Source organism: Symsagittifera roscoffensis, chromosome 7, assembly GCF_963678635.1.
Source record: "Symsagittifera roscoffensis chromosome 7, txSymRosc1.1, whole genome shotgun sequence".
Classification (NCBI taxonomy): domain Eukaryota; kingdom Metazoa; phylum Xenacoelomorpha; order Acoela; family Convolutidae; genus Symsagittifera; species Symsagittifera roscoffensis.
The window spans coordinates 33478572-33622750 of record NC_087068.1 but is presented as its reverse complement, the minus strand read 5'-3'; the positions used below and the strand labels follow the sequence as shown (position 1 = coordinate 33622750).

General features: G+C 35.7%; 1 protein-coding gene across 2 annotated transcripts; it reads right to left on the bottom strand.

Moving 5' to 3' along the window:
- Window positions 1-52684: 52684 nt before the first annotated feature.
- LOC134852169 (NEDD8-activating enzyme E1 catalytic subunit-like) lies at window positions 52685-137381 on the bottom strand. Of its 2 annotated transcripts, none has more exons than XM_063868480.1 (4): window positions 137073-137381; window positions 93286-93582; window positions 78610-78862; window positions 52685-53299 (listed from the first exon to the last, which is right to left on the bottom strand). In XM_063868480.1, exons 1-4 carry the CDS (start codon window positions 137347-137349, stop codon window positions 52804-52806), a joined length of 1323 nt encoding a protein of 440 aa, XP_063724550.1. In that variant the 5' UTR covers window positions 137350-137381; the 3' UTR covers window positions 52685-52803. The 2 variants fall into 2 exon arrangements, with proteins under 2 accessions (XP_063724550.1, XP_063724551.1); XM_063868481.1 differs by lacking the exon at window positions 52685-53299 and adding an exon at window positions 76948-78387.
- Window positions 137382-144179: the final 6798 nt, after the last annotated feature.

Below are 144179 nucleotides of genomic sequence, written 5' to 3'. Positions count from 1 at the left end.
TGAACGTAGCCAAAAAGAGATCCATCTTTTATTTTTGCTAGAAGGGAGTCTGTAGAAAGAGGTCTTTTATAGGGAAAGCGGGTTCTGACTTGGTTTTTGATCTTGTCATCGGTTTTGAAACTTTCCCACCAGTCACGCTCCCACATTTCTTCCACTTTGTATCCTTTCTCTTTAATGTATTCTCGTCGCATATCATCCATCTCTCTCTTCTATTTTTCTCGCTCAATATCCTGTTCTGTTCAGGAGGGACGAGCTTCTTGACAGGAACAGAAGTGGTAGTAGCATCCCATTGCTTCAAACACTGTCTTACAGTGATCACAATAACCGTCCACATTAAAACAGTCGACTTTTTGATGTTTTCCAGATGGAAAAAAACTCTCAATTTTACATTGTGATCTTGATTCTTGATAAAATCTCTCATGTCTCTTGCACCCTTTTTTGTTTAACAAAAAATTTCACAATAACTGGTTTTTTAAATTATGGTGGGGAAGACTTGAGACATGCCACAGTGTGCGTTTCAGGCCCTGAAACGCACGTTTATGCACTTCTTACGTGTTCTCCACATACTTTGATAGGAAACCAATTTATAAACTTATAGGTTTTTCTGTCGAATTATGGTGCAGGAAGACCTGAGACCTGCGAAAACGTAAATTTTAGGCCCTGAAACGCACGTAAATCCACGCCTTAGGTGTTAATTACTAGACTTTCATAGAACACCAATTTATAAACTTATTGGTTTTTCTATCAAATTATGGTGCAATAAGACATGAGACCTGCAATTTTACATTGTGGTCTTGATTCTTGATAAAATCTCTCATGTCTCTTGCACCCTTTTTTGTTTAACAAAAAATTTCACACTAACTGGTTTTTTAAATTATGGTAGGGAAGACTTGAGACATGCCAGAGTGTGCGTTTCAGGCCCTGAAACGCACGTTTATGCCTTTCTTACGTGTTCTCCACATACTTTGATAGGAAACTAATTTATAAACTTATTGGCTTTTCTATCAAATTATGGTGCAGTAAGACCTGAGACCTGCAAAAACGTGCATTTTAGGGCCTGAAACGCACGTTTATGCAAGTCTCAGGTTTTCCCAACCATCTTATTTTAAAAATGATTTAGTTGAAATTTATTTTCTTATCAAAGTATGGCGAGAAAAACTGAGCATGCATAAAAATGCGTTTCAGGTCTGAAAAGGACATTTATGCATGTCTCGTGTCTTACTGCACCCTTTTTTGTTTAACAAAAAACTTCAAACTAACTGGTTCTTTTAAATTATGGTGGGACTTAAACGCACGCTAGGCATGTCTCAGGTCTTTTCCACCATAATTTATGGTGCAATAAGACCTGAGACCTGCAAAAACGTGCATTTCAGGGCCTGAAACGCACGTTATTGCGTGTCTTAGATCTTCCCCAACCATATTTTTTTTAAAGTTAATTAGTTGAAAAGTGGTTTCTTATCAAAGTATGGCGAGAAAAACTGAGCATGCATAAACTTGCCTTTAAGGTTTGAAAAATGATATTCATGCATGTCTCATGTCTTACTGCACCCTTTTTTGCTTAACAAAAAATTTCACACTAACTGGTTTTTTAAATTATGGTGGAGAAGACTTGAGACATGCCAGAGTGTGCGTTTCAGGCCTTGAAACGCACGTTTATGCACTTCTTACGTGTTCTCCACATACTTTGATAGGAAACCAATTGATAAACTTATAGGTTTTTCTGTCGAATTATGGTGCAGGAAGACCTGAGACCTGCGAAAACGTGAATTTTAGGCCCTGAAACGCACGTAAATACACGTCTTAGGTGCTAATTACTAGACTTTCATAGAACACCAATTTATAAACTTATTGGTTTTTCTATCAAACTATGGTGCAATAAGACATGAGACCTGCGAAAACTTGAATTTAAAGCCCTGAAACGCAAGTAAAACTACGTCTTAGGTGTTAATTACTAAACTTTCATAGAACACCAATTTGAAAACTTATTGGTTTTTCAATCAAATTATGGTGCAATAAGACATGAGACCTGCAAAAACGTGCATTTCAGGGCCCGAAACGCACGTTTATGCGTGTCCTAGATCTTCCCCAACCATATTTTTTTTTAAAATGAATGAGTTGAAAATTGGTTTCTTATCAAAGTATGGCGAGAAAAACTGAGCATGATTAAACTTGCGTTTAAGTTCTGAAAAGTAATATTTATGCATGTCTCATGTCTCTTGCACCTTTTTTTGTTTAACAAAAAATTTCACACTAACTGTTTTTTAAATTATGGTGGGGAAGACTTGAGACATGCCAGAGTGTGCGTTTCAGGCCCTGAAACGCACGTTTATGCCTTTCTTACGTGTTCTCCACATACTTTGATAGGAAACCAATTTATAAACTTATAGGTTTTTCTGTCGAATTATGGTGCAGGAAGACCTGAGACCTGCGAAAACGTGAATTTTAGGCCCTGAAACGCACGTAAATACACGTCTTAGGTGCTAATTACTAGACTTTCATAGAACACCAATTTATAAACTTATTGGTTTTTCTATCAAACTATGGTGCAATAAGACATGAGACCTGCAAAAACGTGCATTTCAGGGCCTGAAACGCACGTTTATGCGTGTCTTAGATCTTCCCCAACCATATTTTCTTTTAAAATGAATGAGTTGAAAATTATTTTCTTATCAAAGTATGGCGAGAAAAACTGAACTTGCATAAAAATGCGTTTCAGGTCTGAAAAGGACATTTATGCATGTCTCATGTCTTACTGCACCCTTTTTTGTTTAACAAAAAATTTCACACTAACTGTTTTTTTAAATTATGGTGGGGAAGACTTGAGACATGCCAGAGTGTGCGTTTCAGGCCCTGAAACGCACGTTTATGCCTTTCTTACGTGTTCTCCACATACTTTGATAGGAAACCAATTTATAAACTTATTGGTTTGTCTATCAAATTATGGTGCAGTAAGACCTGAGACCTGCAAAAACGTGCATTGTAGGACCTGAGACGCACGTTTATGCAAGTCTCAGGTTTTCCCAACCATCTTATTTTGAAAATTAATTAGTTGAAAATTATTTTCTTATCAAAGTATGGCGAGAAAAACTGAACTTGCATAAAAATGCGTTTCAGGTCTGAAAAGGACATTTATGCATGTCTCATGTCTTACTGCACCCTTTTTTGTTTAACAAAACACTTCAAACTAACTGGTTTTTTTAAATTATGTTGGGACTTAAACGCACGCTAAGTATGTCTCAAGTCTTTTCCACCATATTTTGATTAAAACACCAATTAGTTTGAAATTTTTTAAAATTAAATTTTGGTGAAGAGTAGTAGATGTTGGAGTGAAGTGGGGGGGGGGGGGGGGGGGTTGCATGGCGGACTCCATGTATTAAGATACGTTATAGATTTCCGGTCCGCCATGCTATGTATCATATCAAGATTGGGTATAGAGTCTACAATGTATTAAGATAGGAAATACCGATGGTAAGGTTTTATGGTTTGTGTGATGGTAAGATAATAGTAAAAAAAACGAAAATTTTTTGGTTTTTGTGCGAAAATGTCTATTTTTTTCGCAAAAATCTCGGCGCGCGTTACCTAATTGGGAACAATTAATTGTTAATTACGTGTAGATTGTAGAATTAAGATTTTGTATTTAGTTTTTTTGGTGGATGGTAAGTCAATGGTAAGAGTTTTTGTGCAAAAACTTGAAATTTTCATCAAAAAAAATTAAAAATTTTTCGAAAAAATTCAAAACAAGGTAAGATTTTGTTTAATTTGATCTAATAAAAGTTTATTAGATACTTTTACTTTCTACTATTCTGAACCTACAGAGACATCGAAAAAAATCGATAAAAAAATTAAATTACAAAAAAGTATATAAATCACTGCATTGTATAACAAGTTTACCGCAAAATTTTACATTTTAACATCATAAAACCAATATAATACGACATCATGAATAAATTTACTAGACCAGATCAGTGGTTTTGTATGAATTCCATCAACTTGTACCTGTCTTTTTGGATAAAAAAAGCTTAGTCCTTTCTTTGTTTGTTCATATGTTGCCACCATATGATTTATAGTTCTGAATCCTCTAATTGTAGATGTTAAATTGATTGCTTCATCGAGCACTCTCCTGTACTTTGACATACGTCTCCAGAATCTTCGAGAACTCGCTTGTTTAATCCTTTACTGCTAAATTTGAACTTATCTGACTTGTTGTCCTAGCAGCAATATGTCTTGCTACACAAACATAGCATTTCTGTACATCTAAATTCTTCTTTAAAAAGTCCCGGTTCCCATTTATCATACTTTTTATGCGTACTACAACACGTTCGAGGGAAGAAGTTAGATTTTGCATCCGCCTTGAAAGAGTCTCTAGAGTCATTTTCCCTCAGTTTTTCCCAAGCAGCTCTCTTATCTGGTTTGATACAGTCGTATAATTTTAATTCGGCAAGTGCCAAGTGAAGTGAGTCTGTGTCCATCTCCAACTCTTCAATTTTACTCTAACCACAGAACTTGTCAAAGAAGTTATAGTAGATTTTCAAAATTCTCAGTTATGTATACTGAAGTATGAAAAATCCAACGATGATGGGTTCTCTATGTTCAATGGTTGATTTCAACAACTCCACCTCATACAAGTCTTTTTCAACTGTATTCAATTTTTTGAACAATGGTTCAATGATTGCCTTGTGAGTTTTTTCATTGTTCAGATACTTTGTGATTGTATGTCTCGATCTATCCATGATCTGATATCCATACGAAGAATTACCCAAAAGGTTTTTTGTTTCTGCTACAACTCCTGACAAAGGGTTTTCATATCCTTCTCTTCTAGCATCAACCACTGACTGAACGAAATTATTTAAGCATTTCCGAGGAGAATATTGAACAAATTGGTAAATTTTGGTGCACTGCAATCCAAGTTCCATATAAAAGTTGAAGAGAGGAGTTATAACTGTTCCATTTTCCAGCGTGAAACTAGATATCAGCATTCTCTGAGGATGCTTTAACATTTCGTTCTCGATCGCATAGTTTTTCATGTAATCTCCAATATCATCTCTTCCAACCTCAAAATTTTTGATCTGGGACAACTAAGTCGCACTGAACGTAGCCAAAAAGAGATCCATCTTTTTTTTTTGCTAGAAGGGAGCCTGTAGAAAGAGGTCTTTTATAGGGAAAGCGGGTTCTGACGTGATTTTTGATCTTGTCATCGGTTTTGAAACTTTTCCACCAGTCACACTCCCACATTTCTTCCACTTTGTATCCTTTCTCTTTAATGTATTCTCGTCGCATATCATCCATCTCTCTCTCTTCTTTTTTTCTCGCTCAATATCCTGTTATGTTAAGGAGGGACGAGCTTCTTGACAGGAACAGAAGTGGTAGTAGCATCCCATTGCTTCAAACACTGTCTTACAGTGATCACAATAACCATCCACATTAAAACAGTCGACTTTTTTATGTTTTCGATATGAAAAAAAACTCTCAATTTGACATTGTGGTCTTGATTCTTGATAAAAAGACATGACCATATTCTCAAAGTTGCGAGTTCGATTATGTCTAGCTTTGAATTTCTGCATTTCAGTGTCAAACTCCCATCTCGTGTACAGTCCTGTTGGCATATCTTGACACATTGAGAAAGGGTAAAGCTGGCTTGCATCAATTCCAACGATTGATTTACAAACATTTGATGAATTTCTGATGTATGTTTCATCAACTACAGCTTTTCGAGTGAAAACAATGGAAGGTCCTCCAGTCATGTCCTCTCTAATTTTTTCACACAAGTCTTTATCACTTTCGCAAAATGGATAAAACTTGTAATTTGTAGATTTGTGTAGACAAATGTTTGCTAGATTTGGAAGTGTGCAACCAAGTTTTAACATATCTATCCCCTTGTTATGATAAAACTGAATCATTTTTTGCATTGCCTCCAGGGTTGGAACTACATCTTTGTTGTTGTACCACTTCAAAAAGTCTTTGAACACTGTCATTCCATTTTTCTTCCAAGTATCTTGTAAGTAATTGTAATTATCCAAGCCAGATGGAGAAACAGTCTTGATTTGAAGCTTTTTCAGTGCCTGTTATTCGTCAAACCCGCTTTTTCTAAGCTTCTCATAATCAAGGAAGTCTTTGTCTAGAGGATTGTTGTTTCTAAGTTTACTGAAAAAGGCTTCATACGTTGGCAATTCAGGTAAGTCAAGTTTGTCTGGGTTATCAAACCACCCATAGGGAAAAAATCCTTTCGTTTTGCTAGCTTTACAGGCTTTGAGAAAGGAGTCCAGAGTAGTTGACCCTCCCAAAAACTTCATTATGTCGAGAAATTGTACATCTCCAAATTTGAAAGATATCAAGTCATTTGCTTTTTTGATGACGGATGTTTCTTGTTCTTTATCGCGAATCAAATAGGGAATTAGGCAGGACTTGATCAAATTTAAATCATATCTACCGCTGTTAAATCCAAAAACAGGTAAAGTATTTACATATCTCTCCAGATGTTGTTTCAAATCTATGAGTTGATTTTTCTGAATTCGCAAGAATTGTATTGACATATCTGCTTCTTCCGAATCTTCAATGCATTCGTCCTCGAACTCGAATTTGTTACTTGAATAATTTTTACCACGTTCATTTAGCTGATCAAAGATCTTTTTCATTCTTTCATTGACAGCTACTTCAATTTCTTGAAATTTTGTTCTCATCTCCAGCCTACTTTTCTCAGCCAACAGCTCGAGTTTGCTTACAAAATCAATAATCAAGTTGTGTGGATCCTTGTTGTACAAAAATATGGGTTCATCAATCAGATTTGATGATATAGAGACTGAAATGGGGACATGTTTTCCAATCCAGGTAGTTATTTGCGTTTCTTTTAGTTCCTCTGTCGGAACACAAATCGAATCAAAATCGAAAGTAGCTAGATTATTGAAAAGCTTGTTGTCTTCAGAAACTGGAAGACTGAATCGTTCTAGCTTTTCAAACAAGGTTTCGCGAAGCTCATAGACTTTCTTTGGGTAAATATGTTTCACTCGGTCCTTGCATCTCAGAAGATGTTTGTTAAAATTGTCGGATTTATTAAAAAAAGTGTCATAACTAGAACACCGGAAACACTTGAAGAAAGAATCAATATCATTTGTATGAATGATATGATTGTTAAATCTCAGTAATTTGACTGTTTTGTCAAATCTTCCAATACTTTGTCGAGCTAGTTCTCCTACATATTTTCCTTCTTGGATATCGAAATTGTATATAAAAATGTTTCTTTGCAAAATTTCCTCGACAGCAGGTAAGTCCTCTACAGAAACTCCGTGAAAACTTTTAGGATCATAACCAGATTTTGATATAAAATCTGTAAAGTATCTAGAAGTTTGAGAGTCGAGATTATTATGTCCGTTCATGTACACAGCCAATGCGCGGAAAAGACACAAATGATTTGTTAGATAGAAGACAATTCACTTTCGTATGTCGTAATAAAGGTTCGGGTAAGACAGAGTCCGGACATCCCATGGGGATGTTTTTCAGCAAAGCAGCAAAAAACTTAACGTTAGTAATCAACTTGAATCGCCACTTTGTGTTCTGGCGTTCTTGGGTACATTGCTCCACAATATCAAATTTTTCTACTTTTCCTTGGATTGTTATCAAATCCGCTTTCGTACAAAGTAAGTGGGATTTTTCAAACAGAGTATTGTTTTCATGGGCGTAGAAATATCGATATTCACCAGTCTCAAGGTTTCGAAGTACAAAACCCAGAGCAATGTTGATTTTAGCTGCAGAATCAAGCTTATTGAAGACTTCCTCTAGTTTCTCGTTGATTATTTTAGTATCTAATTTGGACATTTGAAAGTTAAATACCTTATGTCTCCCATTTTCCATCTCCGTATCCACCAAAAAATGTTGACAAGCACTAAGTTCCTCCTTCAGCTTTTCACCATCTTCCCCTTCTTCCTCCAGAATCTTATTCAAGTCCGCTACAGTATCACTGTGTTTCCGTTGTTTTGCTCCCTGTTCTTGTCTCCGATGTTGTTGGAGAGAGTAGTAACTTGGGAACTCTTGTTCACAAGAAGGACAAACTGCCGACTGCTTTGAACTTGGTTGAGCATGCTTCTTCGCAACATAATAACCCATCTCCTCTTTGCTCTTTGTATAAAAATGACAGTTTGGACACTTATGTTCCTTTTGTTTTTCACATCTTTTTCGATGTCTCGCTGCATCAGCTCTCCTGTATTCCTGTGTACAGTCCTCATACTTCATTTTCTCTTTTTGGTTAAGGCAGGCTTTATCTAAAAATAATTGGGAAGTTAGAAATTTTCCAAAATTAAAAACTTAAAGTAACAATTGAATGAAAATACTTACTTTTTTCTTTTCGTGAAGTAACGAAATGTAAAATTTGAAGTAAAATTTAATTGACTGTTTCTGATTGGCAAACAAATGAATGATTTAACCCAATAAAATAAGTGTATTTATACTATCAATGACGCCTACGCAATTATCTTTTCATGGTAATGACGTCATTCTTTGAATAGAAGTGACGTCACCGCCTACGCAATGTTCCTTTTGTGATAATGACATCATTCTATCCCATTCTAACCAATCAGAACTAAGCAGTTTCTAGACATAACTTTGGATCCAAAATCGCCATTCTAACCAATCAGAACTAAGCTGTTTCTAGACATAACTGTGGATCCAAAATATTCATTTTTGAAGAATGTCAATTAAAAAGCCTTTGAACTTCCTCGAATTACTCTACAAGAAAAAAGAAAAAACTCCGTGTGATTTTCTTATTGATGAAATAGATGTAGATTCTTACTTTTTTCACAATTTTTTGGACGTTCGTGTTGTCCAAAATAGAGTTCTTCGACTAAGTAAAGGTCTCTTTAGGGAAACTTACTCAATCAAAGAATTTTTTTTTGATCCACATATTGCGTATCAAAGTGATTAACTTACTGCTGAGTTACACCTGACTAGAAAAGAAATTTTATTTATTTTAGAAAACTTGAAATTAATAAAAAAGTCGTACGATAATATTTCAAAGACTCTTTTTATTCCCTACCCAACTCCCAAATTTGTCAAAACTCACCAGCAAAGTTCTTTATTCCTCCATTTTTTTAAAAGATTTTTAAAGTTCAAAATCTTGCATGATCAGGTTTGGTATCAGATTTCCAGAGATTTGCTTTGAAAAATTCGTCAACTTTGAGTTATCATCTCAAATCTACATCAAAATCAAAGAACTTGAATATCTGCTGAAAAATCAGCAATTTCTTATCGATTATATACAAAAATTCAGTTAACTTGATGAGAAGACTTGCAGAGATGCTACTTTTATTAATTTTTTTTTCTTTTGTTACTTATATCGGCAATATTTCTTATTTTTACAGCAAACAACTTTTAGTCATTTATTTTTGCGATTGCTTTTGTGTATATTTTTACTTATTTGGAAGACTTAAGTCCTTAAAAAGTTTCTCTGATTGGAAACGACAATTTGAACAAAAATGAACATTTTTGTGATTGGAAACCACAAGGTGTAAAATGGAGCTTTGTTTCCAATTGGACACGAGTTTTCTTTAAGAACTCCATAAAAGGAAACTAAAATCTGATTGGACACGACTACAATCCAAATAAGGAAAATCCATTCTGATTGGTTAAACCCACACATTCCAGTTGAATTTACTTCTCTCTCTTAACTGAAAATGATTTTATTTTCAAATTAACTACCGTCAACAACCACCTCTCTCAGCTCTAAATGCAATAATTTCAACTTAACCACCGTCAACTTTCTCTCTCTCAACTGTAAATCTTGTTTTTCCTCATTAACTCAACTTATTGCTCAAAATGATCTTCTCAGTACAAAACAACAACCTTATGTTCTCGGTGGAATTTTCGGCTGATTTAGTACAAATCCAAGAGCGAGAAACAGTTTGTGGAGTTTTTCTGGCACGAAAGGACATCCCAATCCAAGTCTGGCATATGGTGCAGGTCATGCGCAGGGATTTCAACGAACATCATTGAACGCAAGTACCCCCTACAGAGAATCAACTTGGAGAAATGAAAATGATGGAGGAAGGGGCCGAGCATGTGTGTGGAAATGAACTACCCCAAAATTCCTGACTCTAGATATGTGGCTCAACCATTCGACGATTTCCTCTCTCCTTGGGAAGAGGGATCTGTGGACAACCCAATTACCATCGAAGAGGATGAGGGGTTCTCTGAGCCAAGAACTCCAGTCCGCGAACCACCAGTGATGGAGGCAAGACCAGCTTTGCGCTCCATTGAGAACTTGCAAAGTTTTGAGAACTCAGCTGCTCGACAGCTCTTTGATTTGTAAATAAATTGGTTACTGTCTTGTGCTTTGTAATTTAATTCCTTTGCACCTACTAAATTTATTTTCAAGAGATAGGGACAAAGAGATCATAGAAAAGTTTATTAAGAAATTTCAATGGTGAAAATTTGTTTAAAATTAAACTAATTATGCATCTAGTAAATAATTTTATAGATTTTTGTCAAATCTTCCAATACTTCGTCGAGCTAGTTCTCCTACAAATTTTCCTTCTTGGATATCGAAATCGTATATAAAAATGTTTCTTTGCACAATTTCCTCGACAGCAGGTAAGTCCTCTACAGAAACTCCACGAAAACTTTTAGGATCATAACCAGATTTTGATATAAAATCTGTAAAGTATCTAGAAGTTTGAGAGTCGACATTATTATGTCCGTTCATGTACATGGCCAATGCGCGGAAAAGACACAAATGATTTGTTAGATAGAAGACAATTCACTTGCGTGTTGGAACCTGATCTAAACTACATTTTATGATTGGATAATTTAGATATTTTACCAATGTAAAGTATTTAGTATTAACCAATCATGATCCATCTAACTAACAACCCACTTATTTGTAAGTGCTGAAGTTACTTGTAATTTCAGCACCAGAGAGATTTGAATTTAACTTAGAAATTAGTTGGACTCTCCCGAGCACTTCAGCAGCCGCAATAAACCAGTATACCCTAGATCTATTGAGCCTAGCAGAGACTAGTTAAACAACCTGAGACTAGATAGTATAAGAGTAAGATTAGGATCGGTATTAGACTAAGAAGTTGCACGAATCTATCCGGCCGAAAATAAGATAGCGTGACGAGCAGACGGTGTACCCTATCCGAAATTACTCTATGAGTTAACCACATCGGTTCTAACTCATCTGGTGCGACCATAAGTCTCGAACAAGACCTTAATAGCTTAGAATTAACCAAAATAGATTAGAAATTAGACAAAAACATTTACAAAATGTTATACGACAATAATTTAATCGAAATGTCTCTACGACTCAATAGATCAGAGCCAATATTCCGAACCATAACAGAACTACCCGGAATTGGAAGAAGACCTCGAACCAGAGACGACATACGACAAAGTAGAAACTTGCCATATAGCTATATGATAGTTCGGCAAAAGCCAGAACAAACTTTTATATTTAGAATACTACTAGCAATGAATTTAGATTTTCATTTACAAACATAAAACCTTGAAGTTAAACTTCAAAATCATTACAGGCGCTAAACAAAATTATTAATATACAATAACGATTGATAAAAAGATCTCAGATCGTTTTCCTAAATTCTGCAGTAATATACAAAACATGTTTGAAAAATATTTATTGAAAAATAAAAATAAAAATTAGTAGCATGACAATAAATGGTTAGTAATTATAAATCATCCTGTTGTTCCAGCTTCATCATCTAAAACATAACAGCAATCATAAACCCACTAATATCATCAAAACACTAAATCTTTCCTTTACACACATTAAAAATTTTATTAAAACTTAAATTCACTTAATTTTAAAACCAGATCATCAAGGCTTATCCTTGGATCTTAAATCATTTTCTACTTAATTAAATTTCAAATTTGATCATCAAGGCTTATCCTTGGATCACACAGAACAACTTTGTTCTCCCCCACCCACTTAATTAGTGTCTAACGACCTCAAACGTCGATTCACTACCCAACCCTTTCTAAAGACCTAAGACTAATAGAAATTTTTAAACAAAACTAATCATTCAAATTAGGATAAACAGTGAAGAACTTCGGTTATTCATCCTTCACTTGACCCCCCCTCTTAACAGACCCAGGATAAATCTTAGACTTAGTAAGTTTAAAATAGTACCTAACGAACTACTCGCGTTCTAATTATACCTGAACCTTGTGGATCGATTTACTATTCTCCAACCCTTGAACACAATCACTACCCCTAAGTAAGATTAAGTAAGTTAACACCTTAACTTATACTAGCCACGAGAAAGTAAAAAATCATTCTTCGGAATCGATATACTTTTCTCTCCAACCCTGAACAAATAGACCCAGGTTAAGCTAACCAAAAAATCGTAAGAACTAACAGTTTAAGAAAATAGAAACCATTTAACAACCTTTTGCATCCGTCATCCTAAACCTTATGTCATTTAAAAACCTAGGAAATAAACAAACAATCGTTTTACACAATTGTGAAATAGATAACAAAAAATACGACCTTGTAATCACACCTCATACACAAACAGTTGGATACATTCGAACAAAACGACAAACACTAAAAAGAAAAATCATAACGAAACAAAGACAAATAACACGAAAAAGATTTTCAAAAAATCGAAACGCATTTTCAGAATCAGAAACCAACAGTTTAGACGAACTTTACAAACTAAAAGAATCAATAGATAAAAATTGCCCACTTCACGATCAATTATATTTCTCTGACTCAGAAACAACTTCAAATTCATCAAAAAGAGGAAAAAGAAGAATAAAAAAGCAGTATAAACACAAACCAGTACATTTATACAATTGGAATCAACCAATTAGACACATTGATAATTACATATTAACAGTCATCGAACGAAAAAATGAGCTCAACGCACACCCCAGGTGAAGAAAGTCCAGATGATGATGAAATCTTTCCTTTTATAGTAGATGCAACCACTGATAGAGGACAGCATATATTTTGCAAAAATTTACTATTAAATTTATTTGAACCCGGAATCAGTCCATGTAAAACAGAGTTCCCAGATGTAAAAATCAAAAGACAAATCATAGACCACTACTTAAAAGATATATGCAACATAACACAACAGTATGGAATCTACTCCATAGAATTCACCTCACCAAACCATAATAATAGAAAATATATAATTCAAACAGACGATCTTGATTTAGAATTTTCAAAAGTTTTTTCAGAATATATAAAAAGCATCCAATATCATAACTCACAAAGAGCAAACTCCATATTCACCAATGAAGTTTTCGCAATAATATATAGTTATATTTCGATATTAGAAAACGAAATCCCAATAACAAATGTCTCACCGACAGAAACATCTAAACATTTGAAAGTACGACATGAAATCACACTACTCTCTAGTTATTTAAACATCATTAAAGAAAATTTCACGAAAGACGACGTTTCACAACATACAAAACACGATCTACAAAAAATTTTGGCATGGTTCATAATAGATTATTTCACACACAATATTGATTTAATTGCACAAGCAAGAAAAAATTTTAGACCCCAAAACTCGAACGATGATACCGCTATCACAGAACAATCAGATTATGTTTGGGACCCCGAATGGTCTCATCCCGCATTTATAAGCTTCCCACAATCAATCTCAAGTCAAGCAATAAGTACGATATCTTACATAAGAGATTATGTAAAAGTAATACCATTAACCATTGATGCAACACCATTAAACTATAATACATTTTTGCCCGATACACAAAATAATAGTTTAAACTCTACAGTCATACACAATGAAAACCTCAATGGAACTAGGAATCTTACTCAACAAGATATCCAGACACCATCACACTTCATAAATGAAGAAATTGTACACACAACAACTACACAACAAAGTATTTCACCAATACGCCCAAATTTAACAACACCAAGAAATACAAATCCTTCACAAACACAGGTAACCTTACAATCAACCGTTAAACCTTCGGTTGCCCCTAAATATTCACATATGGATTACCAAACATACAGACCTATGACAATACCATCAAAAACACGCAAAACATTCACTAGAAACAACTTTACAGACCATAATTATAATTATACACATCCATCAAAAACATATAATCAACCACAAAGAAATTTTAACCAATATACAAGATCTCGAAATTGGGAAAACCCAATGACCCAACCTAATTCAATAAATTTCCAAACAAATCCTCCACAGGATCACAGTGAAAATTACCCATTTTTTCAACAAAATAAAAATAAAAAACAGACATCTTATCAAATGGATTATTTATCCTCAGATGATGATTTCTTACAACCAGATATATTTGCACAAAATACTCAAGAATATCGTAGACAAGGAATACAGAGAACACGTACAAATCATAGAAATTTTTCTCCACAACCAATAGATGCACAACATCAACAACCAATTCAACAACAAAATCTAATTAATACACAATCTTTTCAACCAATTCAACAACAAAATCCAATGACTGCACACTCGTATCAACCATCACAAATGCAAAATGAAATACCACTCCCATATTATCTCCAACAACATGAAATAACAAGAAACCAACTTTCAAATTTTTCTAAAATGCCAAATGCAGCAGAATCATTACAAATGACAATGAATCCATACCTTATGGGTGGATCATCAATAACATCAAACAAACCTTTAATGGTTTTCACAGGAACAGACCCTGAATACTCTGTAGAAGATTATTTAAATGCAGTAACAGCAAACCTGATTTTAAATATTGGACCTGAACCAATTAATACGCCACTACATCAAAATTGGATACATCGACGCACAGCGTTAATACAAACAACCTTAGATGGCGCAGCCCAAAAATGGTTTTCAGTACTACCTCTAGAAATAAAATCAAACTGGAAAAGGTTTACACAAGAATTTTCAAAAATGTTTGACTCCGAAAGAAACAAACAACAACAAAGAGTTTTATGTAATGAAATTCGCAGATTACCAAACGAAACCATCAAGCAAATAGCAGTACGAATCGAAACACTAGTTCGAAAAGCATATTCATTAAACACACATGACTATAAAAACACAAAGATGACAGAAATCTTAATGATGACCTTAACACCACAATTAAGGAAAATAGCAATAAAAAAGAGAGCATCCCATCCTTCTTCAATTCGAGAACCCGATTTAGATTTTCGAAAACTAGTAGACAAATTAGAACAAGCAGAAATCACGATGAAACTAGAAGAAACGGAAAATCTGAAATTACAATACGTTAACAGAATTGAAACGACTCCCACTAATATTAATAATATACAGGAATCAGAAACAGACCTCGTTGAAAAAATCACTGAAATACTCAATATTTACGAAAAGAACCCAAACTTCAAAGGCAAACCATCTTTCAAAAAATGGTGTAATTATTGCCGACGATACGGACATAGTATTTCCGAATGTAGACAAAAACAGCAAGACAATCAAAATAAACCTCAAAAATATAAAGAACCAAATAAATCATTCTATCAATACATGAAAAAAGATCAAAATCTACCGAACAAAACAGTCTACAGCAACAACAGTTCAGGAAAACCACTCCCGAACAATACAAATTATACAAGAAATCAATCACCATATAACTCAAGTTATAGAGGAAGATCACCAGAACGAAGAAACACGTATAATTCATCACAAAATCATTACAATAGACCAAATAGTCGAAATAACTACTCCAGATCAAATTCAAATACACAACGATTTGTTTCTAGATCTAATTCCCAATCAAGAAATAACTACTATCCAAACAACCAATCACGAAATTCATCATACAATAGGAATAGAAACTACTCCTATAATCGAAATAGAAGTTATTCAAACAACCGAAACCAGAATTACCCGAACAATCGATCAAGGAATAATTCATATAATAGATCGAACCATAACAGACCAAATAATAATTACCAAAACAGATCGCGAAATAATTCACAAAATCGACACTCAAGTTATAATAATCGTTATAGAAATTATTCCCAATCACCACACCGGAATAATAATAACTATAATAATTCTAATAATCGCCACAGAAGTAGTACACCTAAACATCAAAGACAAATCAATCAAGTACAGTCTAATCCAGAAACAACATCAGACCCTCCAGGTATTGATGACACAGTAACTGATACGTTACAACTCAATCAAATAAACTGTACATCATCAGATTCAGAAAGTGATACAGAAAACACTCTTTCTATCAATATGATAAAAGTCGAAAATGACTATGAATCTGTCATATATGAAGAACCTTTTTCATCACACATATATGAAAATCAATCAGAATTTCTTCAAAATTATTACACTACACCCATAAATTCCACACCAACGACGCAAGAAACAAATGAGATTAACACTACAAATCAAACCAATAAAAATACCAAAACAAAATGCTTGAATACAAACCACATTTATCAAAATATACAAAAAGAACAACCCAAAGAAAAAATTTGGACAATACCATTTCTCTTAGAAAGCCCAAGAAATAAAGAATTTCAACCACCAGACCTTGAAATAGATTTTTTAATTGATTCAGGAGCAGAATCAAACATAATAAACATCCCCACATGGAATGAAATAAAAACTTTACACCCAAAGCTAACACCTCTTGAAACCTCCAGTAAGTTAGCAACAGCACAAGGATCAACATTGATAAACTACGGAAAAATCCAATTATTTCTCCTCCCCACCAGAACAATGGAACAAAGCAAAATTTTAAATAAGCCATTTAAACAAATATTCCATATCACTGATATTAAATATAATATCATTGGAATACCATTTATTTCGAAATATATACCAACAATTAACATACTAAATAGTAAAATATTAATCAAAGATAAATATACAAAAACAAAAGAAACATCCCTAACATTTTTTCAAAGATTAAATAAACAACCACCATTCTTTTCAAAATTCTACCCGATATTTAACCAACAAAGAAAACACTTGAAACCACTATCAGGAAATATCTATAATTTTTCCATCAAACAAGTTCACCAATATGATAAAGAACAAAACAAACAAAGATTTTATATGTCAGAATTTGAATTCAAACCTATTCACAAATTTTTCAAAATCACAATCTCATCCATAAAATATTTGAAAAATTCGAATTCAGATATCATTTCCTTACATGTCTATAACAACACACCTTACCAAGTAACATTACCTTTAGGACTTTTAGGATATTGTGAAACCAACGCTACAATATCACCAATACACGAAAAAGCCTATCGCGTAAATAATATACTCCAATTATTAGATATTTGTCAATCTACAATTCTTAATGAAGAATTATCTATAAATAATATAATAAGTAACGAAAACAGAAATACGGATTATTTCACAAAAACTCCATATTTCAAACCTAAATTCAACATAAGTAACTACACAGAGGACCAACAGAAATTTTTAACAATGTTTAATTTCCAACATTCACAAATAACACAAGACGAATTCGAAAAGTTAGCCAAACAGCTAATTGAATATTCATCAGTCTATGCAACATCAAAATTCGATGTTGGAAAAATCAGTTCATCACTACATCTCCCGTTAAAACCAGACGCAGTTTTCAAAAAACAGAGAGCAAGTAAAGTACCAATTCACTTACATGATAAAGTAAACAGATTACTCGATATTTTAGAACAATACAACATTATATCACCAGTTAATAAAGAAGAACAACCAAAAGGAAACACATTTATCAACCCCGTTATCATTCTAGCTAAAGGAGAATCATTAAAAATCGTTCTCGATGCTAGATACCTCAATTCACTTATAGATGAATCAAAATGTAATTGGCCCATTGAACCAATACAAGTTATTTTAACAAAAATAAACGGCAAATACTTTACAACCGCCGATATGAATAGTGCATACAATCAAATGCCACTAGATGAACAATCACGACGTTTAACACAATTTGTTATCGGAAACCAACAATATGAATTCAACCGCTTATTCTATGGAATATCCATAGGACCAGCAGCATTTTCAGCTTTTATGAGCAAAATTTTTAGACCACTAATACTCAAGAAAAACGCAATCACTTATTTAGACGATGTTTTTATGCAATCACAAACAAAAGACGAAATGTTCAATGTTTTAGAAAAATATCACCAAATACTTCAGAACGAAAATCTGAAGGCCGCCCCCGATAAATCACACTTCTTTTTGACAAGAGTTAAATTCTTAGGACATAATATAGAAAGAAAAACAATCACTCCATTGAAATCACGCATTGACGCTATTCAAAAACTTCAACCACCAACAAATAAAAAGAAAATCCAAGAATTTCTTGGAATGTTAAACTTTTTAAGTAAATATGTTTATAAAATGCAATTATATCTACGACCATTTTATAACATCCTTAGACAACAAAATAATTTTGAATGGAACACAGAACATCAAACACGATTTGAAGAAATAAAGAAACTTTTAACTGAACAAATTTCAAACACAATTCCAGATTCAAATCAACCATTTTATGCAATGTGCGATGCTTCGAACTTTGGCATCGGTGCAGCACTATTACAATCACATAATGGTACAAATAAAATGAACCTCATATCAGCAAATTCTCGATTATTCACTCAAGCAGAGCTACGACTCTCAACTCTAATGAGAGAATGTACAGCCATAATATATACACTGACAGAATATGAATTTCTGATACTTGGATCAAAACATCCCACAGTTTTATTCACAGACCATAAACCAATCATCTTTCTTTTTACACAAAAATCTAACCCAAACCACCGAGTTTACAGATTTCAACTAATTCTAATGAAATTTCCAAACTTACATATAGTTTGGACTGCAGGAAAAAATCTTGCATTACCAGACACCTTAAGTCGAAATACACCACCTGAATTACTTACACGAAAAACAACAGTTGAAATACCCAAAAACATAAAATTCTACCTTGCAGAAAACGAAACATCACCCCGATTGGAATGCAAATATGCAGTAAAAACTGATATTGAACAATCACAAATAAATAATTTACAACATTTCCCACTTTATTTAGATTGTCAAAATAATCATTATGAAGTTGATTTACTTGGAACATCAACTTTCAAACCAATCCCATATTCTCAATGGATAAAAAATAACACCCAACAAAAAAGAACAAAACAACACCCGCCTAAAAAAGACCATTTTCCACTAATTGAAAAAGAAGATTTAACTGATAAAATAAATTTATTAGGACCACAAACAAATGATTCAAAGTACACAATAAATCAAGTTTTTGACCTTCACGACCCACTTGATACAATACCCTTATCTAAGTTCGAAATTGAAAACATTTTTCTCCCCCCAACAGAAACAATTACAATTTCAACACTGAAACAATATCAAAATCTTGACCCGATAATTAGACAACTAAAATCATGGCACAAATATAAAACTAAACCTGTCAAGGCAGATTCAACCATTCTAGGAAACAAAACACTCCTCCGATACTTTCGCAAATTTAACAACACAACAATTAACGAAAATACAGACCTTTTAGAGTATAACCTAAATGAATCTACAGTTCCCTGTCTCCCTTTAAGTATGATTCTTATAGCTTTTAATATTTCACATACACAAAATATTAAAGGACACTCTGGATCAGAAAAAACATATTCAAATTTTATACAAAATTTTTACTTCCCAAATGCACCAATTTGGATAAAAGTACTATGCAATGACTGTATAGTATGTCAACTAAATAAACCTTACCCAAATCAAAAACAAATAGCACAAAAACAAGATTTTAAAGGACAAAGCTTGTACTTTAATCATCGTATCTCATTTGATACCAAAGGACCAATTTCACCCTCATCCGAAGGAAACTCCTACATTATGGTAATTGTTGACGCATTTACACATTATGTAGCACTTAACCCAGTACCACATTGTAACGCTTATTACGCTTACACAACACTCTATGAACACTGGATAGCAAAATTCGGACTACCAGAAATTTTAGTTACAGACAACGGTACAGAATTCATAAATAATGAAATAATCACACTATGTCATTTATATAACATTAAACACAAACCACGTACATCTCATGCACCTTGGACAAACGGCTTAGTCGAAGGTATGAACCGTTCATTACAAGAATATCTTAGATGTATCATCAACGGCAATGATACAAAATATAACGAATGGTCAGCAGATGTAAAATTATTTCCCTTAGCATATAATTCACAAATTACGACAACTTTAGGAATGTCACCATACGAAATGGTTTTTAACCAAAAGCCACGCAAACCAATAATGTTTACAGCAAATTCTCATAAAAACGCACAAGGTTATTGTCAACCAAATAAAGACTCAAATTGTTATAACCTACCTTTACATACACACGATGAAGATCATTTTCATCACCCACAAATTCTTAAACTAGCCTCCGGTACACACACCGAATGGATTTTAAACAGAGATAAAAAACACAATGAAATTTATCAAAAAATAACAAAAAAGTTATTACAAAGACAAAACATTAATGAACAAATCAATTCACGTTTTACACCAGCCTCCGATTTAAAAATTGGAACATTTGTTTTAATACCTAATTTTAATACTCAAAAAGGAATTTCTAAAAAATTACAACCACTTCGAAAAGGACCATACCAAATAATTGCAAAACCCACTGATGTCACATATAAAATTACCGACTCAAACAAAAAAGAAATCGTTCAACATCGAAACAACCTATTACCTTATTACCCAAAAGAATACGCACTCCGCGAATTAACTCAATTATATTCTTTCACAGGATTAAAAATCATTCAGAATGAACCACATCTGAAAAACACAGAACAAAATGATAACCCCACCGAAAATCAAAACACAAAAACCGCCACCAAAAACAATACACAAAACCATAAAGAATCCCCAAAAAAAATAGAAAAATGATCGAACAAATAATACCCCAAGAACAAATTGACAAATCAGAAAATAGAAAAACAACAAGACTCCGAAATCAACCACGTAAAAACTATAAAATATTCATCCCCCAATCTAAAATTTTAAAGAAAGTGGAATTTCAAAAGTAATTTTAACATTATACTTCACTATCTTGAAACCTTTGAAACATTTTTCATTTACATTTTTCAAAATAACATGCTGACAAGTACGCAATAATTCTAGTTCAAAATAGACCAATAGAATTCATCCAATCCGTCACTTTCTCTAACTCAAACTAAGACCAATTAGACGAATCATGTAGAACTCCAGGCACATCTATAACTATAACTTTACGACCTCCAGGTCAAAAATAAGCAAACCACTCCAACTTGACAACTAAAATAAATATCACCATAATACCGTACCCCTCCCTTATCTAATAACCCAAAGATCAACAATATTTCCCCAACTCAGACCACGAATACCCCCAAAACAAATTTGTTAACTTAGCCTAAAGTAACAAAACGAACATTTTAATTAGCCTAAAGTATAAAAATCTCACCATACCCCGGATCATTTGACAAGCAAAAATAAAGAAAAAGACGACCTCCCAGTCACCATGAAAATTGCCCCCAACAAATTTTTACAAAACTCAACCCACTTGTCAAAAAACTAATAAATAATCCGACCACACTTGAAAATCGCCTCAAACAGCAAAAAATATTCGACCAAGAGATCATTTCTTAAATGCTCTTCTCTCAATCAGTTACTCAAATACTCATAAATCTTAAACATTTTTTTACAATATTTGAAACCTTTATAATATTTCTTTTTGATATACTTGAATCTTTTCTAATAATCCTAATCATTTTTTGTAACATTTTTTTAATTTTCTATACTCTACTCGAACTATTCCTCCAACTTTCCAAAACCCTTGATTATATCCACAGGTACGATTTATACAACTTGTCTAAATGATACGAACAATTTTCAGTAGAACTGATATTTTTTTATTGTTTGTAATTTTCATAACATTTTTATCATCCCTCATTTTGACAATATGCAAATGTATAAAGAAAGCAATCCTCACATTTGCCCTAGCAACAATACTTCTAATTCTTTTTTTTGGAAGAATATTATAATAAACACAAAAATTCCCACTAAAGTAACAATTCAAAAATCCATCAAAAATTGCTACCCAACAGTCACAGAATCAGTCTTCACCGACATCATCCCAAGATAACCCAACACCACCTTCAACTACTCAAAATCTTCAAACATCTACACGAATTTCTTTTCAAGACAATCCATACACTTTTGAAGAACGACATACTCGTTTATCAGAACCACTAGAACCAGTTCAACGACAAGCACCTTTAAGCGAACCAACATATAACCTATACCCAACACTACCACAAGAACTAAGTAGATTAAGAAATCCTAGTCAAAACCAAAATACAGTCGAAATAAATAGACAAATTATACATCCTCGACGAAACAGAAATTCTCAAACTCCCCGAGTTCATTTTGATATACCTCAATCCCCATCACAAACCACTCCAGAAAACCCCATTGGTATATTACCAGAAACCCCTACGCTTCTTTCACAACGTAGCACCTCAAGCCTACCATCAGATTACTTAGGTTCAACACCAACATCTGAACAAATACGTGAAAATCCCTTTAATCCCCCAAACCAAGCATCACGACTACCATATTGGACAACACATTCATTTACACAAGGTGAATTAAATTTAGTCAATGACCCAATAGATATTTCTACGGATACAACAACATCCTCATCACTACCAGAAACATTATCACTACCATCAACACCATCAATAAGCCAGATTTCACCACCACCTTTTAACTTAAATTTCCCAAATAATCTCGACGCCAGATATCGAGAACAATCATCAATAAATATTCCTTTAAGATTAGATTGGAATACATTTACAGCACCTCCACCATTATTTGGACAACATCAAGAAAGTAACCGCCTTCATAACTGGGCACTTAATAGATTACAATATCGCCAAGATATTCACAACGATATCCGTGATCACAATATTCAAATACTCCAGAAAAAAAACAGTTTACAATTAAAGTTTGAAATCACAGTTAAATTAAATAATATTACCCAACATCCCTACCCATTAAATCCACCTAACATAACAGCTCAATCACTACCACCACCGTTTATAACTACTGAAGTAATATACAAATACGACAGATATACCAAAAACACAATTGGCTACATTACATTTTATAATCCATACTCAGGATTATCATACACATGTATATTCTAAAATTATTAATTTTTCTCCAACTCCTTTTTGTAGTAATCTCAAACCAAAACATAAACCCTTCTCCTCGTACAGGACCACAAGATTTATTAGTAACACATTACGATTGTGAAGAAAATGAACAAAAAACACTACATAAATATGCAATAAATCAAGTATCACAATGTGAAACAGAACCACAAGCTATAGAAACCACAGATGTAATAGCAACACTCTATTCAAAAGCCCGAGCAACAACAGTTACAGGTTATAAATTCACAGCAACATTTTCCGAAAAGAAAGTACATTGTTCACAAGTCTCGAACGGAAACAAAAACCGACTTGACCATGAATCATTCTATCAGAGTAATATAGAACGTCTTTTACATCTCAATCCCGACGATTGTAAAAATGAATTACTTAGACTAAACATCACACAAAATAAAAACTCCCAAAGAAAGTTAGTTAACTTTCAAGTTTTTTCAGACTCTGTACATCAATCACAACTTGAAAGACACCAAGGACATATAAAACTAGACGAAAAATACCCGTATAACGGCGCACACGGACGATTAACCTATGACCTACACGATAAACATTGGATACCACACATTGGTATAAATGACCCATCAAACTGCAAAGCAGACACAAAAAATAAAGGATACCAAGAAATAATGTTTTTCGATTGGAAAATACAACTCGAAAAAATACAACTAACACGAGATTTATCAGACAATACAATGATCTATCAAGGAATCCGATTACCTTGTAAAAATGATCAAGGTTATTGCGACCCTACAACGAGAACACAAGCAACAATTGTTTGGTTCCCCGAAGATACATGTACAACATTTCAAGTAGCAAAAATACACGCTCGTATGATAAAATTTCACGAAAAATATTTTATACAATCAATTCCATATGAACAAGTCCATCCATCACGAAAACTAAGTTCTGATTTTAGAAACATAGACAATATAGAAAATAAATTGACACGTTTTCAAATATATCAAGAAACAGAACTTGCATGTAAATACAGGAATCCACTTCACAGAACACAATACTCTGAAATATTAGTTGAATACGAAAAAGGATTCGACATGACCACTGGAAAAGTAAAAATCGACCCATATGCCACAGGTCATCCTCTAAACGAAGGAACATCCTATATACCAGTTAATTTTGAAAAAAGCAACGGACAACCTGGTGGACATCTAAAACCCCATGACACCAGAAGCACACGCTTACAAGAATTATCACTAATGAATACTACATATTTCGGTAATATCCACTATGATATTCATTTAGATATGAAACTAGATTATACAATTAGCCAAATTTTTCAAGAAATGTCACTCTCCGAATTAGAAACACTACACCAACTATGCGAATTAGAACGAACACAAATATTACAATCACTTGCACTAGCAGTATTAAAAATACCCTATGCAGGATACTTATTATCTGGAAATAGATCAAATTTTTTAGACTATGAAGGAAACATCTTATGGTTTTATACTTGTACAAAAAAAGTATCACCACTATACGTTTTTGAAGATAAACGATGTTATAAAAGAATCCCTATCTTTTATAAAAATAAAGTACATTTCGTGGATACACTTTCACGAAGAACCTATTTCTGGGATACCGCAGTCCCATGTGGATCAGAAAACAGCCACAATGTAGTACAACTAAACCCTGATGAAAATAAATATTATCTTCTCACTCCATACCCCACATTAATGCAATCACTCAAAAAATTTTCACCAGAAAGCATTCGCGCTATTGCTCGAAACCCAAATATAGACTTACAATCAATAGGAATCTATTCCAAATCAGATATTCAACATCACATTAGAATACAACAATTCCAAGAATTATTAACACAAATGGACACTATACAAAGACAATCAATAGACCAAAATTTACGCAAACTTGCAGAAACCGCAGGATTTGCCGATATCTACACGCAAGACTATAGCGGATATTTTAAAGACATTAAAGATTATATATATCTAAACGGTGAAAAATACCGTCCCCAAGATATATCACCAATTAACATTTTTAGCTTTGTTACACTCAAAAATGAGATCCTCGATTTTCTAGGATGGCCCTACTACATCTTAGAAAAATTGACTATTTTATACGCAATGTTTAACTTTATTGGATTTCTTTTCTCACTTTTAAAAGGAATCTATAACACATGTGCTATACACACACAAGTAAACAGACAAGCAAGCGTAGCACGCATACTCTTTGCAGGATTTTTTGGAATCTTTTCTACATCTATAAACAAAATTCTTTTAGACGCACAAATAAAAGAATATAACACAAAAATAACAACACGACAAAATACATACGATGAAGAACATAACAATGTAGACATAACGCCAACGGCACCACAATTACCACCCCTACCAAATAATCATCCACTATCCCTAGTCCCACGAAATTTTCGAAATTTAGCCATCACACATAATCCAAATTTTCGACTTACCACATCACAAAGTCCCATTCAACATATAATGACACACCAGTCACAAGATGATAATACTTATGAACAAATTATTGAACAACCCCATACCACCGCTTTTCAGTCTCAAAATAATCATTTTTTTAGCCCACGATGAGCCGCCAACTTGGATCACTACACCGATCACATTCCCACCCAACCAATCTTACCTCTCCAATCCCAATAATACCACTTTTTGCTTTTCCGCCACCCGATTTTCCATCTAGTAATGTAACATCAGGCATGAATTCCGACACTAATTCACACATCTCAGTTTTATATTCCATCTCACAACTAAATAACCCGAATATTGAAACCCCCGATGAATTTGCCGACTCAGAACCATCCCCATCCAATAATTTTCATAACTCTTCTAATTTTTCTCAACCCCCTTTTCAACCCATATTATCCAATAACCCTGACCAAATCACCCCCACACCCTCTTATGCTTCCCAAGTTACCCCAACCTACTCCTCATACCATTCTGACCAATCATCTCATTCTCCAGACACCCCCCGAATCTCCCCAGAGCTAGAAAATTTTATTACCCTTCAACAACAACCCTACCACCTTAATACCCCAACCATAAACCAAATATCCTCCACTATAAATTCATCCAACCCCCCTACCCCTACACCCTCTTCAAATTATACAGATTCATTAGCACCATCATCCACATCAACTGAATCTTCACTCAACACTAATAGAGCTTACCGCACTTTTAAAAGAAAGTTCCCCAACCATCCTTTCCCAGCAAAACCAGGAACAGCCCGTGAATACATCAACCACCCCAAGCATACTAACACAAAAGAATTTTTAGCCATCACCTTACCCTCATTCCCACAATACACCTTAAACACCCCACACGACACTAACGAAACACGCAACTTTGTAGATGAATACGTTTTAATGCCCACTCTCTCTTGGACCTCATATTATCAGTTTACTAACCCTCTTTGCTTACCTTTATCTAACACTCACATCGATATAGAGCGAAATACGGACATGCTATATCGACTCACTACACCACTAACCGCTAGACAATTTACTTACGTTGGATATAAAAAATCACTAAAAACACACACTGCACCTAGAGCTAACGAATATACACTCGAATACTATGATCACAACATCATCAGAGCTAACCAAGATCAATTCTTAGACGACGATCGCTTCGCTAATCCACAAATTACCGAGAAATTTTTCATCAAGACACCATATATATTTACACTAAACATCTTCGACCGAAAGTTTGATCACATTATTTCAGAAGCACTAACAGACACACAAGCATACGAAAGTTTTAAAGAACGCTTCCAAATATTTTCACTAACCTTTCATTTCCTTGCACCACACGAAAGAGATTTACACTGCTCACACGATATTATGTTGCGCACTAAACAAACCCACACATATAGTTATTATCGCTTCATCCAAAATCACTTTGACCTACACACACCCTCTAGACAACCACACCATCGCTTTCAATTCATTAATTCCAAATACACTTCACCATTTTTCCTAAATTTCACATATTCTATTAAAGACACTAACCTTCATGGTATTCTTCGTAATTATGACCCCATAACCCAAATGTACATCTTCTGTCCCATCACCAAGACCTTCAACGCCGAAGAATCCCGACCCTTCCTTATCCCGCACGAGTTTGTACAACCTATAGAAATCCCAATTTTAGAATTCATCCACAACACTAAATTCAATCACAAATTATATAATCTAATCCAAAACACACCTTATGAGTTTGCAGTTGGCACTGAAGAACTAACCACTATAAAGGCACTTCAATTGCTTTGGCCACTGCTTCAGACTAAAAATATCATCCGCATCTTAGCTAAACTACTAACAACTTCCGATCTCATCCACGACATCTTCCCCCACGGTTTTTTCCCCGACGACTAACAGGTAAGTATGAATTAAATGAATATTACTAACTAATTAAATTATTAAAAACTCACCATTCTTTATCCATGTTTTCTTTAGATTTTTAGCCTTCATCCGACAATCACCTACAAAAACCACAAAAGACAAATAAAAATCGCAAATTTCATCAAACAGATTTCAAAAATTCTATTAATCTCTTACACTTATAAATTTATAAATTTAATACCAATGCAGTAAATTCATTTCTAAAAATTTTCCCCACAAGCAGTAAATCTAATTATGATGAAAATTTGTAACTTAAAATTCCCCCATAACTAGCAGTAAATTTCCAAATTCTATGCAGTAAATTAATAAAATGCAAATGCAGTACTAACCTTTTGATATTCTCATTTATTCGCACAGAAATTCTATCCACACTCGCACAGCTCGCCCACGAAGAATTGTTTAAAATAATGAATTTCAGTTTCAAGTTTTCACACTCAACAACTCTAACATATAATAACATGTTTCAAACTTTCCTTTAACCCGGTTGGAAAGGAATCATATACTAAACAAAACTAACCAACGCAGCTTACTAAATACCACAAATCATAGAATAACAGCATGACTAAGAAAAGGAAACCAACGGTACCCAAACCGGATTAACCCAGTTTAAAACTGGATAATTTATTCTTTTGAAGACTATTATAAAGTCTAAGAAAGAAATAATAAAACACAAAAAAGTCGAAAGACAAACCCATACCACAAACAATTTGATTTTTGGAAAAAGGACATAACCAACAAGACATAAGAAAAACCACAACAAACCCAACATAAAACGTTGTCACATAACAGGACCCCTCACAAAAACCGCATGAAATCATACTCCTGGCCTAACCCACCAGGAAGGACGTCCTGAGCATGCTCTATAGCCGGCCTAACCCACCGTGCTACATCCACGCTTTGTGACCACACCTCTATTTTTAATAAGAGCTACTCAAGTGTGAGTAACTCTTCAAAATAACCGAACTAAAACAAAAAGCTTTTGTGAAAACAACTAACTAAAATCATAATTAAAAAATATTAAACTAATAAATGTTTTATAAAATGTAAATTACATTATGCAATACATAGATCAGAATACAACACCAAGGACGAACATCTAAAGACAAAACGACCCCACTACGCTCGAGAGAGAATGACCAACCACAATCGATATGCCACTCACAATCACAACTCAAAGGATTTAGAGTACGACTTGACTTCGCAGAAAAGGACTTCATTGAACTAGACCAATGACCACCTCGATGTTCAAGTATACGTACAGATCCGAGTAACCAGGCATCCCCTCCACGCACAATCTCCACGCCATTCCCAAACTAGATCAGACACAAAAGAAGTTCTCCACGCAGAACAAAAACCTGACATAGCAAACCATTCTGAAATCAGATTTGAGTTTGTTGCAAAGACTTAGTCGTTGTCACTAGAAGACACAACGTCTTATGTCTCTAACTCCAGCTTCCTGGAACTCCTTTAACAAAAAGGAAACAGAAGAAATATGATGTTCGCCAAACACCAACGTCCACCATCCATCCTTCGAATTGCAGAAGAACTATTCTAAAAAACTCTGTAAAACCCGGATGGGTGGAACCTGATCTAAACTACATTTTATGATTGGATAATTTAGATATTTTACCAATGTAAAGTATTTAGTATTAACCAATCATGATCCATCTAACTAACAACCCACTTATTTGTAAGTGCTGAAGTTACTTGTAATTTCAGCACCAGAGAGATTTGAATTTAACTTAGAAATTAGTTGGACTCTCCCGAGCACTTCAGCAGCCGCAATAAACCAGTATACCCTAGATCTATTGAGCCTAGCAGAGACTAGTTAAACAACCTGAGACTAGATAGTATAAGAGTAAGATTAGGATCGGTATTAGACTAAGAAGTTGCACGAATCTATCCGGCCGAAAATAAGATAGCGTGACGAGCAGACGGTGTACCCTATCCGAAATTACTCTATGAGTTAACCACATCGGTTCTAACTCAGTGTGTCGTAATAAATTTCGGGTAAAACAGAGTCCGGACATCCCATGGGGATGTTTTTCAGCAAAGCAGCAAAAAACTTAACGTTAGTAATCAACTTGAATCGCCACTTTGTGTTCTGGCGTTCTTGGGTACATTGCTCCACAATATCAAATTTTTCTACTTTTCCTTGGATTGTTATCAAATCCGCTTTCGTACAAAGTAAGTGGGATTTTTCAAACAGAGTATTGTTTTCATGGGCGTAGAAATATCGATATTCACCAGTCTCAAGGTTTCGAAGTACAAAACCCAGAGCAATGTTGATTTTAGCTGCAGAATCAAGCTTATTGAAGACTTCCTCTAGTTTCTCGTTGATTATTTTAGTATCTAATTTGGACATTTGAAAGTTAAATACCTTATGTCTCCCATTTTCCAGCTCCGTATCCACCAAAAAATGTTGACAAGCACTAAGTTCCTCCTTCAGCTTTTCACCATCTTCCCCTTCTTCCTCCAGAATCTTATTCAAGTCCGCTACAGTATCACTGTGTTTCCGTTGTTTTGCTCCCTGTTCTTGTCTCCGATGTTGTTGGAGAGAGTAGTAACTTGGGAACTCCTGTTCACAAGAAGGACAAACTGTCGACTGCTTTGAACTTGGTTGAGCATGCTTCTTCGCAACATGATAACCCATCTCCTCTTTGCTCTTTGTATAAAAATGACAGTTTGGACACTTATTTTCCTTTTGTTTTTCACATCTTTTTCGATGTCTCGCTGCATCAGCTCTCCTGTATTCCTGTGTACAGTCCTCACACTTCATTTTCTCTTTTTGGTTAAGGGCAGGCTTTATCTAAAAATAATTGGGAAGTTAGAAATGTTCCAAAATTAAAAACTTAAAGTAACAATTGAATGAAAATACTTACTTTTTTCTTTTCGTGAAGTAACGAAAAGTAAAATTTGAAGTAAAATTTAATTGACTGTTTCTGATTGGCAAACAAATGAATGATTTAACCCAATAAAATAAGTGTATTTATACCATCAATGACGCCTACGCAATTATCTTTTTATGGCAATGACGTCATTCTTTGAATAGAAGTGACGTCACCGCCTACGCAATGTTCCTTTTGTGATAATGACGTCATTCTATCCCAATCTAACCAATCAGAACTAAGCAGTTTCTAGACATAACTTTGGATCCAAAATCGCCATTCTAACCAATCAGAACTAAGCAGTTTCTAGACATAACTTTGGATCCAAAATATTCATTTTTGAAGAATGTCAATTAAAAAGCCTTTGAACTTCCTCGAATTACTCTACAAGAAAAAAGAAAAAACTCCGTGTGATTTCTTATTGATGAAATAGATGTAGATTCTTACTTTTTTCACAATTTTTTGGACGTTCGTGTTGTCCAAATAGAGTTCTTCGACTAAGTAAAGGTCTCTTTAGGGAAACTTACTCAATCAAAGAATTTTTTTTTGATCCACATATTGCGTATCAAAGTGATTAACTTACTGCTGAGTTACACCTGACTAGAAAAGAAATTTTATTTATTTTAGAAAACTTTAAATTAATAAAAAAGTCGTACGATAATATTTCAAAGACTCTTTTTATTCCCTACCCAACTCCCAAATTTGTCAAAACGCCCCAGCAAAGTTCTTTATTCCTGCATTTTTTTAAAAGATTTTTAAAGTTCAAAATCTTGCATGATCAGGTTTGGTATCAGATTTCCAGAGATTTGCTTTGAAAAATTCGTCAACTTTGAGTTATCATCTCAAATCTACATCAAAATCAAAGAACTTGAATATCTGCTGAAAAATCAGCAATTTCTCATCGATTATATACAAAAAATTCAGTTAACTTGATGAGAAGACTTGCAGAGATGCTACTTTTATTATTTTTTTTCTTTTGTTACTTATATCGGCAATATTTCTTATTTTTACAGCAAACAACTTTTAGTCATTTATTTTTGCGATTGCTTTTGTGTATATTTTTACTTATTTGGAAGACTTAAGTCCTTAAAAGGTTTCTCTGATTGGAAACGACAACTTGAACAAAAATGAACATTTTTGTGATTGGAAACCACAATGTGTAAAATGGAGCTTTGTTTCCAATTGGACACGAGTTTTCTTTAAGAACTCCATAAAAGGAAACTAAAATCTGATTGGACACGACTACAATCCAAATAAGGAAAATCCATTCTGATTGGTTAAACCCACACATTCCAGTTGAACTTACTTCTCTCTCTTAACTGAAAATCATTTTATTTTCAAATTAACTACCGTCAACAACCACCTCTCTCAGCTCTAAATGCAATAATTTCAACTTAACCACCGTCAACTTTCTCTCTCTCAACTGTAAATCTTGTTTTTCCTCATTAACTCGACTTATTGCTCAAAATGATCTTCTCAGTACAAAACAACAACCTTATGTTCTCGGTGGAATTTTCGGCTGATTTAGTACAAATCCAAGTGCGAGAAACAGTTTGTGGAGTTTTTCTGGCACCAATGGACATCCCAATCCAAGTCTGGCATATGGTGCCGGTCATGCGCAGGGATTTCAACGAACATCATTGAACGCAAGTACCCCCTACAGAGAATCAACTTGGAGAAATGAAAATGATGGAGGAAGTGGCCGAGCATGTGTGTGGAAATGAACTACCCCAAAATTCCTGACTCTAGATATGTGGCTCAACCATTCGACGATTTCCTCTTTCCTTGGGAAGAGGGATCTATGGACAACCCAATTACCATCGAAGAGGATGAGGGGTTCTCTGAGCCAAGAACTCCAGTCCGCGAACCACCAGTGATGGAGGCAAGACCAGCTTTGCGCTCCATTGAGAACTTGCAAAGTTTTGAGAACTCAGCTGCTCGACAGCTCTTTGATTTGTAAATAAATTGGTTACTGTCTTGTGCTTTGCAATTTAATTCCTTTGCACCTACTAAATTTATTTTCAAGAGATAGGGACAAAGAGATCATAGAAAAGTTTATTAAGAAATTTCAATGGTGAAAATTTGTTTAAAATTAAACTAATTATGCATCTAGTAAATAATTTTATAGATTTTTGTTAGAAAGATGACAAAAAATTTAAATCATTTTTTGCAAGCATGTTAAAAAATTTACATTAATTTTTGCACCATGCAAAAATTTTCATAATTTTTTTGCACACTCGTTAAAAAAATTAAAGAAAATCTCGCAAATTAGGAAAACTTTCATTAAGTATTTTCGCATTTTAAAGAAAATTGAAAGAGGATTTTCTTGCACTGTTAATAATTAAAGAAAACGAAAATCTTTGCTTTAATTTTGCTCATAAAAAAATATTCTTTTTGCATGTATTTTGATCAAAAAGATAGGAAAAAAAATGTATTAAGATAGGGAATAGCACTCAAAGTCAGCAATTATGAAAAAGGTTAACCATTAATTTAACAGTAAAAGTTTAATTAAATTTTTGCAAACGTGTTGAAAAAATCAAACCAAAATTTGCATCTTGCGAAAAAACTCTGAGTTAATTTTTGCACACGTGTTGAAAATTACATATTTATTCGTTGAAAAAGTTTTTGATACTAAATAAAAACAATTTTGACAAGATTTTCATAAGCAAATATTCAATTATTAATAGAAAAATTGATACGCTCACTATTTACGGTACCATAACCATCAATGAAACAATCAACAATTTTCAACAAGTCAGTCTCATACTTTGAGTTTTGAACTTTTCGAATCCTTTCCAAAAAAGCTGATCCAAGAGTCTGAGTGGACGCAAGCTTCTGATAAGAAATGAAAAAAATGTAGAGATGCTACATTTATTAATTTTCCTTCTTTTGTTACTTATATTGGCAATATTTCCTATTTTTACAGCAAACAACTTTTGATCTTTTATTTTTGCGATTGCTTTTGTGTATATTTCTACTTATTTGGAAGATTTAAGTCCTTAAAAGGTAAACTTTTGTCTGATTGGATACGACAACTTGAACAAAAATAAACATTTCTGAGATTGCAAACGACAATACCCAAAATGGAGCTTTGTTTCCGATTGGACCCAAGTTTTCTATAAGAAATCCAAAAAAGGAAACTGAAATGTGATTGGACACAGCTACAATCCAAATAAGGAAAATCCATTCTGATTGGTTAAACCCACACATTCCAGTTGAACTTACTTCTCTCTCTTAACTGAAAATCATTTCATTTTCAAATTAACTACCGTCAACAACCACCTCTCTCAGCTCTAAATGCAATAATTTTATCTTAACCACCGTCAACTTTCTCTCTCTCAACTGTAAATCTTGTTTTTCCTCATTAACTCAACTTATTGCTCAAAATGATCTTCTCAGCACAAAACAACAACCTTATGTTCTCGGTGGAATTTTCGGCTGATTTAGTACAAATCCAAGTGCGAGAAACAGTTTGTGGAGTTTTTCTGGCACCAATGGACATCCCAATCCAAGTCTGGCATATGGTGCAGGTCATGCGCAGGGATTTCAACGAACATCATTGAACGCAAGTACCCCCTACAGAGAATCAACTTGGAGAAATGAAAATGATGGAGGAAGTGGCCGAGCATGTGTGTGGAAATGAACTACCCCAAAATTCCTGACTCTAGATATGTTGCTCAACCATTCGACGATTTCCTCTTTCCTTGGGAAGAGGGATCTGTGGACAACCCAATTACCATCGAAGAGGATGAGGGGTTCTCTGAGCCAAGAACTCCAGTCCGCGAACCACCAGTGATGGAGGCAAGACCAGCTTTGCGCTCCATTGAGAACTTGCAAAGTTTTGAGAACTCAGCTGCTCGACAGCTCTTTGATTTGTAAATAAATTGGTTACTGTCTTGTGCTTTGCAATTTAATTCCTTTGCACCTACTAAATTTATTTTCAAGAGATAGGGACAAAGAGATCATAGAAAAGTTTATTAAGAAATTTCAATGGTGAAAATTTGTTTAAAATTAAACTAATTATGCATCTAGTAAATAATTTTATAGATTTTTGTTAGAAAGATGACAAAAAATTTAAATCATTTTTTGCAAGCATGTTAAAAAATTTACATTAATTTTTGCACCATGCAAAAATTTTCATAATTTTTTTGCACACTCGTTAAAAAAATTAAAGAAAATCTCGCAAATTAGGAAAACTTTCATTAAGTATTTTCGCATTTTAAAGAAAATTGAAAGAGGATTTTCTTGCACTGTTAATAATTAAAGAAAATGAAAATCTTTGCTTTAATTTTGCTCATAAAAAAATATTCTTTTTGCATGTATTTTGATCAAAAAGATAGGAAAAAAAATGTATTAAGATAGGGAATAGCACTCAAAGTCAGCAATTATGAAAAAGGTTAACCATTAATTTAACAGTAAAAAAGTTTAATTAAATTTTTGCAAACGTGTTGAAAAAATCAAACCAAAATTTGCATCTTGCGAAAAAACTCTGAGTTAATTTTTGCACACGTGTTGAAAATTACATATTTATTCGTTGAAAAAGTTTTTGATACTAAATAAAAACAATTTTGACAAGATTTTCATAAGCAAATATTCAATTATTAATAGAAAAATTGATACGCTCACTATTTACGGTACCATAACCATCAATGAAACAATCAACAATTTTCAACAAGTCAGTCTCATACTTTGAGTTTTGAACTTTTCGAATCCTTTCCAAAAAAGCTGATCCAAGAGTCTGAGTGGACGCAAGCTTCTGATAAGAAATGAAAAAAATGTAGAGATGCTACATTTATTAATTTTCCTTCTTTTGTTACTTATATTGGCAATATTTCCTATTTTTACAGCAAACAACTTTTGATCTTTTATTTTTGCGATTGCTTTTGTGTATATTTCTACTTATTTGGAAGATTTAAGTCCTTAAAAGGTAAACTTTTGTCTGATTGGATACGACAACTTGAACAAAAAGAAACATTTCTGAGATTGCAAACGACAATACCCAAAATGGAGCTTTGTTTCCGATTGGACCCAAGTTTTCTATAAGAAATCCAAAAAAGGAAACTGAAATGTGATTGGACACAGCTACAATCCAAATAAGGAAAATCCATTCTGATTGGTTAAACCCACACATTCCAGTTGAACTTACTTCTCTCTCTTAACTGAAAATCATTTCATTTTCAAATTAACTACCGTCAACAACCACCTCTCTCAGCTCTAAATGCAATAATTTCATCTTAACCACCGTCAACTTTCTCTCTCTCAACTGTAAATCTTGTTTTTCCTCATTAACTCAACTTATTGCTCAAAATGATCTTCTCAGTACAAAACAACAACCTTATGTTCTCGGTGGAATTTTCGGCTGATTTAGTACAAATCCAAGTGCGAGAAACAGTTTGTGGAGTTTTTCTGGCACCAATGGACATCCCAATCCAAGTCTGGCATATGGTGCAGGTCATGCGCAGGGATTTCAACGAACATCATTGAACGCAAGTACCCCCTACAGAGAATCAACTTGGAGAAATGAAAATGATGGAGGAAGTGGCCGAGCATCTGTGTGGAAATGAACTACCCCAAAATTCCTGACTCTAGATATGTGGCTCAACCATTCGACGATTTCCTCTTTCCTTGGGAAGAGGGATCTGTGGACAACCCAATTACCATCGAAGAGGATGAGGGGTTCTCTGAGCCAAGAACTCCAGTCCGCGAACCACCAGTGATGGAGACAAGACCAGCTTTGCGCTCCATTGAGAACTTGCAAAGTTTTGAGAACTCAGCTGCTCGACAGCTCTTTGATTTGTAAATAAATTGGTTACTGTCTTGTGCTTTGCAATTTAATTCCTTTGCACCTACTAAATTTATTTTCACGAGATAGGGACAAAGAGATCATAGAAAAGTTTATTAAGAAATTTCAATGGTGAAAATTTGTTTAAAATTAACCTAATTATGTATCTAGTAAATAATTTTATAGATTTTTGTTAGAAAGATGACAAAAAATTTAAATCATTTTTTGCAAGCATGTTAAAAAATTTACATTAATTTTTGCACCATGCAAAAATTTTCATAATTTTTTTGCACACTCGTTAAAAAAATTAAAGAAAATCTCGCAAATTAGGAAAACTTTCATTAAGTATTTTCGCATTTTAAAGAAAATTGAAAGAGGATTTTCTTGCACTGTTAATAATTAAAGAAAATGAAAATCTTTGCTTTAATTTTGCTCATAAAAAAATATTCTTTTTGCATGTATTTTGATCAAAAAGATAGGAAAAAAAATGTATTAAGATAGGGAATAGCACTCAAAGTCAGCAATTATGAAAAAGGTTAACCATTAATTTAACAGTAAAAAAGTTTAATTAAATTTTTGCAAACGTGTTGAAAAAATCAAACCAAAATTTGCATCTTGCAAAAAAACTCTGAGTTAATTTTTGCACACGTGTTGAAAATTACATATTTATTCGTTGAAAAAGTTTTTGATACTAAATAAAAACAATTTTGACAAGATTTTCATAAGCAAATATTCAATTATTAATAGAAAAATTGATACGCTCACTATTTACGGTACCATAACCATCAATGAAACAATCAACAATTTTCAACAAGTCAGTCTCATACTTTGAGTTTTGAACTTTTCGAATCCTTTCCAAAAAAGCTGATCCAAGAGTCTGAGTGGACGCAAGCTTCTGATAAGAAATGAAAAAAATGTAGAGATGCTACATTTATTAATTTTCCTTCTTTTGTTACTTATATTGGCAATATTTCCTATTTTTACAGCAAACAACTTTTGATCTTTTATTTTTGCGATTGCTTTTGTGTATATTTCTACTTATTTGGAAGATTTAAGTCCTTAAAAGGTAAACTTTTGTCTGATTGGATACGACAACTTGAACAAAAATAAACATTTCTGAGATTGCAAACGACAATACCCAAAATGGAGCTTTGTTTCCGATTGGACCCAAGTTTTCTATAAGAAATCCAAAAAAGGAAACTGAAATGTGATTGGACACAGCTACAATCCAAATAAGGAAAATCCATTCTGATTGGTTAAACCCACACATTCCAGTTGAACTTACTTCTCTCTCTTAACTGAAAATCATTTCATTTTCAAATTAACTACCGTCAACAACCACCTCTCTCAGCTCTAAATGCAATAATTTCATCTTAACCACCGTCAACTTTCTCTCTCTCAACTGTAAATCTTGTTTTTCCTCATTAACTCAACTTATTGCTCAAAATGATCTTCTCAGTACAAAACAACAACCTTATGTTCTCGGTGGAATTTTCGGCTGATTTAGTACAAATCCAAGTGCGAGAAACAGTTTGTGGAGTTTTTCTGGCACCAATGGACATCCCAATCCAAGTCTGGCATATGGTGCAGGTCATGCGCAGGGATTTCAACGAACATCATTGAACGCAAGTACCCCCTACAGAGAATCAACTTGGAGAAATGAAAATGATGGAGGAAGTGGCCGAGCATGTGTGTGGAAATGAACTACCCCAAAATTCCTGAATCTAGATATGTGGCTCAACCATTCGACGATTTCCTCTTTCCTTGGGAAGAGGGATCTGTGGACAACCCAATTACCATCGAAGAGGATGAGGGGTTCTCTGAGCCAAGAACTCCAGTCCGCGAACCACCAACGATGGAGGCAAGACCAGCTTTGCGCTCCATTGAGAACTTGCAAAGTTTTGAGAACTCAGCTGCTCGACAGCTCTTTGATTTGTAAATAAATTGGTTACTGTCTTGTGCTTTGCAATTTAATTCCTTTGCACCTACTAAATTTATTTTCAAGAGATAGGGACAAAGAGATCATAGAAAAGTTTATTAAGAAATTTCAATGGTGAAAATTTGTTTAAAATTAAACTAATTATGCATCTAGTAAATAATTTTATAGATTTTTGTTAGAAAGATGACAAAAAATTTAAATCATTTTTTGCAAGCATGTTAAAAAATTTACATTAATTTTTGCACCATGCAAAAATTTTCATAATTTTTTTGCACACTCGTTAAAAAAATTAAAGAAAATCTCGCAAATTAGGAAAACTTTCATTAAGTATTTTCGCATTTTAAAGAAAATTGAAAGAGGATTTTCTTGCACTGTTAATAATTAAAGAAAATGAAAATCTTTGTTTTAATTTTGCTCATAAAAAATATTCTTTTTGCATGTATTTTGATCAAAAAGATAGGAAAAAAAATGTATTAAGATAGGGAATAGCACTCAAAGTCAGCAATTATGAAAAAGGTTAACCATTAATTTAACAGTAAAAAAGTTTAATTAAATTTTTGCAAACGTGTTGAAAAAATCAAACCAAAATTTGCATCTTGCGAAAAAACTCTGAGTTAATTTTTGCACACGTGTTGAAAATTACATATTTATTCGTTGAAAAAGTTTTTGATACTAAATAAAAACAATTTTGACAAGATTTTCATAAGCAAATATTCAATTATTAATAGAAAAATTGATACGCTCACTATTTACGGTACCATAACCATCAATGAAACAATCAACAATTTTCAACAAGTCAGTCTCATACTTTGAGTTTTGAACTTTTCGAATCCTTTCCAAAAAAGCTGATCCAAGAGTCTGAGTGGACGCAAGCTTCTGATAAGAAATGAAAAAAATGTAGAGATGCTACATTTATTAATTTTCCTTCTTTTGTTACTTATATTGGCAATATTTCCTATTTTTACAGCAAACAACTTTTGATCTTTTATTTTTGCGATTGCTTTTGTGTATATTTCTACTTATTTGGAAGATTTAAGTCCTTAAAAGGTAAACTTTTGTCTGATTGGATACGACAACTTGAACAAAAATAAACATTTCTGAGATTGCAAACGACAATACCCAAAATGGAGCTTTGTTTCCGATTGGACCCAAGTTTTCTATAAGAAATCCAAAAAAGGAAACTGAAATGTGATTGGACACAGCTACAATCCAAATAAGGAAAATCCATTCTGATTGGTTAAACCCACACATTCCAGTTGAACTTACTTCTCTCTCTTAACTGAAAATCATTTCATTTTCAAATTAACTACCGTCAACAACCACCTCTCTCAGCTCTAAATGCAATAATTTCATCTTAACCACCGTCAACTTTCTCTCTCTCAACTGTAAATCTTGTTTTTCCTCATTAACTCAACTTATTGCTCAAAATGATCTTCTCAGTACAAAACAACAACCTTATGTTCTCGGTGGAATTTTCGGCTGATTTAGTACAAATCCAAGTGCGAGAAACAGTTTGTGGAGTTTTTCTGGCACCAATGGACATCCCAATCCAAGTCTGGCATATGGTGCAGGTCATGCGCAGGGATTTCAACGAACATCATTGAACGCAAGTACCCCCTACAGAGAATCAACTTGGAGAAATGAAAATGATGGAGGAAGTGGCCGAGCATGTGTGTGGAAATGAACTACCCCAAAATTCCTGACTCTAGATATGTGGCTCAACCATTCGACGATTTCCTCTCTCCTTGGGAAGAGGGATCTGTGGACAACCCAATTACCATCGAAGAGGATGAGGGGTTCTCTGAGCCAAGAACTCCAGTCCGCGAACCACCAGTGATGGAGGCAAGACCAGCTTTGCGCTCCATTGAGAACTTGCAAAGTTTTGAGAACTCAGCTGCTCGACAGCTCTTTGATTTGTAAATAAATTGGTTACTGTCTTGTGCTTTGTAATTTAATTCCTTTGCACCTACTAAATTTATTTTCAAGAGATAGGGACAAAGAGATCATAGAAAAGTTTATTAGGAAATTTCAATGGTGAAAATTTGTTTAAAATTAAACTAATTATGCATCTAGTAAATAATTTTATAGATTTTTGTTAGAAAGATGACAGAAAAATTAAATCAATTTTTGCAAGCATGTTAAAAACTTTACATTAATTTTTGCACCATGCAAAAATTTTCATAATTTTTTTGCACACTCGTTAAAAAAATTAAAGAAAATCTCGCAAATTAGGAAAAATTTCAATAAGTATTTTCGCATTTTAAAGAGAATTGAAAGAGGATTTTCTTGCACTGTTAATAATTAAAGAAAATGAAAATCTTTGTTTTAATTTTGCTCATAAAAAATATTCTTTTTGCATGTATTTTGATCAAAAAGATAGGAAAAAAATGTATTAAGATAGGGAATAGCACTCAAAGTCAGCAATTATGAAAAAGGTTAACCATTAATTTAACAGTAAAAAAGTTTAATTAAATTTTTGCAAACGTCTTGAAAAAATCAAACCAAAATTTGCATCTTGCGAAAAAACTCTGAGTTAATTTTTGCACACGTGTTGAAAATTACATATTTATTCGTTGAAAAAGTTTTTGATACTAAATAAAAACAATTTTGACAAGATTTTCATAAGCAAATATTCAATTATTAATAGAAAAATTGATACGCTCACTATTTACGGTACCATAACCATCAATGAAACAATCAACAATTTTCAACAAGTCAGTCTCATACTTTGAGTTTTGAACTTTTCGAATCCTTTCCAAAAAAGCTGATCCAAGAGTCTGAGTGGACGCAAGCTTCTGATAAGAAATGAAAAAAATGTAGAGATGCTACATTTATTAATTTTCCTTCTTTTGTTACTTATATTGGCAATATTTCCTATTTTTACAGCAAACAACTTTTGATCTTTTATTTTTGCGATTGGTTTTGTGTATATTTCTACTTATTTGGAAGATTTAAGTCCTTAAAAGGTAAACTTTTGTCTGATTGGATACGACAACTTGAACAAAAATAAACATTTCTGAGATTGCAAACGACAATACCCAAAATGGAGCTTTGTTTCCGATTGGACCCAAGTTTTCTATAAGAAATCCAAAAAAGGAAACTGAAATGTGATTGGACACAGCTACAATCCAAATAAGGAAAATCCATTCTGATTGGTTAAACCCACACATTCCAGTTGAACTTACTTCTCTCTCTTAACTGAAAATCATTTCATTTTCAAATTAACTACCGTCAACAACCACCTCTCTCAGCTCTAAATGCAATAATTTCATCTTAACCACCGTCAACTTTCTCTCTCTCAACTGTAAATCTTGTTTTTCCTCATTAACTCAACTTATTGCTCAAAATGATCTTCTCAGTACAAAACAACAACCTTATGTTCTCGGTGGAATTTTCGGCTGATTTAGTACAAATCCAAGTGCGAGAAACAGTTTGTGGAGTTTTTCTGGCACCAATGGACATCCCAATCCAAGTCTGGCATATGGTGCAGGTCATGCGCAGGGATTTCAACGAACATCATTGAACGCAAGTACCCCCTACAGAGAATCAACTTGGAGAAATGAAAATGATGGAGGAAGTGGCCGAGCATGTGTGTGGAAATGAACTACCCCAAAATTCCTGACTCTAGATATGTGGCTCAACCATTCGACGATTTCCTCTCTCCTTGGGAAGAGGGATCTGTGGACAACCCAATTACCATCGAAGAGGATGAGGGGTTCTCTGAGCCAAGAACTCCAGTCCGCGAACCACCAGTGATGGAGGCAAGACCAGCTTTGCGCTCCATTGAGAACTTGCAAAGTTTTGAGAACTCAGCTGCTCGACAGCTCTTTGATTTGTAAATAAATTGGTTACTGTCTTGTGCTTTGTAATTTAATTCCTTTGCACCTACTAAATTTATTTTCAAGAGATAGGGACAAAGAGATCATAGAAAAGTTTATTAGGAAATTTCAATGGTGAAAATTTGTTTAAAATTAAACTAATTATGCATCTAGTAAATAATTTTATAGATTTTTGTTAGAAAGATGACAAAAAAATTAAATCAATTTTTGCAAGCATGTTAAAAACTTTACATTAATTTTTGCACCATGCAAAAATTTTCATAATTTTTTTGCACACTCGTTAAAAAAATTAAAGAAAATCTCGCAAATTAGGAAAATTTTCATTAAGTATTTTCGCATTTTAAAGAAAATTGAAAGAGGATTTTCTTGCACTGTTAATAATTAAAGAAAATGAAAATCTTTGTTTTAATTTTGCTCATAAAAAAATATTCTTTTTGCATGTATTTTGATCAAAAAGATTGGAAAAAAAATGTATTAAGATAGGGAATAGCACTCAAAGTCAGCAATTATGAAAAAGGTTAACCATTAATTTAACAGTAAAAAAGTTTAATTAAATTTTTGCAAACGTGTTGAAAAAATCAAACCAAAATTTGCATCTTGCGAAAAAACTCTGAGTTAATTTTTGCACACGTGTTGAAAATTACATATTTATTCGTTGAAAAAGTTTTTGATACTAAATAAAAACAATTTTGACAAGATTTTCATAGCAAATATTCAATTATTAATAGAAAAATTGATACGCTCACTATTTACGGTACCACAACCATCAATGAAACAATCAACAATTTTCAACAAGTCAGTCTCATACTTTGAGTTTTGAACTTTTCGAATCCTTTCCAAAAAAGCTGATCCAAGAGTCTGAGTGGACGCAAGCTTCTGATAAGAAATGAAAAAATTGTAGAGATGCTACATTTATTAATGTTCCTTCTTTTGTTACTTATATTGGCAATATTTCCTATTTTTACAGCAAACAACTTTTGATCTTTTATTTTTGCGATTGCTTTTGTGTATATTTCTACTTATTTGGAAGATTTAAGTCCTTAAAAGGTAAACTTTTGTCTGATTGGATACGACAACTTGAACAAAAATAAACATTTCTGAGATTGCAAACGACAATACCCAAAATGGAGCTTTGTTTCCGATTGGACCCAAGTTTTCTATAAGAAATCCAAAAAAGGAAACTGAAATGTGATTGGACACAGCTACAATCCAAATCCAAGAATTTTCACCTGATCTAGTACAAATCCAAGTGCGAGAAACAGTCTCTGGAGTTTTTCTGGCTCGAATGGACATCCCAATCCAAATCTGGCACATGGTGGAAGTGATGCGAAGGGATTTCAGCGAGCATCATATGATGCAAGTTCCCATCACAGAGAACCAACTTGGAACCATGCAAATGATGGAGGAAGTGTCTGAGCATGTGGGAATGAACTACCCCGAGATTCCTGACTCTAGATATGTGGCTCAACCATTCGATGATTTCCTCTTTTCTTGGGAAGAGGGATCTGTGGACAACCCAATTATACATCGAAGAAGACGAGGGGTTCTCTGAGCCAAGAACTCCAGTCAGCGAACCACCAGTGTTGGATGCGAGACCAGCTTTGCGCTCCATTGAGAACTTGCAAAATTCTTCAGCTGCTCGACAGCTCTTTGATTTGTGAATTAATTGATTATTGTCTTGTATTTTGTAAATTAATTTCTTTGCATCAAGTAATTTTTTAAAGAGATAGGAACAAAGAAATAAGATCATTGAAAAATTTGTCAAAAAATTGAATAGGCAAAGTTTTGTTTAAAAATTTGTAAAATTCATTTTTAAAAGTCAAACTAATTTTCCAATTAGTAAATATTTTCAAAAAAATTTATATCGTAAGATGATAAAAAAGTTGAATCAATTTCGATATTTGTGAAAAGTTCACAAAATTTTCGCACACAAGATAAGAAATCACTACAATTTTTGCACACATGTTAAAAACGTTAAAAAAATTTTGCACCATGCAAAAATTTTCATAATTTTTTTAGCACACTTGTTAAAAAATTCGAAGAAATCTCGCAAGTTAAGAAAAATTTCATTAAATTTTTTCACATTTTAAAGAAAACTTGAAGAGGGTTTTCTTGCAATGCTAAAATATAAAGTTTAAGATTTTCTTTGTTTTAAGTTTAATTAGTGAAAAATCTATTTTTGCACGTATCTAAATCAAAAACATCAAAGAAACAGAGAATTTAGAGAAGGAAAAGCATTCAAAGTCATCAATACTGATAATTTCTAAAGAATAAGAAAAAAGAAGTTAGGTTTTGCAAATGTACATATTTTTTAAAATATGAAAAAGTTGCGTTCTGCAACAAACTTTCTGTAAATTACGCTTATTTGTTATGAAATGCTTGATTTTTTTTGCATCTTGTAAAAAATTAACATACATTTTTTTGTTGAAAAGCAGTTAAATTGAAATTTAATTAACCTTGACTAGATTTTTATGAAGAAATAATCAAAAATTAATAGAAAAATTGACCCGCTCATTATTTACAGAACCATAACCATCAAAAAAACAGTCAATTATTTTGAACAAATCAGATTCATATTTTGAGTTTTGTACTTTTCGAATTCTGTCTAAAAATGCTGAGCCAAGAGTTTGCGTAGATGCAAGTTTTTGATTAGAACTTAGATAATGTTTTTTGAACTTTTTGCAATTAAGTCGTTTCCTTGATACGCTTGGTGTTTTTTCTGCTCCTTTCCATCGTAAATTAAGCTGATTGAAGACTTCCCCAATTGATGTGAAAAGAATCTGTGCTTGTACAAAGTGTAAAGAGAATCAATTTCTTGATTTATGTTTTGATATTTGTCTAATCTCTGAAGAATTTGGCTAAAAGATGTTCCAATTAAAACTATATGAAATTTTTACTTCCCCAAGGAACAGAAAGAATCATGAGTAGACACGCAAAAATCTTGGGTTACTATGTATTTTTCGAAAAAGTCGTTGGAAACAGAAATAAACAATGATTTACTATTATAATCTGAATAAAAGCTGGGAAGAGCTCGACACATAGCAGCTGCCATTGGGAAAAAAGATTTTTTTCAGAAAATGGTGGAGTTATATAGTAGTAGTAACGCCTACGCAGCTTCCATATAGGGAGATCCTTGCATATTTGGTACTACTTTCATATATGGAAATCGCGATGACTCATACCGCTTACTTCGATTTTCATTTAATCTCAAAATAATTTCTCTCATTTCTCCTCATCTGATCAGTTTGTTCTTAAAATGTACTCGAGAAAAATTGATAGTCCCAACTATATTGAATTTTCAAAAAATCAAAAAAGAATCGGGAGATTTGTTTGGTTCCAAAAATCCTACAAGGGGAAAATATGCTTGGAACCGTGCTTTCAACTATTAAAAATAAATGATTTGGGACAATTTGAAAAGTCTCAACAAGTCTATCTTAGTGAAAAAGAAGGAGAAGCAATATCCGCAATACGGAATACTGTTATTCACGATGCTGAAAATCTCGGACTCGTACCTATATATGAGACCAAATCTGGTAAAGAATCAACTATGGATCAGGAGCTCGACATCTGTAATAGAGTATATGAAATAGCAACGTACAACATGAGGAGGGTGTGTGTCACAATCAAGAAGTACAACGTGAGCAAGCCACCCTACATTCAGATTCGACTCTTCACTGCAAAGGAAAATGAAGACTTGAAACAAGTTGCATATGTCAACTATACTTTGAATGAATTCAAACAACTGTCCCAAATATTGGGAGACTTTATGTTTGTTGATATTTGTAAACCTCACTAAAGCTTTGTGATGTTTTGCATGTTTGGTAATTGAGATATTATTGGTTCAAAAATCTTTTTTCTCACTAAAGTGTATATTTAGAGCTATAAAATCTGAGGAAAAATTAGACTAAACATACAATTTAGTCAAAATTGACATAAAACAGTAACCAATTATCAAATGATTTTCCAGTATTTGTTTATGAAATTACAGATAAATTTATTTAATAACTATTTTCATCAAAATTTAGCTAAATTTTGCTTCAATTTAAGAAAATTACAAAATTGTATTTAGTTGAAAACATTATCCTTATTTTTTTAGATTTTTTGAATTTCATTGGTTGTTTCATTTTTTTTGTCTTAATTTGAGGTTTTGATTGGCTACATGAATTTTCTTAAAACTAATTAGACTCTAAATAAGGAAAAATTTTTTATGGTGATTTTTATTACAAAATACTTTAAAAATGATAAAACAATTCAAAATATGGTGGGGGAAGACTTGAGCATGGAAAAACATGCATCTCAGGTCTTGAAGCGCACGTTAATGCAAGTCTCATGTCTTCCTCTACCATTTTTGAATTATAAAATGTTTTAAACGAATTGGTTTTTTTTATCAAATTATGGTGGAGAAGAATTTAGACAGGCCTAAACGTGCATTTCAGGGCCTGAAGCGCACGTTTATGCATGTCTCAGGTTTTCACCTACTTTATTTTGATTTAAAAAAATTAGTTTATAGATTGGTTCTTATCAAAATAGGTGTGGTAAGATATGCATGAACTGAGATATGCATGAACATACGTTTCAGGCCCTGAAAAGCAAGTTATTGCACGTCTCAGGTGTTCCCCACGATACTTTGATAAGGCACCAGTTCATAAACTTATTGGTTTTTCTATCAAATTATGGTGCATGAAGTCCTGAGACATGCAAAAACGTACATTTCAGGGCCTAAAACGCACGTTTCTGCATGTCTCAGGTTTTCCCCCTCCATATTTTGATTCAGAAAAAGAAACAGAACAGTTCATAGATAGGTTTTCATCAAAATATGGTGGTGGAAGACTTGAGCACGCAAAAACAAGCGTTTCAGGCCCTGAAACGCACGTTAATGCATATCTCATGTCTTCCTCCACCATATTTTGATTTTAAAAAATTCGTTTATAGAATGGTTCTTATCGAAATAGGTGTTGGAAGAACTGAGACATGCATGAGCATGCATTTCAGGTCCTGAAACGCACGTTAATACACGTCTCAGGTGTTCCCCAATATACTTATTAAGTTTTCTATCAAATTCTGGTCGAGGAAAACCTGAGACATGCATAAACATGCGTTTCAGACCCTGAAACGCACGTTATTGCATGTCTCATGTCATCCTCCCCCATATTTTTATTTTAAAAATTTTCAAACTAATTGGTTTTTTAATCAAAAAATGGTGGAAAAGACCTGAGACATGCTTAACGTGCGTTTAAGTCCCACCATAATTTGATTACAAAAACCAAACATGATTAGTTCGTAGATTGTTTTCTTTTGATCAAAATATGGTGGGTAAAGCACGAGCTCGAGACATGCATAAGCGTGCGTTTCAGGGCCTGAAACGCACGTTTATGCATATCGCAAGTTTTCCCCAACCATACTTTGATTTTATTAAAAAACAATGAGTTTATTGATTGGTTCTTCTCAAAATATGGCGGGAACACCTGAGCTTGCATAAACACGCGTTTCAGGGCCTGATAAGCACGTTTACGCATGTCTCAGTTTTTCAACCATCTTATTTTGATTTAAAAAAAACAACGTATTGATTGATTGGTTCTTAACAAAATGTGGTGTGGGAAGAACTGAGACAGGCCCTGAAACGCACGTTTATGTTTGTCTCAGGTCTTCCCCCACCATGTTTTTTTTAAATTCATTTTTAGTTTTTTTTTTCATACAATAAATGGTGGGGCAAGACCTGAGACATGTATAAACTCTCGTTTCAGGGCCTGAAACGCACTTTCATGCATGTCTCAAGTCTTCACATACCGTATTTTGATTTTAAAACATTTAGTAAAAAATTATTTTTTTAAAATCAAAAAATGGTTGGAGAAGACCTAAGAGAGGCATTAACAATAAATTCAGGCCCTGAAACGCATGTTCATGATTTTCAGAGCTCTTCCCACACCGTTTTTAATTTAAAAAAAGTATTTCGTAAATTCTTTTTGTTTCACCAGTAAATGGTGTGGAAGACCTGAGACTTAGCTATTTTGGATTCAACGAGCAAACAACTAAAACACTGTATCGCTTAAAGTCGCTCCAAAAACCGCCATCAATTTGCAATATTTGCAATGAAACTTGCGGAACCCGCAATAGTTTGTAGAATCCACAAACAAGTGATTATGATGAGGAATATAATAATAAATGTGTTTGTAAAGTGAAACTACGCTGTCATGGAATCCGCAAATTTTAAGCGGAACCCGCAAACTGTCAGCGGAATCCGATTAAGTATGCGAAATACGCTTGCTTTTGCAGAATTCGCTTACATTTGCGTAACCTTTTAAGACTGGCTATGTTTCCCCTTGCGGAAACCGTGACAAAACAAATGTACCGACAAAAGTTCCGTTGCAGGTATTCGTGCGCGAAAACTACGGAATTTCCGAAGCGGAATCCCTTTGCATTCTGTAACATATTTAACGACTTGTCTCTGGATTACAGGCATCAAACTATGCTCATATTCAGTGCAGAAAAGACCTAATGCTTTAAAATATGGTTATTCATTTTTTCTCGTCAGTGTAATTTGCGTTAGCCGAGAGAAATAATAACAGATGCAAAGCTCAGCTTCGCGTCACTTGCGATACCACAAAAGCGTACCATTTCAAGCTACTAAATGTTTAGTGAGATAGAAAATATGAAGTGGAAAAAACTAGAAATTTCAAAATTTCGATCACAGAAAAATACGCTTCTAGTGTTTTCCGAGCGTCTCTAGCCAACAAAACGTGGTTAGACGCCAATCGACCCCAAAACAAAAAGGGCAAAAGAAATTGTCATTAAATTCAACAATTATTTTGGAAAACCGAAAAACTCATCTCAGAAAAACAGATGACAAACACAACCACTGGCAATCAGCACGGCTTTAGTATTTTCCAAGCGTCCACTAAGCCACAATACGTTGTAAGATGCCAATTGATCTGAAAACAAAACAAAAATCCAAAGGAAATGGTAGTCAAAAACTTTTTTTGAAATACGACAAATCAAATCACTGAAAAACAGACGAGAAGCTCATCAACTAGCATAAAACAAACTTTTAAAACTTTTAAGCGCTCCCTAAGCCGATAACTTGTAGTTAGACGCCAATTAATCCAAAAACAAAAAAATGTCTAAGAAAATTGTTCTCATGACAAAGTTTCGAGCAATTGAAAAGTTTGAACTTCTGAACTTTATACTACGCGCCGAGCTGATTTATTAAAAACACGAAACAAAGCCAACTTACAGTTGGAAAAGTTTTCACCCATCATAACTCAGGTTTTCACCCATCAGATTTTGATTTTTTAAAAAAAATGTGTTGATTGATTGGTTCTTATCAAAATATGGTGTGGGAAGAACTGAGATATGCATAAACGTGCATATCAGGCCCTGAAACGCACGTTTATGCTTGTCTCGTCTTCCCCCACCCTATTTTGATTTTTAAAAAGTTCATTTTTAGTTGGTTTTTTAAAACAAAAAGTGGTGGGGCAAGACCTGAGACATCCAAAAACGTGCGTTTCAGGTCCTGAAAAGCACGTTCATGCATGCCTCAGGTCATCTCATACGGTTTTTTTTTTTTTTTTTTTTTTCATTTTTGTCCTAAGCTTTTATTTCAAAATTGTTTTTTAAAAAATCAAAAAATGGTTGGAGAAGACCTAAGACATGCATTAACGTGCCTTTCAGGCCCTGAAACGCACGTTCATGATTGTCTGAGCTCTCCACAATACGTTGTAAGAGGCCAATTGATCTGAAAACAAAATACCAAAGGAAATAGTTGTCATAAAACCTTTTTTTGAAATACGATAAATCCAGTCTCTGAAAAAGAGACGAGAAACTCAGCAACTAGCATAAAACAAGCTTTTAGTCTTTTTAAGCGTTCCCTAAGCCGATAACTCGTTGTTAAAGGCCAATTAATCCAAAAACAAAAAATGTCTAACAAAATAGTTCTCATGATGAAGTTTTGAGCAATTGAAAAGTTTGAACTTCTAAACTTTATACTACGAGCCGAGCTGATTTAATAAAAACACGAAACAAAGCCAACTGACAGTTGGAAAAGGGTAATGAATGCAAGAAAACTGAAAAAAAAATGGTCTTCGAATTTGTGAAACAAACTATGATGGACACTTTTTTTCTTAAAGTTGACCCAATTTGAGAAGACTGGATCATTAGGTAGAACTTTCGTTTTGCTGAGAAATCTGATAATTAATTTCCTATTTCGGAATCACAAATCTATCACACTTTTTGCGACTTTTAATATTTCGCTGTTCAAAAGTGGACTTTGTTTTCCTTCTAACAATAGAAATGCACGGATTTAAAAAGAAACCACAAGTCAAAACGGGAAAAATCAAAATTGAGCACAGACTTTCTCCTGAAAAAAAAATCATCAAACCAAACAAAGACCTACCTATATAAGATTACTCACTAAGTTCATTACTCTTAGTAATCACCTTTTATTCTTTTATATCGATGCAAAATAAGTTCACTAGTACGGACAAAACAAGAGCCGAAATCATTCAAAGCCGACAAAACAAGAACCGATATCATTTATGCCGAAAAAAACGGAGAACGTACCAGTCAGGCATAGTAGTTTCCAAAAACTACCAGAGTTAATTAACGACACTTGCGACTATAACGAGAACTGGAAGACGCGCAAAAAAAATGTGGGGTGGCAACTAAGCCGAGAAACTATGACCCAACTAATCAATATTTCCGTGAAGTAAAATTTCAACTTGAGACACTGAAAAAAACATGCGGTTGGGACTCAAACCCCCTGCCTTCGGTATGAAAAGCAACTGCATTGCCTCCAGCCAAGACCGATGAGGCCTTGATTTTGCCAAGGTTCGATAAAAAAGCAATGTCAAACATCAATTTCAATTACAAATGTGTAAGAAAAGTTAATTACGGGAAAGTCTGGTTCCCGATTACAAGACACTTGCTCCCGCAAGTGTTAAAATACAAATTACATCAAGGAATCACAAAAACTTTTTCAGCAACCAAAAAATATCTTACAAGAAAAGTAAAAAAAATATTGTAACTAAGCCGACAAACCATAAGCAAACAACCCATAGGCCGATCATTTTTTCATATCAAATATTTCAAGTTTTCAAAAATCAGGTGGTGACCGGATTGCAGGGTGGTTTTAGCCAGCCGCGAAGCGGATCTTCGCATCGCTTGCGATACAACACAAACATGAAAAAAACACAAATAACTGAAAAAAAAATATATTTTTTAAAAAACGAGGCCAAAAAACTTTCATGTCTCGATAAAAGTTCATTATATACCAGGCACTTGAATTATAAATCAGCAACGGTTCAAAATAGACGAAAAGAAACAAAGCCCACCATCAATGAGCGGACAAAAAATGAGCCGAAAAAAAGTATTTTATAAAACAAAGTTTGAAGCCCCACCTTAAACAACAAGGGAACAATTGCACTAGCAACTACAAGGAAAAATGTTTCCAGCACAAGAAAAATCAATGATGTGACAACTCAGCCAACAACTTCTGAGCTGCAACCAATTGAGCCGATTTTTTTAAAATCTTTTAAGCCCCCCTAGAAACTAGAATGAATAGCACTTGCAACTACAATGAAAAGTGAGCTACAAAGGAAAATCAACAACTACAAAGTTGCTTGCAGTGAAAAAATTAGTGATGTGGCAACTAAGCCGAGAACTTTTGCGCAGACAGCAAATGAACCAAAAAAACAAAAATTTTATGAATTTTACAAAAAAAAATCTTTCAAGTATTTCAAATATTTCCTATGTTAAATTATGTTTGTTATTTATCACTGAATATTATGGGTAGACTATAAGTGGACACAACTTGTGACCTTGGTCTTTCCTCTTAAAAATATTTATTTCTTCGTTTGATGAATTTAATGATTTAGTATATGGAAAAATCAATTCTTTCTAAAGTCACCCCTGAAGTTAGAATGAACAACACCTGCACTTGCAACTACAATGAAAATTGTCTACAAACAAGAAAAATCCGTTGAGTTAAATTTTAATGTGCAAGAAACTGAGCATGTCAGTCAGCAGCATAGTCAGCTGCATAGTCAACGAGTGATTCAACTGATTTTGTAAAACTAGTTAACTAAAAAAAACTATATTCCAGTTTGATAACGCTTGCTAATCGCAAGCGCTCAGAAATTGACCATGTTTGCTAGCTGCAGAACTGAATGCTGCAGAAATGATTCAGTGACTTTGTTAAAATAGTTCCTAACTAGAAAAAGTTCATATTCCAGTTTGATAACGCTTGCTCATCATAAGCGTAAAAAAGAAATTGAAAACCGCTAACAAAGAAAACCCTAGCCGAACAGCGAAAAAACAAGTTTGAGCATGAAATTCTAAAACTTAATGAGAAAAAAAAAACAGCTCAACTAAGTGTCTTCACCCCCTTCATTGAAACCTATTGTGCTTTTTAAAAGTTGTGTTGATACTAAGTGTTGATCCGACTTGTTTTCCTGATACAAAGTGAAAGAAAACTTAAAGAAATTGCTAACTCCGCGGTCACTTTTGGATAGGATACGATGCTTGATGTGATGTCTCCTGATACGAGATACTAGCTTCAAAAACTTTCAGGTGATAGATAATTGATAACTTTTAATTATGATATCTCGCCATTCTATTTGGAATGTTTGAAGGTTAGTCTCAATTGTTCGAGGTAGTTTTGACATATTCACCGAATTTCTGACATATTCTACTTCATTCAGAGAAAGTTTACATGAAAAGTTAGGCCAAAAGGATAGGACTTGTCTTGCACCTCCAGTATCGAGTTCTGTTCAACTTTGAGTTCTATCAGCAACTTGTTGAAGTTTCCTTCTAGCATTTTCTGAATAGAACTGACTCCGGGCATCCACAGCGTCTTGGTGCTATTGCCACCGAAAGACAAAAGCACACTTGGTTCGCTCATCTGCAATGAAGGTTCCTCCTTCAAATACGTGATAAGTGTAGCCAAAGTCCAATCATGACCCACGTCAACCTTTTTCACAGTTTTACGACTGCAGGAGAAACATTGATGGCTAGCGAGCTGCTCATAGCAGAAGGTGTACACCCCCAAAGTATTGTTGAAGTTGAGCCAGTTGTTAAGTGTGAACGAACAATTGGAAGCCACTTTGAGCACCTCAGCCGAGCAGAGCGCGGCAATGGAAGCATTAGTAGAGGCCACTGCAGGAATGATGTGCTTTATCACACCTTGAGTTAATCTAAAAAAAACGATAAGAAGAGGGAATCCCTAATTCGCGAGACTTTTGCCAACCAATCAGAGCTCAGCTTTTTAAAAAAAAATCTGAAGAAATAAGCAAAAAATTTAGTCAGTTTTGGACAGTTTAAAGGACGCTGGTTGTGGAAGCAGTTTAAAAGAAGTATTTATTTTACACTTCGATATTTCTCACTGTAAAGTAATAATAAGTAACCAACGATGATCCATAACTATAACTTATGATATAAATTGTAAAGCTGAAATTATTCTTGGTTTCAGTCAGACAATTTATAATATAGATTGAAATCAGTTGCTTTCTTCTCTCCTCTAACCAGTTGTTTTCTTATATCCTCTGCCCTAAAAGAAGAAATAAGAGTAAGATTAAGTTTCGTATTAGACTAAGAAGTTGTACAAACCTATCCGGCAGAAAACTGTTGCGTAAAGAACAGACGATCTACCCTTGTCTGAAATTACTCAATGAGAAGGCCACCCCGGACCTTAACTCATCTCATGCGACCAAAAAGTCTCAAGCAGACCTAATATAATCCTAGCTTTAGAAAAAAAATCAAATAAAACAAAGCAGACAACGACAAAAGTAGAAACTATTTGTACAGTGAATCTTTTTAATTTTATATAAACAGCATTCAATGGAGCCGTAAACTTGATTTATTAAGCCGTATTTTTAAGAAAAGATTCTGCAGATTTAAGGTTTAAGGTAGATAAAGTCGTTGTCGACTTCTGGTTGGTAATTATTTTTATCAAGTTTTTATCATATAATACTTTAAGTATACGGCTTAATAAATCATGATAAAAACTTGATAAAAATAATTACCAACCAGAAGTCGACAACGACTTTATCTACCTTAAACCTTAAATCTGCAGAATCTTTTCTTAAAAAAATTATTTCAATTTTTTAAATTCGCCAAAAAACACAACATAAAAACAAATTCGTATAAAAAGAAATTTTTATTGCTAAATTGGAGAACATTCCTTCTTCATCTCGATCTTCTTTAAAAGAGTTTGAAAACGCATATCCATTACCTACAACAACAAGTAATTTAAGTACTAATTCAATTAAAAACAAGATCATCAAGACTCTTCTTGAATCTTTAACCATCTGAATGCTTAAGACTTTTCTTAATTATTAAATCATCAAGGCTTCTCTTTGATCTAAGACCATAAATTTGAATAATTCAACCAGATCATGAAGAAATCTCTTTGGCCCTTTCAGCTTGGATCATCAAAACATTCCTTGGATCTATTGAATTTCAAATTGAAATTCAAATCCATTCCTTTAATTCCGTGTCTAACGACCTAAAACTTCGATTTTATTTCCATCCCTTCTGAAGGACCCAGGACTAGCTGACAATTTTTCCTTGAAAAAATCACCATAAAATTAAGTTAAACAGTAAAGAACTTATAACAACCCTTAGAAATAGTAATTTCTGAGACAGAACGTAACGATCTACTGGCGTGCTATTTAATTATACCTGAACCTTGCTGTTGATTTACTATTCTCCAACCCTAGATCTCATATCGATCCCCATTTAACTGAGATTAAACATACTTAAATGAAGTAAACGAAAATTCTTTTGAGAGCAGTAAAACAATTATCTATTGAATCTATATACCCTCTCACCAGCCCATCTCGCCACGACAATACGACCCAAGGAACTAGGACCAAATTCACAAAAAGATAAGAACTAACAGATTAGGAGCTAGAACAATTAACACCTGGATTGTGCATCGATCAATCAACCTAACACTTATTTCCACATCCAGTTTAGCAAATGAGCAAACAACACTGCCCAATTGTCTTATCCAAGATTCCAGATACGATCTTGTAATAGGACCGGTATAACATCATTTTTCCATAAAAATGATTCAGTAAGAAGATAACTTTGAAGAAAATTATATCTTACTATTTGTCATATACCCCGATAGTGACCCATCACGCGAACAAGAAAAATTTTATGAGAATCTCACAAAAAAGTATTTCGAAAGTGCAATAGCCCACGCAAAAAAAAATGAAAAAATAAAAAGACAACTGAATGACATTATTCACTGAAATTATCAAACTAACTTCGGAAAATGGAACACTTACAATCGATTTTCAATCAACAAATCAAAACTATCAAACGCCATATATACTACAAACATCTGACATAGAATTACATTTTAAAATTTTTATTGAATGTATTAAGAACATAGAACACCAAAACTCACAAATGATGTTTTTGCAATAAAAAACAGCTATGTAGCTTTCATAGATACAGATGTAACTCTTTTTGTGTCACCAGCACGAAATACATCAGTAAGAACTGAAATCAATCAATTTTCAAGATTTTGAGCTGTAATTCGCGAAAAATCCCCGACGAAGACACAATTTTGGCAGAAGAAACATTTAATGTTTTCAACCCTGAATGGTATCATGAAAAGCTCATTATTATACCAAATGATCTTTCAAGCTCATTAATTCAAACAATCTCAGTCAATAAGGATTTTTCGAAAGTCATTCCATTAACAAGTGATTAAATACAGACTAATACTAGTTTAACTTCAAACAACAAAGAATGAATCACAGAACTTAAGATTCCAATGAAGCAAATCTTTACAGCACAAAGCCATTGCATTATAGACAAGCACAAAATCCACTAACTATTCCAAGCTACCAACCGGAAACTATGAAAAAAAGAAAAACAACTGCCATATTACATGCAACAACAAGAAAATAGCGGAAATCAATTCACGAACTTCACTCAAAAACAAAAACAGCCGAATCACTCCAAATGACGATGATTCCATAGCTTATGGGTGGATCATCAATAGCGTCCAATAAAACCCTCATTTTTCACGCGAATAGACACAGCAGACTCGGAAGATTATTTAAACGGTGTTACAGAAAATTTAAATACAAACAAAGGCCCAGAACCTGTAAACACTCCTCATTATCCGAATTGAGTTTATAGTCGTACAGCAGTAATGCAAACCACACTCGACCGAGCAGCTCAAAAACGGGTTTCAGTTTTACCAATATAAATCAAATCAGATAGGAAACGTTTTACAAAAGATTTTCAAGAAAGTTTGATTCAGAAAGAAACAAGCAATATACAAGAGATTTAAGTAATTAAATACGCAGACTACCAAATGAAGCAACAAAAAAACTCGCTGTAAGAATAGTTACACTAGTAAGAACAGCATACTCTTTAAATACACAGAGTAAAAAAAAATACAAAAAAATAAAGAAACTTTAATGATGACCTTAACACCACAATTACGCAAAATAGCAATAAAGAAAAGAGCATCACATTTTTATTCAATGCGTGAACCAGATATTGAGTTTAGAAACCTTGTAGACAAAATAGAGCAAGCAGAAACCACAAGGAAATTAGAAGAAACAGAAAACTTAAAACTACAATATGCTTCAAACACTCAGACAACCATTTCAGATTTAAGTCACATACCACATTCAGATAGTGAATTAGCAGAAAAAATACAAAAACTCTCCAAGTAACCGAAAAAACCCAAATATCAAAAGTCTAAAATATGGTCTTATCATTGTAAACGATACAGACATAGTATCGCCGAATGAAGACAAAACCAACAAGACAAATCAAAACGACCACCAAAACACAAAGAACCAAAAAAAAGCTGTTCATAATACCTGAAAAAAGCTCAAAATTTGCGAAATGAAAATATACTTAGAAATAAAAGTTCAACAAAACCAGTACAAACCAAGTATATTTACAACATATCACAATCGCTATATAACAATAACTTCCGAGGAAAAACTTCTGATAGAAAAAAATCATATTACAACACACAAAACAGATATAGCCGTTCTATTAGCCGCAATAGTCAGTATAAAAATGAATTATTCACTATCAAAATCAAACAGAAGTAGTTATTCAAATTACATCAGAAATCGATCAAACTCGAATAATTGAAACAGAAATTACTCCAATGACGCTTCTTGAAACTGCTCCAATGACTTTTCTCCAAACTACTCGATATAACATTTTCAATTGATCGTTCAAAAAATTACTCAAAAAGTAATTATAATAAAAAAAATAAGAAATATAAAGCAAGAGAAAGTTCTAATAAATATTTTAAAAAAGAACTACAAAAACAGATTATCTCGAACATTTTCTAGATCACCACATTAAAGTAATTCAGAGAAGTCAAATCGACCACATCTAAATCAAAAGCAACACACCAAAACACCAATGACAAATAAATCGAGTACAAACTCAACCTGTAACAACTACTGACCCCCGATATCGAAATGAATGAAACACCAGGTCTTCAATTAAATCATGCATACTGTAATAGCTCAGACAATACAGACAACAGTGGCATCAAAACCACACTAAAGATCCACATATTAAAATTGAACATTAATATGAACCTCCCGTTCACTCAGACTATTATCAAAACGATCAACCTGATAGAAATACAGATGAATGAGACAGAAGTCAACTAATAGATATAACACACGAAATAACAAATAAAAAAAAACCAGTCATATATGCAAAATGCAACTACTACAATACTCGCACAAAAAGAACAAAATTGGACAACATCACTTCTTTTAAAAAGTCAAAAAAGAAAGATTTCCGAATTGACTCAGGAGCAGAATCAAAGATCATAAACATCTAAGCAAAAAAAAGAAACTCTCGGAGTAGACCCAAAAACGTAACTTCAATGTACAACGAGCAAATTAGCAACAGTCAAAGGTACAAGCTTACCAATTTATCGATAAGTCAAAGTTTTTTCTACATCCAACAGAAACAATTAAAAATCACCAACTTCTATTCAAACCTTTTGAAGATATACTTCATATCACAAACATAAAACACAATAAAGTGGGAATACCTTTTATTAGTAAAGAAACTACAACCAATTGAAAAAAAAAGCATAAAGTAAATAAGATATTATTATTACATATTTGTCAACCTACTAAATTCGATTAAGGATTATACTCTACTCTACTCGATAAAAATTATCAACAAAGAATCCAAACAAAAAATCGACTAATAAGCAAAAACGCCACTCTAAACCTACTTTTTAACTCTCAAAAGAGATACCAGTACAACAAAAATATCAAAGTATGTTTAGCTTTCAACATTCACAAATAAATTGAAAAGAATTTGAACAACTAGCAAATCTCTTATAAAAATACCCTGATGTTAATGCCACATCAAAACTTGATATGGGAAAAATTCAATCACCATTACAACTTCCGCTTAAGGCAGACGCAATTTTTAAACAACAACGCGCAATTAAAGTACCTATACATTTACAAGACGAAGTAAACATGCTCCTAGATTATACTTTGAGAAATAATTGAACACTATCAAATAATCTCACCTGTAAACAAAGAACAACAACCAAACGGCAATTCAAATAAAAACTCAGCTATCATTTTAGCAAAAGGAGAATCATTAAAAAACTACTCAGCGCAAGATACATAAATTCGCTTATAGATGAATTAAAATGCAATTGGCCGATAGAACCAATCCAAGGAATACTCATAAAGATCAATGTAAAACATTACATTTCAGCTGATATGAAGAATGCATACAACCAAATGCCTCTCAAAGAGCAGCCACGGCGGTTACGACAATTCGTTATCGGTAATCAACAATATGAATTTAACCGATTGTTCCATGGAAAATCCATAGGACCAGCAGCTTTTTCATTATTTATCAGTAAATTATTTCGACCACTAATTTTAAGCAAAAATGTAATCACATACTAGACGACGTGTTTACAAGCAAAATCACAAGCAAAATGAGAAATGTTAGTTTTAGAAAAAAAACCACCACATATTACAGACGGAAAATATGAAAGCAGGCCCAGGCAAATCATATTTTTTTCTCCCCAAAGTTAGTTTTTTAGGACATATAATCAAAGCAACAACCATAACAGCCTTGAAATCAAGAATTAAAACTTATTTAAAATTAAAACCACCAATCAATGAAAAAAAATTTTTAGTGAAATTGTAAACTTTTCAAGTAAAAATGTATATAAAATGCAGTTATACCTCCGACAATTTTATAACAATTTAAGACAACAGAACAATTTCGAATGGACCTTAGAACATCAAAAAAGGTTTGATGAAATTGAAAAAATCAATAAGGCAACAAATTTGAAATATAATTCCCGATCCTAAACAGCCATTTCAGGCCATGTGGGACGCATCCAATTTCGGAACAGGCGCAGCAATTTTACACTCTTATCAAGGAACAAATAAAACGAGCTTCATTTCCGCAATTTCGAAACTATTTAAGCAAGCAGAATTAGGACTCTCACACTAATGAGAGAACGTGCAGCAATCATATGTACACTGCCAGAATAAGATTTTGGATCCAACAGTCTTAATCACCGACCACAAACCAACAGTTTCTGTTTACTCAAAAATCAAACTCAAATTATAGAGTAGTTAGATTTCAATTAACCTTAAGGAAATTTCTGAATCTCCACATAGTCTGGAAAGCAGGAAAAAAAATTGCCCTACCAGATACTCTAAGCAGAAATACACCAAAATTGCTAACACGAAACACTAGAGAAAAAACAAAAAAAATTCTTGGAAAAGATGTAACATAGCTACGATTAGAATGCAAAAAAGTAGTAAAAATTCAGTCAAATTTAACACAATTAAACAATTTAGGACATTTTTCACTATATTCAGACAGTCAAAATAATCATTATGACGTAGAACTAACAAGTAAAAAGACATTTAAACCTATCCAATATTCTTCATGCATTAAAAAAAACCCCACAAAAATGAAACGACATAAACAAATTTCACATAAAAACAAGACAATCCTAATCATAGGAAAACAAGATTTAATGAATTAAAAAAATCTTGCATGGCCATAAATACAAAAATGACCCAATACAAACAAAAAAACTGAAAGCTTGGCACAAATACAAAACAAAACCTGCTACAGCAGATATCACCATTTTAGGAAAAAATTCTGCTCCGATATTTTCGAAAACTTAACATTCTGCGTTCTCAGTTTGGTTTCCAGAAAAACAAATCGACTATCACCCAAATATTGAAGTACCTAGGCGAAATCTAATCAAGTATAGAATGTAGTGGAGGCGGTTTATCTTGACTTTTCTAAGGCCTTCGATAAAATAGATCACAAAATCCCAGCTAGACGTGAACTGGTTATTCGAAATCCTTAAAAGCTACCTAACTAACAGACATTAGTTTGTGGAGGTAGACGGTGGCACATCCCACCAACTTTCTGTATCAAGTGGCGTGCCTCAAGGATTCATCCTGGGACCATTGCTTTTTCTGATCTACCTTATCGACCTCCCAGACATCTTGATCTCAAGCGTTTACAGTTTTGCCGATGACTCGAAAACTCTTTCAGTTCACGAAACAAACAACCACGGCATCCTGTAATCTGACTTAAACCACCTCTGGGATTGGTGCGCCGCTCACCAAGTGGCATTCTACATTGACAAGTGATCAGCGGTCTGCTTTAGGCCATCAAGCTGCGGAACTATTTATTTGAGTAGCAGCTAAATAATTCGTTATCCGAAAAATACTTGGGAATCAAGGTACAAAATTTATTTATGGTATCTTTATATGGTCATTCAGATACCATATTAGTTATGTATCTTCGAAAACAATGAAAGTTCTTTTCCTGCTTAAGAGATAATCAGCCCAGCAATTGCTCTCAGTGACCAAAGCTAATCTCTTTAAGTCCACGGGTCTCCCTATCATCTGTTACGATTGCTCCGCTTGGTATGCCTCCACAACAGATCTCACTAAACTAGAGTGTGTTCAGAAGAAATCCCTAAACTGGTCTTCAATTATTCCTACGACAGATACGCAAACAGATTTGTCGCTTTTAGTCTTCTTCTTCGTGCTTCAGGAGGCCCTGGTCAGTGCTCCGCACTGATATGGGCACGTCCCATCCTTCTGAGGTATGTGAACAGGTATCCGGGGTTGTTGAATAGGCTTTCGATGTCGTCATCTCGGCCGGTCAGTTCGTGTCGTATGTGGGCGCCTCGTTGGCAGCTGAGTATGTAGTTAACGGTGTCTGGCTCTCCACATTCCAGGCAGCCGGGGTCTTCGATGGCCCCAAATCTGGCCAGGTCAGCTCTGGATAGTGAGGCGTGGCCCGTTCGTAGTTGGTTCCACGTGACCTCTTCTCATCTGTTGAGGACTTTCTTCGGGTGGTTTTTCATGGTAGTTGCCCAGTTTTGGAGGTATATCCTGAGCGAGGTGAGTTGCCTCTCCGGCTGCTACGTCTGCGCACTCGTTCCCTTCGAGTCCGTAGTGTGCGGGGACCCAGACGAAAGTGCAACGCCCAATCTTCTCAACCACCTTCCACATGGTGATGCCACAGTTGGTGCCCTGGCCCTCTGGGCCTGTCGCTAGTTTGTTGAGCGAAGAGGGAATCAGTCATGATCCTGACGCTGGTGCCGTGTTCCTGGCCGAGGGTACTCACATAATCCAGGGTTATTTTGATGGCCTCCATCTCTGCTTCATAGGAGGACGCCACAGCACCGGCTGCAGACTTTAGGGTCGTACTCGTAAGCTTGGTGGTGATAATAGCTGCTCCTCCTCCATTTTTGTTACCTTCCTGCACCGATCCGTCTGTCCAGATCTTTATGTCATCCTTGGTAAGGGAATCCAGTAGGTCATTGGTGATGAAGACTCGGGAGTCGCACTTCTCCTTCTTAATGTCTCTGTCTGCCACGTCAAGGCCGAAGAAGGTCTCTGGTTGGTACAGTGTCCAAGGAGCAATTTGGCAACTAATCTGTTCGCGGGGGAAGCTATCCAGCTCGGCGATACAGTCCATCTCTGTCGCGATTCTTCTCCAGCAGCCTCGGTGTGTCCTGTGGGTGTCGGTGTCATCTGGCTCGTGGTCGTTGTTCCTCTTCCAGGATTCATGGTTCCGGCTTTTTAGTCTTGGTTGTACCCAGGCTTTGGCAGTCTTGTGCGCTGGGACGTCGTCGGGGATGCGGAGTAGGCGCTCGCGGAGCACCGACGCCCTCTCTTGAGCGACATGGCGGAGAGGCGGGAGGTCGGCGCAGGCGAGGAGGGCTTTCTCATTGGTGAGTCCGAGGCAGCCTGTTATTACTCTCGCACACTTGTTTTGAGCAGCTTCTACGGCCTTACGGGTCGATGGCTGGGCATGGTTCATCCAGACTGCAGAACAGTAGTCCGCGACCGCGCGAGTGGTGGCGATATAGGCTGCTCTGAGGTTGTGTTGGGAGGTCCCGACAGACCGTCTAGCTATGTCGGCAAGGCCGTTGCGTCTCTTTGCCATCCGTTTCTTGACATTTTCAGCGTGTGCGGCAAATGTCAGCTGGCAGTCCAGTTTCAGCCCCAGGAAGGTAGGATTTTTCTCGAACTTCACTGGGTGATCGGCGAGGGTGAGGGAGAGCTTGGTCTTATTGTTGTTCTCCGCTGGATCTAGCGTGAACACAGTGTAGCAGCACTTGCTTTCGGCCGCGTCTTCGTACTGTGCAAGCTGGACTTTCCAGCGGGAGCACCACTCCGTGACCGCGTCCAGGGCCGGTTGAAGCTTGGTGGCGCATTTTTTAAGCTCTCGGTCGGAGGCAACCAGAGCAGTGTCATCGGCAAAGAGGCTGAGGCTACAGTCCGGGGCTCTGTCATGGACTGTCTGCCAGATGTCGTTGCAATAACAAAGCCACAGCACTGGTGCCAGGACGGTCCCTTTTGGTAGACCCTCCCTGAAGACACGCGCCTTGCTGAGGGTGTCATTCCAGCGCACCCTAGCTCGTCTGTCGGCTAGGAAGCCTTTGATCCAGCGGATCATGCACGTCGGCACATCTAGGTCCTTCAGCTTTACGTAGAGGGCTGCCTTCCACGTCTTGTCGTAGGCACGGATGAAGTCTAGCAAGACGAGGGCGGCACGGCGAGGTTCCTTGGCCTCTAGGCCGTCGAAGATATCTTGGGTCACTCTCGCTAGCTGTTCTTCGGTGCTTCTGCCTCTGCGAAAGCCAGCTTGGCAAGGGGCCAGTTTCTTCTTCGACTCCAGGTGGTAGACGAGGCGGGTGGCGACGAGACGTTCCGCCAGCTTCGCGGTGGAGCTGGTGAGTGCGACTGGTCTGTAGTTGCTGGGTTTCTCTTGGCCTTCCCTTTCCCTTTGAAGATGGGTATGATAATCGCCCTTCTCCAACCGTGGGGAGTGTTGCCAGAGTCCCAGGAGTGGTTTATCAGATGGAGGAGGGTTTCCTCTGCGGCTGGGGGAAGATGTTTCAGCATTTCGTTGCTGATCTCGTCATGTGCCGGGCTCTTCCTGTTCTTCAGGTTTCTGAGGCCACATCTCAACTGCCTGAGGCTGGAGGCGCTCTCTTTGTTGCAGCCGCATTCCTGCTTGAGGATTGTCCGGGCTTGTCTTGTGGTAGGACGGTCCTCGCGGCTGTGTTCCACTCTAGAGACTTTTGCATAGATCTGGCAGAACAGGTCCGCCTTCTGACGATCTGTGACAGCGTCCCGGAGTGGTTGGCCGGCATCACCAGAGCGTTTGATGGTAGCTGAATCCTTCTGTTGGCCACCATCTCCACGGAAGTTCTTGCGAGTCCGAAATAGGTCGGCGACTAGGCTCATCTCGTTGCATTTAGAGTCCGAGAACCGCTGCTTCTCTTTTTTGATGGTGCTGTCGGCTTGCGCCCGCTTCTCTTTATAGGACTGGATATTCTGGATCGTCGGGCTAGTTTCAGCATCTTTCCTGGCCTTCACTCTTTCTGTTTTTGCTTTCTTGCAGGCGTCGCTCCAGAATGGCTTGTTACGGCCTTTCCGTGTCCCTTTCGGGATGCAAGTTTGGCAGCACGAAGTAACGACTTCAGGAAGTTGCTATTCTCTTCTTCCAGGTTTCTTCCTTCGGGCTTCATGGTACTGAGGGCGTCCCGGAAGGCATTCCAGTCTGCCTTCTTGTAGCACCATTTTGGCTGTGGTCTAGCCTATCTAGCCCGTTTGTGCGGGAGGTCCCAGATAATCGGCAGGTGGTCGGACCCGACATCCTCGCCTGTCTTCCAGCTGGTCCCGATGTCCTCTGCTATGTCCCCGGAGCAGATGGTGAAGTCGGGGGATGAGTGACCTCCAGTAGCCGGGTTGGTTCTCGTGTGGGTGTCGCAGTCGTTGACACAGTGTAGATTTGAGCCCAAGATCCAGTCTTCTACCTCACGGCCACGTTGGTTTTCGCTTTGGCAGGAATCCCAGGATGAGTGGTCGTTGAAGTCTCCTGCGATCACCGTGTTGCGCCTGATGGGGAGATCACGGAGGAAGCTGGCGTCCTCCGGGTTCGCTCTGGAGTTATTAGGTGTCCAGTAGATGTTGACAAGCGCGGTTTCTTCTCTGTCTCTCAAGATAATTGCGCAGATATCGACCCACTCTTTGGCCGACTGGATCGGGAGGTGGGTGTAAGAGGTGTCCAGTCGGATCCAGGTCAGTACGCCTCCCCTGGGTTTCACGTACGTCTTACGTTGCTGTGGGTTGACTGGGGGGTAGGGTTTGCCGTCCTTCCTACCCGATTCGCAGTACCCGCTAGGAGGTGTGACGGATTGGCCTTCCTTCAGCAGCGTCTTTTGGAGGAGGATAGCGAGGGGTTTGTGGCGGTGGATCCAGTTCTTCAGCTCCGTCATGCGCGCCATCAAACCGTTGCAGTTGATTTGGGCTATCTTCCTCTGTTTGTGTGTCAATGGGTGGCGGTTCCTCGATGGTCGTCGGAATGGGTTCTGATGGGTCGGAGCCCGGCACCGGCTGTGCCTCTTCTTGCTGTGTGTCAGCGACAATGCAGGACTCCCTACATTTGGGACACACAAAGTCCCTGTTGTGTTGCGAGGTATCAGGAAGTCCTGAGCACTTGAGATGCACCCATCCGCATCCCCATCTGTGGCACCAGACACTGCTTGATCTTCCCAGGTTCTTCGCACAGGAACCTCATTTGGTGGGTCCCGGTTTGTTTCTATGCCATCCATGATCAATAGGATGATCAGTAAGGTGAGGGGTAGCGTCGCTGGCTTCGGCCACCCCCTAGCCCAATAAACGTCCCGGAACGTTCGTTGACCCCATCTGGGTGGATCCTGGATAGGAGATAATCTGTCGCCAATGTTGCCATTGTGTAGGTGTTAGTGCTCATATATAAATCCACAATTCTAGGCAAAAACCATTGTTCAAGATGGCTGCTGCTATGTGTCAAGCTCTTTCCAGCTTTTATTCAGATTATTGTAACAAAAATCGCTATTTATTTCCGTTTCCAGTGACTTTTACGAAAACTATACAGTAACCCATGATTATTGTCTTCACCCACATTTCTTACTGTTCTTTCGATAATTCTAAGTTCCAGATACATCTAATTTGTTCATCTTTCGATCAAAGTTTACATCGAGTAGGTAAATTTCATTTCACATACCAAATTATCGAGACTTCATATTCAGTTCAAATACAGATTCTTTATCGAATGTTATTTCATTAACTAGCGAACTTTTCAATTAACTTGATTGCGCTGTTCATCTCGATTTGAAATGAAAAGGAGCAAATCGAAAGGGAAAGATGCCAAGTATTCCAAAAAAAAAGACTGTTACGCGAAAATCCAAAGGTCAATATTTATTTTCTAACCAGAAACTGGCTTCCACACAAACTATGGGTTCAGCATTTCTAGAAAAAGTTCTTTGAGTACCAAACTATGCAAGTGAATTGTTAAAAAAATTGACTGTTTTATTGATGGTTATGGATTTGTAAATAAGATCATATCAGTTTTCCAATGAAAAATTTTAAAACATTTAATAATATATATATTTTCTCTTAATCGTTTACAAAAGTAGCAAAAAATTTGGAGAAAAGTAAAAACTGTCACCGTTTTTTGGGGAAATTGCAAAATTATCTTCAATTTTTCAAACAAGAAGTAATATTTTTTTCTTGATTTTCAAGAAGCTGCGAAAAACGTTTCAACTTTTTTAACAAATAGCAAAAATTATTCACGTTTTTGCAGAAAATGAGAAAAGGGGTTCAATTTATTTGATAAAACGTGAAAAATGTTTCAATTCTTTTAAAAAGATGCTAAACGTTTTTCAATTTTACAAAATGCTAAAAACGCTTCAAATTTTTTTGGAAAGATGTGAAAAGTGTTTAAATTTTTTGACAAGATGCAAAACAACCATCAGGTATTTTTCTTGTGAGCAAATTTTCATGTTTTTTCTTATATGCGTGCAAAAATTGATCGAGCTTCTTAACATAAGTGCAAATTTGTAGCGCTAATTTAAATTGTGTTCTAATTGTTTTTTCTATTAATTGGAAAGGTTTACCCTGAAATTCTCACCCATTCTCATAATTAAAATGAAATTGAAGAAATTACTTGATTAAAAAACGAAATAAATATCAAACAACAAATATTTACAAAAAGTCAACCAAAGGGCTGTTGAGCAGCAGAAGAGTTCTTGAGGTTCTCTAGAGAACGCAGAGCTGGTCGAGATTCCGTCGCTGGAGGTTGTTGTGGTGCTGGAGGCGCTATTGTTTCTGAGACCTCCAAATGTTTCTGCTACCTCCAATGGAAAGAGGAAATCGTTGACTGGTTGAGCCACTTAACTAGAGTCAGGAATCTCGGGGTAGTTCATTACCACATGCTCAGACACTTCTTCCATCATTTGCATAGATCCAAGTTGAATCTCTGTGATGAGTACTTGCATCACATGATGTTCGATGAAATCCCTTCGCATCACTTCCACCATGTGCCAGACTTGGATTGGAATGTCCATTCGAGCCAAAAACACTCCAGAGACTGTTTCTCGCACTTGGTATAGGACTAGATCAGGCCAAAACTCTACAGAATACAAAAGGTTGCTGTTTTGCGCTGAAGATTATTTCGTTCAATAAGTTGAGTAAAAGATAGATTAAAAACGAGAATTATGATTTAGAGCTCAAAGAGAAGATATGTTACGGTAGTTAAGTTAATAAAAAGATTTTTTGTTAGGAAAGAGGAGTATCTTCACCTCGAACGTGTAGGGTTTAACCAATCAGAATTGATTTTCCTTATTTAATTGTCGTGACCAATTAGATTTCAGCTTCCTCTCATGCAATTTTTATGTAAAAGTAGTCTCCGATCGAAAACAAAACTCCATCTTAGGAATTTTTTTACCATGGTCCTTTCCAATCATAAAAAGGTTTTTTTATGTTATGGCGTATCCCATAAGAGAAAAGATTACCTTGTAAGGACTTGAATCTTCCAATTAATTAAAGAATATATAGAACCAATCGCAAAAATAAATGACCATAAGTTGTTTGCTGTAAAAATAAAAAATATTGCCGATATAAGTACAAAAAGAAAGAAAAGTAGTTAAAATTGCATCTCTGTAAGTTTCTAATTTGCTAATTCAAAAGTAATTAGATTGAATTCTTTGTATCTAATCCATGAGAAATAGCTGATTTTTGAGGAGATAGTCAAGTTCTTCGATTTTATGTAGCTTTGAGAGGAGAGCTCGAAGTTGATACATTTCTGGAGCAATCTAAAAATTTCCAAATCAAACGTTTGAAAACCTTACGCCAAAACCTATTCATTCGAGATTCGAATTTTTGAAAATCTTTTAAAAGAAGGAACAAAGAACTTTGCTGCGGAGTTCTGATCATTTTGTGCTTCGTGTAAGGAATAAAAGAGTCTTTGATATATTTTTTTGATTTCAAATTTTCTAAAAAAAATAAAAAATTTTTCCTTTCAGGTGTAGTTCAACATTGTTTTTTCAGCTGGGATATTCAATACTTGGTTCAAAAGTAATCTCTTTGATTGAGTAAGTTTCCCTTTATAGACCTTTACTTAATCGAAAACTCTAACTTGGACAACAAAAACGTCCAAAAATTTTTGACAAAAGTAAGGGTCCACGTCTATTTCAATAAGTAGAAAATCAGTTGATTTTTTTGTGTTACTTGTGAAGTAACTCGAGGAAATTCAAGTAATTTTAATCTAATTTTTCAAATAAGGATAGGAACAAAATAAAAAATCAGTTTTAAAAATGTTTAAGTCTGTTGGTTAATTTGGAATGTATTTGGTTAATTTTTTTTAATCGACAGCAAAAAAAATATTCAGACTTTCTTTCAAACCAAAAACAATCGTTCTCTGCATTGTATAACTACTGGGGAAAAAAATCATTTTTTTTTCTCAAAAATTCAAGTAACTATAAATCTCTGAATAAAATTTTGGGACATTTTCGAATCTCCCACTTTAAGATGTCTGAAGTACTAATTTCTTGATTTTGATACTAGAGAAATCTCCCATTTTTAGATGCCGTCGCTGAAAATAAACGAGAAAGTAAAATTTGGGGTTTGTGGAAACATGTATGTTCGTCAGCACGCAGCTCGCCACCGGAAAAATTGTTCTAAAGGTGTAAATTCTTGTCCTGATTGTAGGTATTTCCCTTACAATCAGCAATAAACGAACTATCATGTGGCCAAGAAGCATGCTCCATCAACTTGTGTCTGATTCCAAGCAATTAAAGGTTTGCTCGTCATGTGAGAAGGAGTTACTACTCTCTCCAACAACATCGGATAAAAGAACATGGAGCTAAGCAACGGAAGCCGAGCGATACGGTGGCTGGCTTGAACGAAATTGAGGAGGAGGAAGGGGAAGCTGGAGAAAAACTCTAATAGTAGTTGAGTGCTTGTCAACACTTTCTAGTGGATACAGAAATGGAAAACGGGGAGAAACTAGCCAGTCGGGTCTGCGTCCCACCCTCCCTACCTTGGCATATTATGATAGTATTTTCAGTGTTATTATGCGCATGCGCACATTCCGGCAATTTTGAATGGATAGCAGGGCAGCTGAAAACGCTTTCGCAAAACCAATGCGCCCTGTGGGTGAATTTATAATGCTCAGTCAAAACTGGACATGATGGCTTAAAAACAACAACGAATTTTTATTTCAGTTGTTTGGATAATTCCGAGTCGAATGCTCTTCTTCTGGGCCCTAAGGGATTTGCAAAAAAAATTTTTAAAAGTCTTTTTTCGTATTAGTTTCAGCAATTTCGTATTAGTTTCAGCAATTTCGTAATTTTTTTCGAATTGGTTTCAGCAATTTCATTATCTTTCACAACAAATCTTGAAAAATTGCGGCAGCTTACAATGAAATTTAGTAGTTCAAATTTTCCATCTGACTTAATATGACCTAAACTACTGTAGCTAAAGTAAGACAGATCTGAATTTTTAAGACATCTGAACAAATTTCGGAAAGAACAAATTTCGGACAGAATTTAAGACAGATCTGAACAAATTTGGTTTAACGACCAAATAAGAAAATTATAAAAGCAAAAAAGAAGTTTTCAGCGTTTTTGCCAGAGAGAGTAATGTAATTCCCAACGGGGAACTCGTTTTTAAAACCAGAATCCATTATTTTCAAATAACAACATTTTTCATTTTTCGAACCTTAGATGATCGTCTCAAAACGTGAAATTTTTAATTTTCGCGAAAGCGAAAAAAGATTATTTCAAACGGTTTAAAGCATCATACCACAACTCTTAAGCACTATTAGAAAGTTCTTTTTGACCAACGCCGAAAAAGTTACTGAATTAGAGATAATTTAAAAAAAAACACTCTGGGCCACTCTGGGATTTTAGAAACCACTCGTGAATGAACTGGCGCTTATCACGACATCCCCCACTGATCGCACGACGTAGACCTCCTTCTGCTCGAGCCGACGACCAGATATTGACCAGCAGTGACACAGCACGCAGCCGAGGACGCATTATCAGAACCACGCGACGGGATGTCCTGCACAAGGAAGCCACACCGGAACGACCACACGAGCACCGACTTTCCTGCAGAGGCATGCACCAAAATCGACAACAAAGGATCATTTGTTTGCGTGAAGTGGCCGAACATTCCCGAAGTCAAATGGGTGCACGCTTCCGCAATTTGCATCAAGGGCTGGAAAGCCACCTGGCGTATAAACTCAGGCTCAATGCTCAGCAAGAAATGGATCGGAGAACTACAGCCCCGGGTCTATCGCACCTCTCCAGCGCCGAGGTGCAATACATATGTAAGGCATACGTTGATTTACTCAAAATAAAACATAGGCAAAAAAGTGAAATATTTGCGTCGTTTTCGGCATATCATTCAAGTATGCAAGAAAAAGAAGAGGGCCAAGAACCGATCCTTGTGAAACACCTACATTCATTGAGTTCCATTAAAAAACAACAGTGTTCCATTAAAAAACAACAAACTTTGATCTTAAGATTTTTACTTGATCAGCGAAGTTAAATTAACTATCGACAATTACACCGGGGCGTTTACATGAATTTCTGGAAAAAAAATTATTCTCGTTAATAAGCATATTAAACAAGACTGCTCGTATCAGGGCAAAGCCCTGAATGTTCCGACTGCCCATTAAGGTTTATGGAGCAGTAATATCATTAAAAAATTAAAAATAATAAAACAAAATGAAAATTTTCTTTTCAAAAATTCGATATTTTTTTAATAAAAATCATCCCCCACACGCCATATAAAGTACAAAAGGATAGATTTCGCTACTTGTAACAAATCAATTATAGCAAATAAGCTTCGTTAAACCAATTTGGAACGATTTCTATGACGGATTAACTCTCCGCTTACGCGTTAATAGCGCGAAATATATCGCGCGTTAATTGTCCCAAATTGGCCAAAATGGCAATCTTTAAACCCCCATAACTTTACGAAAAATGATCACAGGTGAAATTTGTTTTCAAATTTGAGCTCAGGACAACAATACCTTTCAAAGGATATTTTATAAAAAATTCCGTCAAAAATGGCTAGTTAAAAAGTCGAAATTTGTCTGAAGAAAAAAAAACCACCCCGAGCACAAATATTCCGTTTCTTTCGTATCGAAAGTCGGAACAATTAGAAGCATGTCGATTCTTATTAAAGCTAACAACAACAAATTTTATCTATATTCAGAGCTGGTTTAACGCGTTCTAACCAAAGATTGATAGTTGTCAAATCGATTTGAAAATATGTTAAGGCATGCGTCGATTTACTCAAAATAAAAAATCGGCAAAAAAGTGAAATATTTGCGTCGTTTTCGGCATATCATTCAAGTATGCAAGAAAAAGAAGAGGGCCAAGAACCGATCCTTGTGGAACACCTACATTCATTGAGTTCCATTAAAAAACAACCGTGTTCCATTAAAAAACAACAAACTTTGATCTTAAGATTTTTACTTGATCAGCGAAGTTAAATTAACTATCGACAATTACACCGGGGCGTTTACATGAATTTCCGGACAAAAAATTATTCTCGTTAATTAGCATATTAAGCAAGACTGCTCGTATCAGGGCGAAGCCCTGAATGTTCCGACTGCCCATTAAGGTTTATGGAGCAGTAAAATCATTAAAAAATTAAAAATAATAAAACAAAGGGAAAATTTTCTTTTCAAAAATTTGATATTTTTTTATAAAAATCATACCCCACACGCCATATAAACTACAAAAGGATAGATTTCGCTACTTGTAACAAATCAATTATGGCAAATAAGCTTCGTTAAACCAATTTGGAACGATTTCTAAGACGGATTAACTCTCCGCTTACGCGTTAATAGCGCGAAATATATCGCGCGTTAATTGTCCCAAATTGGCCAAAATGGCAATCTTTAAACCCCCATAATTTTACGAAAAATGATCACAGGTGAAATTTGTTTTCAAATTTGAGCTCAGGACAACAATACCTTTCAAAGGATATTTTATAAAAATTCCGTCAAAAATGGCTAGTTAAAAAGTCGAAATTTGTCTGAAGAAAAAAAAACCACCCCGAGCACAAATATTCCGTTTCTTTCGTATCGAAAGTCGGAACAATTAGAAGCATGTCGATTCTTATTAAAGCTAACAACAACAAATTTTATCTATATTCAGAGCTGGTTTAATGCGTTCTAACCAAAGATTGATAGTTGTCAAATCGATTTGAAAATATGTTAAGGCATGCGTCGATTTACTCAAAATAAAAAATCGGCAAAAAAGTGAAATATTTGCGTCGTTTTCGGCATATCATTCAAGTATGCAAGAAAAAGAAGAGGGCCAAGAACCGATCCTTGTGGAACACCTACATTCATTGAGTTCCATTAAAAATCAACCGTGTTCCATTAAAAAACAACAAACTTTGATCTTAAGATTTTTACTTGATCAGCGAAGTTAAATTAACTATCGACAATTACACAGGGGCGTTTACATGAATTTCCGGACAAAAAATTATTCTCGTTAATTAGCATATTAAACAAGACTGCTCGTATCAGGGCGAAGCCCTGAATGTTCCGACTGCCCATTAAGGTTTATGGAGCAGTAAAATCATTAAAAAATTAAAAATAATAAAACAAAGGGAAAATTTTCTTTTCAAAAATTTGATATTTTTTTATAAAAATCATACCCCACACGCCATATAAACTACAAAAGGATAGATTTCGCTACTTGTAACAAATCAATTATGGCAAATAAGCTTCGTTAAACCAATTTGGAACGATTTCTAAGACGGATTAACTCTCCGCTTACGCGTTAATAGCGCGAAATATATCGCGCGTTAATTGTCCCAAATTGGCCAAAATGGCAATCTTTAAACCCCCATAATTTTACGAAAAATGATCACAGGTGAAATTTCTTTTCAAATTGTAGCTCAGGACAACAATACCTTTCGAAGGATATTTTAAAAAAAATCCGTCAAAAATGGCTAGTTAAAAAGTCGAAATTTGTCTGAAGAAAAAAAACCCCACCCCGAGCACAAATATTCCGTTACTTTCGTATCAAAAATCGGAACAATTAGAAGCATGTCGATTCTTTTAAAGCTAACAACAACAAATTTTATCTATATTCAGAGCTGGTTTAATGCGTTCTAACCAAAGATTGATAGTTGTCAAATCGATTTGAAAATATGTAAGGCATGCGTTGATTTACTCAGAATAAAACATCGTTGCAAGAAAAAGAAAACGGCCAAGATAAATCATGCAAGAAAAAGAAGAGGACCAAGATCCGATCCTTGTGCAACACCTACATTCATTGAGTTCCCTTAAAAAACAACCGTGTTAAGAACAACCCATTGACATATGTCCCATAGACAGCTTTCAAACCAATGATGGGCAACACCTCTGATGTCAAAAAAAAACAAGTTTTTCTGGAAGCAGCTTGTGATCAAGTGTACTAAATGCTGTCTTCAGATCAAAAGAAAAACTACACTTAAAAGTTTACCTGTATTAAACCTTAACTTTTCTGTCAATTAAGCTAACGCACTTATGGTTGCAAACTTCTGTAAAAACCCATATTGCTTTGCAAACTTCTTTCAAACTCATAAAACAATTTAAAATTTCCAAAATATCCAAAAAAATCGAGCGTACCTTGCTCTTTCAAAGGCTTAGCTACAGCTATTTAGAAGTGATGAAGGTCTATAAATGTTCATAATAAATTGTTACCAGGTGTATGAAGCGGAAAAGCCACTAATTTTTTCAGTAGAACAGAAACTTTCCAGCTTCAAACAGGAGGTTTATCAAAAACGTACGATAGGGAACTACTATGTAAACTTTTCTATTCAAAAACAAATTCCGTAGTCCATCAGGTCCTGTAACATGTTTAGCTTCCGAATTATTGATGAATTCTACAACTTCAAGAAAAACATCTAAAAAGGGTAACTAAACGCTCTACAGTATCAACTGAAAAGCTTGATTCAGTTCTCAGTATACCACTAACACAAGATTTTGGCCAACTGTAGAGATAAGCTGATTAAAAACCTTGGCTATATCAAAATTGTCCTTTTCAAGACCGCAACCTGTCCGACTGGGTCATTTTACTATTTAGTTAATTTATTAACTGAAAAATTTGTCTCTAGTCTCCAATTTCTTTTATTGCGTTTATTGAAATACTAATGTTTCTGGCATTATCTTACTTGCTTTTCGGCTTTTCTTCTCTCCGCAAAAGATAGTGTTTTGTGTTGTTTTGAATATCAGCTTTCCATAATTTGTTAAATTTATTTCTCATCATCAATGCAATTTTTAATTTATAAACAAGACTGCTCGTATCAGGGCAAAGCCCTGAATGTTCCGACTGCCTTTTAAGGTTTATGGAGCAGTAAAAACATTAAAAAATTCAATGAAATAAAACAAAATCAATTTTTTTCTAAAACTTGAAATTTTTTATGAAAATCATCCCCCCACACGCCTACAAAATTACAAAAGGATAGATTTCGCTCCTTGTAACCAATCAATTATGGCACATAAGCTTCTTTTAAACTAATTTTGAACGATTTCTAAGACGGATTAACTCTCGGCTTACGCGTTAATAGCGCGAAATATATCGCGCGTTAATTGTCCCAAGTTGGCCAAAATGGCAATCTTTAAACCCCTGTAACTTTACGAACAATGATCACAGGGGAAATATCTTTTCAAATTTGAGCTCAAGACAACAATATCTTTCGAATGATGTAAAAAAATTCCGTCAAAAATGGCTAGTTAAAAAGTCGAAATTTGTCTGAAGAAAAAAAAAACCCACCCCGAGCACAAATATTCCGTTACTTTCGTACTGAAAGTCGGAACAATAAATTAAGGGATATCAGAAATTTATGTACTACTCTTGTCTCTAAATGGTTCAAAATCATCAAGAGTTTCAATGATACAGTTTTGAAAAACAGCATCTGATTCATCAATGTTGTTATCTTCATCAATAAGACTTGATTGAGCTAGCTTTATTTTAAATTTGAATTGGTAATCTTTTGAGCATTTTCTAAATGTAGAAAAACAACATATCCCCGGAAACTTTTCGACTAAGGGGACTTTTCTTGATAAATCGTGATGTAAGAGCATTGGATAATGATCAGAAAAGCATACACTGTAGAAAAAAAATCTCTATAACTGGGTCAAAAAGATTGCGGATACGGAACTGACCGATGAAAGATGAAGATTTTTAATTGAATCTAGAAGGGGTATATTCCAAGAGTTCACACCCATTTGATGATTTCACGCTGGGGTTTATTTCGAACAATTTAATTATTTCTGTGAAAATCCATATTCAAATCACTAGCTATTATTTTAAGTAACTTAAATTTAGATAACTTCTCTAAATCTTTCTAAATCTCTTCGGTGATTTTCATTTTATCAGCGCGTGAAGGCAAGTAGACAACCAGTTTTATGATTTCATTTCATTTGAAGTCAATTAACAAAGAAGCCGCTTCTCATAGTTCCGCTGCAAGTTTTTCAATTAGATAAAAATTTTGTTCTAGTTGAACCATTGTACCGCCAGCGCAAGTTTTCCGCGTTTTTACAATTAAGCAAGGATAAACAGTTAGTTTTAAAAAACTTAGTCAGTCATTTTCAAGGAATCATGCTTCTGTTAAACATAACATTAGGAGGAGACTCAAGATTAGCTAGAAGTGCTTCTGAATCATCAAAAAGGTTTATTAAAGAACGAACTTCAGAGAGATAAAATGAAAACTTGAACCGATTTATAGCACGCACTATCACTTGGAACTTTAAGAGCCGGCGCGATTTGAAGATTATTCAAAAACACTATTAAAGCACGCGTTTACATTATGAAAAGTATAATTGAGATATTGGCCTCCTTCATATAAGCTAATTATCCTGTAGATTTTGCCATCATTCTTCCAACTGAAGAAAATTGTCCCTTGCTTGGTCATGTCGATGTGATTCTGTCATCTGCTCTCATTAGACTAATGGATTTGACCTAGGCCAGGCCTAGTAATATCTTCAAAAGTTGGACTTTGGCACCCGCCTTGTAAAATATACTACGATCGATTTGGCATTTGTGTTTTGTGTTGTTTTGAATATCAGCTTTCCGTAATTTGTTAAATTTATTTCTCATCATCAATGCAATTTTTAATTTATAAACAAGACTGCTCGTATCAGGGCAAAGCCCTGAATGTTCCGACTGCCTTTTAAGGTTTATGGAGCAGTAAAAACATTAAAAAATTCAATGAAATAAAACAAAATCATTTTTTTTTCTAAAACTTGAAATTTTTTATGAAAATCATCCCCCCACACGCCTACAAAATTACAAAAGGATAGATTTCGCTCCTTGTAACCAATCAATTATGGCACATAAGCTTCTTTTAACTAATTTTGAACGATTTCTAAGACGGATTAACTCTCGGCTTACGCGTTAATAGCGCGAAATATATCGCGCGTTAATTGTCCCAAGTTGGCCAAAATGGCAATCTTTAAACCCCTGTAATTTTACGAAAAATGATCACAGGGGAAAAATCTTTTCAAATTTGAGCTCAAGACAACAATATCTTTCGAATGATGTAGAAAAATTCCGTCAAAAATGGCTAGTTAAAAAGTCGAAATTTGTCTGAAGAAAAAAAAACCCCACCCCGAGCACAAATATTCCGTTACTTTCGTACCGAAAGTCGGAACAATAAATTAAGGGATATCAGAAATTTATGTACTACTCTTGTCTCTAAATGGTTCAAAATCATCAAGAGTTTCAATGATACAGTTTTGAAAAACAGCATCTGATTCATTAATGTTGTTATCTTCATCAATAAGACTTGATTGAGCTAGCTTTATTTTAAATTTGAATTGGTCATCTTTTGAGCATTTTCTAATTGTAGAGAAACAACATATTCCCGGAAACTTTTCGACTAAGGGAACTTTTTTTTGATAAATCGTGATGTAAGAGCAATGGATGTAAAAAAAATCTCTTTAACTGGGTCAAAAAGATTGCGGATACGGAACTGACCGATGAAAGATGAAGATTTTTAATTGAATCTAGAAGGTTCATATTCCAAGAGTTCACACCAATTTGATGATTTCATGCTGGGGTTTATTTCGAACAATTTAATTAATTCTGTGAAAATCCATATTCAAATCACTAGCTATTATTTTAAGTAACTTAAATTTAGATAACTTCTCTAAATCTTTCTAAATCTCTTCGGTGATTTTCATTTTATCAGCACGTGAAGGCACGTAGACAACTAGTTTTATGATTTGACTTCATTTGAAGTCAATTAACAAAGAAACCGCTTCTCATAGTTCCGCTGCAAATTTTTCAATTAGATAAAAAATTTTGTTCTAGTTGAACCATTGTACCGCCACCGCAAGTTTTCCGCGTTTTTACAATTAAGCAAGGATAAACAGTTAGTTTTAAGAAGCTTAGTCAGTCATTTTCAAGGAATCATGCTACTGTTAAACATAACATTAGGAGGAGACTCAAGATTAGCTAGAGTGCTTCTGAATCATCAAAAAGGTTTATTAAAGAACGAACTTCAGAGAGATAAAATGAAAACTTGAACCGATTTATAGCACGCACTATCACTTGGAATTTTAAGAGCCGGCGGGATTTGAAGATTATTCAAAAACACTATTAAAGTACGCGTTTACAGTATGAAAAGTATAATTGAGATATTGGCCTCCTTCATATAAGCTAATTATCCTGTAGATTTTGCCATCATTCTTCCAACTGAAGAAAACTGTCCCTTCCTTGGTCATGTCGATGTGATCCTGTCATCTGCTCTCATTAGACTAATGGATTTGACCTAGGCCAGGTCTAGTAATATCTTCAAGAGTTGGACTTTGGCAACCCGCCTTGTAAAATATACTACGATCGGTTTGGCATTTGTGGATTTGGATGGGAGGTTTTGTGCGATTGAAAACTCTCATTCGTCAATATATGCACCAACTTCTTTAGCGATACGTAACACCTATTCAATAGTTGTTTCTCTTTCAAAATTGTTAACACTTGACATTTCCAATCTAATTACCATGATAATGTCTCTACTGTTCATCTCCGCTTCCAGATTTCCTTTCGCCTCAAGAAATCCTGAACTGTTCATCAGGTGGTTCTGCACTTCAGCTTCTGCAATCCATTTATTGCTTCATCTACCATAGTTTTGACCAAGCCTTTCAGTTGTACATTTCAGTTGTTCCACATAGCGCTCTGCAACGACCTGATAGTCTCTCGTATTTTCGTCGATAGCATTTCCATAGATGACCTTTCTTCGTCACTTGGGCTCAAGACTGCACAGGTTCTCCTTTTGTCAGGTCGAGATAATGGCGTTTGACGGAGATATCTCAAACTTTGAAGCGTCTCAGGAGCATTCACCTCGGCTGAGCCATTTTGGATAACATCATCATTCATCTTTCGTCTCTGAACCTTTTTAATATGTTTAGCACAACAATAAAGCATTCCCCTATTTCGGCGCTTTCGACTGCGCAATCTTACATTTTGGTAACTTAAAAAAAAACAGCACAATTCTTGAACACAACTTCATCCATTATGCTAAAAGCTTTGTTTTTGGTTGTGGATGAGACTAAAAATGCTACTGCTCAGACAGCATGCTAAGGGATGAGTGAAGCCGCAGACCAAATATCTAACCTGTATGTCACAGCTTTGATTCCAAAATGGTCCGCCCTTTCTTGCGCTTTCATCATAATCCATGTAACGTGATCGGGGTGATCTCCGTCCACTTCAACGCCTTTTCCAAACGGCTCCTCTTCTGGCCACGCCATAATCTTGGCGAACTCGACGCAGTGCTCTGGGAGACGGGGCGTGTGTGCTATCGTGCACAAGGGATAGTGTATCTGAGGCGGGTAGAGATCAAGAGTGCAATCAATACATGCGCTCATGCCTGAAAAAATGGAGGAAATAAGGTCTCGTCAGGTTCAATCCACATAACGATATCGCTGGTCAAACTCAGTACTACATTCAAAACACATCTAGAAAACCGTTAAAATCTGACCAACGAACGCACAAATCACTCCAGTCGACCACGTTTTCCAAATGTATCCTTGAACCCATACTTTTGCAGGTCAAACAAAAATTCTACCAATATATAAGCCAACCCAATAACTTTATACCAACCCAAAACTGCGAAATAAAACTTAACAGTTAAAATCAATCGATTTAAGCAACAAACTAAAACAAGCTGTTATAAGCCAAATGTGATAATTGACATCGAATCAAGCTGCTCACGTGGAAATTCGGAAAACTCCCCTAACCATTTAAATATCAAACTCATCCAAAAAAAACTTACGCACATGCACAGCCAAAATATCGCAAATCAAATTGATTCGAACTCTAGAGACTGTTAAAATTAAGTTTAAATTGGAAACAATAGAGTGAACTGCCAACGCAATTCGATTTTTTATATTGCCCTCATCTAAATCGTCAGAAAACACCCCTTTGCTGTACACTCTGAGCCATCATCAGTGTCAACAAACGGACACCCATTTGCCAGTTGCTGAAAAATGTTTATGAACTAGTTAAAATTCAATCCCCTAAGAAATTAGGTTTGTCACGTAAGCTTTACCTCTGGTTTGAAAGAATTTTTCGAATACTATATTCCGTTAAACATATTTCAAAAAAACTCATTTTCGCCACAGGAACCGAACACACCGATAAAAACCATTGACAGCAACTAGTAGCTTTTTTCAAGTCCATAGCGGTTTCCCTACTTTTTCTAAGGATATGCCGTTTATGTATGTTAGATACCCATTACCTGGTATTCCGAGTGAACCTTTTATTCTGTCTGTCGGGTAGTTTTCAAGACAAAGAAAGCTCACCAAAAAGGTAAAAATGTCAAAATCAGCATTTACGCCAGGTAAGAAATGGTTTTCCTAATAAAATTTGGGAGTAACCGCTTATTCAGGAGAGATCCCTGCCTGCAACCTTTTCTTTTGATTGCAAACCTTATCTAAGATTTGGGAGGGTTGTCTTTTAGTTTCAAAAGTTTCAAAGGCTGGACTTTTCTCATGTTGATAGCGGTTTTTTGCCAAAACAAATGGATCTCCTGGTCTTTCGATGAAAAACTTTTTTCCAGAATTTGGTGTTCATTTTCGAGAGTAGTGAAAACGTTTCACAAAACAGTCAAAATCTCAAAAAAATAGTCTTTTCTTACGTCCATGGTGGTTTTCTTACCGCCAATGAATGAAAAAAAAACTACAAGCTCTCCTTTCCATTGACCCTTCTCCGAATTCAAGAGAGCATTATAAAAAAATTGAAGAAATTTGGCAAATAAACTACTAGTTATGTGTTTATTGTCCGTTTTCCCATTGTGGTGGGGTTGGATCTCCGGAAAGCGCGTCAGCGATGGTTCAGACGAGGGCATTTTGAATAAAATTTAAGCTATTAAATGGAGGATAATACGCTTTTCCATACTATCCGATTAAGGCAGTCAGTGGATTTGAGACCTTAAGTATTCAGGTCTCGTTTAACACAATCGATCAAGCGTTTTTAGGCCTTTTCCCTGGGACAGAAACATGGTTGGTTGCTTTTAGCGTATGGTCAATTTCTCTTCGGTGAACATGGCCATACCATCGAAGCCACAACCGCACTTAGAGCTTGTCCTGATCAACGAGACCTGTCATTTCAATTACTGCTTCGTAGGTCTTTATAAGTGATTCCAGTAACCCTACGCAGAGCTTTCATATCATCACTCTTAAGGAGAGCTGGATACTGTCTTAGATTGCGCGCAGGTTTCAGAGAAGTGCATCAGAACTAGGCAGAGACAAGCTCCGTAGATACGACACCTTGTAACCAAGTCAATATCTTTTTTCAGCACAATTAGCCGGCATTTCGTCCAGAAAGCTGCTACTCTGACCAAAGATACACGCATTGCGTCACTTTCAACGGAATTCATATCACCCAGATAGCAGAACTCTGTGACAGTACTCAGGGTTTCAACTTGATTAATCCGTAGAGTAGCATTCTGCATTCTGTTTGGGTGATAATTGGAAGCATTTTTGCATCTTGGGCAAACATAATTAGTATTATGTTTAGGTATTTGCATAATACAAATTATGTTAAGACTCTTGCATTTTTATGCACCCATTGATCAGAAGATTTGCAGCGTATTCAATTGGCGCCGACTCCCTTCAAATAACAAGCGCATGGATAACTTTGGATAACATGGAAATTTTTTGAATCAAATTCTTTGTCTAAACCGCGTTTTGGCAAAGCCTTGCTCCAAGTAATAAACTTCACAATATACTGGGATTCTGTTTCCGCAGATATCACAAGGTCATCTGCATGTAGCATATCCCATAGAACGACAGTTTCTCGCAGCCTCTTCCATTACTATTATAAATGACAAGGGGCTCAGTGCCGATCCTTGATACACGCCTACTTTTATTTCGAAGTAATCATTGCACCCTTGGGGCCGGCGAACTTGGCTTTTCGACTAGGTGTACAGTGACATTGTTATTAAACCAGATTTTTAGGAACTCCGTTGCCTCAGAGCCCATGGGATCAGTTCACTGGGAACACAGCCTAGGCTTTTTGGAGATCAAAAAACATGTGACGAAGGGTTTTTTTTTGTTTTCCGCAAACAGTTCATTCAATTGTCTAATAAGAAAACGGCATCAGTAGCTGATCTACCAACCATAAAGCGATATTGCATGTCATCTATTTTCATCAATTGTCTCAGACGTTTTTCCAGTATTTTTTCGAAAACTTTAAACGTGGGTTCTATAGTTATCGGATTCCTCTATTGGAGCCACATTCTAATGGATCACCTTTTCCTGTAAAAAAAAGTGAATTTCACTTTAGCTACAGTCGGAGAAGATTATACCACAGTCCCAGATTTCCTTAAGGCCTTCAAAAAGTCCAGCAAGTCCACATTCCCCGGCAAATTTTATCGTTTTCGAAGTTCGCCCTGTTGGTCCTGGGCTTATCTTATTTTTAATCTCTCTCAGTGCAATTGCCACTTCCTGTATGTATATTCCTCCAATGGACCAGCCACTGGGGGATATCATCGGTTTCAAACAGATTTGCTTCATCAACACAATTTGAGAAGTAGCTTTGCAACAGCGAGAAAACATCTTGGCATCAAGTCAGGAGTTTTCCATCACATTTAATGAACTTTGTTCTAACCACATAATGTTTCATTAACTTGGTAAAACTGATCATTTTATGCCGTGTCTCTGTTTTTGAAATCTTGACACCATTAGTTGCTGGATTCTTTTTCAGCTTCAGCAACTAGCTGTTTCACGACTGTGTTCTGCCTCTGATATATCACCCAGTCTTCTTCTTTTCCAGACATCTGCCACTTTATGAAAAAACATATTTTCTTTTTGAATTCTTCGCCTGTTTTTATGTTCCAACAGAATGTTTTTCTTTTTCTTGCTGGTTGTCCGGTTGTTTCACGACATACGTTTTTCGCTTCTAGAAAAGTTGATTTGAAATTTTCCCGATTGGCCTGCATTTGATTATGTTCTAGCTTCTTTCTTATTTTCTCTTTGTACTTGACTTGGTTTTCTATTGCATATCAATTCCACGATCGTATTCTTTGAACTGGCGTTGAGTTATCGCGGTAAATGGGAACTTTAAGATAGAAATACACACATCAATTCTGTGCTGAGCATCACATTTTTCGTCCTTGATAACCTTCAATTTTTGATACGGCTTCTGTGCGTTGATCGTGTTAGATTGAAACCAATATGAGTGGAGTAATCATCTTCGCAGCGTTTCTTGAAGAAAGTGTTTAGGACGGCTAGCGTTTCTCAATAGTCACAAATAAAGCAGAGAACATATGCCATGAAACTACCAATGCTAGATCTTGTTTATAGCAAAAGTGCCACCAAACAGAAGAACACTTTTCTCTTTCAATTAACACTTTTATTTGCGAGATAGGTGTGCCATTCTGCCAGGCTGGTACAGCGCAACCTTCCGGCAGAACACGAAAGAACGATTAAAGGCCTTAACGACGAAAAAGTGCTGCGAAGGAGGGTAGAAATATTCTAGAATTTTCTATTTTCAAAATTTCGATTGAAGAACGAATATTTCTCATAAATACAAAAAACGGCCATTTCGACTGAAAAGAGTAAAAAAGTAAGAACAACAGCAAATATAGTGAAAAACAGTCGCACGTTAACACAGAAAAACAAAGCCTCTTATCGTGACAATCACGCACGATGAGACACTAAGCAGAAGAAAATAGTGGGAAAGGAGGCTTCAGTGGGGAAGGAATATTGAGCAGAACCCTCCCGTGCCACGAATTGAGAGTAATAACGACGTTATTACAAGGAGAACACGGAAGCGGAGGCTTGGTCCCCCAGAGACTGATATATGGTGAAAGACTGTAGTAAACTAACTTTTTAACTACTCTGCTGCCATAAACGTTTGAATTGACACCGGTATTATCTGATATTTTAGAATATGAGTAGCTAGAAAGAGGAAAGGGTCAATCCATCTCCAATGGATTTAATATAGAACTGTCAACAAAAACATAACAAAATAGGGTGTTCGAGCCGTGTTTTTAATAGCAATCACGTAGTCTGAGGATCCGAGACTCAGCTATGTGGTTGTTTTCGCATGTAAACGAAAGCTGATCAAAAGTCGTTTGACTGATGGCCTGAAAAAAGTAACTTTTTACTTAGCCCTAAACAGACCAGAAAATCAACTGGCTAGGTCGAGACGGTGAAAAACGGGTAGAATTAAGGTAACTGACGCCTGCCAGTCGTTAATAGGTACTTTTTCTACGCTCCGTCGCTGTGTAGTAATTGGGCAAATGTTACATAGACGTTTTTATGGCGCTCCTGGGTGGGCCAAAACTTCGTCCAAAAGGTGGTTTTTTAGCGTTCTCGCCTTCCGTTTCCAGTTCTGTTTCTCTTGCCGATTTCAATTTTTTAATGATCAGGTTTTCGGTGTGGGAGTCCTAACCCCACTCCCCGGACAAACATATCCATCGACATCCCCGTCGATCGCCCAAAGTCTAGCAGATCGAGGTTGGAGTGCAGGTCAATATTGAACCAGCTGGTGAGCTCAATGCCGAAGGATGTCTTGTTGAGGACTTCGTTCACTGGACATCGCACACTGACCCAGGCCGAGGCCACTGAAGAAGTCAGGGTCAAGTCAAGATCCAGCTTCACGGAAAAAGTACATTTCACGGATGGAAGAGAAGAGTACGAGCCGAGCTCATATTGTTCATCCGGGGACGAGACAATGTCCGGGGAGTCTGACACCTTCGAGCCCGTCCAGGACGACTGGTCCGGGGAGATGTTGTTGAGACAACCAAGGGATAGAATAATGTCCGGGGAGTCGGATTCAAAGCGACCGAGGGACAGAGTTTTGTCCGGGGAGTCGAGAAACATCACAGACAGACTGGAATATGATGTTGGGGAAACAGTCGGTTCAAATGATGACTCGAGGCCCCAGTCCTGGGACGACGCATCTGAGACCACCTCCAATTCTGATGTATCGAAGATTGCGATTCATTCCTTCTTGGTGGACTGGAACAGCGCGGGCTGGACCGAGAAATGCATCAGTATCCGGACAGAGACAGGTACACCTCCGATGAGGAGGACACTGTGGTGGATAATGCCGCCGATGAGCTCGTGCTGATAGCAGTTTCGAAACGCCCCACCAGATTACTACCACATGGTACAGTCGTCCGTACTAATCTGTAGCCATCCGTTCAGGAAGCAACACCTTTGAAGAAGATATGGTGTGTTAAGTTGATGGACGATGCTCATGCTCCGGAAATAATGAGCGGGCAGTTGAACGTGGTAAAGAAGTATCTGAAAGCTAGGTACCGGCTGTCGGATCTTCTAAGGGCTCAACGAAATGATAGAATGACGAGCAATCTGAAGAGATGGATCGAGAATGGAGCACCTGTCAAAGGAGATTTGGAAGAAGACAGCTATAAGATCTTGAAGCAGTTCTACCTGAAGAGAAAAGACTTGTTGTGCCTGAACAAGTACGGAATCGTAGCCTGTAAACATAAAGAGGAGGATAAGGTCCTTTACAAGTACAATTTGATAGTGTTACACAGTTATACCAGACCGAATTGCTCTTCCGTTGACATGATCAGATGGGCCATCAAGGCGTGGACAAAGTGTACAACAGGATACAGAAACGATTCGAATGGCCTGGTTTGAAGAAGGCTTGTGAGAAGTGGATCTCGGCATGCCTGTCATGTCAACAGCCGAAGGACCCCAGGAAGCTAAGATTCCCCCTGCAGTCAATAGAGTCATCGGGATCCAACGAAGTGGTGCAAATTGATCATCAGAAGAATTGCATGACAGCCACGGGCTATAATCAGGTGCTGGTAATGATCGATCATTTTACGAATAATGCGGAGGCAGCCCCCTGCATGACAGCATCGGCAGAAGAAACGTGCGACCACTTGATAAATGCGTGGATAGCGAGGCACGGCTGCCCCATCACATTCCAATCGGATAATGGTACAGCGTTCGTGGGTGATCTCACAAAGGAGTTAATGAAGAGGTCACAGGTGGCACAGGCCCACTCGACCACTTATCACCCACAAACGAATGGCCTAATTGAAAGGCAAAATCGCACATTGGTATCCATGTTGAGAGTCTATTGCTACAGAACATTCCACCAAGGGAATAAGTCCGCATATGATGTTGACCGGTCACGAGAAAGCGCTTCCGTTGACGTTCTTCTACCCTGAATATGAAGGGAAGAGAAACGCACCGCAAACGTACGTGCGTGATGTTATTAGAAGACAGCAGGACCTCAATGAATTATGCAGGAGGAACACGCAACAGGCGCAAATTAGACAAAAAAGGAGGTTTGATAAAAGGACAGCCGATGCGAAAGCCTACTCAGTTGGCGATTACGTCTGGGTATTCCAGGGAGTAGTTCCATCAAAAGGAACCAAAAAAATTATTAAAGAAATGGCGCGGCCCATTTCAGATAACAGAGGTGCACCAAGGAGGTCGTTTTTATCGATTGAGCACTGGAAGAGCAGCCCATTACGAGAACATCAAACCACAAAATGCCTCATCAGAGGACTGGTGCATCCCAGCGGACTTGCAAGAAGGAGACTATTTGATAGTGAATCCTGCTTGTGAGGTGAACGAAAGGGGTACTCGCGACAAAAACGACGGGAATGAAGTGGTGGACGATTGCGATCTACCACTGGACCTGGAGTTGACCGAGCGAGTAGAGGTGGACGATGAAACTCTACCTTATGCCGAAGAAGACTGGGACTGCCCAGAACAAACTGAAGTTGAGAAAGGAATACAACCTGACTTTCCTCTCGCCATGGAGACACACCAGGGCAAGAGAGGAAGGAACAAGAAGAAGTACAATCCGTACGGCGAGGATTTCGTCCTTGACAGGATAGTTTTAAGTGATATGATGGACTCGCTGGTAGGACTGGATGAAGTGGCAAGGCCAAAAGAAATCAACTTCGTGAATGACATGGATCAGGATTGGATCGACGATCGTTCAGAACCGGAAGTGGAGTTCGAACCAGAAGCAGAACAGACTCATGAACAAGAACTAACGAACCTGCGAGTGCTCGAATGGCTCCATGATCTGCCGGCAGATCCTAAAGAGACAATCTTGCCGATTCAGGACGTCGATAAAGACGGCATCAAATACGTCAGTCATGACAATACCGAGTCCAAACGGGTCGCCCCGGATGGTCCTCTATGCGTTCCGCAATCCAACCTCGATCTGCTAAACTTTGGGCGATCGACGGGGACGTCGATGGATATTTTTTTCCGGGGAGTGGAGGTAGGACTCACTCACACCGAAAACCTGATCACTAAAAAATTGAAATCGGCAAGAGAAACCGGAGAACTGGAAACGGAAGGCGAGAACGCTAAAAACCCACCTTTTGGACAAATTTTTGAATCTTATTTTGACCTACCGAACCATTAATCAAACAATATCATCATAACGGACAGCGATTTCATACTTACGGAACGTACATGCGCTATAGCAATAACCGCGGATGTAAGTTTCAGAACAGCACTAACGGCTGACTTCAAAAGAGAGTATAAGAATATCAAGTTTTTATGGAAACAGAGGCCTGGTGTGGGAGGGATGATAGCGCTGCCCCCTGTTGCATCACAGATACCAGGGAAATATTTGTGTTTCCTGGTTACTATGGCCACCGATAGGCAACACGTAAATCCAGAGAGCTTGGTATTGGCCTTGACTCGACTTAGGGATTTTCTGGTTGTGAGAGGAGTGACCTCTCTCTCGTTACCAGTATATGATCCCAATAGGGGAAAGCTACATCCGAGAGAGTTGTATGCCCTTGTACACGTGATATTTTCGGAAACTGACAGAGGTTTACTTACAAAAAAAGTACTATCTGAGCATATGCTAGGAGTTGCATTCGGCAATAAGTGGTTTTTAGTAAGTTCACTTGATAGAAATTAGGATTAAGTTTTAGATTAGCTATTAGGGATTATGTTTATATTTAATAGTGTAGACATGGGAGGTTTATGTGTTATGTTATTGTTAGGGTATGTTTTATGTGATGTTTGTGTCATAGATGACCTGGACCACTCCAGGTAGTGAAGGTGACAGCGCTCATTTGTGCTACCTTGACAAGGACGCAGGTGGACGATCCACCTTGGTGCTAACTTTTGAATCAGGGATGAAAGAGAATTTCAATGGAGAATTTTAAAGATCTGAATGATGTTTTATGCTGAAAAATGACGATTTTCAGTCGTGACTTGTTTTTTTAGATCTTGATTGATCAAATCTTGTTTATTGAATCAAACAAACTAGGGGAAAATTGACGACACAAGAATCAACACGATAGAAATGGGTGATACGAATGAATTAATGGAATTCCTCTCAGCGAGTCTAGGAGCGACTCTAGATGAGATCTATCAGCGGCTGATTGGTTGTGACTTTACACGAGAAGACCCGGGACTGGCGATGTTTGTGGTCGCGCTCCTCAACGCGTTAGGACGAGAGGGTCGAGGGAATCGCCCTACAGAAGTGGTGTTGATGCTGGCCTTCGGTGAGTCCGGGACCGCCGAAAGAGGTCGAAATCGATTGAGAAAATAATGAAGTCCGTAGAGTCTGATGTTCTGACCGAGTCAGTTACAGAGGACAGTGGCGATGATCAGCAGATCACGAGAAAGTTATCCGTCAGACGAGCCGAAAAAAGGGCTGAAACGATTGAAAGGAAAGACAGGAAGCCGAGCCGTGAACCAGAGAGTGCTGAAGTCAAAAGCCAGCACAGTGGTGGCCTCGTTGGCAGGAGTAGCTCGTTCAGGCGAAAGTGGGCAAGGAGATGGTGCGACGCTGGCCGGGGGAGAAAAAGAGAACCTGATACCCCCTATGCTTTTGGCAGGTTTGACCACAACAGCCACGAAATCAAAGAAAAATGCACGGACTCTGGCGGATACTAAGCTAGAAATGGAGGTCATCAGTCAGTGCGGATCTGGAGGACTTGATGATTAGAAGCCCTCGCGAACCAAGATGGCCCGGATGAGGCTGGAGGGACAACTCGACAAGGTCGAGTATAGTCGAATCACTGTGCCAGACTCATTCCACGTGGAAGATCCAGCAGGGGGTTATGTGGAGATGCTGAAGGCGAGGAATTCCGCAAGAGGGCACCTGATGGCTTGGAACGAGAAGCAAGCCATGCAGGAGTATCTGAAAGAGCTGACGGAGAACTCTAACTTAAATAGGGAGGAATACGGCACGGTGATGTCCTCGGAGGCAAACGAAATCGGGATGGAAAGGCTACTGGAAATCTCTTGGAGGGCGGCCCTCGAAAGATACTTCGACGAGACGATGCATGCAGCTGCGACGGTGGCAGCATACCTGGCTTATCCGTGTATGAGAACTGACCTGCAAGTACGGTTGGCTTGGTGCTTGATGGGCGTCAAGAAGGCGGAATACGAAGCCAACAATGACTTGAAATCAAAGGAACAGGAACTGGAATTGATGGAAGCCCTGCGAGTGTTGATTTCTAGAGACGATTCTGCGATAGCCTGGGCTAAGCGTAAGGATGCACTTTGCTTCACAAGGTTCGTGGTGGATCGTATTATCACTCCTGTTTTGGGAGAATGCATAAAGACCATTCGGCAAGGTGGAGTTGATTGCGAAAGAAACTTCCTGAGGGCACTCCTGGAGCTATATCAGGACATGCCGCTGGCCATACCAAATAGGGAGTCGAACGAAATGGAGAGCTATCGCAGGTTGGAAGAAGTGAGAAGGTACTTCAACAAAGAACTGAAAGTGAGCCGGGAGTCAATTGAAGCAGTCAGGGGAGAGAAAGACTATGCAACACTAGGGAAATTGAAGTCGTTCCAATATGTGTCTGGCATACCGGGGATGGCGTATAATCCCTTCGTGAATGAGGAAGCCAGGGAAGCGTACTTCGACTATGAGCAAGTTGTGGTACTTGATTTCTGGGTTGAACGGATCAAGGAAACTGGCATGCTGATGGTGGAACAACCCAAGCTGGGAATTGTTTTGGAAGAACGAGTGGTCGAACCCTCTGTTCCCGAGCTGAAGGTGCAAGTGAATTTTGATTGTGGTTCTTGGGACGGTCCCATGAAAACCAGCTTAGTAACCATGTGGGAACTCATGAAGCCTTCTTGGTGTCCATATCCAAACGCCGGTTTGATCTGGGATATGACGGCAGATATCACGTTGGACTTGGATGATGATGCGAGTTTACACGATCTGGCCATGATACACCATCTGCTGGCCATGAGAGTAACGAAGCAGTAGAACAATTCATCCACGGAACCATCCGAAGGAAATCCATCGAGTGACTGGCTGAGACAGGGCACTTGCCTGGCTCACAGTAGTGGAACGGACGGACATGTGTGCAACTCGGGACACTGCCTGATTACGCTGAGCGAGCAGCATCGACAATTGGCACAATTGTATGGAAGGTTGAGCATGTCGGATAAGAGTGGAATGGAGTTGATCGCGGACTGTCATGGAGTGACTGAAGTGAACTTGATCACTGCCTTGGGATTTTGCAGCATGACGAGCTCGATAGAATCACTAGAATGCCTAGAGCGTGATCATGGGCTAGTGACGTCCCTTAGTGTGGAAGTATTCCCTGGAGCGATACAGACAGAGCAGAAGATTGGAGGCTGGCGAGAGGCTCTGGAAAATGAAATGAATTTGAAGGATAGTGAGGCCTATCATAGACCTACTGGCTCGAAATATCTGGTGGGTTCAAGCTCTGCACAATATTGCAATAGTAGGTACCCTACGCACATGGTGGTGATGGATGCGAGGACGCAGCACGTGGTCGACCAACTCTTCTCTGTGCCAAAGTGCGTGAGGTTGGCCAGAATGTCGGAGAGGTCATATGATTTATTGGTGAAGATCATTCGGGCCGTCCCGAAGAGATCTGAAGGCGAGTTGCAGGACGTAGTGGGTGAAGAGTTCATGAGGTTGAACGAGGGTAATGTGAGTGAATTCCAGAAGCAGAAAGCGAGTGGAGCGTTACCTACTGAATTCCACACCATAGAAGAAAAAGACGATATGCACAGAATAATGGTGGAAGTGGAACCGTTGCTGGGAGCCTCAGGGTATCGGACCCGAAGGAACGTACTGATGACCCATGGGGAGTATCGTTGTCACTGCCTGGCGCAGACTTTATGGTACCCCAAACGCGGGAATATGGTGCTAGTATGGGATGTGGAGAAGTTGTACTCCACGGGGTTGCCCGATCAAAATCAACAAGTGTCAATCGTGGTGGTTAGTGCGAATGCTGGCAGTGAGATGGTTGGAAGCTAACGCGGGCACAAGTGAGCAGGAGACGGCCGTGCCGATACCTGAGCAGCTAGGCAACGAAAAGATGAACCGCAATTTGGACCTTTTCAGATTCACCTGCAAGGTTCTGAGAATACCCTAAGCCATTGAAAGAATATGGTCAAGGGAAAGGTTGATGCCTTGGTTCCGTGCAGCCATGACATCATGGATGTATGAACGCGCGAAGCGTCATATGTCTAGGAACACGGAAGCCTATCAGCCTTTCCAGCTAGATATAGGACCGGGATCCTATAAAAGAGCATTCTCAACGCACAGAAACGCTGTTACCACGGCGGTGAAGCGAGTAGCTGGAGCGCCTTGTGTGAATGAAACTGAAAAAAGAGAGGTCTTACGAGCTGACCTAGAACGGAATGTGAGCCTGTGTCTTCACAACAGCTTTTGCAGGAACCGGGAGCAAAAGGTGAATGTGGACTTGCTACCTTGTTGCAAACCGAAGCTGTTAGAACAGGAGAGTTGGGGGACGGCCCGCAACTCCATGGACATGTTGGAGAAAGTCCTAGAAGACAGTGGAGACGAAGAGCAAGAGCAAGAGGCTATTCAGTGATGAAGATGTATGCCAGAGATGGAGAAGAAAGACGGAGAGAGAAGGAGAAAAACTTGATTGTCTTTGTGTGCTATAACTTAAACTAATCAACCAAGTTTGATTATTGAAACTGTTAAACTTTTTGTTTTGATCCAGTTTGGTCAGACCAAACTTTGAGAATTGTTGCAATTGATGAAAGAGAATTTTAGTTGTGCTATTTATATATATACGGAGAGCATAGGTGAGTATATTTACCTATTTAAACACGACTCAAGTTTTTAACCTGTGTAAGACACGTATTCACTGTGTGGCGACATGGTAAGTTTGGGTAAGCTCCCTCAGAGTTTCTTAGTTTTAATATTGAAGAGGACCGCAAAAAAAACACAAAAAAAAAACAAAAAAAAAAACAAAAAAAAATTTAAAAAAAACATTAAAAAAAACACAAAAAAAAACCGCAAAAAAGAAGAAAAAAAACATGAAAACAAAAAAAAAAAAAGATTATCGGTGAGTAAAATTAAGTTAATTTTAACGGGTGCGTGGCCGTGCCACGTCCCAACTTTTAATCAGCAAGAGCGAAAAGAAGTTTTATGGCAAGATGACGTAAGTAGTCAGAAAAGTAATTTTATCTAGGACACTCATGGTGCAAATTTTGTGAAAATGTTGAAAGGCGGTAGGATGTAGTATGATGCCATTTGTGACACGTAGTGAGTTGAGGTGGAGTAGATAAATTTCATTTTCTGATGCGATTTGTAAGGTTGATTATAGAGAATTGGAACACTACTTGACGATAACCCGGTGTTATGCGATCAATGGGGACATTGATGGGGACTTCCGGGGAGTGCGTGCCATTCTGCCAGGCTGGCACAGCGCAACCTTCCGGCAGAACACGAAAGAACGATTAAAGGCCTTAACGACGAAAAAGTGCTGCGAAGGAGAGTAGAAATTTTCTAGAATTTTCTATTTTCAAAATTTCGATTGAAGAACGAATATTTCTCAGAAATACAAAAAACTGAAAAGAGTAAAAAAGTAAGAACAACAGCAAAAATAAAGAAAAACAGTCGCACGTTAACACGGAAAAACGAAGCCTCTTATCGTGACGATCACGCACGATAAGACACTTAGCAGAAGAAAATAGTGGGAAAGGAGGCTTCAGTGGGGACGGAATATTGAGCAGAACCCTCCCGTGCCACGAATTGAGAGTAATAACGACGTTATTACAAGGAGAACACGGAAGCGGAGGCTTCGTGCCCCAGAGACTGATATATGGTGAAAGACTGTAGTAAACTAACTTTTTAGCTACTCTGATGCCATAAACGTTTGAATTGACACCGGTATTATCTGATATTTTAGAATATGAGTAGCTAGAAAGAGGAAAGGGTCAATCCATCTCCAATGGATTTAATATAGAACTGTCAACAAAAACATAACAAAATAGGGTGTTCGAGCCGTGTTTTTAATAGCAATCACGCAGTCTGAGGATCCGAGACTCAGCTATGTGGTTGTGTTCGCATGTAAACGAAAGCTGATCAAAAGTCGTTTGACTGACGGCCTGAAAATTGTAACTTTTTACTTAGCCCTAAACAGACCAAAAAATCAACTGGCTAGGTCGAGACGGTGAAAAACGAGTAGAATTAAGGTAACTGACGCCTGCCAGTCGTTAATAGGTACTTTTTCTACGCTCCGTAGCTGTGTAGTATTTGGGCGAATGTTGCAAGGTTAGTAAAAAAAAAGAAGGTTCGTAGTAATACACTACGCTGATGGCTTGTGTAAACATTACTGAACTTTCAAATATACAAACCTAAATATAAAAAACCTTTGGATAATGACACTCTAAGACAAACTTGTCATTTATACGCCCACTTAAGTTAGCAGAACTATCGACCTGAGCAAGTTGGATAGAAGATCAAGGTTGCTTTCAAAAACTATGGTTTTTCCATGGATGTTTCGTTTTCCCTATTTTGTATTTGAAGGAACCGTAGCATGTAATTGAGATGAAAACATGTCACCTGGATAGATGAGTCTGGCACTGCCTTTGAAGCCTTCTGTTCCGCCGTCTACCAGAGGCTTCACTGATTCTGGTATCACCTTGCCGTCGGCACTGTATTTGAGCAGTGAAATCAACATCTGATTGATCCAACGTCTGGCCGAGATGCTGTCTAACCCACACACTACGATGTGGAAGCGCTCGTAGAAGTCTGGACCAAGATCTTCGATCTTATTGAAGTGCGCAGTCACATGGCTAGTGGGCACCCGCTTATTGACAAAATCTGCAGCTATTTCAGCCTTTGGCCTCCCGATGTCAGCTGAAAACGATCAATACCAACATACTCCTACTCCTTGTCACTTTTTTAAACTAGGATCTAAAGATAACCCTAACTTGGGTCCTGATCGTTCTTGATCATATTCGGCGGTCTTTAAAACTTCAAAACTAATTGGTTCTTGGAGAGTGAATTAAGATATTTTTCTACAGCTGGAAATACTTGGTATAAAAAATGATGCATATAGCTAAAAATGGTAAAACGGCATTTTATATGACACTGTGCGCTTTTGTCTGAAGAAAAAGCAACGATTAATTCTTGTATTGTACATATATCCGCAAAATCCATTTCCTGTTCTATCGATTATTCCCACTTAAAAATTGTCCATTTCCGATGGTCCAGTTCTATCGTCCATTTCCGATTAAAAATGGACAAAAAATCACTTGAAAATTATTAATAGTGGTTAGAGGAAGCTAGGAAAAAGGAAGCGTGTCTTTAGTGATACTTACTTAGACTACTAATCAGAAGAAAATAAGTTAAATACTGGGAAGTTTCGTGAATTGTATGTGAAAGAAGTGTGTTCAATTTTAAATTCAATTAGGAGAAATGATTTTTGAAGCAAGCTCTGCAATTCGTGATTACGAAGGGAGCTGAAGGAGGAAACAATACGTCAAGATCTTTTAGGTTCCTGTTTCCAATTTCGGCATATTATGAAAGCTAAATTTTCGTTTCATCTCTTAGTAGTATAGTAGGTATGAGGTCATTATCCAGTGTGAGTCAGATGCTAATCACGCGGTTATAAGTGGGAAATGGAGTAGGAACGGGCTTTGTAATATCATCTTGGGTTTCCTGAGGGATATGATTTGGTGGAAGGCTTTGTGACGGGTCTCGATAATGAGGTTGAGAAAGGAAAGAGAATATACTGAACTTTTTGTCCTATTAGAGCCTCAAGGTAATGTACTTTGCATCTTAACAAAAAGAATCAAATAGTCCTCCCAAAGCGTTGATTGAATATCTGTCAATCTCAATTATATCTCTCATATATGTAAAATTAGAGAAATTGAAACGAAGAGAAATAGTTCATCCGGTTTAGTTATCCACGAGCTATGGGTAAAACTGAAGGTAGGTTGATGCAAAACAACAAAAAAGTAGGTGTTACTAATTTTCGGTTAATGATGTCATAGGGCTGTTATGACGAACAACTTGTTGCTCGAAAAATCCCCGTGGCAAAGAGCAATTACATCGAAAAAGGTAACGTTCCGCGCGACGTTTTTCGGCTATCGCGCTGGCGCAAGGTGCACTCGGAGTGATGCAGTATGCCTTTCACGTTTTGCATTTTTAGAGCAAGTGCGTCGGATTAAACTATGACTGTTAAAAGAATCACTGCAATAACATAAGGAATGCAAGAAAATACTCCATATAAAATGTAATCAACTTTTTTTAAGAAGTTGCGTTAAGAAGATCACTGAAAAAACAAATAATTGACATAAATTGGAGGTTACGTAGCTGATCCTTGTCTGTCGGGCATGCGTTTTTGTTTGGTTCATGCGAAAGCTCATCGAAAAAGATTGAAGGTAATTCTGTTCTATGAGAGAAGTATGGCACTGAGTATCGATGTTTTCAAGCTTGAGTATTGCTGTTTTCAAACTTATTTGACATATTAAATAGTTTCAAGAAAAGAATGAAATTCCGGGTAAATTGGATTGAACAGTCCTTTCTAAGAAGGGATTTCAGCGGCCGGTATACATGGTACACAACCAAGTCTATTCCATATTACGACAAGCGAGATTTACTAAGAATAAAAACCTCGTTTCCTGTCCTGAACGTCAACGCCAGCGCCAAGAACCCCCTGAAAATCCTCCAGAACCTACTGGTAAACGGAAGACTTGAAAGAACAATGATGATAATCATCTAGCACGACGTCATTAATAGTTCAAAAAACAAACACGGTAATTGATTTTTTAGTTTGCTGCAAGCTGAATTAAATCAAATTTTTCGTTGTTTTGTTAAACACCATCCTCTTAGCTTGGTGCCTTCCTAAGCCTTTGTTGGTTAGAAGGGGCCGAGTTGTGAGCGGCTTCCACCTTACTATGGCAGGGAAAAAACACTACTCGACAAATCACCCCTGCGGCGAATTGGGCGCAGAATGTATGACATCCCTTTCGTGTTTTCGCTGTGGAACATGGTACCATTCAGGATCCTCTTCACGAATAGCAAATAACTTTTTGACATCAAACAATAAGGTATCTGGATTAATATGGGGACTACATGAAGTCAGTGCAGCATCAAGTCACCGAAAAGGTTGACGATCAGATGAAGTTGAAATTGGACAAGATTGAATAGTAGATCGGTGACCAAACTGACCTAATTCATACGATCAACACAGCCATTAAAAAGGAGATCGATAGAAGATTCAAAAATCTTCAAATAAACCTTGAACTGAAAATGAACGAACAAAATAGAAAAACAGGTCAAAATAACAGCTGAGATTAAATCATTAGTCAATTACTAAACCCGTACAGCCCCAAAATCTGGAAGCAATAAAGATGCAAACCCTCGAACAACAAGAAAATAAAAAAAATAGACGGAAAGCAAGCTGGTACTACTCAAATGTACCTGGACACTAGTCAAGAGACGGAAACACGCATAGTCCATGACTACAATTTTTTCAACGACTTCTTTGGAGCAGGGCTCAAATGCAGCGCAACACCATCCTTTAAAAAGACAACAAGGCTAGGTAGAAGCAGTGATAGTCTCATGAGTTAGTTTCGATGTGGTTAACTCATAGAGTAATTTCCGATAGGGTACACCGTCTGCTCGTCACGCTATCTTATTTTCGGCCGGATAAATTCGTGCAACTTCTTAGTCTAATACCGATCCTAATTTTACTCTTATATCTACTAGTCGCAGGGTGTTTAACTAGTCTCTGCTAGGCTCAATAGATCTAGAGTATACTGGCTTATTGCAACTGCTGAAGTTCTCTTAGAGAGGCAACTAATTTCTAAGTTATATTCAAATCTCTCTGGTGCTGAAATTACAAGTAATTTCAGCACTTACAAAGAAGTGGGTTGTTAGTTAGGTGGATTATGATTGGTTAATATTAAATATTTTACAGTGGTAAAATATCTAATTTATCCAATAATAAAATGTAGTTTAGATCAGGTTCCACCCATCCGGGGTTTACAGAGTTTTTTTTGAACTATCTTTCTTCTCTGCAATTTGAAGGATGGATGATGAACGTTGGTATTTGGCGAACATCATTTTCTTATCCGGTTCCTCTTGAAGAAGAACGTTCCAGGACACTGAAATTAGGGACAGGAAATTGTTACTTCGTCATTTGACAACGACTGATCCCCAATGAAATCAATCCGATTTCAAAATGGTTTGCTTATGACAGGTTTTTCTGTATTAGTAGAGAACTGTTTTGTATGCAGCCTCGTCTGGGAATGGCGTGAAAATCGTGTGTGGAAGGGATGCCTTGTAACTCGAATCTGTACATATACTTGAACATCGAGGTGGTCATTGTTCTAGTTCAATGATGTCCTTTTCTGCGAAGTCAAGTCGTACTCTAAATCCTTTGAGTTGTGATTGTGGACGGCATGTCGGTTGTGTTTAGCCATTCTTTTGTTCGAGTGTGATGGGATCATCTAGTCTATGGATGTTCGTCTTTGTTGTTGTGTATTTATCTATATCCTGCAAAGTATGATTTACATTTTATAAAATTATGTTAATTCGGTTTTTTAATCATGAATTTAGTTAGTCGTTTTCACAAAAGCGTTTTGTTTTAGTTTGGTTATTTTGAAGAGTTACTCACCCTTGAGTACCTCTTATTAAAAATAGGAGTGTGGTCACAAAGCGTGGATGTAGCGCGGTGGGTTAGGCCGGCTATAGAGCATGCTCAGGACGTCCTCTCTGGTGGGTTAGGCCAGGAGTGGGAGTATGATTTCATGCTGTTTCTTTGAGAGGTCCTGTTATGTGATAACGTTTTATGTTGGGTTTATGTTGGTCTTTCTTATGTTACTTTGGTTGTGTCCTTTTTAAAAAAATCAATTTGTTTTTGGTATGGGTTTGTCTTGCGACTTTTTTGTGTTTTATTATTTCTTTCTTAGACTTTATAATAGTCTTCAAAAGAATAAAATATCCAGTTTTAAACTGGGTTAATCCGGTTTGGGTACCGTTGGTTTTCTTTTCTTAGTCACTCTGTTATTCTATGATTTGTGGTGTTTATTAAGCTGCGTTGGTTAGTTTGGTTAAGTATATAATTCCTTTCCAACCGGGTTAAAGGAAAGTTTGAAACTTGTTATCATGTGTTAGAGTTGTTAATAACGAAAGCTTGAAACTTAAAATCATTATTTAAACACTTCTTCGTGGGCGAGCTGTGCGAGTTTGGATAGAATTCTTGTGCGAGTGAATGAAAATTTTGAAAAGGTTAGTACTGCTTTCTCATTTTATCAATTTATTGCATAGAATTTGAATTTTACTGCGTTTTGGGGAAATTAAAAATTATAAATTTTCATCGTAGCTAAGTTTACTGCTTCATGGGGAAATAATTTATAAAAAAAAATTACTAGATTTGGTATGAGTTTTACTACATCATTTAGTGCGAAAAATTAATGAATTTTAAGATAATTTAACAAGCTTGTATTTTTATTTTTATTTTCTGTTTTGTAGATGATCGTGGCGTGAAGACTAGAAATATAAATCAAACATTGATAGAAAATGGTTAGTATTAATTCAAATTTATTAGTTAAGAGTAATTCAAATTATACTTACCTCAATCATATCAAGAATCATAACTGATGTTGTTAGTAATTTGGCTAGTATGCGTATGATGTTTTTAGTTTGTAGCAGTGGCCAAAGCAATTGAAGTGCTTTAATAGTGTTTAGTTCTTCGGTGCCTACTGCAAACTCGTAAGGTGGGTTTTGAATGAGGTTATATATTTTATGATTATATTTGGTATTGTGAATGAATTCTAATATTGGTATTTCAATAGGCTGGATAAATTCATGCGGGATAAGGGAGGGTCTGGATTCTTTGGCATTGAAGGTTTTCGTGATAAGACAGAATATATACAATTGGGTAACTGGGTCATAGTTGCGGAGGATGCCGTGGAGGTTAGTATCTTTAAAGCAATATGTAAAATTAAGGAAAAATGGTGACGTGTACTTTGAGTTAATAAACTGAAAACGATGGAGAGGTTGTCTTGATGGGGTGTGCAAATCAAAATGATTTTGTATAAAACGATAGTATGAATATGTGTGCGTTTGTTTAGTGCGTAACATAATATCGTGGGAACAGTGCAAATCGCGTTCCTGTGGTGAAAGAAAGTGAAAGGTTAGTGAAAATAACTGAAATTTATCATAGAAGCTCTCGTATGCTTGAATATCAGCTAGTGATTCTGAAATAATGTGGTCATTCTTTCTATCAAAAATATTAAGTGTGAATACGTATGATGTTTTGATGAAAAATTTTTCTGTTAGTTGCGGGTTTGCGAAGCGGTCTTCATCTAAAAATTGGTCTTGATTAGGGCGGATGATATTATGGTAGTAGTATTCTATTGCAAATTCGTTAGCTCGGGGTGCAGTGAATGTTTTTAGTAATTTTTGATATCCAACGTAAGTAAACTGTCGAGGTGTTAGTGTTGTGGTGAGTCTATATAACATGTTTTTGTTCTTTCCTATGTTGTCATGAGTATTAGCTAGTGGTAGGCAAAGGGGGTTAGTAAAATTATAATAAGCTGTCCAATGAACTGTTGGCATTAAAACGTGTTCATCTACAAAATTGCGTGCGTCATAAGTATTATTAGGTGTATTTAATGTATATTGCGGAAATGAGGGTAAGGTGATTTCAAGAAAATTTTTCGTGTTGGTATGTTGCGGGTGATTAATATATTCGCGGGCTGTTCTGGGTTTGGTCGGGAATGGGTGATTCGGAAATTTTCGTTTAAAAGTGCGATAAGCTCGGTGAGTGCTACTAGGTGTTTCGGTGGATGTGGATGGTTGTGCTAATGATGGAGTGTAAGCTGAGGAGGGTGTAGGAGTAGGTGGATTTGAGGATGTTATTGTGGATGATAGTTGATGTATTGTGAGGGTGTTGGGATGTATTAAATGTTGTTGTAAAGTAATAAAATTATCGAGCTCCTGGGAAATTTGGATGGTGTCTGGGGAATTATTATCTGATCTGTCGGAATGAAGTGGAGAATAGGTTGGGGTCACTTGGGAAGCATAGGAAGGAGTGGAAATGGATGGGAGTGGATGATTTGATGGGATTGGTTGAAAAGGGGGTTTTGAAAAAACTGAGGAGTTGGTCTGAGTATAATTTGAGGGAGATTGTTCGGAGTCTGCAAATTCGTCGGTAGTTTCTACATTAGAGTTATTAAATTGTGAGATAGAGTATAAAACTGAAATATCTGAGTTAGTATCAGAATTCGTGCTTAATGATATATTAATAATCGGAAAATCGGGTGGTGGGAAAGCATAAAGTGGGATTATTGGGATTTGAGTTTGGAGGTTGGCTGGATGGGAACTTGAGCGATGGAGGGATCCAAGTTGTCGGCTCCTCGTGGGCTAAAAAAATGATTATTTTGAGACTGAAAAGTGGTGGTATGGGGTTGTTCTATAATTTGTTCGTATGTATTATCATTTTGTGCATGATGCGTCATTATGTGTTGGATGGGACTTTGTGCTGTATTTGGTCTAGAATTTGGATTACTTGTGGTTGCTAGGTTTCGGAAATTACGGGGAACTAATGATAATGGAGGATTTTGTGGTAGGGGTGGCAACTGTGGTGCGCTAGGTGTTATTTCTATGTTATTGTGTTCTTCGTCGTAAGTGTTTTGTCTTGTGGATATTTTTGTGTTATATTCTTTTATTTGTGCATCTAGAAGTATTTTGTTTAGTGATGATGAAAAAATTCCAAAAAAATCCTGCAAATAGTATACGTGCTACACTTGCTTGTCTGTTTACTTGTGTGTGTATAGCGCATGTGTTATAGGTTCCTTTTAAGAGTGAGAAAAGAAATCCTATAAAAATAAACATGGCGTATAGGATAGTTAATTTTTCTAAGATGTAGTAGGGCCATCCTAGAAAAGCTAGGATTTCGTTCCTTAAGGTGACACAACTGAAAATACTTATAAGTGAAATATCTTGTGATCTGTATTTTTCACCGTTTAAATATATGTAGTCTTTAATATCTTTAAAATATTGTTTGTGGTCCTGATAAATTCATTTTATCGGTTAAATTTTCTTTTTCAATTAATGGAAAAAGGTCTTTTTTATGCGAGTGTTGTTTTATTCTCTTTTGTTGAGTATTATTTTTTATCCATTGTGAGTATGGAATTGGTTTAAAAGTGGATGTGCCTAGTAAATCAACTTGCCAACGTGCCTAGTAGTGATTATTTTGGCACTCTAAGTAGAGTGGGAAATGTAGATTATTTATCTGTGATTGATCATTGTCAGTTTTTACTGCATATTTGCATTCTAGTCGGGGTGATGTTTCATCTTTTGCGAGATAAAATTTATTATTTTGTGGTATTTCAACTGTAGTTTTTCTTGTGAGTAATTCAGGTGGCGTATTTCGACTTAATGTATCTGGTAACGCAAGGTTTTTTCCTGCTGTCCAAACTATATGTAAGTTTGGAAATTTCATTAGAATTAGTTGAAATCTATAAACTCTATGATTTGGATTTGATTTTTGTGTAAAGAGAAATATAATTGGTTTGTGATCTGTGAATAGAACTGTTGGGTGTTTTGATCCAAGTATCAGAAATTCATATTCTGTAAGTGTATAAATTATAGCTGTACATTCTCTCATTAGAGTTGAGAGTCGTAGCTCTGCTTGAGTGAATAATCGTGAATTTGCTGATATAAGGTTCATTTTATTTGTACCATTGTGTGATTGTAATAATGCTGCGCCGATGCCAAAATTTGAAGCATCGCACATTTCATAGAATGGTTGATTTGGATCTGGGATTGTGTTTAAAATTTGTTCTGTTAAAAGCTTTTTAATTTCTTCAAATCGTGTTTGATGTTTGATGTTCAGTGGTCCATTCAAAATTATTTTGTTGTCTGAGGATGGTATAGAAGGGTCTTAAGTCTAATTGCATTTTGTAAACATATTTACTTAAGAAATTTAACATTCCAAGGAATTCTTGGATTCTTTTTGTGTAGGTGGCTGAAATTTTTGAATTGCATCAATGCGTGATTTTAATGGAGTGATAGTTTCTCGTTCTATATTATGTCCTAAAAAAAACGCGTGTTAAAAAGAAGTGTGATTTATCGGGGGCTGCCTTCAGATTTTCGTTCTGAAGTATTTTATGATACTGTTCTAAAACTGTAAACATTTCTTCTTTAGTTTGTGATTGCATAAAAACATCATCTAAGTATGTGATTGCATTTTTCTTGAGTATTAGTGGTCTAAAATTTTACTCATAAAAGCTGAAAAAGCTGCTGGTCCTATGGATATTCCATAGAATAAGCGATTAAATTCATATTGTTGATTTCCAATAACAAATTGTGTTAAACGTCGTGATTGTTCATCTAGTGGCATTTGATTATAAGCACTATTCATATCTGCGGTTGTGAAATATTTACCATTTATCTTTGTTGAGATAACTTGTATGGGTTCAATAGGCCAATTGCATTTTGATTCGTCAATTAGTGAATTGAGGTATCTAGCGTCTAAAACTATTTTTAGTGATTAACCTTTTGCTAGAATGATAACAGGGTTGATAAAAGTGTTACCTTTTGGTTGTTCTTAATTATTTACTGGTGAGATAATTTCATATTGTTCTAAAATGTCAAGTAATCTGTTTACCTTGTCATGTAAGTGAATCGGTACTTTACTTGCTCTTTGTTTTTTGAAAACTGCGTCAGGTTTTACCGGGAGTTGTAGTGATGAACTAATTTTTCCAACGTCAAATTTTGATGTTGCATAAACTGTTGAATATTTTAACAATTGTTTTGCTATTTTATCAAATTCAATTTGTGTAATTTGTGAATGTTCAAAATTGAACATTGTTAAAAATTTTTGTTGCTCTTTTGTGTAATTTGTTATATTGAATGTTGGTTTAAAATATGGTGTTTTTGTGAAGTAATGTGTGTTTCTTTTTTCATTACTTATTATATTATTTATGGATAATTCTTCGTCAAGAATTGTTGATTGGCAAATATCTAATAATTGGAGTATATTAATAACGCGGTAGGCTACTTCATTTATAGGTGAAATTGTAGCATTTGTTTCACAATATCCTAAAAGTCCTAGGGGTAATGTTACTTGATATGGTGTACTATTATACACGTGTAATGAAATGATGTCGGAATTCGTAATTTTCGAATATTTTATGGATGAGATCGTAATTTTGAAAAAATGTGGATAGGTTTAAATTCAAAGTCTGATATGAAAAGTTGTTGTTTATTTTGACTTTTGTTATACTGGTGAACTTGTTTTATTGAGAAATTATATATATTTCCTGATAGTGGTTTCAGGTGTTTCCGTTCTTGATTATAAATAGGATAAAATTTTGAAAAAAATGGTGGTTGTTTGTTTAATCTTTGGAAGAATGTTAGGGCTGTATTTTTTGTTTTTGTGTATTTATCTTTGATATGGATCTTACTATTTAAGATGTTGATTGTTGATATATTTAGATACAAATGGTATGCCAATGATATTGTGTTTAATATCAGTAATATGAAATATTTGTTTGTTCAAAATTTTGTTTTGTTCCATTGTTCTTGTGGGAAGAAGGAATAATTGGATTTTTCCATAATTTACTAATGTTGATCCTTGTGCTGTTGCTAATTTACTAGACGTTTCGAGAGGTGTTAAGTTTGGATGCAATGTTTTGATTTCATTCCATGTGGGAATATTAATTATATTTGATTCTGCTCCTGAGTCAATTAAAAAATCAATTTTAAGATCTGGTGGTTGACATTCTTTGTTTCTTGGGCTCTCTAAGAGAAATGGAATTGTCCAAATTTTTTCTCTTGGTTGTTCTTTTTGTATATTTTGAGAAATATGCTTTGTGTTTGAGCATTGTGTTTCATCTTTTTTATCGGGTTTAATTACCGTGTTAATTTCGTTTACTTCTTGTGTAGTTTGTGTATTATTAATGGGTCCAATATAGTAATTGTGGAGGAGTTCCAATTGATTTTCATATATATGTGAAGTGAAAGGTTGTTCATATATGATAGGTTCATAGTTGTTTTCGACTGTTATCACATTTACAGAGATGGTATTATCTGTATCACTTTCAGTATCTGATTATTCACAATTTATATGATTTAGTTGTAATTCGTTACTTCCTGTGTCATCAATACCTGGGGGGTCTGAAGTTTTTTCTTCATTTGTTTGCACTTGATTAATGTGTCTTTGATGTTTTGGTGTGCTACTTCTGTATCGATGTTTAGAATCGGGATAGCGGTTATTATTCCTATGTGGTGACTGGGAATAATTTCTGTATCGATTATAGTAACTTGAGTTTCGATTTTGTGAATTATTTCGTAATCTGTTTTGATAATTATCATTTGATCTGTGATAATTTGATCTATTATATGAATTATTCCTTGATCTGTTGTTTGGATAATTCTGATTTCGATTGTTTGAATAACTTCTATTTCTGTTATGTGAATAGTTTCTATATCTGTTGTATGATGAGTTTCGTGATTGATTATTGGATTAGTGTCTATTCCTTGGGTTTGAATGGGAACTGGATCCAGAAACAAATTCGGTTGTGTTTGAATTCGATCGTGAATAGTTATTTTGGTTAGTTTGGCTATTTGATCGGTTATATCTATTTTGTGAGAAATTTCGTGTATTTCCTCGTTCGGGTGATCTACCTCTATAACTTGAGTTATATGGTGATTGATTTCTTGTGTAATTTGAGTTGCTTGGAAGTGGTAACATAATATCGTGGGAACAGTGCAAATCGCGTTCCTGTGGTGAAAGAAAGTGAAAGGTTAGTGAAAATAACTGAAATTTATCATAGAAGCTCTCGTATGCTTGAATATCAGCTAGTGATTCTGAAATAATGTGGTCATTCTTTCTATCAAAAATATTAAGTGTGAATACGTATGATGTTTTGATGAAAAATTTTTCTGTTAGTTGCGGGTTTGCGAAGCGGTCTTCGTCTAAAAATTGGTCTTGATTAGGGCGGACGATATTATGGTCGTAGTATTCTATTGCAAATTCGTTAGCTCGGGGTGCAGTGAATGTTTTCAGTAATTTTTTATATCCAACGTAAGTAAACTATCGAGGTGTAAGTGTTGTGGTGAGTCTATATAACATGTTTTTGTTCTTTTCGGAGTGTAAGCTGAGGAGGGTGTAGGAGTAGGTGGATTTGAGGATGTTATTGTGGATGATAGTTAATGTATTGTGAGGGTGTTGGAATGTATTAAATGTTGTTGTAAAGTAATAAAACTATCGAGCTCCTGGGAAATTTGGGGGGTGTCTGGGGAATTATTATCTGATCTGTCGGAATGAAGTGGAGAATAGGTTGGGGTCACTTGGGAAGCATAAGAAGGAGTGGAAACGGATGGGAGTGGATGATTTGATGGGATTGGTTGAAAAGGGGGTTTTGAAAAAACTGAGGAGTTGGTCTGAGTATAATTTGAGGGTGATTGTTCGGAGTCTGCAAATTCGTCGGGAGTTTCTACATTAGAGTTATTAAATTGTGAAATAGAGTATAAAACTGAAATATCTGAGTTAGTATCAGAATTCGTGCTTGATGATAGATTAATAATCGGAAAATCGGGTGGTGGGAAAGCAAAAAGTGGGAATATTGGGATTTGAGTTTGGAGGTTGGTTGGATGGGAACTTGAGCGATGGAGGGATCCAAGTTGTCGGCTCATCAAGGGTTTAAAAAAAATATTTATTTTGAGACTGAAAAGTGGTGGTATGGGGTTGTTCTATAATTTGTTCGTATGTATTATCATTTTGTGAATGATGCGTCATTATGTGTTGGATGGGACTTTGTGAGGTATTTGGTCTAGAATTTGGATTACTTGTGGTTGCTAGGTTTCGGAAATTACGGGGAACTAATGATAATGGATGATTTTGTGGTAGGGGTGGCAACTGTGGTGCGGTAGGTGTTATTTCTATGTTATTGTGTTCTTCGTCGTAAGTGTTTTGTCTTGTGGATATTTTTGTGTTATATTCTTTTATTTGTGCATCTAGAAGTATTTTGTTTATTGATGATGAAAAAATTCCAAAAAATCCTGCAAATAGTATACGAGCTACACTTGCTTGTCTGTTTACTTGTGTGTGTATAGCGCATGTGTTATAGGTTCCTTTTAAGAGTGAGAAAAGAAATCCTATAAAATTAAACATGGCGTATAGGATAGTTAATTTTTCTAAGATGTAGTAGGGCCATCCTAGAAAAGCTAGGATTTCGCTCCTTAAGGTGACACAACTGAAAATATTTATTGGTGAAATATCTTGTGGTCTGTATTTTTCACCGTTTAAATATATGTAGTCTTTAATATCTTTAAAATATTGTTTGTGGTCCTGATAAATTCATTTTATCGGTTAAATTTTCTTTTTCAATTAATGGAAAAAGGTCTTTTTTATGCGAGTGTTGTGTTATTCTCTTTTGTTGAGTATTATTTTTTATCCATTGTGAGTATGGAATTGGTTTAAAAGTGGATGTGCCTTGTAAATCAACTTGCCAACGTGCCTAGTAGTGATTATTTTGGCACTCTAAGTAGAGTGGGAAATGTAGATTATTTATCTGTGATTGATCAATGTCAGTTTTTACTGCATATTTGCATTCTAGTCTGGGTGATGTTTCATCTTTTGCGAGATAAAATTTATTATTTTGTGGTATTTCAACTGTAGTTTTTCTTGTGAGTAATTCAGGTGGCGTATTTCGACTTAATGTATCTGGTAACGCAAGGTTTTTTCCTGCTGTCCAAACTATATGTAAGTTTGGATATTTCATTAGAATTAGTTGAAATCTATAAACTCTATGATTTGGATTTGATTTTTGTGTAAAGAGAAATATAATTGGTTTGTGATCTGTGAATAGAACTGTTGGATGTTTTGATCCAAGTATCAGAAATTCATATTCTCTAAGTGTATAATTTATAGCTGTACATTCTCTCATTAAAGTTGAGAGTCGTAGCTCTGCTTGAGTGAATAATCGAGAATTTGCTGATATAAGGTTCATTTTATTTGTACCATTGTGTGATTGTAATAATGCTGCGCCGATGCCAAAATTTGAAGCATCGCACATTTCATAGAATGGTTGATTTGGATCTGGGATTGTGTTTAAAATTTGTTCTGTTAAAAGCTTTTTAATTTCTTCAAATCGTGTTTGATGTTCAGTGGTCCATTCAAAATTATTTTGTTGTCTGAGGATGGTATAGAAGGGTCTTAAGTATAATTGCATTTTGTAAACATATTTACTTAAGAAATTTAACATTCCAAGGAGTTCTTGGATTCTTTTTGTGTAGGTGGCTGAAATTTTTGAATTGCATCAATGCGTGATTTTAATGGAGTGATAGTTTCTCGTTCTATATTATGTCCTAAAAAATTTAACGCGTGTTAAAAAGAAGTGTGATTTATCGGGGGCTGCCTTCAGATTTTCGTTCTGAAGTATTTTATGATACTGTTCTAAAACTGTAAACATTTCTTCTTTAGTTTGTGATTGCATAAAAACATCATCTAAGTATGTGATTGCATTTTTCTTGAGTATTAGTGGTCTAAAATTTTACTCATAAAAGCTGAAAAAGCTGCTGGTCCTATGGATATTCCATAGAATAAGCGATTAAATTCATATTGGTGATTTCCAATAACAAATTGTGTTAAACGTCGTGATTGTTCATCTAGTGGCATTTGATTATAAGCACTATTCATATCTGCGGTTGTGAAATATTTACCATTTATCTTTGTTGAGATAACTTGTATGGGTTCAATAGGCCAATTGCATTTTGATTCGTCAATTAGTGAATTGAGGTATCTAGCGTCTAAAACTATTTTTAGTGATTAACCTTTTGCTAGAATGATAACAGGAATGATAAAAGTGTTACCTTTTGGTTGTTCTTAATTATTTACTGGTGAGATAATTTCATATTGTTCTAAAATGTCAAGTAATCTGTTTACCTTGTCATGTAAGTGAATCGGTACTTTACTTGCTCTTTGTTTTTTGAAAACTGCGTCAGGTTTTACCGGGAGGTGTAGTGATGAACTAATTTTTCCAACGTCAAATTTTGATGTTGCATAAACTGTTGAAAATTTTAACAGTTGTTTTGCTAATTTATCAAATTCAATTTGTGTAATTTGTGAATGTTCAAAATTGAACATTGTTAAAAATTTTTGTTGCTCTTTTGTGTAATTTGTTATATTGAATGTTGGTTTAAAATATGGTGTTTTTGTGAAGTAATCTGTGTTTCTTTTTTCATTACTTATTATATTATTTATGGATAATTCTTCGTCAAGAATTGTTGATTGGCAAATATCTAATAATTGGAGTATATTATTAACGCGGTAGGCTACTTCATTTATAGGTGAAATTGTAGCATTTGTTTCACAATATCCAAAAAGTCCTAAGGGTAATCTTACTTGATATGGTGTATTATTATACACGTGTAATGAAATGATGTCGGAATTCGTATTTTTCGAATATTTTATGGATGAGATCGTAATTTTGAAAAATTGTGGATAGGTTTAAATTCGAAGTCTGACATGAAAAGGTGTTGTTTATTTTGACTTTTGTTATACTGGTGAACTTGTTTTATTGAGAAATTATATATATTTCCTGATAGTGGTTTCAGGTGTTTCCGTTCTTGATTATAAATAGGATAAATTTTGAAAAAAATGGTGGTTGTTTGTTTAATCTTTGGAAGAATGTTAGGGCTGTATTTTTTGTTTTTGTGTATTTATCTTTGATATGGATCTAACTATTTAAGATGTTGATTGTTGGTATATATTTAGATATAAATGGTTGCCAATGATATTGTGTTTAATATCAGTAATATGAAATATTTGTTTGTTCAAAATTTTGTTTTGTTCCATTGTTCTTGTGGGAAGAAGGAATAATCGGATTTTTCCATAATTTACTAATGTTGATCCTTGTGCTGTTGCTAATTTACTAGAGGTTTCGAGAGGTGTTAAGTTTGGATGCAATGTTTTGATTTCATTCCATGTGGGAATATTAATTATATTTGATTCTGCTCCTGAGTCAATTAAAAAATCAATTTTAAGATCTGGTGGTTGACATTCTTTGTTTCTTGGGCTCTCTAAGAGAAATGGAATTGTCCAAATTTTTTCTCTTGGTTGTTCTTTTTGTATATTTTGAGAAATATGCTTTGTGTTTGAGCATTGTGTTTCATCTTTTTTATCGGGTTTAATTACCGTGTTAATTTCGTTTACTTCTTGTGTAGTTTGTGTATTATTAATGGGTCCAATATAGTAATTGTGGAGGAGTTCCAATTGATTTTCATATATATGTGAAGTGAAAGGTTGTTCATATATGATAGGTTCATAGTTGTTTTCGACTGTTATCACATTTACAGAGATGGTATTATCTGTATCACTTTCAGTATCTGATTATTCACAATTTATATGATTTAGTTGTAATTCGTTACTTCCTGTGTCATCAATACCTGGGGGGTCTGAAGTTTTTTCTTCATTTGTTTGCACTTGATTAATGTGTCTTTGATGTTTTGGTGTGCTACTTCTGTATCGATGTTTAGAATCGGGATAGCGGTTATTATTCCTATGTGGTGACTGGGAATAATTTCTGTATCGATTATTGTAACTTGAGTTTCGATTTTGTGAATTATTTCGTGATCTGTTTTGATAATTATCATTTGATCTGTGATAATTTGATCTATTATATGAATTATTCCTTGATCTGTTGTTTGGATAATTCTGATTTCGATTGTTTGAATAACTTCTATTTCTGTTATGTGAATAGTTTCTATATCTGTTGTATGATGAGTTTCGTGATTGATTATTGGAATAGTGTCTATTCCTTGGGTTTGAATGGGAACTGGATCCAGAAACAAATTCGGTTGTGTTTGAATTCGATCGTGAATAGTTATTTTGGTTAGTTTGGCTATTTGATCGGTTATATCTATTTTGTGAGAAATTTCGTGTATTTCCTCGTTCGGGAGATCTACCTCTATAACTTGAGTTATATGGTGATTGATTTCTTGTGTAATTTGAGTTGCTTGGAAGTGGTCTTCCTGAACTCTTATTACTATATATAATTTTGTTTGGTAGATTTTGGTCTTTTTTCATGTATTGATAGAATGATTTATTTGGTTCTTTGTACTTTTGAGGTTTATTCTGATTGTCTTGTTGTTTTTGTCTACATTCGGAAATACTGTGTCCGTATCGTCGGCAATAATTACACCATTTTTTTGAAAGATGGTTTGCTTTTAAAGTTTGGATGTTTTTCGTAGATATTTAGTATTTCAGTGATTTTTTCAATCAGGTATGTCTGATTCTTGTATGTTATTTATATGTGTAGTATTTGTTTCAGTCCGATTAACATATTGTAGTTTTAGATTTTCTGTTTCTTCGAATTTCATTGTGATTTCTGCTTGTTCTAGTTTATCTACTAATTTTCGAAAATCTAAATCTGGTTCTCGAATTGAGGAAGGATTAGATGCTCTCTTTTTTATAGCTATTTTCCTTAATTGAGGTGTTAAGGTCATCATTAAAATTTCTGTCATTTTTGTGTTTTTGTATTCATGTGTATTAGGGAATATGCATTTCGAACTAGTGTTTCGATTCGTACTGCTAATTGTTTGATTGTTTCATTTGGTAATCTGCGTATTTCGTTGCATAAAACTCTTTGATGTTGTTTGTTTCTTTAAGAATCAAATATTTTTGAGAATTCTTGTGTGAATCTTTTCCAGTCTGATTTTATTTCTATGGGTAACACTGAAAACCATTTTTGAGCTGCGCCATCTAGTGTTGTTTGTATTAACGCTGTGCGTCTATGTATCCAATTTTGATGTAGTGGCATATTAATTGGTTCGGGTCCTATATTTAAAATTAAATTTGATGTTACTGCATTTAAATAATCTTCTACAGAATATTCAGGGTCTGTTCCTGTGAATACCATTAATGGTTTATTCGATGTTATTGATGATCCACCCATGAGGTAGGGATTCATAGTCATCTGTAGTGATTGTGCGGCCTTTGGCATTTGTGAAAAATTTGAAAGTTGATTTTTTGTGATTTCATGTTGCTGAAGGTAATATGGAAGCGGTATTTCATTTTGCATTTGGGTTGGTTGATAGGAATGCATTAACATTGGGTTTTTTGGTTGTATTGGTTGAAAAGATTGTGTGTTAAATGGGTTTTGTATATGCATGTGTGGATTTTGTATATCTGTTGGATTTTGTGGGTAAATTTTCATACTTTGAGATGGTTGAGATTGTCGCGGTCTCTGTGTGCGATATTCTTTAGTATCTGGTGCAAAAATATCTTGTTGATGATAATCATCGTCATCAGATGATAAATAGTTTGTGTTATATGGTGTATGTTGTTTATTTTTATTCTGTTGAAAAAATGGGTAATTTTCACTATAATCCTGTGTAGGTGGTGGATTATCTGGAAAGTTCACTGAATTGTTCGATGTTTTTGGGAGATTCCAATAATGGGATCATACGTGATTTAAATTTTGTGTAGTTTTTCGGGAAGGTTGATTTATTTTTGGTTGGTGAGCATAATTATAATTGTGTTCTGCAAAAGTGTTTCTTGTGAACGGTTTTCGTGTTTTTGACGGTATTGTCATTGGTCTATACGTTTGATAACCCATATGTGAATATTTTGGAGAAACCGAAGGTTTAACGGTTGATTGTAAGGTTTCCTGTGTTAGTGATGTATTTGTATTTCTTGGTGTTGTCAGATTGGGGTGTATTGGTGAAATACTTTGTTGTGTAGTTGTTGCTGTTGTTTGGACGATTTCTTCATTTATGAAGTGTGATGGTGTTTGAATATTTTGTTGTGTAAGATTTCTGGTTCCATTGAGATTTTCATTATGTATGACTGTTGAATTTAAGCTGTTATTTCGTGTATCAGGTAAAAATGTATTATAATTTAATGGTGTTGCATCAATGGTTAATGGTACTACTTTTACATAATCTCGGTGGAAAGATATTGTACTTATTGCTTGACTCGAGGTAGCTTGTGGAATATTTAGAAATGCTGGATGAGACCAGTCAGGGTCCCAAACGTAATCTGATTGTTCTGAAAGGATAGTGTCGTCATTGGTATTTTGAGGTCTGACATTTTTTCTTGCTTGTGAAATTAAATCTAAATTGTGGGTGAAATAATCTATTTATAAACCATGCTAAAATCTTTTGTAAATCATGTCTAGTGTTTTGTGAAACATCTTCTTTAGTAACATTTTCACGGATTATATGTAGAAATGTTGAACATACTGTGAATTCATTTCGTACTTTTGTATGTTTGGATGTTTCGGTTGGTGATATACTTTGAACTTCTGTTTTTTCTAATATAGATATATAACTATATATTACTGCAAAAACTTCGTTAGTGAAGATGGAGTTTGCTCTTTGTGAATTATGATATTGTATGCTTTTGATATATTTTATGAATACTTTTGAAAATTCTAATTCAATATCGTCTGTTTGAATTACAGATTTACGATGGGTTGTATTTGGTGTGCTGAATTCTATGGTGTAGATTCCGTATTGTTGTGTTAGATTACATATGTCTTTCAAATAATGTTCAATAATTTGTCTTTTGATTTTTACATCCGGGAATTCTGCTTTGCATGGACTGATTCCTGGTTCAATTAAATTTACGAGTAAGTTCTTACAAAATCGTGTTTGTCCTCTATCATCGAGTGAATCTATAAGAAAGGGAAAAACTGCTTCTTCATCTGGACTTTCGTCACTTTGAGTGTGGCTCATTTTTTCCTTTGATGACTGTTAATATATAACTATCAATATGTCTAATTGGTTGATTCCAATTATACAGGTGTACTGGTTTGTGTTTATATTGCTTTTTTATTCTTCTTTTTCCTCTTTTTGATGAATTTGAAGTTGTTTCTGAGTCGGAAAAACAATTGATCATGATGGGGCAATTTTTCACTATTGATTCTTTTAATTTGTATATTTCGTCTAAACTGTTGGCTTCTGATTCAGAAAAGGCGTTTCTATTTTTTGAAAATCTTTTTCGTGTGATTTGTCTTTGTTTGTTTATAATTTTTCTTTTTTTGTTTGTCGTTTTGTTCGAATGTATCCAACTGTTTGTGTATGTGGAGTGATTACAAGATCGTATTTTTGGTTATCTATTTCACAATTGTGTAAGACGATTGTTTGTTTATTTCCTAAATTTTTGAATGACATAAGGTTTAGGACGAGGGATGCAAGAAGTTGTTAGTTATTTTTATTTTCCTCGACTGTTAGTCCTTACGATTTTTTGCTTAGCTTAACCTGGGTCTTTTTATTCAGGGTTGGAGAGAAAAGTGTATCAATTCCGGAGAATGATTTTTTACTTTCTCGTGGCTAGTCTAAGTTAAGGTGTTAACTTACTTAATCTTACTTAGGGGTAGTGATTGTGTTCAAGGGTTGGAGAATAGTAAATCGATCCACAAGGTTCAGGTATAATTAGAACGCAAGTAGTTCGTTAGATACTATTTTAAACTTACTAAGTCTAAGATCTATCCTGGGTCCGGTAAGAGGAGGGTTCAAGTGAAGGATGAATAACCGAAGCTCTTCACTGTTTAGCTTAATTTGAATGGTTAGTTTTATTTTAAAATTTCTATTAGTCCTGGGTTTTTTGGAAAGGTTGGATAGTGAATCGACGTTTGAGGTCGTTAGACACTTGCTAAGTAGGTGGGGGAGAACAAAATTTCTTTTTGATCCAAGGATAGGCCTTGATGATCAGATTTTAAATTTAGTGAGATAGAAAATTTATAAAGATCCAAGTATAAGCCGTGATGATCTGATTTTTAAGTTTTGATTAAGTTTGATTTTTTAATGATGTTAGTGAGCTTATGATTGCTGTTATGTTTAGGTGATGAAGCTGGAACAACAAGTTGGTTTATTATTACTAACTATTTATTGTCATGCTACTAATTTTTATTTTTATTTTTAATAAATATTTTTCAAATATGTTTTATATAATACTGCAGAAATTAGGAAAACGATCTGAGATCTTTTTATCAATCGTTATTGTACATTAATAATTTTGTTTAGCGCCTGAAATAATCATGAAGATTTTACTTCAAAATTTCATGTTTGCAAATGAAAATCTAAATTCATTGCTAATAAGATTCTAAATATAAAAGTTTGTGTTGGCTTTTGCCGTGCAACCATAAAACTAAATGGTAAGTTTCTACGTAGTCGTATATCGTCTCTTGTCCGAGGTCTTCTTCCAATACCGGGTAGTTCTAGTATTGTTCGGAATATGGGCTCTGATCTATTGAGTCGTAGAGACATTTCAATTAAGTTATTATCATGTAACATTTTGAAAATGTTTTGTCTAATTTCTAATCTATATTTGGTTAATTCTAAGCTATTAAGGTCTTATGTAGTTTAGATCAGGTTCCACTTAGTCAAAAGAAAACAAGATCTAGGCCACTGAAACACCAACAATCTTCAAGAAGCTCGAAACTTGAAATCCGCCGATGAGCCCTACAGGAAAATGTTTTGCATTATATTTACACGATGTATTTACACGATGCGTGGACTAGTCGGTCGACACGAAATAGATCAGACAAGGAAAACAATTAAAGTCCAAGAGGAAGATAATTGATAAGTATCAAACCTAAGATTCTTATCATATAGCGCACGAAGCCTTTCAAGCCGGCATAGACGATTGAAGTTACTAGACTTTGTTCATCGCAATAATTTCGATACCCTGCTCATTACTGAAACTTGGCTCCTGGTTGATCTGAGCTGATGATGCTCGAGCTGAAAATTCCTCCTGGTTTTAAGCTTCTAGCGAGGTCGTGTCATGGTGATGTCATGATTGCAGCTAAAAACGCCATAAAATATGAAATTTTGAACAACAATTCCCTACTGGAATCGGCCAAATCTACTTTTTATTCAAACAATAAACTCTAGTTCACACCATATTGCACTTCTGTATAATCCACCATCAGTCCGTACAGAATGACTCAATCGGATATGAAAGATGAAGCAAAGATATCCGGCAAAGATAATCTTTTCGATATCCGGCAAAGATATATTTTTGCCTCGTGAATTTTATCTTTGCTGGAGATTTTAATTTAACTAAAATCGAAAGGGATACATAGGGACGGATCCGCGAGTACGACGGAAAATTCATTTTATCAATCATTAAACTCAACCTGACTCAAAATTAAGATTTCAGGACTACTAAATGCTCAAAACTAGACCTCGTTTTAACGCTAGATGAAACTCTTATCCGCCGCATCGAACCAGTCCTGTCCATAGAAGGATTCTCCGAGCATTATTGTATATCCTTTCAAATCAACACAAACCAACTAATTGCGAGGAGCCAGTACGATTTTTTGCAGTTACTGTAAATGCAACCACCCAAAATTGTGGTCCCAAAAGAGAAGGAGCAAGTTTCAACCTGACTGCTACAGCAATATCGATGTTACCACACAATTGTGATATGACTGGACATATGGACTCGTTGAAAGAAATACACCTAAGATGACGAAGAAACTTCAGAGTCTCCCACCGTGCATAACTCCTCCAACGTCGCACTTACTAAACATGCTTTCTACACTTCGTAGAAAAATGCAGAAGCAGGGTATAACTCTTATGAGGAAAAAGTATCTACAGCTTGAAACCAACTGTGACGAAATGCAGTCAACCGATAGAACAGAATACGACAAAAAACGTTTATTGGAAGAATTATGAATGGAACCTTCAAATATCTTAAAAATCTACGAAGACATCCTTCCTATTAAAGTGCGCCATGAAGAAACCAACAGAGAAGCAACTAAGGACGAGAATAAAGCGGAACTAACCAGGGGCGGATTTAGGGGGGGGGCGGACGCCTCCCTCCCCTCAGGGATTCGACCCTCTTGAGTTAGGACCTATGTGGTTAACTCATAGAGTAATTTCGGATAGGGTACACCGTCTGCTCGTCACGCTATCTTATTTTCGGCCGGATAGATTCGTGCAACTTCTTAGTCTAATACCGATCCTAATCTTACTCTTATACTATCTAGTCTCAGGTTGTTTAACTAGTCTCTGCTAGGCTCAATAGATCTAGGGTATACTGGTTTATTGCGGCTGCTGAAGTGCTCGGGAGAGTCCAACTAATTTCTAAGTTAAATTCAAATCTCTCTGGTGCTGAAATTACAAGTAACTTCAGCACTTACAAATAAGTGGGTTGTTAGTTAGATGGATCATGATTGGTTAATATTAAATACTTTACATTGGTAAAATATCTAAATTATCCAATCATAAAATGTAGTTTAGATCAGGTTCCACCCATCCGGGTTTTACAGAGTTTTTTAGAATAGTTCTTCTGCAATTCGAAGGATGGATGATGGACGTTGGTGTTTGGCGAACATCATATTTCTTCTGTTTCCTTTTTGTTAAAGGAGTTCCAGGAAGCTGGAGTTAGAAACATAAGACGTTGTGTCTTCTAGTGACAACGACTAAGTCTTTGCAACAAACTCAAATCTGATTTCAGAATGGTTTGCTGTGTCAGGTTTTTGTTCTGCGTGGAGAACTTCTTTTGTGTCTGATCTAGTTTGGGAATGGCGTGGAGATTGTGCGTGGAGGGGATGCCTGGTTACTCGGATCTGTACGTATACTTGAACATCGAGGTGGTCATTGGTCTAGTTGAATGAAGTCCTTTTCTGCGAAGTCAAGTCGTACTCTAAATCCTTTGAGTTGTGATTGTGAGTGGCATATCGATTGTGGTTGGTCATTCTCTCTCGAGCGTAGTGGGATCGTTTTGTCTTTAGATGTTCGTCCTTGGTGTTGTATTCTGATCTATGTATTGCATAATGTAATTTACATTTTATAAAACATTTATTAGTTTAATATTTTTTAATTATGATTTTAGTTAGTTGTTTTCACAAAAGCTTTTTGTTTTAGTTCGGTTATTTTGAAGAGTTACTCACACTTGAGTAGCTCTTATTAAAAATAGAGGTGTGGTCACAAAGCGTGGATGTAGCACGGTGGGTTAGGCCGGCTATAGAGCATGCTCAGGACGTCCTTCCTGGTGGGTTAGGCCAGGAGTGGGAGTATGATTTCATGCGGTTTTTGTGAGGGGTCCTGTTATGTGACAACGTTTTATGTTGGGTTTGTTGTGGTTTTTCTTATGTTCTTGTTGGTTATGTCCTTTTTCCAAAAATCAAATTGTTTGTGGTATGGGTTTGTCTTTCGACTTTTTTGTGTTTTATTATTTCTTTCTTAGACTTTATAATAGTCTTCAAAAGAATAAATTATCCAGTTTTAAACTGGGTTAATCCGGTTTGGGTACCGTTGGTTTCCTTTTCTTAGTCATGCTGTTATTCTATGATTTGTGGTATTTAGTAAGCTGCGTTGGTTAGTTTTGTTTAGTATATGATTCCTTTCCAACCGGGTTAAAGGAAAGTTTGAAACATGTTATTATATGTTAGAGTTGTTGAGTGTGAAAACTTGAAACTGAAATTCATTATTTTAAACAATTCTTCGTGGGCGAGCTGTGCGAGTGTGGATAGAATTTCTGTGCGAATAAATGAGAATATCAAAAGGTTAGTACTGCATTTGCATTTTATTAATTTACTGCATAGAATTTGGAAATTTACTGCTAGTTATGGGGGAATTTTAAGTTACAAATTTTCATCATAATTAGATTTACTGCTTGTGGGGAAAATTTTAGAAATGAATTTATTGCATTGGTATTAAATTTATAAATTTATAAGTGTAAGAGATTAATAGAATTTTTGAAATCTGTTTGATAAAATTTGCGATTTTTATTTGTCTTTTGTGGTTTTTGTAGGTGATTGTCGGATGAAGGCTAAAAATCTAAAGAAAACATGGATAAAGAATGGTGAGTTTTTAATAATTTAATTAGTTAGTAATATTTATTTAATTCATACTTACCTGTTAGTCGTCGGGGAAAAAACCGTGGGGGAAGATATCGTGGATGAGATCGGAAGTTGTTAGTAGTTTAGCTAAGATGCGGATGATATTTTTAGTCTGAAGCAGTGGCCAAAGCAATTGAAGTGCCTTAATAGTGGTTAGTTCTTCAGTGCCAACTGCAAACTCATAAGGTGTGTTTTGGATTAGATTATATAATTTGTGATTGAATTTAGTGTTGTGGATGAATTCTAAAATTGGGATTTCTATGGGTTGTACAAACTCGTGCGGGATAAGGAAGGGTCGGGATTCTTCGGCGTTGAAGGTCTTGGTGATGGGACAGAAGATGTACATTTGGGTTATGGGGTCATAATTACGAAGAATACCATGAAGGTTAGTGTCTTTAATAGAATATGTGAAATTTAGGAAAAATGGTGAAGTGTATTTGGAATTAATGAATTGAAAGCGATGGTGTGGTTGTCTAGAGGGTGTGTGTAGGTCAAAGTGATTTTGGATGAAGCGATAATAACTATATGTGTGGGTTTGTTTAGTGCGCAACATAATATCGTGTGAGCAGTGTAAATCTCTTTCGTGTGGTGCAAGGAAATGAAAGGTTAGTGAAAATATTTGGAAGCGTTCTTTAAAACTTTCGTATGCTTGTGTGTCTGTTAGTGCTTCTGAAATAATGTGGTCAAACTTTCGGTCGAAGATGTTTAGTGTAAATAGATATGGTGTCTTGATGAAAAATTTCTCGGTAATTTGTGGATTAGCGAAGCGATCGTCGTCTAAGAATTGATCTTGGTTAGCTCTGATGATGTTGTGATCATAGTATTCGAGTGTAAATTCGTTAGCTCTAGGTGCAGTGTGTGTTTTTAGTGATTTTTTATATCCAACGTAAGTAAATTGTCTAGCGGTTAGTGGTGTAGTGAGTCGATATAGCATGTCCGTATTTCGCTCTATATCGATGTGAGTGTTAGATAAAGGTAAGCAAAGAGGGTTAGTAAAATGATAGTATGAGGTCCAAGAGAGAGTGGGCATTAAAACGTATTCATCTACAAAGTTGCGTGTTTCGTTAGTGTCGTGGGGGGTGTTTAAGGTGTATTGTGGGAATGAGGGTAAGGTGATGGCTAAAAATTCTTTTGTGTTAGTATGCTTGGGGTGGTTGATGTATTCACGGGCTGTTCCTGGTTTTGCTGGGAAAGGATGGTTGGGGAACTTTCTTTTAAAAGTGCGGTAAGCTCTATTAGTGTTGAGTGAAGATTCAGTTGATGTGGATGATGGTGCTAATGAATCTGTATAATTTGAAGAGGGTGTAGGGGTAGGGGGGTTGGATGAATTTATAGTGGAGGATATTTGGTTTATGGTTGGGGTATTAAGGTGGTAGGGTTGTTGTTGAAGGGTAATAAAATTATCTAGCTCTGGGGAGATTCGGGGGGTGTCTGGAGAATGAGATGATTGGTCAGAATGGTATGAGGAGTAGGTTGGGGTAACTTGGGAAGCATAAGAGGGTGTGGGGGTGATTTGGTCAGGGTTATTGGATAATATGGGTTGAAAAGGGGGTTGAGAAAAATTAGAAGAGTTATGAAAATTATTGGATGGGGATGGTTCTGAGTCGGCAAATTCATCGGGGGTTTCAATATTCGGGTTATTTAGTTGTGAGATGGAATATAAAACTGAGATGTGTGAATTAGTGTCGGAATTCATGCCTGATGTTACATTACTAGATGGAAAATCGGGTGGCGGAAAAGCAAAAAGTGGTATTATTGGGATTGGAGAGGTAAGATTGGTTGGGTGGGAATGTGATCGGTGTAGTGATCCAAGTTGGCGGCTCATCGTGGGCTAAAAAAATGATTATTTTGAGACTGAAAAGCGGTGGTATGGGGTTGTTCAATAATTTGTTCATAAGTATTATCATCTTGTGACTGGTGTGTCATTATATGTTGAATGGGACTTTGTGATGTGGTGAGTCGAAAATTTGGATTATGTGTGATGGCTAAATTTCGAAAATTTCGTGGGACTAGGGATAGTGGATGATTATTTGGTAGGGGTGGTAATTGTGGTGCCGTTGGCGTTATGTCTACATTGTTATGTTCTTCATCGTATGTATTTTGTCGTGTTGTTATTTTTGTGTTATATTCTTTTATTTGTGCGTCTAAAAGAATTTTGTTTATAGATGTAGAAAAGATTCCAAAAAATCCTGCAAAGAGTATGCGTGCTACGCTTGCTTGTCTGTTTACTTGTGTGTGTATAGCACATGTGTTGTAGATTCCTTTTAAAAGTGAGAAAAGAAATCCAATAAAGTTAAACATTGCGTATAAAATAGTCAATTTTTCTAAGATGTAGTAAGGCCATCCTAGAAAATCGAGGATCTCATTTTTGAGTGTAACAAAGCTAAAAATGTTAATTGGTGATATATCTTGGGGACGGTATTTTTCACCGTTTAGATATATATAATCTTTAATGTCTTTAAAATATCCGCTATAGTCTTGCGTGTAGATATCGGCAAATCCTGCGGTTTCTGCAAGTTTGCGTAAATTTTGGTCTATTGATTGTCTTTGTATAGTGTCCATTTGTGTTAATAATTCTTGGAATTGTTGTGTTCTAATGTGATGTTGAATATCTGATTTGGAATAGATTCCTATTGATTGTAAGTCTATATTTGGGTTTCGAGCAATAGCGCGAATGCTTTCTGGTGAAAATTTTTTGAGTGATTGCATTAATGTGGGGTATGGAGTGAGAAGATAATATTTATTTTCATCAGGGTTTAGTTGTACTACATTGTGGCTGTTTTCTGATCCACATGGGACTGCGGTATCCCAGAAATAGGTTCTTCGTGAAAGTGTATCCACGAAATGTACTTTATTTTTATAAAAGATAGGGATTCTTTTATAACATCGTTTATCTTCAAAAACGTATAGTGGTGATACTTTTTTTGTACAAGTATAAAACCATAAGATGTTTCCTTCATAGTCTAAAAAATTTGATCTATTTCCAGATAATAAGTATCCTGCATAGGGTATTTTTAATACTGCAAGTGCAAGTGATTGTAATATTTGTGTTCGTTCTAATTCGCATAGTTGGTGTAGTGTTTCTAATTCGGAGAGTGACATTTCTTGAAAAATTCGGCTAATTGTATAATCTAGTTTCATATCTAAATGAATATCATAGTGGATATTACCGAAATATGTAGTATTCATTAGTGATAATTCTTGTAAGCGTGTGCTTCTGGTGTCATGGGGTTTTAGATGTCCACCAGGTTGTCCGTTGCTTTTTTCAAAATTAACTGGTATATAGGATGTTCCTTCGTTTAGAGGATGACCTGTGGCATATGGGTCGATTTTTACTTTTCCAGTGGTCATGTCGAATCCTTTTTCGTATTCAACTAATATTTCAGAGTATTGTGTTCTGTGAAGTGGATTCCTGTATTTACATGCAAGTTCTGTTTCTTGATATATTTGAAAACGTGTCAATTTATTTTCTATATTGTCTATGTTTCTAAAATCAGAACTTAGTTTTCGTGATGGATGGACTTGTTCATATGGAATTGATTGTATAAAATATTTTTCGTGAAATTTTATCATACGAGCGTGTATTTTTGCTACTTGAAATGTTGTACATGTATCTTCGGGGAACCAAACAATTGTTGCTTGTGTTCTCGTTGTAGGGTCGCAATAACCTTGATCATTTTTACAAGGTAATCGGATTCCTTGATAGATCATTGTATTGTCTGATAAATCTCGTGTTAGTTGTATTTTTTCGAGTTGTATTTTCCAATCGAAAAACATTATTTCTTGGTATCCTTTATTTTTTGTGTCTGCTTTGCAGTTTGATGGGTCATTTATACCAATGTGTGGTATCCAATGTTTATCGTGTAGGTCATAGGTTAATCGTCCGTGTGCGCCGTTATACGGGTATTTTTCGTCTAGTTTTATATGTCCTTGGTGTCTTTCAAGTTGTGATTGATGTACAGAGTCTGAAAAAACTTGAAAGTTAACTAACTTTCTTTGGGAGTTTTTATTTTGTGTGATGTTTAGTCTAAGTAATTCATTTTTACAATCGTCGGGATTGAGATGTAAAAGACGTTCTATATTACTCTGATAGAATGATTCATGGTCAAGTCGGTTTTTGTTTCCGTTCGAGACTTGTGAACAATGTACTTTCTTTTCGGAAAATGTTGCTGTGAATTTATAACCTGTAACTGTTGTTGCTCGGGCTTTTGAATAGAGTGTTGCTATTACATCTGTGGTTTCTATAGCTTGTGGTTCTGTTTCACATTGTGATACTTGATTTATTGCATATTTATGTAGTGTTTTTTGTTCATTTTCTTCACAATCGTAATGTGTTACTAATAAATCTTGTGGTCCTGTACGAGGAGAAGGGTTTATGTTTTGGTTTGAGATTACTAGAAAAAGGAGTTGGAGAAAAATTAATAATTTTAGAATATACATGTGTATGATAATCCTGAGTATGGATTATAAAATGTAATGTAGCCAATTGTGTTTTTGGTATATCTGTCGTATTTGTATATTACTTCAGTAGTTATAAACGGTGGTGGTAGTGATTGAGCTGTTATGTTAGGTGGATTTAATGGGTAGGGATGTTGGGTAATATTATTTAATTTAACTGTGATTTCAAACTTTAATTGTAAACTGTTTTGTTGGAGTATTTGAATATTGTGATCACGGATATCGTTGTGAATATCTTGGCGATATTGTAATCTATTAAGTGCCCAGTTATGAAGGCGGTTACTTTCTTGATGTTGTCCAAATAATGGTGGAGGTGCTGTAAATGTATTCCAATCTAGTCTTAAAGGGATATTTGTTGATGATTGTTCTCGATATCTGGCGTCGAGATTATTTGGAAAATTTAAGTTAAAAGGTGGTGGTGAAATCTGGCTTATTGATGGTGTTGATGGTAGTGATAATGTTTCTGGTAGTGATGAGGATGTTGTTGTATCCGTAGAAATATCTATTGGGTCATTGACTAAATTTAATTCGCCTTGTGTAAATGAATGTGTTGTCCAATATGGTAGTCGTGATGCTTGGTTTGGGGGATTAAAGGGATTTTCACGTATTTGTTCAGATGTTGGTGTTGAACCTAAGTAATCTGATGGTAGGCTTGAGGTGCTACGTTGTGAAAGAAGCGTAGGGGTTTCTGGTAATATACCAATGGGGTTTTCTGGAGTGGTTTGTGATGGGGATTGAGGTATATCAAAATGAACTCGGGGAGTTTGAGAATTTCTGTTTCGTCGAGGATGTATAATTTGTCTATTTATTTCGACTGTATTTTGGTTTTGACTACGATTTCTTAATCTACTTAGTTCTTGTGGTAGTGTTGGGTATAGGTTATATGTTGGTTCGCTTAAAGGTGCTTGTCGTTGAACTGGTTCTAGTGGTTCTGATAAACGAGTATGTCGTTCTTCAAAAGTGTATGGATTGTCTTGAAAAGAAATTCGTGTAGATGTTTGAGGATTTTGAGTAGTTGAAGGTGGTGTTGGGTTATCTTGGGATGATGTCGGTGAAGACTGATTCTGTGACTGTTGGGTAGCAATTTTTGATGGATTTTTGAATTGTTACTTTAGTGGGAATTTTTGTGTTTATTATAATATTCTTCCAAAAAAAGAATTAGAAGTATTGTTGCTAGGGCAAATGTGAGGATTGCTTTCTTTATACATTTGCATATTGTCAAAATGAGGGATGATAAAAATGTTATGAAAATTACAAACAATAAAAAAATATCAGTTCTACTGAAAATTGTTCGTATCATTTAGACAAGTTGTATAAATCGTACCTGTGGATATAATCAAGGGTTTTGGAAAGTTGGAGGAATAGTTCGAGTAGAGTGTAGAAAATTAAAAAAATGTTACAAAAAATGATTAGGATTATTAGAAAAGATTCAAGTATATCAAAAAGAAATATTATAAAGGTTTCAAATATTGTAAAAAAATGTTTAAGATTTATGAGTATTTGAGTAACTGATTGAGAGAAGAGCATTTAAGAAATGATCTCTTGGTCGAATATTTTTTGCTGTTTGAGGCGATTTTCAAGTGTGGTCGGATTATTTATTAGTTTTTTGACAAGTGGGTTGAGTTTTGTAAAAAATTGTTGGGGGCAATTTTCATGGTGACTGGGAGGTCGTCTTTTTCTTTATTTTTGCTTGTCAAATGATCCGGGGTATGGTGAGATTTTTATACTTTAGGCTAATTAAAATGTTCGTTTTGTTACTTTAGGCTAAGTTAACAAATTTGTTTTGGGGGTATTCGTGGTCTGAGTTGGGGAAATATTGTTGATCTTTGGGTTATTAGATAAGGGAGGGGTACGGTATTATGGTGATATTTATTTTAGTTGTCAAGTTCGAGTGGTTTGCTTATTTTTGACCTGGAGGTCGTAAAGTTATAGTTATAGATGTGCCTGGAGTTCTACATGATTCGTCTAATTGGTCTTAGTTTGAGTTAGAGAAAGTGACGGATTGGATGAATTCTATTGGTCTATTTTGAACTAGAATTATTGCGTACTTGTCAGCATGTTATTTTGAAAAATGTAAATGAAAAATGTTTCAAAGGTTTCAAGATAGTGAAGTATAATGTTAAAATTACTTTTGAAATTCCACTTTCTTTAAAATTTTAGATTGGGGGATGAATATTTTATAGTTTTTACGTGGTTGATTTCGGAGTCTTGTTGTTTTTCTATTTTCTGATTTGTCAATTTGTTCTTGGGGTATTATTTGTTCGATCATTTTTCTATTTTTTCTTTGTTTTGGGGATTCTTTATGGTTTTGTGTATTGTTTTTGGTGGCGGTTTTTGTGTTTTGATTTTCGGTGGGGTTATCATTTTGTTCTGTGTTTTTCAGATGTGGTTCATTCTGAATGATTTTTAATCCTGTGAAAGAATATAATTGAGTTAATTCGCGGAGTGCGTATTCTTTTGGGTAATAAGGTAATAGGTTGTTTCGATGTTGAACGATTTCTTTTTTGTTTGAGTCGGTAATTTTATATGTGACATCAGTGGGTTTTGCAATTATTTGGTATGGTCCTTTTCGAAGGGGTTGTAATTTTTTAGAAATTCCTTTTTGAGTATTAAAATTAGGTATTAAAACAAATGTTCCAATTTTTAAATCGGAGGCTGGTGTAAAACGTGAATTGATTTGTTCATTAATGTTTTGTCATTGTAATAACTTTTTTGTTATTTTTTGATAAATTTCATTGTGTTTTTTATCTCTGTTTAAAATCCATTCGGTGTGTGTACCGGAGGCTAGTTTAAGAATTTGTGGGTGATGAAAATGATCTTCATCGTGTGTATGTAAAGGTAGGTTATAACAAATTGAGTCTTTATTTGGTTGACAATAACCTTGTGCGTTTTTATGAGAATTTGCTGTAAACATTATTGGTTTGCGTGGCTTTTGGTTAAAAACCATTTCGTATGGTGACATTCCTAAAGTTGTCGTAATTTGTGAATTATATGCTAAGGGAAATAATTTTACATCTGCTGACCATTCGGTATATTTTGTATCATTTCCGTTGATGATACATCTAAGATATTCTTGTAATGAACGGTTCATACCTTCGACTAAGCCGTTTGTCCAAGGTGCATGAGATGTACGTGGTTTGTGTTTAATGTTATATAAATGACATAGTGTGATTATTTCATTATTTATGAATTCTGTACCGTTGTCTGTAACTAAGATTTCTGGTAGTCCGAATTTTGCTATCCAGTGTTCATAGAGTGTTGTGTAAGCGTAATAAGCGTTACAATGTGGTACTGGGTTAATTGCTACATAATGTGTAAATGCGTCAACAATTACCATAATGTAGGAGTTTCCTTCGGATGAGGGTGAAATTGGTCCTTTGGTATCAAATGAGATACGATGGTTAAAGTACAAGCTTTGTCCTTTAAAATCTTGTTTTTGTGCTATTTGTTTTTGATTTGGGTAAGGTTTATTTAGTTGACATACTATACAGTCATTGCATAGTACTTTTATCCAAATTGGTGCATTTGGGAAGTAAAAATTTTGTATAAAATTTGAATATGTTTTTTCTGATCCAGAGTGTCCTTTAATATTTTGTGTATGTGAAATATTAAAAGCTATAAGAATCATACTTAAAGGGAGACAGGGAACTGTAGATTCATTCAGGTTATACTCTAAAAGGTCTGTATTTTCGTTAATTGTTGTGTTGTTAAATTTACGAAAGTATCGGAGGAGTGTTTTATTTCCTAGAATGGTTGAATCTGCCTTGACAGGTTTAGTTTTATATTTGTGCCATGATTTTAGTTGTCTAATTATCGGGTCAAGATTTTGATATTGTTTCAGTGTTGAAATTGTAATCGTTTCTGTTGGAGGGAGAAAAATGTTTTCGATTTCTAATTTAGATAAGGGTATTGTATCAAGTGGGTCGTGAAGGTCAAAAACTTGATTTATTGTGTATTTTGAATCATTTGTTTGTGGTCCTGATAAATTTATTTTATCAGTTAAATCTTCTTTTTCAATTAGTGGAAAATGGTGTTTTTTAGGCGGGTGTTGTTTTGTTCTTTTTTGTTGGGTGTTATTTTTTATCCATTGAGAATATGGGATTGGTTTGAAAGTTGATGTTCCAAGTAAATCAACTTCATAATGATTATTTTGACAATCTAAATAAAGTGGGAAATGTTGTAAATTATTTATTTGTGATTGTTCAATATCAGTTTTTACTGCATATTTGCATTCCAATCGGGGTGATGTTTCGTTTTCTGCAAGGTAGAATTTTATGTTTTTGGGTATTTCAACTGTTGTTTTTCGTGTAAGTAATTCAGGTGGTGTATTTCGACTTAAGGTGTCTGGTAATGCAAGATTTTTTCCTGCAGTCCAAACTATATGTAAGTTTGGAAATTTCATTAGAATTAGTTGAAATCTGTAAACTCGGTGGTTTGGGTTAGATTTTTGTGTAAAAAGAAAGATGATTGGTTTATGGTCTGTGAATAAAACTGTGGGATGTTTTGATCCAAGTATCAGAAATTCATATTCTGTCAGTGTATATATTATGGCTGTACATTCTCTCATTAGAGTTGAGAGTCGTAGCTCTGCTTGAGTGAATAATCGAGAATTTGCTGATATGAGGTTCATTTTATTTGTACCATTATGTGATTGTAATAGTGCTGCACCGATGCCAAAGTTCGAAGCATCGCACATTGCATAAAATGGTTGATTTGAATCTGGAATTGTGTTTGAAATTTGTTCAGTTAAAAGTTTCTTTATTTCTTCAAATCGTGTTTGATGTTCTGTGTTCCATTCAAAATTATTTTGTTGTCTAAGGATGTTATAAAATGGTCGTAGATATAATTGCATTTTATAAACATATTTACTTAAAAAGTTTAACATTCCAAGAAATTCTTGGATTTTCTTTTTATTTGTTGGTGGTTGAAGTTTTTGAATAGCGTCAATGCGTGATTTCAATGGAGTGATTGTTTTTCTTTCTATATTATGTCCTAAGAATTTAACTCTTGTCAAAAAGAAGTGTGATTTATCGGGGGCGGCCTTCAGATTTTCGTTCTGAAGTATTTGGTGATATTTTTCTAAAACATTGAACATTTCGTCTTTTGTTTGTGATTGCATAAAAACATCGTCTAAATAAGTGATTGCGTTTTTCTTGAGTATTAGTGGTCTAAAAATTTTGCTCATAAAAGCTGAAAATGCTGCTGGTCCTATGGATATTCCATAGAATAAGCGGTTGAATTCATATTGTTGGTTTCCGATAACAAATTGTGTCAAACGTCGTGATTGTTCATCTAGTGGCATTTGATTGTATGCACTATTCATATCGGCGGTTGTAAAGTATTTGCCGTTTATTTTTGTTAAAATAACTTGTATTGGTTCAATGGGCCAATTACATTTTGATTCATCTATAAGTGAATTGAGGTATCTAGCATCGAGAACGATTTTTAATGATTCTCCTTTAGCTAGAATGATAACGGGGTTGATAAATGTGTTGCCTTTTGGTTGTTCTTCTTTGTTTACTGGTGATATAATGTTGTATTGTTCTAAAATGTCGAGTAATCTGTTTACTTTATCATGTAAGTGAATTGGTACTTTACTTGCTCTCTGTTTTTTGAAAACTGCGTCTGGTTTTAACGGGAGATGTAGTGATGAACTGATTTTTCCAACATCGAATTTTGATGTTGCATAGACTGATGAATATTCAATTAGCTGTTTGGCTAACTTTTCGAATTCGTCTTGTGTTATTTGTGAATGTTGGAAATTAAACATTGTTAAAAATTTCTGTTGGTCCTCTGTGTAGTTACTTATGTTGAATGTAGGTTTGAAATATGGAGTTTTTGTGAAATAATCCGTATTTCTATTTTCGTTACTTATTATATTATTTATAGATAATTCTTCATTAAGAATTGTAGATTGACAAATATCTAATAATTGGAGTATATTATTTACGCGATAGGCTTTTTCGTGTATTGGTGATATTGTAGCGTTGGTTTCACAATATCCTAAAAGTCCTAAAGGTAATGTTACTTGGTAAGGTGTATTGTTATAGACATGTAAGGAAATGATATCGGAATTCGAATTTTTCAAATATTTTATGGATGAGATTGTGATTTTGAAAAATTTGTGAATAGGTTTGAATTCAAATTCTGACATATAAAATTTTTGTTTGTTTTGTTCTTTATCATATTGGTGAACTTGTTTGATTGAAAAATTATAGATATTTCCTGATAGTGGTTTTAGGTGTTTTCTTTGTTGGTTAAATATCGGGTAGAATTTTGAAAAGAATGGTGGTTGTTTATTTAATCTTTGAAAAAATGTTAAGGATGTTTCTTTTGTTTTTGTATATTTATCTTTGATTAATATTTTACTACTTAGTATGTTAATTGTTGGTATGTACTTCGAAATAAATGGTATTCCAATGATATTATATTTAATGTCAGTGATATGGAATATTTGTTTAAATGGCTTATTTAAAATTTTGCTTTGCTCCATTGTTCTGGTGGGGAGGAGAAATAATTGGATTTTTCCGTAGTTTATCAATGTTGATCCTTGTGCTGTTGCTAGCTTACTGGAGGTTTCAAGAGGTGTTAGCTTTGGGTGTAAAGTTTTTATTTCATTCCATGTGGGGATGTTTATTATGTTTGATTCTGCTCCTGAATCGATTAAAAAATCTATTTCAAGGTCTGGTGGTTGAAATTCTTTATTTCTTGGGCTTTCTAAGAGAAATGGTATTGTCCAAATTTTTTCTTTGGGTTGTTCTTTTTGTATATTTTGATAAATGTGGTTTGTATTCAAGCATTTTGTTTTGGTATTTTTATTGGTTTGATTTGTAGTGTTAATTTCATTTGTTTCTTGCGTCGTTGGTGTGGAATTTATGGGTGTAGTGTAATAATTTTGAAGAAATTCTGATTGATTTTCATATATGTGTGATGAAAAGGGTTGTTCATATATGACAGATTCATAGTCATTTTCGACTTTTATCATATTGATAGAAAGAGTGTTTTCAGTATCACTTTCTGAATCTGATGATGTACAGTTTATTTGATTGAGTTGTAACGTATCAGTTACTGTGTCATCAATACCTGGAGGGTCTGATGTTGTTTCTGGATTAGACTGTACTTGATTGATTTGTCTTTGATGTTTAGGTGTACTACTTCTGTGGCGATTATTAGAATTATTATAGTTATTATTATTCCGGTGTGGTGATTGGGAATAATTTCTATAACGATTATTATAACTTGAGTGTCGATTTTGTGAATTATTTCGCGATCTGTTTTGGTAATTATTGTTTGGTCTGTTATAGTTCGATCTATTATATGAATTATTCCTTGATCGATTGTTCGGGTAATTCTGGTTTCGGTTGTTTGAATAACTTCTATTTCGATTATAGGAGTAGTTTCTATTCCTATTGTATGATGAATTTCGTGATTGGTTGTTTGGATAGTAGTTATTTCTTGATTGGGAATTAGATCTAGAAACAAATCGTTGTGTATTTGAATTTGATCTGGAGTAGTTATTTCGACTATTTGGTCTATTGTAGTGATTTTGTGATGAATTATTCGTGTTTCTTCGTTCTGGTGATCGTCCTCTATAACTTGAGTTATATGGTGATTGATTTCTTGTATGGTTTGTATTGTTCGGGAGTGGTTTTCCTGAACTGTTGTTGCTGTAGACTGTTTTGTTCGGTAGGTTTTGATCTTTTTTCATGTATTGATAGAATGATTTATTTGGTTCTTTATATTTTTGAGGTTTATTTTGATTGTCTTGCTGTTTTTGTCTACATTCGGAAATACTATGTCCGTATCGTCGGCAATAATTACACCATTTTTTGAAAGATGGTTTGCCTTTGAAGTTTGGGTTCTTTTCGTAAATATTGAGTATTTCAGTGATTTTTTCAACGAGGTCTGTCTCTGATTCCTGTATATTATTAATATTAGTGGGAGTCGTTTCAATTCTGTTAACGTATTGTAATTTCAGATTTTCTGTTTCTTCTAGTTTCATCGTGATTTCTGCTTGTTCTAATTTGTCTACTAGTTTTCGAAAATCTAAATCGGGTTCTCGAATTGAAGAAGGATGGGATGCTCTCTTTTTTATTGCTATTTTCCTTAATTGTGGTGTTAAGGTCATCATTAAGATTTCTGTCATCTTTGTGTTTTTATAGTCGTGCGTATTTAGTGAATATGCTTTTCGAACTAGTGTTTCGATTCGTACTGCTATTTGCTTGATGGTTTCGTTTGGTAATCTGCGAATTTCATTACATAAAACTCTTTGTTGTTGTTTGTTTCTTTCGGAGTCAAACATTTTTGAAAATTCTTGTGTAAACCTTTTCCAGTTTGATTTTATTTCTAGAGGTAGTACTGAAAACCATTTTTGGGCTGCGCCATCTAAGGTTGTTTGTATTAACGCTGTGCGTCGATGTATCCAATTTTGATGTAGTGGCGTATTAATTGGTTCAGGTCCAATATTTAAAATCAGGTTTGCTGTTACTGCATTTAAATAATCTTCTACAGAGTATTCAGGGTCTGTTCCTGTGAAAACCATTAAGGGTTTGTTTGATGTTATTGATGATCCACCCATAAGGTATGGATTCATTGTCATTTGTAATGATTCTGCTGCATTTGGCATTTGAGAAAAATTTGAAAGTTGGTTTCTTGTTATTTCATGTTGCTGGAGATAATATGGGAGTGGTATTTCATTTTGCATTTGTGATGCTTGATACGAGTGTGCAGTCATTGGATTTTGTTGTTGAATTGGTTGAAAAGATTGTGTATTAATTAGATTTTGTTGTTGAATTGGTTGTTGATGTTGTGCATCTATTGGTTGTGGAGAAAAATTTCTATGATTTGTACGTGTTCTCTGTATTCCTTGTCTACGATATTCTTGAGTATTTGGTGCAAATATATCTGGTTGTAAGAAATCATCATCTGAGGATAAATAATCCATTTGATAAGATGTCTGTTTTTTATTTTTATTTTGTTGAAAAAATGGGTAATTTTCACTGTGATCCTGTGGAGGATTTGTTTGGAAATTTATTGAATTAGGTTGGGTCATTGGGTTATCCCAATTTCGAGATCTTGTATATTGTTTAAAATTTCTTTGTGGTTGATTATATGTTTTTGATGGATGTGTATAATTATAATTATGGTCTGTAAAGTTGTTTCTAGTGAATGTTTTGCGTGTTTTTGATGGTATTGTCATAGGTCTGTATGTTTGGTAATCCATATGTGAATATTTAGGGGCAACCGAAGGTTTAACGGTTGATTGTAAGGTTACCTGTGTTTGTGAAGGATTTGTATTTCTTGGTGTTGTTAAATTTGGGCGTATTGGTGAAATACTTTGTTGTGTAGTTGTTGTGTGTACAATTTCTTCATTTATGAAGTGTGATGGTGTCTGGATATCTTGTTGAGTAAGATTCCTAGTTCCATTGAGGTTTTCATTGTGTATGACTGTAGAGTTTAAACTATTATTTTGTGTATCGGGCAAAAATGTATTATAGTTTAATGGTGTTGCATCAATAGTTAATGGTATTACTTTTACATAATCTCTTATGTAAGATATCGTACTTATTGCTTGACTTGAGATTGATTGTGGGAAGTTTATAAATGTGGGATGAGACCATTCGGGGTCCCAAACATAATCTGATTGTTCTGTGATAGCGGTATCATCGTTCGAGTTTTGGGGTCTAAAATTTTTTCTTGCTTGTGCAATTAAATCAATATTGTGTGTGAAATAATCTATTATGAACCATGCCAAAATTTTTTGTAGATCGTGTTTTGTATGTTGTGAAACGTCGTCTTTCGTGAAATTTTCTTTAATGATGTTTAAATAACTAGAGAGTAGTGTGATTTCATGTCGTACTTTCAAATGTTTAGATGTTTCTGTCGGTGAGACATTTGTTATTGGGATTTCGTTTTCTAATATCGAAATATAACTATATATTATTGCGAAAACTTCATTGGTGAATATGGAGTTTGCTCTTTGTGAGTTATGATATTGGATGCTTTTTATATATTCTGAAAAAACTTTTGAAAATTCTAAATCAAGATCGTCTGTTTGAATTGTATATTTTCTATTATTATGGTTTGGTGAGGTGAATTCTATGGAGTAGATTCCATATTGTTGTGTTATGTTGCATATATCTTTTAAGTAGTGGTCTATGATTTGTCTTTTGATTTTTACATCTGGGAACTCTGTTTTACATGGACTGATTCCGGGTTCAAATAAATTTAATAGTAGATTTTTGCAAAATATATGCTGTCCTCTATCGGTATCTGCATCTACTATAAAAGGAAAGATTTCATCATCATCTGGACTTTCTTCACCTGGGGTGTGCGTTGAGCTCATTTTTTCGTTCGATGACTGTTAATATGTAATTATCAATGTGTCTAATTGGTTGATTCCAATTGTATAAATGTACTGGTTTGTGTTTATACTGCTTTTTTATTCTTCTTTTTCCTCTTTTTGATGAATTTGAAGTTGTTTCTGAGTCAGAGAAATATAATTGATCGTGAATTGGGCAATTTTTATCTATTGATTCTTTTAGTTTGTAAAGTTCGTCTAAACTGTTGGTTTCTGATTCTGAAAATGCGTTTCGATTTTTTGAAAATCTTTTTCGTGTTATTTGTCTTTGTTTAGTTATTATTTTTCTTTTTAGTGTTTGTCGTTTTGTTCGAATGTATCCAACTGTTTGTGTATGAGGTGTGATTACAAGGTCGTATTTTTTGTTATCTATTTCACAATTGTGTAAAACGATTGTTTGTTTATTTCCTAGGTTTTTAAATGACATAAGGTTTAGGATGACGGATGCAAAAGGTTGTTAAATGGTTTCTATTTTCTTAAACTGTTAGTTCTTACGATTTTTTGGTTAGCTTAACCTGGGTCTATTTGTTCAGGGTTGGAGAGAAAAGTATATCGATTCCGAAGAATGATTTTTTACTTTCTCGTGGCTAGTATAAGTTAAGGTGTTAACTTACTTAATCTTACTTAGGGGTAGTGATTGTGTTCAAGGGTTGGAGAATAGTAAATCGATCCACAAGGTTCAGGTATAATTAGAACGCGAGTAGTTCGTTAGGTACTATTTTAAACTTACTAAGTCTAAGATTTATCCTGGGTCTGTTAAGAGGGGGGGTCAAGTGAAGGATGAATAACCGAAGTTCTTCACTGTTTATCCTAATTTGAATGATTAGTTTTGTTTAAAAATTTCTATTAGTCTTAGGTATTTAGAAAGGGTTGGGTAGTGAATCGACGTTTGAGGTCGTTAGACACTAATTAAGTGGGTGGGGGAGAACAAAGTTGTTCTGTTTGATCCAAGGATAAGCCTTGATGATCAAATTTGAAATTTAATTAAGTAGAAAATGATTTAAGATCCAAGGATAAGCCTTGATGATCTGGTTTTAAAATTAAGTGAATTTAAGTTTTAATAAAATTTTTAATGTGTGTAAAGGAAAGATTTAGTGTTTTGATGATATTAGTGGGTTTATGATTGCTGTTATGTTTTAGATGATGGAGCTGGAACAACAGGATGATTTATGATTACTAACCATTTATTGTCATGCTACTAATTTTTATTTTTTATTTTTCAATAAATATTTTTCAAACATGTTTTGTATATTACTGCAGAATTTAGGAAAACGATCTTAGATCTTTTTATCAATCGTTATTGTATATTAATAATTTTGTTTAGCGCCTGAAATGATTTTGAAGTTTAACTTCAAGGTTTTATGTTTGTAAATGAAAATCTAAATTCATTGCTAGTAGTATTCTAAATATAAAAGTTTGTTCTGGCTTTTGCCGAACTATCATATAGCTATATGGCAAGTTTCTACTTTGTCGTATGTCGTCTCTGGTTCGAGGTCTTCTTCCAATTCCGGGTAGTTCTGTTATGGTTCGGAATATTGGCTCTGATCTATTGAGTCGTAGAGACATTTCGATTAAATTATTGTCGTATAACATTTTGTAAATGTTTTTGTCTAATTTCTAATCTATTTTGGTTAATTCTAAGCTATTAAGGTCTTGTTCGAGACTTATGGTCGCACCAGATGAGTTAGGACCTATGTGGTTAACTCATAGAGTAATTTCGGATAGGGTACACCGTCTGCTCGTCACGCTATCTTATTTTCGGCCGGATAGATTCGTGCAACTTCTTAGTCTAATACCGATCCTAATCTTACTCTTATACTATCTAGTCTCAGGTTGTTTAACTAGTCTCTGCTAGGCTCAATAGATCTAGGGTATACTGGTTTATTGCGGCTGCTGAAGTGCTCGGGAGAGTCCAACTAATTTCTAAGTTAAATTCAAATCTCTCTGGTGCTGAAATTACAAGTAACTTCAGCACTTACAAATAAGTGGGTTGTTAGTTAGATGGATCATGATTGGTTAATATTAAATACTTTACATTGGTAAAATATCTAAATTATCCAATCATAAAATGTAGTTTAGATCAGGTTCCACTCTGCCGACCCGAAGGGTCCCCCCTTTGATACTTTTTCAGAAATCCATTTTTGGTCGACCGACCCTAAAATTTTTCTAAAGGCGCCTTTGGCGCCAATATATACTAACTTTGAGGAGGAGCGCGCGCCAAAAAAAACGCGATTTTTTTGTCAAAATTTTTCAAAAAGTGCCCAAAAACGGCTTTTTTCAGTTTTTTCAAAAATTTAGCCTGCGGCGCACAAAATTTTGCCAAAATAGGGTCAAAACAGTGCTTTGGGAGAGCTCGAAAAATCAATTTGGTCGACCTGAAAAAAAAAAGGTCATCGAAATTTTCGAATTTTTTTTGAAAATCCCCCCTCGATAAAACCCTAGATCCTAGATCCGCCCCTTTATGTGTAGTTCGCTGATTCCCGGATTAAACCAAACTAGCATCATAGTTAATTGAGGTGGGTACTTGGCGATATACTCGATTTAGGAGAGTATTTGGGTGGAAAAATGATTTTGTAAATGAGGGAGGAGAGAATCACATCATGAAGTATCGAACTTTGTTTTGGTTTAACTTATGTTCAATCATCTATTTTATCAAGACTCTTTGGTTTAGTGGTTAGAATATGTGAGCCTCGTCCTCATGGCGGGCTTTCGATTCCCGCACAGAGCCATTACCTTACTCAGATTCTATGTACATTGTTCCAAGAAAGAAACACCAGTCCCCCATCAACCAAACTTGTCCCCAACCATAGTTCTGATCAATCAGAAAAGAATCAAACCTTCCTTGATCTCAAAATTTCAAGATGATAAAAAGATCAGATTAAAAACTCTCAATACTTCATCTTAAACGTGCTACAATGGCATGTGCACTTCGATGATTCCCGGATTGAACCCAATTAGCATCAAAAATAAGTGAGGTGGGTACTTCGCGCTATAATCGATTTAGGAAAGTATTTGGGTTGAAAAACCATGCGGCAAGGGAGGGAAGAGGGAATAACATCATGAAGTATCGAACTTCAGCTTACACGGGCTACAATGGTATGTGTACAGGGGCGGATTTAGGGGGGGGGGCGGGCCCTCAGGGATTCGACCCCCTGCCAACCCAAAGGGTCCCCCCTTTCATACTTTTTCAGAAATCCATTTTTAGCCGACCGACCCTAAAATTTTTCTGAAGGCGCCTTCGGCGCCATTATATACTAACTTTGAGGGGGAGCGCGCGCCGAAAAAAACGCGATTCTTTTGTCAAAATTTTTCAAAAAGTGCCCAAAAACGGCTTTTTTGACTGTTTTTTCAAAAATTTGCCTGCGGCGCTGAAAACTTTGCCAAAATAAGGCCAAAACAGTGCTTTGGGAGAGCTCGAAAAATCAATTTGGTCGACCTAAAAAAAAGGTCGTCAAAATTTTGGAAAAATTATTGAAAATCCGCAACCCCCCCGGAGAAAATCCTGGATCCGCCCCTGGAACTAATTACTATTTTTATCGAGTTTCAGCCAGAAGAACATATACATCAAGAAACCGGCCATTTAATATTGGAAAGAAAACTGTTGTACGATACAATTCTTTTGTCACTGGCAGAAAATTGGTCAATTTTTTTATTACGGATTTTTTTGACACGAAATAAAAACTGATTAAAAAGAATTGACCTAGATACGAGGAACTTCGCGTCCTCGCATCTGCACAATGACTGCTTGAGAAAACGCAAAAAAGAGCCATAAGTATAGCAAACAGAACAGATGCCAATGCTATCAGATTGCTAATGCTATGCTATCAATTGTGCGAACTGTGTCAGAAAAGTGAACTCGCAGTATAAAAATATGATCGCAAGCTTTTGAAATAATTCCGAAGCTCATTTATCAAAACACTTTCTGGAAAGCAGAATCTCCTAGCTCCAATTGCATTGCATGTCATTAATCCCCATCAGTAGCGCGAAATAAATCATTTCTGTCTTGAAAAACTACATTGATCGAATCGGGTATATCGATTAGGAAAAACCGTAAAATTAACTCTTACAAAAAATCTGACTTACGATGTTCACTAACAATAATTTATTCTTAATTTTTTTAAATTAATGTTAGCGAACATCATAAAACCTTGTCGGTTACTGTGAAACACTGCACTTTAGAAAATGTCTTGATAAAATTCAGCAGATTCATAAGCTTCTTAAAACATTTTCTAAGCTACGCATTTTCTTAAAACTAAGCTAGCGAGCGTATTATATTGATGATGACACTTTTGCTGAATGATAGTATTAGCAACTTAGCAGATGATTTAATGTCCTAGCATCTTCGCCATGGTTGCTTGACTAACCGCAAAAATTAGCCATAACTATAGCAAATAGAACATATGCGATTACTTTGTCGAGCACTTTTATGTGCGAGTTGCGTTAGATAAAAGTGAATTCGTAGAATAATAATATGCTCGCTAGCGCGATTTGTAAATAATTTAAGAACTCATTTTAAGAGCCCATTTATCAGACACTTTCTAGATAGCGGAATTTCACAGCTGTCTAGAATGCCATCATTCCCCATCGGTGACCGCGAAAAGGATAATTTCTGTCTTGAAAAACTAAAATGATCAAGTGGGATATATCGATTAGAAAAGGCTGTATAAAGAACTCTGACAAAAAAAACCTGACCTAAAACGTTTACTTACAATATCTGAATAAGAACTGTCGATTCAAATTGGATAGATCGATGGTGTCCATGTCAATCACGTGCAGGTTCTCGAAGCCCAACATCGCCAGGTCCTTTAGCAGTTCACATCCCAATCCACCTGCCCCAAGAACCAGAATTTGGATGGCGCCTCGCAGCGCTGCAAACAACTGCGGGTCAGCTTCGAACATCTTCTCATTTGAGAATGCAGCACTTGGCCGCTCCAGGAGTCTCTGCACTTCAATGAACTGACATTCTATCATTTCGAAAGCTGCCATCCGAAACTATCTACAAAACAATCCGAACTTGGCTGTCGTGATAATAGAGAAAAGTGAATTACCCTCAGCTTCTATATACGTGGCTCCAAAAAACAAACATCAGCCCCCCCACCCCACCCCACCCACCACAGCCAGTGAGCGTTTTGTCATATTACGAACCCACTTTTTTCTAAAGCAGCTCGCGCATAAAAAAGCTCAAATGATGGTAATAGTTTTTAGCTGGCTGAAATTCATATCAATATGAACTCAACTAGGACTAGATTAGTGCTTATGAGACTAGGTTTCATTTTGAAAGCCATTAATTTTGGGAGCCAAGTGTAATTCACTTTTCTTGGGCTTTCTGTGTTCATAGTGTTATAAACTTCAGCCAGCTAATAAATAAATAAAGGGCTACTTATTCGACTAAAAAATGGCCAAATATTTTTTTGCACATAACCACCATTTTCGTTAACCAGTGAAACTTGATATAGACATCGAGTTACTATAGTTCTGATCTATCAGAAAAGAATCAAACCTTCCTTGATCTCAAAAAATTCAAGATAGTAAATAGATCAGATTAAAAACTCCCAATACTTCAGCTTACACGGGCTACAATGTTATGTGTACAGGGGCGGATTTAAGGGGGAGGGGCCTTAGGGAATCGACCCCCTGCCAACCCAAAGGGTCCCCCCTTTGATACTTTTTCAGAAATCCATTTTTAGCCGACCGACCCTTAAATTTTTCTAAAGGCGCCTTCGGCGCCATTATATACTAACTTTGAGGGGGAGCGCGCGCCGAAAAAAAACGCGATTCTTTTGTCAAAAATTTTCAAAAAGTGCCCAAAAACGGCTTTTTTGACAGATTTTTCAAAAATTTGCCAACGGTGCAGAAAATTTAGCCAAAATAGGGTCAAAACAGTGCTTTGGGAAAGCTCGAAAAATCATTTGGTGGACCTCAAAAAAAAGGTCATCGAAATTTTCGAATTTTTTATGAAAATCCTCCCCTCGATAAAATCCTAGATCCGCCCCTGTATGTGTAGTTCGCTGATTCCCGGATTAAACCCAAGTAGCATCATAGTTAATTGAGGTGGGTACTTGGCGCTATACTCGATTTAGGAGAGTATTTGGGTGGAAAAATAATTTTGTAAATGAGGGAGGAGAGAATAACATCATGAAGTATCGAACTTTGTTTTGGTTCAACTTATGTTCAATCATCTATTTTATCAAGACTCTTTGGTTTACTGGTTAGAAAATGTGAGCCTCGTCCTATTGGCGGGTTTTCGATTCCCGCACAGAGCCATTACCTTACTCAGATTTTATGTACAATGTTCCAAGAAAGAAACACCAGTCCCCCATCAACCAAACTTGTCCCCAACCATAGTTCTGATCTATCAGAAAAGAATCAAACCTTCCTTGATCTCAAAATTTCAAGATGATAAATAGATCAGATTAAAAACTCTCAATACTTCATCTTAAACGTGCTACAATGGTATGTGTACTTCGATGATTCCCGGATTGAACCCAATTAGCATCAAAAATAAGTGAGGTGGGTACTTCGCGCTATAATCGATTTAGGAAAGTATTTGGGTTGAAAAACCATGCGGCAAGGGAGGGAAGAGGGAATAACATCATGAAGTATTGAACTTCAGCTTACACGGGCTACAATGGTATGTGTACAGGGTCGGATTTAGGGGGGGGGCCTCAGGGATTCGACCCCCTGCCAACCCAAAGGGTCCCCCCTTTGATACTTTTTCAGAAATCCATTTTTGGCCGACCGACCCTGAAATTTTTTTAAAGGCGCCTTCAGCGCCAATATATACCAACTTTGAGGGGGAGCGCGCGTCAAAAAAAAACGCGATTCTTTTGTCAAAATTTTTCAAAAAGTGCCCAAAAACGGCTTTTTCGACTGGTTTTTCAAAAATTTAGCCTGCGGCGCAGAAAATTTAGCCAAAATAGGGGCAAAACAGTGCTTTGGGAGAGCTCGAAAAATCAATTTGGTCGACCTAAAAAAAAGGTCATCGAAATTTTCGAATTTTTTTTGAAAATCCCCCCCTCGATAAAATCCTAGATCCTAGATCCGCCCCTGTATGTGTAGTTCGCTGATTTCCGGATTAAACCAAACTAGCATCATAGTTAATTGAGGTGGGTACTTGGCGATATACTCGATTTAGGAGAGTATTTGGGTGGAAAAATGATTTTGTAAATGAGGGAGGAGAGAATCACATCATGAAGTATCGAACTTTGTTTTGGTTTAACTTATGTTCAATCATCTATTTTATCAAGACTCTTTAGTTTAGTGGTTAGAATATGTGAGCCTCGTCCTCATGGCGGGCTTTCGATTCCCGCACAGAGCCATTACCTTACTCAGATTCTATGTACATTGTTCCAAGAAAGAAACACCAGTCCCCCATCAACCAAACTTGTCCCCAACCATAGTTCTGATCTATCAGAAAAGAATCAAACCTTCCTTGATCTCAAAATTTCAAGATGATAAATAGATCAGATTAAAAACTCTCAATACTTCATCTTAAACGTGCTACAATGGCATGTGCACTTCGATGATTCCCGGATTGAACCCAATTAGCATCAAAAATAAGTGAGGTGGGTACTTCGCGCTATAATCGATTTAGGAAAGTATTTGGGTTGAAAAACCATGCGGCAAGGGAGGGAAGAGGGAATAACATCATGAAGTATCGAACTTCAGCTTACACGGGCTACAATGGTATGTGTACAGGGGCGGATTTAGGGGGGGGGGGGCTCAGGGATTCGACCCCCTGCCAACCCAAAGGGTCCCCCCTTTGATACTTTTTCAGAAATCCATCTTTAGCCGACCGACCCTTAAATTTTTCTAGAGGCGCCTTTGGCGCCATTATATACTTACTTTGAGGGGGAGCGCGCGCCGAAAAAAACGCGATTCTTTTGTCAAAATTTTTCAAAAAGTGCCCAAAAACGGCTTTTTTGACAGATTTTTCAAAAATTTGCCAACGGTGCAGAAAATTTAGCCAAAATAGGGTCAAAACAGTGCTTTGGGAGAGCTCGAAAAATCATTTGGTGGACCTCAAAAAAAAGGTCATCGAAATTTTCGAATTTTTTATGAAAATCCTCCCCTCGATAAAATCCTAGATCCGCCCCTGTATGTGTAGTTCGCTGATTCCCGGATTAAACCCAAGTAGCATCATAGTTAATTGAGGTGGGTACTTGGCGCTATACTCGATTTAGGAGAGTATTTGGGTGGAAAAATAATTTTGTAAATGAGGGAGGAGAGAATAACATCATGAAGTATCGAACTTTGTTTTGGTTCAACTTATGTTCAATCATCTATTTTATCAAGACTCTTTGGTTTACTGGTTAGAATATGTGAGCCTCGTCCTCATGGCGGGCTTTCGATTCCCGCACAGAGCCATTACCTTACTCAGATTTTATGTACAATGTTCCAAGAAAGAAACACCAGTCACCCATCAACCAAACTTGTCCCCAACCATAGTTCTGATCTATCAGAAAAGAATCAAACCTTCCTTGATCTCAAAATTTCAAGATGATAAATAGATCAGATTAAAAACTCTCAATACTTCATCTTAAACGTGCTACAATGGTATGTGTACTTCGATGATTCCCGGATTGAACCCAATTAGCATCAAAAATAAGTGAGGTGGGTACTTCGCGCTATAATCGATTTAGGAAAGTATTTGGGTTGAAAAACCATGCGGCAAGGGAGGGAAGAGGGAATAACATCATGAAGTATTGAACTTCAGCTTACACGGGCTACAATGGTATGTGTACAGGGGCGGATTTAGGGGGGGGGGCCTCAGGGATTCGACCCCCTGCCAACCCAAAGGGTCCCCCCTTTGATACTTTTTCAGAAATCCATTTTTGGCCGACCGACCCTGAAATTTTTTTAAAGGCGCCTTCAGCGCCAATATATACCAACTTTGAGGGGGAGCGCGCGCCAAAAAAAAACGCGATTCTTTTGTCAAAATTTTTCAAAAAGTGCCCAAAAACGGCTTTTTCGACTGGTTTTTCAAAAATTTAGCCTGCGGCGCAGAAAATTTAGCCAAAATAGGGGCAAAACAGTGCTTTGGGAGAGCTCGAAAAATCAATTTGGTCGACCTAAAAAAAAGGTCATCGAAATTTTCGAATTTTTTTTGAAAATCCCCCCCCTCGATAAAATCCTAGATCCTAGATCCGCCCCTGTATGTGTAGTTCGCTGATTCCCGGATTAAACCAAACTAGCATCATAGTTAATTGAGGTGGGTACTTGGCGATATACTCGATTTAGGAGAGTATTTGGGTGGAAAAATGATTTTGTAAATGAGGGAGGAGAGAATCACATCATGAAGTATCGAACTTTGTTTTGGTTTAACTTATGTTCAATCATCTATTTTATCAAGACTCTTTGGTTTAGTGGTTAGAATATGTGAGCCTCGTCCTCATGGCGGGCTTTCGATTCCCGCACAGAGCCATTACCTTACTCAGATTCTATGTACATTGTTCCAAGAAAGAAACACCAGTCCCCCATCAACCAAACTTGTCCCCAACCATAGTTCTGATCTATCAGAAAAGAATCAAACCTTCCTTGATCTCAAAATTTCAAGATGATAAATAGATCAGATTAAAAACTCTCAATACTTCATCTTAAACGTGCTACAATGGCATGTGCACTTCGATGATTCCCGGATTGAACCCAATTAGCATCAAAAATAAGTGAGGTGGGTACTTCGCGCTATAATCGATTTAGGAAAGTATTTGGGTTGAAAAACCATGCGGCAAGGGAGGGAAGAGGGAATAACATCATGAAGTATCGAACTTTGATTTTTTGAGTAAAACTGCAATTTAAATGTAAACAATGCACAGATCAGCTGATATCGTTATCTACCCTTTTCAAGAGCACTTTGTATTATGATAACTGCTGTAATCATGACATGAAGTGTACATAGTCTTAGATGAATTTACTGTTTTTCTTTTTTTAGACATCAGAAAGCAAAGAATGCACTTTAACATATGGGCAAAACAAACCTTCGCAGCATCTGCGATATAAAAATTCATCAAAAATTCGGACTCTCAAACAGTAATTCAATTGATAAAAAGAAAATTTTCTCAAACAGTATTACTGAATCATTTAAGAAATATGCTACACTGTTTTTAAAACGTTTAAGACCATAAAAACTGAACTGCTGCTTAATTTATGGAGACTCCATCTATTCCTACGAAAAAAAAATAAAAAAACATGGAAATTTTTTCAATAAATCGTCGTCTACTTCTCTTAATCAAATCTTGCAAAATTTTTGCGATTTTCGAGGAAATCATTTATCTAATCCAGTCAAAAACAGTTAACCAAAAAATCATTCCGAAAATGTACTGGCCACAAAATTATATGGATTACGATTTTAGAAATCTTTATTTTAACGGCCACTAACTTTTTTAACAGAAAAAGGTTACGGATTTCGGAAAGTCAAGTATGCTTTTTTCCGGATTTTATAAAACGTTTTAAGTCTCAGCATAGAAAAAATAAATCAAAGTTTTTCATGATAACAGTTCGAATTCTCGATCCAACACTTAATCTGAGAAGTGGCACAGTTAATTTCGAGTTAGTCAAAACACACAAAAAACGGTAAAAAACTGGACGTCGCAAATTGAAAAAGTAAGCTTTCAGCAACCTGCTGTTTCGATTTAACCAATGATCTCAGATTTGGCAGGAAACCTATCGAGAAAAATACAGAAAACTGTCAACAAATTAGACACTTAGTTGACATTTCCGAAAATCATAGCTTTATTCAAAAGAATGGTTTAGCTGCTTATGCAGGAGAGATTTACCCAGCCTGTAATTTCGATTAAACTCTCAAATCGAGGTTTGTCAGGAGAGTTCTGGAGAAAAGTCGAAATCCATCAAAAAAACCCAGTTCTGATTTTTCCGAGGGTCATAACTTTTTGAGAAGCGGCTGAGAATCGATCCGGCTGCACTTAAAACAATGCTGAAGAAAAAGAAACAAGACATCTTCATACGATAAATTGTCACAAAAGCTGCAAATTGCTGATTATTTAAAAAAAAATGGCGTTAACTCATGTAATTTACGACAAAATGTCGAATCAGGCTGTTTACCTGGCATGGTTTGACGTTAAATTACTACAACATATGTTACAGATGTTAAATTGATAAAAATCAATTTGGTGAGATTTTATCTTATTGCAATTAAAATTCTTAAATACAACCTGGTTTTACTGTAGACTGCTTCGAGGAACTGATTTTAGGTGGACACATTCTTTCAACTAAGAATTCATCCATATGCGCATGATGTTGATAATTCAATACCATTTTGGCTAAAATGGAACAATTTCTATATTCAATGAGGGTTTTTCATTATCAGCCATTGCATAGCTAACCTTTATGCAGCTTTTGCCGAAATTTCAAGTTTCTTACAGTTTTCACGATCAGAGTAAGTCAGCCAATAAAGCTTTCAACTTCAAAAGATAGATTCAAGCCAAAAGCAATCAGTAATTGATATAGTAAAAAATCGGTTTTCTGAAACAATATTTTATTTCAGTCAAATCCTTTGAGCATCAGGTTAGATTCTCTTTGAAACGTTTAAAACCAGAAAACTCAATTTGTTGCTTTTTTATAAGGACTTTCATCTATTCCATTATAAAAAAAAATTAAGAAAAACCTAAAAATTGGTTCAATAAATCGTCGCCTACTTATGTTAATCAAACCTTACGATATTTTTGCGATTTTCGGGGAAATCATATTTCTGAGCCAGTTAGAAAACTTTTTGCAAAAAAACTCATCGCCTTTTTACTTTCATATAACTAAAAGATTTGAAACAGACGAAAAAAGGGTAAGTTCCCAAATGGCATAAT

Coding starts and splice junctions, on each gene's coding strand:
- LOC134852169 (XM_063868480.1), bottom strand. CDS start 137,349: ATGGCAGCTTTCGAAATGATAGAATGTCAGTTCATTGAAGTGCAGAGA. Junction 78,863..93,285: donor TGCCAGACTCATCTATCCAG/GTGACATGTTTT, acceptor CCATTTTTTCAG/GCATGAGCGCATGTATTGAT. Junction 53,300..78,609: donor ATCAAAGCTGTGACATACAG/GTTAGATATTTG, acceptor CGTTTTTTTTAG/ATTAACTCAAGGTGTGATAA.